General features: G+C 38.7%; 17 protein-coding genes across 24 annotated transcripts in view; 6 read left to right on the forward strand and 11 right to left on the reverse strand.

The window, feature by feature from the left end:
* Positions 1–1,579: 1,579 nt before the first annotated feature.
* On the reverse strand, positions 1,580–5,174 carry car15 (carbonic anhydrase 15). Its single transcript, XM_055040419.1, has 8 exons — positions 4,741–5,174; positions 4,617–4,646; positions 3,253–3,432; positions 3,006–3,151; positions 2,810–2,902; positions 2,672–2,738; positions 2,081–2,241; positions 1,580–2,003 (listed from the first exon to the last, which is right to left on the reverse strand). The coding sequence occupies exons 1-8, from the start codon at positions 4,790–4,792 to the stop codon at positions 1,791–1,793; spliced, it is 942 nt and encodes a 313-aa protein (XP_054896394.1). The 5' UTR covers positions 4,793–5,174; the 3' UTR covers positions 1,580–1,790.
* Positions 5,175–5,852: 678 nt separating this feature from the next.
* Positions 5,853–20,747, reverse strand: dgcr2 (DiGeorge syndrome critical region gene 2). Its single transcript, XM_055040411.1, has 11 exons — positions 20,294–20,747; positions 15,406–15,438; positions 14,538–14,660; positions 12,657–12,743; positions 12,369–12,579; positions 11,725–11,801; positions 11,464–11,646; positions 11,173–11,376; positions 10,507–10,659; positions 10,071–10,307; positions 5,853–9,328 (listed from the first exon to the last, which is right to left on the reverse strand). Exons 1-11 carry the CDS (start codon positions 20,376–20,378, stop codon positions 9,102–9,104), a joined length of 1,620 nt encoding a protein of 539 aa, XP_054896386.1. The 5' UTR covers positions 20,379–20,747; the 3' UTR covers positions 5,853–9,101.
* Positions 20,748–21,998: 1,251 nt separating this feature from the next.
* ess2 (ess-2 splicing factor homolog) lies at positions 21,999–26,860 on the reverse strand. Its single transcript, XM_055040036.1, has 10 exons — positions 26,477–26,860; positions 25,668–25,836; positions 25,473–25,556; positions 25,183–25,352; positions 24,294–24,411; positions 24,016–24,149; positions 23,616–23,718; positions 22,870–22,979; positions 22,666–22,781; positions 21,999–22,571 (listed from the first exon to the last, which is right to left on the reverse strand). Exons 1-10 carry the CDS (start codon positions 26,618–26,620, stop codon positions 22,292–22,294), a joined length of 1,428 nt encoding a protein of 475 aa, XP_054896011.1. The 5' UTR covers positions 26,621–26,860; the 3' UTR covers positions 21,999–22,291.
* Positions 26,861–27,239: 379 nt separating this feature from the next.
* LOC129366749 (homeobox protein goosecoid-2) lies at positions 27,240–28,690 on the reverse strand. Its single transcript, XM_055040756.1, has 3 exons — positions 28,457–28,690; positions 27,569–27,813; positions 27,240–27,421 (listed from the first exon to the last, which is right to left on the reverse strand). Exons 1-3 carry the CDS (start codon positions 28,677–28,679, stop codon positions 27,344–27,346), a joined length of 546 nt encoding a protein of 181 aa, XP_054896731.1. The 5' UTR covers positions 28,680–28,690; the 3' UTR covers positions 27,240–27,343.
* Positions 28,691–30,718: 2,028 nt separating this feature from the next.
* On the forward strand, positions 30,719–33,262 carry LOC129366614 (uncharacterized). Its single transcript, XM_055040582.1, has 2 exons — positions 30,719–30,985; positions 32,503–33,262. Exons 1-2 carry the CDS (start codon positions 30,856–30,858, stop codon positions 33,168–33,170), a joined length of 798 nt encoding a protein of 265 aa, XP_054896557.1. The 5' UTR covers positions 30,719–30,855; the 3' UTR covers positions 33,171–33,262.
* Positions 33,263–33,340: 78 nt separating this feature from the next.
* rnf185 (ring finger protein 185) lies at positions 33,341–36,478 on the reverse strand. 2 transcript variants are annotated; one of them, XM_055040584.1, is made up of 7 exons: positions 36,438–36,478; positions 35,886–36,194; positions 34,994–35,012; positions 34,789–34,901; positions 34,497–34,551; positions 34,068–34,185; positions 33,341–33,982 (listed from the first exon to the last, which is right to left on the reverse strand). In XM_055040584.1, exons 2-7 carry the CDS (start codon positions 36,092–36,094, stop codon positions 33,885–33,887), a joined length of 612 nt encoding a protein of 203 aa, XP_054896559.1. In that variant the 5' UTR covers positions 36,095–36,194; positions 36,438–36,478; the 3' UTR covers positions 33,341–33,884. The 2 variants fall into 2 exon arrangements, with proteins under 2 accessions (XP_054896559.1, XP_054896558.1); XM_055040583.1 differs by lacking the exon at positions 36,438–36,478 and having other exon boundaries at positions 35,886–36,431.
* A 1,032-nt stretch (positions 36,479–37,510) lies between these two features.
* On the reverse strand, positions 37,511–38,868 carry LOC129366513 (chemerin-like receptor 1). The gene is made up of 2 exons (XM_055040420.1): positions 38,803–38,868; positions 37,511–38,681 (listed from the first exon to the last, which is right to left on the reverse strand). The coding sequence occupies exon 2, from the start codon at positions 38,668–38,670 to the stop codon at positions 37,672–37,674; it is 999 nt and encodes a 332-aa protein (XP_054896395.1). The 5' UTR covers positions 38,671–38,681; positions 38,803–38,868; the 3' UTR covers positions 37,511–37,671.
* Positions 38,869–42,295: 3,427 nt separating this feature from the next.
* Positions 42,296–45,446, forward strand: LOC129366613 (iron-sulfur cluster assembly scaffold protein IscU-like). The gene is made up of 5 exons (XM_055040581.1): positions 42,296–42,483; positions 43,785–43,898; positions 44,018–44,128; positions 44,748–44,826; positions 44,931–45,446. Exons 1-5 carry the CDS (start codon positions 42,379–42,381, stop codon positions 45,020–45,022), a joined length of 501 nt encoding a protein of 166 aa, XP_054896556.1. The 5' UTR covers positions 42,296–42,378; the 3' UTR covers positions 45,023–45,446.
* A 191-nt stretch (positions 45,447–45,637) lies between these two features.
* tmem119b (transmembrane protein 119b) lies at positions 45,638–49,922 on the reverse strand. The gene is made up of 2 exons (XM_055040580.1): positions 49,780–49,922; positions 45,638–47,601 (listed from the first exon to the last, which is right to left on the reverse strand). The coding sequence occupies exon 2, from the start codon at positions 47,583–47,585 to the stop codon at positions 46,758–46,760; it is 828 nt and encodes a 275-aa protein (XP_054896555.1). The 5' UTR covers positions 47,586–47,601; positions 49,780–49,922; the 3' UTR covers positions 45,638–46,757.
* A 1,572-nt stretch (positions 49,923–51,494) lies between these two features.
* Positions 51,495–56,399, reverse strand: selplg (selectin P ligand). 2 transcript variants are annotated; one of them, XM_055040039.1, is made up of 4 exons: positions 56,334–56,399; positions 56,007–56,114; positions 54,702–54,981; positions 51,495–54,623 (listed from the first exon to the last, which is right to left on the reverse strand). In XM_055040039.1, exons 3-4 carry the CDS (start codon positions 54,961–54,963, stop codon positions 53,473–53,475), a joined length of 1,413 nt encoding a protein of 470 aa, XP_054896014.1. In that variant the 5' UTR covers positions 54,964–54,981; positions 56,007–56,114; positions 56,334–56,399; the 3' UTR covers positions 51,495–53,472. The 2 variants fall into 2 exon arrangements, with proteins under 2 accessions (XP_054896014.1, XP_054896013.1); XM_055040038.1 differs by having other exon boundaries at positions 51,495–54,981.
* Positions 56,400–57,766: 1,367 nt separating this feature from the next.
* Positions 57,767–71,878, reverse strand: LOC129366585 (coronin-1C-A-like). Of its 2 annotated transcripts, none has more exons than XM_055040535.1 (11): positions 70,107–71,878; positions 64,147–64,346; positions 63,393–63,515; positions 63,148–63,277; positions 62,845–63,026; positions 62,627–62,746; positions 61,531–61,635; positions 61,299–61,444; positions 59,391–59,448; positions 59,038–59,280; positions 57,767–58,705 (listed from the first exon to the last, which is right to left on the reverse strand). In XM_055040535.1, exons 1-11 carry the CDS (start codon positions 71,815–71,817, stop codon positions 58,586–58,588), a joined length of 3,138 nt encoding a protein of 1,045 aa, XP_054896510.1. In that variant the 5' UTR covers positions 71,818–71,878; the 3' UTR covers positions 57,767–58,585. The 2 variants fall into 2 exon arrangements, with proteins under 2 accessions (XP_054896510.1, XP_054896511.1); XM_055040536.1 differs by lacking the exon at positions 70,107–71,878 and adding an exon at positions 68,579–68,873.
* A 3,476-nt stretch (positions 71,879–75,354) lies between these two features.
* On the reverse strand, positions 75,355–93,283 carry ssh1b (slingshot protein phosphatase 1b). 3 transcript variants are annotated; one of them, XM_055040516.1, is made up of 17 exons: positions 92,948–93,283; positions 91,553–91,590; positions 87,663–87,763; positions 86,677–86,741; positions 86,199–86,320; positions 86,049–86,117; positions 85,735–85,800; positions 84,923–85,117; positions 84,716–84,809; positions 84,277–84,405; positions 83,974–84,020; positions 83,661–83,807; positions 83,255–83,455; positions 82,078–82,714; positions 80,882–81,357; positions 77,569–77,615; positions 75,355–76,843 (listed from the first exon to the last, which is right to left on the reverse strand). In XM_055040516.1, the coding sequence occupies exons 1-16, from the start codon at positions 93,017–93,019 to the stop codon at positions 77,600–77,602; spliced, it is 2,475 nt and encodes an 824-aa protein (XP_054896491.1). In that variant the 5' UTR covers positions 93,020–93,283; the 3' UTR covers positions 75,355–76,843; positions 77,569–77,599. The 3 variants fall into 3 exon arrangements, with proteins under 3 accessions (XP_054896491.1, XP_054896490.1, XP_054896489.1); XM_055040515.1 differs by having other exon boundaries at positions 75,355–77,343; XM_055040514.1 differs by having other exon boundaries at positions 75,355–77,615.
* Positions 93,284–93,763: 480 nt separating this feature from the next.
* Positions 93,764–99,869, reverse strand: LOC129366714 (synaptic vesicle 2-related protein-like). Of its 2 annotated transcripts, XM_055040711.1 has the most exons (16): positions 99,758–99,869; positions 99,294–99,427; positions 98,078–98,163; positions 97,909–98,007; positions 97,731–97,802; positions 97,519–97,643; positions 97,349–97,412; positions 97,135–97,260; positions 96,930–97,058; positions 96,736–96,809; positions 96,002–96,075; positions 95,810–95,914; positions 95,593–95,704; positions 95,423–95,504; positions 95,257–95,346; positions 93,764–94,714 (listed from the first exon to the last, which is right to left on the reverse strand). In XM_055040711.1, exons 1-16 carry the CDS (start codon positions 99,817–99,819, stop codon positions 94,574–94,576), a joined length of 1,575 nt encoding a protein of 524 aa, XP_054896686.1. In that variant the 5' UTR covers positions 99,820–99,869; the 3' UTR covers positions 93,764–94,573. The 2 variants fall into 2 exon arrangements, with proteins under 2 accessions (XP_054896686.1, XP_054896687.1); XM_055040712.1 differs by lacking the exon at positions 98,078–98,163.
* A 2,515-nt stretch (positions 99,870–102,384) lies between these two features.
* myo1hb (myosin IHb) lies at positions 102,385–115,658 on the forward strand. Its single transcript, XM_055040538.1, has 32 exons — positions 102,385–102,438; positions 106,786–106,947; positions 107,307–107,422; positions 108,058–108,256; positions 108,334–108,414; positions 108,501–108,680; positions 108,857–108,955; positions 109,038–109,151; positions 109,237–109,308; positions 109,394–109,513; positions 109,951–110,018; positions 110,096–110,201; positions 110,283–110,363; positions 110,455–110,546; positions 110,625–110,719; positions 110,875–110,921; positions 111,302–111,382; positions 111,472–111,577; positions 111,679–111,796; positions 111,899–112,012; positions 112,121–112,197; positions 112,313–112,381; positions 112,503–112,587; positions 112,685–112,847; positions 112,951–113,034; positions 113,339–113,432; positions 113,716–113,771; positions 113,841–113,976; positions 114,262–114,332; positions 114,430–114,527; positions 114,601–114,700; positions 114,775–115,658. Exons 1-32 carry the CDS (start codon positions 102,409–102,411, stop codon positions 114,793–114,795), a joined length of 3,135 nt encoding a protein of 1,044 aa, XP_054896513.1. The 5' UTR covers positions 102,385–102,408; the 3' UTR covers positions 114,796–115,658.
* Positions 115,659–116,796: 1,138 nt separating this feature from the next.
* Positions 116,797–124,705, forward strand: LOC129366718 (sushi domain-containing protein 2-like). 2 transcript variants are annotated; one of them, XM_055040718.1, is made up of 16 exons: positions 116,797–116,929; positions 117,584–117,782; positions 117,860–118,011; positions 118,101–118,268; positions 119,134–119,308; positions 119,387–119,588; positions 120,028–120,113; positions 120,432–120,700; positions 120,772–120,906; positions 120,995–121,162; positions 121,363–121,611; positions 121,843–122,026; positions 122,690–122,784; positions 122,866–123,045; positions 124,268–124,364; positions 124,519–124,705. In XM_055040718.1, the coding sequence occupies exons 1-16, from the start codon at positions 116,869–116,871 to the stop codon at positions 124,565–124,567; spliced, it is 2,469 nt and encodes an 822-aa protein (XP_054896693.1). In that variant the 5' UTR covers positions 116,797–116,868; the 3' UTR covers positions 124,568–124,705. The 2 variants fall into 2 exon arrangements, with proteins under 2 accessions (XP_054896693.1, XP_054896694.1); XM_055040719.1 differs by having other exon boundaries at positions 120,998–121,162.
* A 1,513-nt stretch (positions 124,706–126,218) lies between these two features.
* LOC129366674 (heat shock protein beta-1-like) lies at positions 126,219–127,446 on the forward strand. The gene is made up of 3 exons (XM_055040646.1): positions 126,219–126,718; positions 126,830–126,893; positions 127,290–127,446. Exons 1-3 carry the CDS (start codon positions 126,340–126,342, stop codon positions 127,444–127,446), a joined length of 600 nt encoding a protein of 199 aa, XP_054896621.1. The 5' UTR covers positions 126,219–126,339.
* A 1,966-nt stretch (positions 127,447–129,412) lies between these two features.
* taok3b (TAO kinase 3b) overlaps positions 129,413–137,008 on the forward strand; it is a 10,122-nt gene continuing 2,526 nt past the window's right edge. The window contains exons 1-7 of the mRNA XM_055040509.1: positions 129,413–130,146; positions 132,957–133,193; positions 133,314–133,442; positions 133,534–133,737; positions 134,397–134,636; positions 134,723–134,935; positions 135,072–135,254. Coding sequence (XP_054896484.1) covers positions 133,008–133,193; positions 133,314–133,442; positions 133,534–133,737; positions 134,397–134,636; positions 134,723–134,935; positions 135,072–135,254 — 1,155 coding nt within the window. The 5' untranslated portion in view covers positions 129,413–130,146; positions 132,957–133,007. The remainder of the gene's footprint in view (positions 130,147–132,956; positions 133,194–133,313; positions 133,443–133,533; positions 133,738–134,396; positions 134,637–134,722; positions 134,936–135,071; positions 135,255–137,008) is intronic.

Here is a 137,008-nt window from a genome sequence, read left to right on the forward strand (position 1 = left end):
TTACATGTAATTAAAATTGTGCTTTTAATTACATGTAATTAAAATTGTGCTTTTAATTACATGTAATTAAAATCGTTCTTTTAATTACATTTAATTAAAATCGTTCTTTTAATTACATGTAATTAAAATTGTGCTTTTAATTACATGTAATTAAAATTGTTCTTTCTGCCAAAGTGTGCCCATCGATCTGGACCCAGCGTTCTGATGCTAAACATTAGCATCCATGCTAAAGAAAGCATGACTTACTGTGACAAGCATGACTTACTGCCTTCAGTATACTAAACATGGGTAATAAGTAAGGGAAATAGCTAATACCTCATTTAAAGTAAAAGGCTAATGCTAATGCTCTGCCTTGCTGTGCAAGGCAGAGCCCTAACCTGAGTGAAAAAGATTATGCAGGATAATCTTCTTGCACTGCCTATGGCAGTGCACTAGTGGGGAACAATAAAATGCTAATGTTTGTGATGTTAATGCTCTGCCTTGCTGTGCAAGGCAGAGCCCTAACCGGAGGGAAAAAGATCATGCAAGCTAATATCATTGCAGCGCCTGTGGCGCTGCATTAGCCACAAACAAATCTTAAGGCTTTTATTTTGAAGTTTTCATTGAGCTTGAGATTGGCAATTTTAAATTGCCAATCTAATCCCATGTGTAACAGTGATTGGATTAAATAACACATATAATGGTCAAAAGAGCACTTACTTGATGGAAAAATTGTCAAGGCTTTTATTTTGAAAATTTTTAAAAGCTTAATTTAAAATTGCCATAGTAATTCCATGTGTAACAATAGTTGGTTAAAATGAGTTATATGTTATATGTTGAATTGATACTAATCTGACTTGACTAAATTGTTGGAATGAATAAGTTATTTAATGTTATTCCGTCCCAATGCGTAGACTAAATAACATATATGTTAAACTTAAAACTTTAGACTTTCTCTCATGTTTTAAAGTCAAATTTTATGTAATTTTTCTTGTTTAAAGTTTGATTTCAAAAGCAGATGCATCTGTTAAACAGGTTGGTTGTTATATATTATATATTTATTATGCGAGATCCAGTTGAAGTGAAACTGTTGTAGCATTTAATATACAACAGCTGTTTTGTATTTATTGTTGTGATGCAAGAGAAGCTAAACTGCAAAAATGTTCTCCAGAAATAATAAGATGTTCATGGTGACTGTGGAGGAGCTGCAGAGACCCGCAGCTCGGTTGGGAAAACAATAGTTTGCTGTGCGCTCCATAAATCTGCCAGTGAAACACAGCAGTGGCAGCGGCATGCTGGGTTCTTCTTCAGCAGGGAGGGAAATACAGAACAATTATAATAAGGGATTTGAGTATTTTTAGAAGATATTGACTGATTTTTAAAAAATCATTTTACATTGTTTCTGGACCTCATTCAGAGCAAAGATTTGGACTTTATCGTCATAAAATGACGAGATTTGGTCTGTAACATTCTGCTTTTGTTATTTAATAGGTTTTGGTTATTAAAGAACAAAAAACAACAACAATATTTTGAGCCAGGTTACAACAATATATAATATTTTCATCCATTTCATGGAAGATTTTTCTCAACTTTACCTCCTGCTCTAATGAGAAATCTACATAAATTAGAACACCATTCTACTATGCTAGGCCCCCTTTTTTGGTCTAGTTCAAGTAAAAATACACAAAATAAGAACTTAACTAGGAATCAGATTTAAAAGAAAACATCAACACAAAGACAAAGGACTCTCTGACACTTTCCAGTGAGGTTTTTATAGAAATCTCTGACATCACTGTGGGATAACAGGAGCGTTAAAGTTTAAAGATGAAACCGGCCAGGACGATGATCTGCAGCAGATCTGACCGGACCGGTCGACCGGCCGCCCCGCCGAGGAGCCCAGCGTCTCTGGAGGCCGACACGCTGCGGCTGAAGGTGGGATGGACGTGTCTGAAGTTGTTCTGCAGAGGCGTCACCTGCTCTGCGTCTTCCTCTGTCGAGAAGATCTGTGAGGTAAACTGAGCCAGCTGAGGAAGAAAAATCATTTTCTTTCAACAGCCAGGCAGGAATCCTGAGATTTTTTGTTTTAGGAACCAGAACCAACCTGGGACCAGGAGATGTGGATGGGGACCTCATAGAGAGTCCAAACTACGGCCTGAGAGCAGGGTGGGGTGGTGAGGCTGCCGGAATAACGGTAATACTGACTCATGTTGTGCTTTGGCAGGAGACTCAGCAGTGGGAATGGCTTCACTTTAGTCGTCTGGCCTTGAGAAAAAGATGCACAGCCACGTTAGAAACCTGCAAAAACAAAGTCTTACCAAGTACTTTTGTTCTAGTTTCTTGTGAAAATATCTCAATGCATGTGAAACAAGACAAAACAAACCCACACGTAAGTTTTCAGCAAAAATTTTAAGTAAATGATCCCTAAATATTGATGAAGGACCTCTAGTATTGGCAGATTATTTCTCTGATAGGAAGAGAAAAATGTCTTGTTGAAAGTGAAGCTAGTACTTTTATAAAAATTAAAATTAAGGAACTGTTTACCTAAAACAAGCTCCTGTATCTTGCTGAAAAGTTCTTTGTAATTTAGCTTTGTCTTATTTCAAGTGTTTTTAGATGTTTGCACTAGAAACGCGGCTGAAAATATTTGGTCAAATTGAGTTTTTTTCTGTGATTGTAAATGGTGAGTTCTAACCTCTGTATGCGACAGAAGACAGTTTTTGCGAAATGTGTCCAAACTGAACATTGTCTGCATAAACAACCTGCAACAAAAGACACAACCTTATGCAAAACCTGCAGTCACATTATAACTGAAGCTGTTGCATCAACTAACATCAATGAAGAAGCCAAGAACAGCAAGCCCTGTGGGATCGTCCAAAGCTGCAGACTCATTGGGGTGGATGGACTTCATGTTGACTATGTGCATCTGTGGACGACACGGAAACCGGCGCAGAGGCGTTAAGGGGCGGCTGCGGCGCGGCAGCCCGCTGAAACAGACGGAGTAGAGCTGCCTACTGACCATACTGTACCTCCATCGGATATCTGCGCCCGTCCACCGTGTGCTCAGAGCCGTTGGTCGCCAGGCCTCCCCAGTGGAAGTGCAGCTGGATGGTGTGGTAAACATCTGGAAGACCTCCGCCGCTCACAGCCATGCCGCTGCCAACCTGGAGCAAAACTGAAGGAGGAGGAGGAGGAGGAGGAAGGGGACGACACAACACGGATGTCAAGTCCAACACGGATCTCTCTGTTGGTGAGGAGGTTCTGCAGGATGCTCACCAGAGTGTCCGTCGTTCTCTAGCGTCCAGTGTCCTGCCTGGACCGCGTCGAAACCCTCAAGACGCAACGGCCCCAAGGAGTCGTTTCGGGCCACGTCGTTTCGGTCCAGGTTGATGGGAGAGTGGTGGCGCTCGAGTAGAGGGTGACACGAAGGGAAGGAGTCGCCCCATGAATATGGATCTGATGCAGAGGTGAAGAGAGAATCACTGAGTCGACTGGACTCTCCAGAACAAGATCAAGATAAAAGTTAAACGTGTTTCAAGAAGCAGAAAGAGAGTAAGGAAAGTAACCCTAACCCTAACTCTACCCTAACCCCTAACCCTATAATATGTAAACCTCCTTCTTGCCATTGTACCTGTGTGGGCCTCATGTGTAGCCAATAAATGTTAACAAAAATATGGTCCACAAGTACCAGCTTAATGCAGGTTTTCTCTGAAATTGAACGTTACAAGTATACCTTTTATACTTTAACATACATTATACTTTCAGAAATATGCTATTGATAGCATTGGGATAAGAGCTTTTCCATAAAATCAATCAGATTTTTGTCAATTGTCATTCTAGAACAGCTTTGGATGCGTTTTTCGTATCATTTCCCACAAAGATGAAATACGGTTGATCAGGATTCGGCCTTGGTGGCTGAATCTGGTGACCTGGAGGTGTGAAGCATCAACACTGAGTAAAACGGCGCCAAATAAGAAAGAAGTCATTTCTCCTAAAATCAACACCTTCAAACTTGCTTGCAAACCTGAAATTATGGGACCAAATTATTCAACTGCACTTTAAGTCAAAATCTTCAAAAGGAAATAGTGGTGACCATATAGGCAGCTGCCCAGGGCACCATTAGAAAAGGGGACACATGAGGCCCATTTAAAAACATAAAACTATAAATACAAACCAAGAAAAACTACATGCTTTTAATTCTGGTGCCTCTGTTGAGCATTTCTGGTCGTACTTGAATACACCTAGGATTTGATAGCAACAAACGTTTCCAGTCGCTAAAGAACATTTAACCAAATATTTCGGAGGGTTTATGTCTATATTTGAGCATACATGCATTCATAGGTTTTTATCGTCTTCAAGAACCACAAGGTGGTTTGAGGAAATAAAAAAAATAAATGAATAAATCAGTTTCAACATTGAAACGCGCTGAAATAAATCTGAAAGTTTCTGTTAACTGAGAGGAGATGAAAAAATCTACAGAAGATGGTTAATAAGAAGCTGAGATGATTAGTTAATTGGAGATAAAATGTTTTTTGGTAAAACAAGCTTAAAATCGTCTATAATTTTCGTCCTGAATTAAAAAGTTTTAGACACAAAGCAGCTAAAAAAGAAACCAAACTGATGGTGATTGGTTTACTTACCACAGTCTGGCTCATCATAGCAATAATCCTCTGGAAGACACAAATAACCAGCACGATCAACCAGATGTTTCCTCAAACTCAATTAACCAGAAGCAAAGTTCCTGACATCGACTCGATCTCTTACGTGAATCGGCGCACAGGAGCAGGAGCGTGAGGAGAGCCGCGCTCCGCTGCATGCTGGCTCGGCCGTCTCGGTGCGTTGAGGTAGAATGAAGACGGATCTGCAGGAACGTCCGGCTCCACGAGGGCGGCTGGGGAAAGCTGGGCTTTATTTTCTCTGGGGCTGATCAGTGAACCGTGTCATTGCCAGTCCAGTGGTCCTTTCTGATCAACAGCCTCATTGATGCGAGGCGGCTTCACCCCTCCTCCCTGAAGCCATCGGAGATGCTCAGTGACTAGTAACAAGACCCATTCATCAGAGCCAGAGGTCGTGCTTTTATCAACGTGCGCAAAAAGTGATTTTGATGCTCTAAATAGACATAAACGCACTGAATTACATCGTCATTTTATGGTCTAATATGAACTATTTCATTATTTAATCCAATAAATCCAATACTTTTTTTTTTAACAGTCCGTGTTAAGCTATAGTCATAAAATGATAAATAAATCAAATTAGGTAATTTTATGGCGAAAAAATTTAATAATTTTAAAAAAACTAAACATTTTAATTAGTTTAGTTTTAAAATTATGAGGCAAATTTTATGGTCCAAATCTAAAACAAGCACACAAAAATTTACACAAACAAAAATAAAGAAACATTTCAATGCTATGGTCTAAATTCAATAATTTAAATGAAGTAAGAAAATCTAATGCCTTCAGCACCATAAGGAAATTAAAATACTTAATTTCATGGTTTATATCCAGAAAGAAGAGGGTCAGAAAATATGCGTTTTGATTTCATTTTAGTTCCAATAAAGATAAATTTAAAAAGCTAATTTTAGGGTCCAAATATATATATATATATATATATATATATATATATATATATATATATATATATATATATATATATATATATATATATATATATATATATATAAATTGATCCCATTACATAATTTTAAAAAATTATAATACTTTTTAATTTCATTGCTCAAATGCAACAAAATAAATGAATCAAGACTTATTTTATGATCCATTAAAAAAAAAAATCACTTTCAGTTTGACTTCAATAAAGTAAATATGAATTTAAAAAGTTAATTTGACTAAAAACAGCATTTTAAAGTTACTCCAATATCAAAGTAAGTAATTTTATTGTGCAAGTTGAAATAAAACCCTCAATTTTATTCTCAAGGCTTGAATACAATAAAAAAAACATTAAAAAGTTAATTTTACTATCAAAGTCTGAAGAAAAATGTTTTTTGTATTATTATTTCTGATCCTTAAAAACAAGCCAATGAATGCTCAGCTTTATAATTTGACTCCAGTTTGGTCTCGAACCCGATCGAGCCGTTTTGGGTCTCTTTCATCAGGAATACATTTTGTGATTCTGTCGCTCCGCGGGGACCTGGGGGGACAAAGTCTCCTTTCATCCCAGACAACACTCTCCAGCTGGGTATCACTCTCTCCGCTCCGCCTGCTGCCGTATGAGTCACTCTGAGCTGCATTACATTCGCTTCCTTCAAATCGTCTAAGCCTCCGGGCGCCCCCCGTCTCACCGTTTGGGTCGGGGTGTGGAGGGGGATTTCCCTGCATTCCACCTTAAATCTCTGACATTTGGTCAGGTGGAGGGATTTCCTTGACGAAAAAGGGACAAAAAATAAATAAAAATGGAAGAGGATCAATGTCGCGTCTGTCCAGCATAAAAGTTTGGATCGTGGTCCCAGCTCGGATTTCGCAGTGCAGCTTATTAAGATTAGATGTAGATCTTTGTCAGAAAAACACAAGCTTTTTATTTTTCCCCCCGTTTTTAATTTAAGGGCTGTCAAATAAGAGACAATGAAATGTAGCATAAGTTGCATTACAATCCCCCCTACTCCCCTCTTGGCTTTCAGTTCATACATAACGCTGAACTACATGTATGAGCCTGTGAATCTACTGTACACTGTTGTGCTAAAATTACCTCTCGGCATGCCAACACATCAAAAAAAAAAAAAAAAACATGCGCCGAAAGGTACATGAAGCAGGAAGAAACCCAAAACAAAGATGGTGCAAACAGAACTGAACACCATCTGTTAAACACACATGCTGGCGTTTGGCAGCGTCTGAAAACATGGCTGATTGCTGGATGATCCACTGTGGATTGTCGATGCAAAAAGTAGAAAATAAAAACAAAGAAATGAGTTAAAGATGAGCACAAAAAGTCATGTATTATATATATATATATATATATTCAGTACATTCAAACATGAGACATATTTTAAGCCGTTTTTGGGGGGCGGATCATGAGTTTGGATGCTGCTGGTGGTGATGGAGGAAACTCCCAAAAAAAAAAAAAAAAAAAGAGAAAAAAAAAAAACTCCAACTGCGTCAAATCCATCCTGGAATGAATCCAACGATTGTCGTCTCATGTGCTCCAAACTTAAGATTTCTTTTTTAAATACACATTTCATCAAAGAGAGAAAACGACAAAACAAGAACAGCAACAGTTTTGCAGAAACCATCATGTTCTGCAGAGGTTCAACGCAGGCATGGGCTGGCCACCCGTTTGGATTCCCTTTAATAAGACGCCAGAGGCGCTGAGGAACCAAACTGGGGCTTGGATTTTAGGGACAAGAAATCAGGCTGTTTGGAAATATTTTTGATTTGGAACTAGTTATCTAGCTTTGTACGTTAAGCAGCCGTCTGCAGGCTAGATGGAGCTGACATTGATCAGTTTTCTGAGTTTTTAAACTGGGCAAAAAGCTCAAACCTTCTCCACTCATGGTTACTACAAAGTTTACACTTCAAATTTAATTGTTTTTCCTGGTAGGTTTTATGACAGGCTGAATATTTCAGTAAATAAAAACAAAACATTGACTAGATTGAGGTTTGTTATTTGGTAGGTTCACAATTCAGCAGTGTGTTAACGAGAAAGTTCACTATATTTTTGGAAACTTAAACTTATGTCCATTTCAAAGTCAAATAGACATATGGATTTTTAAATTGAGCATTAATATGATGTAATGAAATAAAGACTCTGAAGCTTTTAATCCATCTCCAGAAATCAATGTAATTAATGTTTTTTGGCATCTAAAGGCCAATTTTAAAAACCACATGTTTTAAGAGGGTCTAGAAGCCAAAAGGTACTTAATTGTTATCATACTCTTTCATTCATTTGTCCTTGGATTATACGAACAACCAATCAGGTTGTTTGTAAATCATTTTAATTTATGAACTTCAGAATGAGTTTGCTCTTGAAACTGGTCAAGTCTTAAGAGTGGAGAGTCAATATTTGTCTGCATGCCAATGCAGAAAGGTATGATTTTAATTAAACCAGTAAGATCACGCGACACGCTGCCTTTTTGTTTCACAGTTGCATGAAAATATCTTTATATACATGTTTTTACTAAAATCGTGTCACCAAGAAAACGTTTATGCCAGCCCACGCCCGGTTGGCACATTCTGGGATGGACAGGAAGCGACAGTCCATGAGCTTACCTCACAAATCAATGCGTGACGACTGTACACGACGGCTCAACCACAAATAATACATCATTTGAATGTTAGCATGACTTAATTCATAGTTGGAGAAAATCTCTTTTTTTTTCCTTTTATGAAACACCTTCATCTCTAATCGTTCCCCATACAGTAACCAGGTTTTTGTCACATCATTGGTCAAAATCAGCTTACACGTTTCCAACAAGCAACCAAAATTACAGCCTGCAGTCATAAATTAATAAACAAACGTAACACCAAACTGATAACAACCAGCATCAACACAGTCTGCTGACTGTAATAGTAATAGACTACCAAACACCTTCTGAGCTATAAAACATCTGCTTCTGCAAATCTGTGCTATAAATCTGGAAGACGGCTGCTTAGATCGGATTGGAAAAATGAAGGTTTTCATCAGCGCTGGTTCATGCTGCAGCAGACAGTGTGGATGTTACAGTAGCTTGGAGATCGGTAAAGACGCTGCCGTTTCCAAGTGTGACGCAACAAAAAGCGTACAAGCAACTAAAGCTGGGTTGGTAGTTTGATGCTGTGCGGGACTGAAACACACAGGTATGAAGTCTGAACCTCAGGGAGCATTTACAGCAGATGGGTTTCACCCAATTAGGCTGCTTCTCAGCAACAAAACAAGGAGTGCAGCCATGTCAGATTACTGGGATGATTTTTTTTTTTTGTACAGAATCAGTCCTTGCTGCTCCCTCCGATGCCAGTGTCTTCAAAAAGCAAACATAACCAAACACTTTGTCTTCAGAAGGAAAAGCCCTGCTGTAAGAAAACAGTCGCCGCTCCTTCTTATACGTCTGTACAAAATACAAGTCTGTTCCCTGCAGCCGACATCGACAGCCTGCAGTTCTGACCAGTGAGATCCGGGTGCGGCGCCGTCCTTCGCTCCTATACCACAGTGCTGAGGGAGGACGTGCAGTCTGCGGGCAGAGGGGCGTGGCCATCTGTTGGCGTGTCAGGGCCCACCAGGAGGGTGCTGCTGTCTATGGAGTCCTCTCTCTCTTGAGACGACGGCACACAAACGGGCGCCGGCGCGGGGGAGGTCGGATGTTCGGCCTCGAGCCCGTCGCCCAGAGAGTTCATCTGGCTCGGCACCACAGAGACTCCGCTGTGTCCTGGAGGCAACGATGAAGAGCGAAGAGGAGGCGATCAGAGCTCAAACCATTAAACATGCACAGCAGAAACACTACAGAGTAATCCTGCAGGTCTAGCTTCTAGTGCAAATATCTTGCTACAAGTTGAAATAAGACTAAAATCATTTACAAGTCACCTTTCAGCAAGAAATACAAGTTAATTTTAAGTCAATAGTTTCTTAATATTGATGAAAAAAGACAAGTTATTAATGACATATGAATACCAGTATTTAACAACTTAAAATAAGCTCTAGTATTTCTTAATTAAAGTGTACAAAGATATTTCCATCAGATTATTGAAATAATCGTCAACTAATTTAGTAATGGATTAATTGTTAACTGGGCATACAGACTCAAAAACAACATATTCAGAGCAATAATTAAGCCAAAACAGAACATAATATATGTACTTTTAAGATAAAAACACTTTTGTCTCTCAGTGTGTTTCATCTAAAACTCTTCAAGTGACATAATTTAAACTTCACCTGGTTCTAATTCATTAAAAGAATGCTATATTATGTTTATTTGCACCTTTTAAAAGTATTTCTCATATTAGGCAAAAAAAAAAGCTTAAGTGGTTAAATGAAAGCTTTGCAGAATGTGACAATTTTTAAAAATTATATTGTCGGAATAAATCGATAGAATAATCTTTGCAATATTCGCTAGCTGCAGCTCTACAGTTCGCATGACGAGCTAGCCGGACAGGAGGAAGGACGTTCCTCACCGAAGTCCACGTAGAGGAAGGTGTCTGGGTTGATGGAGGCTTCGTACGGAGGAGGAGGGTCGTCTGGGTGCTGGATGTCGGCATATTTGTAGGCGGCGTACGGCGGAGGCGGCTCCTGGAAATGAAAAGCCCCGCCTTCGCCATCATCAGACAGGTGCAGAGGAGTGAGACCGGTGCCGAAGGCATCTGGGCCGTAGTCGAAGCCCGGCACTCGTCTACCAAGGTTGAAGTGGTGCACTGAGAAAAAAACAACAAAAAAAAAACGAGAAATGTGACTGCTGTCGCTAGAAGATGCTCGCTAATCAAAGCTGTTAGAGATTTCAGCATTATTAAAAGCCAAAACTGCAAATCAATCACAGGATTATAAATAGTGTGTTATTTATCCCAATTCCTCTGATTAAACTAAATGGCATCATATTGATCGGCTGAGGCTTACAGTTGCCTCCGATCAGAGTCTCGATGCGTTCGCGTCTTCTCTGGCGAAGTCTGTGCACCATGAAGAGCAGCAGCGACAGGATGAGGAAGGACGAGATGCAGCTGACGATCAGCCTCATCCCACTGGCCATCGAATCAAACAGAGTGCTTCCATCTGAGGGAAAAGAAAAAACACAAAATAAGACTCTCGTTTGTGCATTTAAGAATCAATTATTGAAATAGTCGTTACTAATTTTAGAATTGATTAACCGCTAACTGAAGTATAGGGACCAAAAAAAGACATTTGCTGAAAGAACAACATTCTGAAAGTAATAATTAAGCCAAAAATCTACTGAAAATATAATCATTGTGTATTTAAGATTAAAAAACAGTCTTTGTCTGTAAGTATGTTCTACTTTAAACCCCTAAGTGTCATAGTTTTGGCTCAAACTGGTTCAAATGCTGTTGGAAAAAAGAAAAAAATGTCCCATTCAATTCGTGTTTTTCTATTTGATTATTAATTGGTTAATCCCCAAAATAAACAAATCAGCCCTTGACTGTATTAATGCCAAGTGTACACTAGTTGCAAATTTTGTAGCACTTAAGATTCTGCAGAAACAGGTATAAATATCCAGAGTTTCCTTGTAAAAACACACAGCGGCAGAGACCAAAAGATGAGCACAAGTACCGGGATCCAGGCAGGTGAACTTGCAGCACTCTTTGGGATCCTTCTGAAAGCGGGTGCAGCCCTGCGGACGCTCACACAGCGCCGCCACACACATCTCCGGCTCCCCATCATGACACGTGCAGCTCAGACACGGGTCGTCCCCCTTCGGGGTGAAGTAGTAGCCCTCATTTACTACATTGTCTTTTATATCCACACATGTTTGCCCTGTGAAGAGAGTAACCAAAAATAAAGAAATATTCATAAAACAGCTGATGGTAGACATCTCTGGCAGCAAACAGAGTGAGCACATACTCCTCTTGCAGAGGAACGGGAACTTCTTGTAGCAGTTCTCGGCGTCCCAGCTGTGCAGGCCGTGCTCATTCATGCTCTTGCTCTGGAAGCGTTGCAGCTGGGCGCAGAAGACGTTGTCCTGAGAGGGAGAAGTCTCCCCAAACTTCTCCAGGCCCTCAGGCGGCCAAATCACCTGCATGGACCCTGTGAGGAAACAACACATCCTTACTACCCAACCCAGATCACAGAGCAGAGACTATTCAACTTTTCTTCCTTTATTACCTTTGGAAGCCACTTCCCAACGGCCCTCCAAGGTGTGGCTTCGATTGGTGATCACATACTGATAGCCCACCCAAAACCTGGAAACAATGCATCATATTACCACATGCTGAGGCAAGGACTTATTTCTGGGTTTATGAACTGACACATTTTCACCACTAGATGGCAGGCTATCCCTGTATCAGGTCAGAGTCCATTTGCTCAAACATTTATGGATCATATCAGGAATCTGAATTTGTCAGTAATGACTGGAACGATTAACCAGGGTGAATTGAGTACTAATTTAGTACTCAATTAATTATCACAGTTTGCTGAAAAAACATTCACAGCCGTAATTAAGAGTAAATTATATCTACATTTTGTTTTTAAGACATAAACAGCTTTGTTTTTGAAATTAAAATTCCTCAAGTTTTAGGTTCAAATTTACTAAATGGACGCTATATTGCATTTTAAGAAAGAAAATGTTTTTTTTCTTATAACTGAATTATACATTTGTATCTTAAAACAAAAATTTAAAGTGTCAATGAAAAATCTGCAGAATATGCCAGTTTTATCCAATTAATTGATTAGTCGTCAGAACAATAGATTCCTAAGAGCATCAACTTCAGGTAAATGTTCCCGAGGTAAGAAAGTAAACATCAACTCACGTGCACTGTTCTCTGCGCTCACACACTTTGTCGTCAAAGTCCAGCTCGATCTCCAGGATGAACTGGAGTTCTTCGCTAGTCACGAATGTAGCCAAGGAGCCATTAACCTTCTGGCACGTATCCACGGCTTTCCAGTAGTTCTCGTTCTTCAGGTAGACTTTGTAGCAGCTGGCCGTCTTCTCGTAGTGATGCCAGCCGTTGGGACACTTCTCTGTAAGTACGGAGGACATTTTGACAGGTGCAGTGAATAAAGCTACAGGAGCGCTGAGCTGAAAGAGAGACGCTTACTGTTGAAGCGAACGGGCTGAGCCACGCCGATGACGTCTTCAACGTTCTCGTATCCATTCTCAAAGCGAAACCTCTCCGCCTTTATAACTGCAAAACATTTTGATTATCAGTCAGTTGCACTTGCAAGCCACACAAATGATCTCTGGAACAAAGAACAAGATAATTACACAACCCAAATCGATCAACTTTGAGTCAAAAGATCAAGCAGGAAGACCCAGATCTGGGTTCAGGAAAAGCAGCTGGAAAGCTTTGCAGATTTTAGCCTCTTCTAAGTATGATTAGCAGTCTAATGAGATTAAGATCTGGACAGACGGAAGAAGTCTGGCATTGTCTACACACAACAAACTCTCCTCCTTCAACGAGGCCATCAAAGTGGTAGCAAATCAGGAGAAACTGAGTATGTTTGCCTGTCGGTGCAGGAAAAAAATGTCCATGAAGCAAAAGAACACATTATCTCTTCTTGGAGCCAGAGGCCGAATGATTACTTTGCAGCAAACTAAAGGTCACTTGTAAACTCACAGGAGCAGAGTTCCTTCAGAAGTGCAAAATAGAAAAGTTAGTGTGTCTTAAAGGGGATGTTTAATAAGCATGAACTTCCTTTGATACATAAGTTCATACCGGGCACCAAAATCCAAACAAAGATCACCAACTTTCTCCAGAGGCCACAGCTCCAAACCGCCACAAGCCATGCAGCCTTCAGATTAACTCAAGAACAGCTTCATGGAGAGCTGCATCCAATCGTTACAATGCAAAGCTTCAGATGGAGTGAAATAAAAGACGCTGCCACTGACCTCTGGAGCAGTGGGGAAAGTTCTCTGGAAGAATGAATCATGCCTCTCTAATGTAACAGTCTGGGTTACAGCTGTGTGGATTACAACGTTAATGCGATAATCCAACTTCTGAGTCTGATAAGTCAACTGGAACACCTGCTGAGAATTGAGAATCTTTCAAACGCTGACTTCAAGATCCAGTATGCACAAAGTTTCCCCCAGAAAACTCACTAAGCCCGAAGGTGGTTGGGGCAGTCATTCATCCAGCCGCCCATCCTGTTTTTGATTTAAAAAATGTTTAAAGTTGACAGGAAACTTGAAAATATCACTTGATAATTATGTGTAATTGAAGACGAGAAGATTAATACCTGAACACCAACTATAAAGTCTTAAAAATAAAAAGTATTGAATTCCAGGTGTATTGTTAGATGTGAAGATGAAAAAGTGATCATATTTTCTTCCTCTTCAGGAGTTTGTAGCCTTACTGAAGAATGAAAAAGGGGCCAGTGTGAAACTGTAATCAGGTGTAACCCACCAGCATTAACTCAAAGCCTGAACAGCTACTTCTTTATGGAGGTCACATGCTGTACTCAATCCTTATAATAATTCCTATTATGCGATCAGGGATCCGGGGATAAGACGTCAGGATTTAGGGGGAAACAATAGGATTTTGGCCAAAAGGCTTAGCTCTGTAACATCTACTGCTGAGGGGATCAACACAATGGTAAACAAAAACAGAGACTTTAACCCTGTATTCTCCTGTTTTTATAGCACTAGTCCTGATTTGTTTGTTTATTGATATCAATGCTTTTTGGGGAATATGGAGGTTTGTTGATACTAATCACTCACTGCAAGTGTAAACAGTAACTCTAGGGAAGAATACACCAAATGTGCCCTTATGTTGTCAAGATGCACAACACAATACAGATTGAAGCAATTTCTCTACATCCTGAAGGGACCATAGGAGCAGCCATATTTCTTTTTTAAAAGCTGCTCGCCTGTGATTTGATCCTTTATGTCTGAAACATCCTGTGTGCTGCAGACCTCCAGAGAAATCAAAGCTCCAGAAGCACAGGTGTTCGAACGGCTGTACAATGGGAGTCGAACTTACGGGGACAGTCCATCTCGTCGCTTTTGTCCTCGCATGCTGTCCAGCCGTCACACTGCCAGGACATCGGGATACACTGCATCTTCCCACTGCGGCAGGCGAACTGCCCAGTGTTGCAGCGCTGCTCTGAAACACAGCAAGATGGGTCGTGTTGTTAAATGTGTGCAACTTAAACACCTTTTGGAAGAAGAAAAACACAGCAGGGACATAAAATATGCATGAAGAACTTTGAAGATAGCAAAATAAGCATTTAAAATCATAGATGATGATGGTTAAAATGGCTGAAGACAGGTGTCAACAACGGGGCAAACTATTTTAGAAACTACTCAGCCTTCTTCTCATGTTCTCTTCAGATGTTAATCTCTCAAGAGTGATAATAAAAGACATATTTATAATCTGCAGAGAAATTTGATCTTGTCTGCACATTTTTAAACAGACATCTGTTTTGTGTCAAACAGCATGCTAAGGCAATGTGCTCCAAAGAGTCATTCGTCATACTGCCAAGATCAGGCCACCGAAGTAAAAACAACAATACTGTTCTTATTAAGTTGTCATCAAAAAACATAAAGAACAGCCTCAAGACTTCAGCTGACCAGAACTTAACCTCTACAGCCGATGACATTCGATAAGGACAAAAGGCACTGAACCGTCATCTTTCCAGCTTCATTGCTTCATGTTTTTACTTCAAATGTGACCTTTAAGTTTCTTCTCAGAAAACTATTAGAGGGGTTGGGTAACATGGGACTTTAGACAAAACTTCCCCAATTAGAAAATAGTGTGACGATTTTGTAAAACAACGTTTTGTGGCTGCTGGTCCTTTCTTAGAAAACGATAACTCAACTGTACAGGAAAAAAAAAAAGGTTTTCTTACCTGACAATAATCTTGCCAGAGCTAGCCGTGGACCTGAAATAAAAACAAACAATAATAATATGACTATCCAGTTAAAATTTTATGCAATTCAAATAAAGCACTGCATTGTAAGTTTAATGGAGTTTGTGTTGCAAACTTATGAACAAAACCTAATTTGCCTAGCCTCAAAAACCCAATCAAACATAGTTATTTTTTTTGTCCAAAACTGTTGCACCTAACCTAAAAACATGCTAAAAATTCTGTAAAATGTAAAAAAAAAATATTCTGGATGAATGCAGACTGTTAGACGTAGCTTTTTACACCAGCACTGTACTCTGTGAGAAACCATTTAAGATTGCTAAAACATCTTTTTTAGTGACACTAAGTGGATTGAGATGTATCCTATTGCAGGGTTGTGTTAAGTTTCCAGGGACTTAATGCATCATGACCAACAAGCAGGGATAACATTAAAAGCCATGGATTTAAAAATATATCACTGAGGAATATTAAATATGCATGTCTAAAAGGGGGAGGGAGGGCTGCAAGGGTGAAGATGGAATTTGTCAAGTTGAACTTATAGATGCTTTAAGTTATCAGATACTAAAGACCAGCTTTAATTATCATCATGTTCTCAGTCTAAAACATTTATTTTTTTAAGTGTGTAGCTATTATGCCCATTTCAGAATTTTCCAGAAATAAGAATGGAGAATCTCAATCCAAATGAGGAATTTTTTTCCGACACAATGTTTGTATAAAAAGAAAAACAATTTAAGGCTTGACAGAGGAGCTTTTAGAAAAAAAAACACACAACACCCCAAAAAAATGTGTTATAAGGCCTTTATCATATTCATAATTTTGTCTTATAAATGCTATATAAATATTATTTTTTTCTTACGAATACATTTAATTAATCTACATTTTCTTTATTTTAGAATAGCAACTGAAGTTTGCGTATTTAATACATTTTATGACAATAGAGTGGGATAAAAGTTAACCATAAAAGGTTGAGTAAATCTGTTTCAGGCAGTGGGCAGAAAGTAGACATTTTTGGACTTTTGTTTTAAAATACTGAATCTTTCTTCAACCCTTTGTTTAAAAAAAAGCTTACAAAGGAGTTCTTCAATTTCATCATTTATATGAGACACACTTTGGGGCAATATTTGATAAGCAATTATATTTTACGCTCTGTGTGCTATAGGGGAACTCACTGCCCCTGATGCTGATGCATAATAAATTGATGATTTAGTATTGCAATGATAGAGAAATGAAGAGCATAAAAAATAAATAATAATAATTACAACCAACATCACAGTGATATTCAACAATAATATCATATTTTCAAGATTTTCTGATCCAATGCAACCCCAAGGTACCAGACTGCATTTAATGAAATTAGAGTATTATGTGATAAATCAATAGTTCAAAGCCAAACAACAACAATTTTTTTTTTTTTACATTTTCATCATCCTAGATATCAGTACAGATTATTTTAATGATTCATATCCTAGTTTCCTAATCCCGTTCTGATCCACATTGTGGACGCATATAAGCCACATTCAGTGTTACCAAGTGAGTCGTACGATCATGCTTTGCAAGGTCAATTTTGAAAACTCAGCTCATTTTTATGTGCACAGCTTGCAGAAATGCATTGAGGAAGTGCACATTACTGTGTTGAACAACTTGAATATGTTATAAGGCCTCGACATTGATATTCACAGTGAAAGAGAGACTGTACTGGCTGTTTCAGCTTCACATGTAAAATGACCTGCAATCCCCCCCTGTGCTCACATATGGAACATCACTGCAACCTTCTGAGGAAAATCATCAACGGTAACGTCAAAAGGGAGAATAAAAATGCCAGAATTATCCTTGAAATTCAGCTCAACGCTTCGAACAAAAACCGTAGCAAACACCAGTTTGAAGTAAGCTGTAGAGACATGTTGTTAGGACATTGAGTCACTTCATTAACGTCATTAACTCTGTGTTAGAAGGGCTTATCAAGGCTGTCCTCCAGAAACTCACTCTGCGAAAACAAACAAGAGTGAAAAACAACCAACATTTAATACCGGTGTTCTTTCACTTAGAATTTTTTTTTTTTTTGATGTGTAGACAATTTACAGCCCAGTGTTTCCTGATAATGGAGAACAAAAACGTGGCAATGTACAGGAGCTTTCTCCCGCACCGATGATTCAACCTGGAGGTTTGTGTTAAGAGCAGCGAGTGGGTACAGGCAAGTATTTTCTTTGCATCTTCTCACATTTAATTCCATCTTTGAGCAGATAAGAGCTCTGTGGGTGAATTTCATTAAAAAATTAAAAAACTAACCAAAGCAAACAGTTTTGACTGTGTAAAATGTTTTTTTTGCCACTTCTGCTATTTTAATGGACTAACAAGATCATTTTTTCCCAGACAGACTTCAGTTTCAGTTCTGATTAGATGAACGCAAATGGTAAATAGTACCATTAGACTACCTCATTTTATGAGGAAATGTTACAGCTGTTCGTGCAAAAGTAGAGGTAGTAACAACTGAAACTTCAAAAATGTATAAAATTATATTCCAGACAGTAGCTGAGACGGTATAATCACAGAAATCTCTCTCAAAGAAATCCGTTTTCACCTCGTTTCAGAATGAGTAAACATTAGATCACTACGCCATAACAGCCATTCGATTTTTTTCATTTTTTTTAAGAAAAGGTCTTAATTTGAGTCAGGAATGTCAAGAGGATCAGGAGTGTTTTACAGGTTTCTATGGCGGGCATAACGCAATCCAAAACCTGTTCCCAACCACACAGAGAACCCCAACAGACAAATATCAAAGTGATCTTTATGCACAGTTTAATATTTCATATTAACAATTAATTACTACGCTCTGAAATTGTTTATATACTTCTGTAAGTAACAAGCTAAGTGTTGCAAATGATGCCAGACAAGAAGCTGAAATGAACTTTTTCATGTTTCAAATGAGGAAATCACAAATCTTCTGTCTATTTTAAGTTCACAGAAAACTTCAGCAAACGGTTATTTTTAAAATATGTTGACTGTGAGAAGTTTCAGTCCACTATTTTATTTTAGTCTCCAACATAACACCCCAGTTGAAGTAGCCAGAACAAACTCTTTTGTGGTATTTCAGCCAGCCACGGTTTAATGCTAAAATCCATTCTCCACATTACTGGAGCAAACCAGAGGTCATGAAAATGACCTCAGAAACCCTCGAGAGGCCCATCATGTGTACCAAACCCTACCACAATGTTGCACAAGGTTACAACACAGTGTGCAGTGTTATACAAGATGCACATGCAACCGTTGCTTCCATCGTTCGACCACAAAAGATTGTTTATCGTTCGATTTTCTCCCTTTAATTTATACTTGACTTATGAAAGTCTGTTTCCTTATTTTGAAAGTATACTTAGCACTATTAAATATTAAATTAAGCTAATAATTACACAATGCTAAGTAAGACTGTGTTGTGAAATACATTTGGTTTGTAAAAATAAGGATGCAATGAGTGTTAAAATGTATGAATGCTGAATGGCTGCATGATTGCTTAATAAAAATTAATGCAGGTTCTATTAATAATTTTATTATCCACCTAAATTACATCAATAGTAATTTTGTTTCTTTTTCAGTAGTTAAAATCCTGGTCAAGTAGCTCAAGAAGACAAAAGAAATCGACAGTGACAGACGTTGAACAATATCATCACCCAAACAACCAGCAGCCATTTCCAAACATGCACTGAGTGAACTCTACACATTGTTTTCAAAAGCGTTAGGCATCTTGATGAAACATCCACAAAATGACCTTCACACTATGGAAATACAACAGCAAAGTTCTGACTCATCTTTCAACCCTTCTACAAACCTAATTTGATTACAAACTAAAAAGAAGCTGTCAAATAAATACCCACAATACAAATATAAACCATGTTTTCCTTTTGATTTGCTCTCGAGGTCGAAGGTCAGTCCTCTGGTTAGAGCCAAACAATAATGAGTTTATCCTTGAGCTCCACTGATAACAGTTACTCTAATCCACACAATTGGCGGGATCACGAGACCAAGCTTGAAGGAAACCACAGATGCATTTGTCCTGTTGTGATGCTTACAAAGCTTTTTACAGAAGATCATTCAAAGCACCAATATATGCTTTTGGTAGAGGAAAAATCTACACTTCCTTGATAAAAAAAAGACATCTAAACAGATAACAGCGTAGTATTACAGTAAAGTGGTGCATTGTCTATAGCAAACCTATTTTAGAATACTTTTAATGTCTGTGGTTTTCCTGTAATGCTTTTTATGTATTGCAACACAGGGTTTTCTCTTGACCAAGTCATCTTTATCGACAGCAGTAACAATTGTCAGTATTTTTTCTGCCAAGTCTGTTGTGTTTAATGGTGGAGATGAATGTGTGCCAGGATTCATCTTCCTCCTTTATTTGGAGGAAGATGAATCCCTTTCATGCATTTTAAATTACAGACTAGATGAGGGAGACCAACTTAGGATTGCAGTGATTAAGTTAACTAATTAAACTAAATTAGGGTGCACCATTTTAATAAGGAATAAAAGGTGTAATTAATAGCATCTTTGATTAAAAACAATACCAATAAAAAACAAAAACAATAAAATCTAATATTTGGTATTTAACTAAATGCATATCTGCTGGCTGTTGCAAGTGACCTAGTTTTTGAGTGAAATGCAGGTACTGCGTACACAGCTAGCGGGAGCTGCACCCTGAACAACAGCAGCAGGGAGACAGGTTGAAAACTACCAGAGTCCCAGGTCTGACCAACAGGCCCCTGCGCCTGACCTGCAGCTGTAAAATCCGTTTCTCCCACTTCTTCTTTTTTTTTTTTTTTTGTCGGCCAAACGGAACAGGAACACATGCCAAAAAATAAACAAAGTTGGGTTTATTTACCTGCCCGTGGTGGGTCCGTTAGCGTGAGAACGAAGAGAAGAGAGAAGAGGAGGACGAAACTGCTGCTGTCAGCCTTCGGCAACATTTATCCTCCATTCATAGTAACTCCTCTATCCAGAAATGTAAAAAATATACCGAGGTTCAGCAGCGCCTTTCCCGTTTCTAAATTTTACCCGCAAACCGTTTAAAACTACGTGTGCCCATTTTTTGCGCACACAATGCGTCCACTACCAAACAAGGCGCAAATACAGCATAGTCGCAATAAGAAGCGAGGTTAATCTCTCCGAGCAGCAGCTATCGTTAGCTAGCTGGCTAACTGGCTGCTCCGCCGTCACGGTCGACCGTTGGTGCGGAGCGGCGCTCATCCAAGATGGCTGCGGCCTCCCATCACAACAATTCCAAACATTCAGCAGCTCACAGGCAGACCCGTCAGCTGGAGGTGCTGCCGGGGCGGAGTCTGCCAGATTACACCCAAACAGACACTGTGTATGTGCGGGCCGGGTGGAGCCACTCTTAACGCTGCTTCCAGAGGCGGTGGAAGGGAGTTGAACCATCGGGGGCCCACTGCTGTATTTTAGGATTTTAATTTGACAGGTTCTGTGCGTTATAATGAGAACTCTTCTGGTTAAAATAACAAGATATAAAACAAATTATAACACGTTTTATATTGTTGTTAAAATGGGATTTACACCTTATAAAAAAAAGTCTGGTTAAAACATTGAAGCAAAAACATCAACACTATCTGAGTGTTGTCATTGATGAAACAGTGAGAACTTGGACTCACTGGGAGCCCCTTTATATGGAAGCATTTAACAGACAGAGCGAAGAAATAAACTCAGAAGCAGCTTCTCATAACAAAATTCAAAACTTTGTTTTAACCAGATGAATGTTACATCTAATGAGAACCAAAAACACCGATTTAGATTCACTTTATTTTGGTAAATTAACAACTTTCTTGCTCTGGCCCCTAAGCAATTAGGATAAACTGGCCTTTGAGTATGTTACTGTAAATCAACATGCTGTACTAGCCTAGATGCTCTCACTATTATATTAGCTAGTATTAGATTTTTAGATGATTTTAGCTTGTACATGTCTTATTTTCAGACTACATGGTTGTTACTGAAGGTAAAGGTAATGGTCCTAACCCAGAGGCCAATAGTATTTCAGCTAGTTTTAGCTTTTTAACATACTGTTATGACCTTACAGTTTAGCTTTGTAAACAGTGTTCTGCACAAATTTCTAGTACTTTCTGGTCAGGATCTTTGCATTGACTGAAAGTTTCAAATTTTCTATTTGCATTTTGCAGGCAGAAGCAGCTTTATTCTGCTGCTTCTGCCTATTTCTTACATTTCTGCAAGTCTTCTGTAGTTGTGCTTCTGCAATTTTCACTAAAATATTCAGCTTACAGCATTCACAGTGCATTTTGTGCAGGAAACACAAAATTTTCTAGTTTAATATGCATCTTTATTAAGGGTGCCTATAAAGATGCATAAAGCCAAAGTAAGTTTCTTTGGCTTTAAAAAAAAAAGTAAAAAATACTGCGATGTTACATACTGCACACTATAAAACTGATTTAAATGTGCTGATGTAAAAATTGCACCAAAAATGATACTGGACAAAATGACCACATTTATATTTTGAACTGTAAAAATCCAAAAGTCTGACATTTTATAACATTTTGAAGTAACAGAAACAAACACTGATATATTGTGCTTTGCTTTATTATCCCATGTGTTTGTATAAGTTTTAAGAACCACACTAGATCGTAATAAATACATAATTTCTCAAATTTTCCATTTCAGAAAGAAATTATTGAGAAAAGTGGACAAGATGCATTTCACAGAGACACTAATAATCATATTTGCCATTGAATTTAGCAACAGGACATTAGAAATTCTAGCTGTCCTTTATTTGGAGAAATCGTCTTCTCATAAGTTTAATAAACACTTGTTTTTTTAAACAGAAGTTTTTAAATTCTTGAACTTAGAGCAGCTTTTCTTAGAAAAAGTCAGAGGCTTTCCGTCTCTTGGGAAGCTGCAGCAGATTGTCCGTGAGGGATGTGAGGTCCTGCGCGCTCGGCGTCTTAGCTTTGGTGGGCGTTGGCGTTCCTGAAGGAGTGACTGGTCCGGCAAAGGGAGACTTGCAGGGGGTGACTCTGTGCGAGGGCGACGGCGTGTAACTTGCCCGCAGCGCTTTGTCTGTGTATTTGCTTGAAGTCCGATTTACAAGCCGCTGCAGGGCGGGCGTCAGGGCCGGGCTCAGACCTTTAGGCGTAAGACTGCAAAGTAGAAAAAATTTTCTCTTATTTTTGAGAATTTCATCATGAGTATGTAGATCAGGGAAACATTTAACAAAGATAGTGCGCTCCTTACCTTGCAAGGTTCTCTGTAACCTTCCTCAATGCCTCCTGTTTCTTTGCACGATTTTTCGCAGCAGCTTCATTTGCCATCTTTATACCCAGCCTCTCTCTTCGTCCTGGTTCGGGAATCTTTTGAACACAACAATAAGCATCAAAATGTAGCGAGATAAATAATTAGACGTTAATATCCCAGACATAAAAAGGATATCTCTCTAACCTTGAATGATGGGCCATGATTTCGCTCAACATATGGCGTATCTGATCCATCCAGACGGAACGGTGTGCTCTCTATTTCTCCCCAGGTCATCAGAGGCGAATCAGCAACTCCTGAAAAGTAAAAAACATTTTCATTTGCATGAAACTATCCAAAAGAGTTCCCCTAGAAAACCAGAGCAAACAATAAAATATGCTTCATTAAACCAAGGATCAATTTCAAAGAGATGGTTGAGCAAACACAAGTATGAAAGTAGGAAGTCATCAGTTTGGATAATGGATAAATTAAATAGAAAAGAGGGAACTTAAAAAGTGAATGAACCTCAAAGTAGGGCAGCAATTATTTTAGCAATTGATTATTATTGATTATAGATTTTTCATTTAAACACTTGTGCTTATTTTATACAATATAAAAAATATGCAAAAAATGATCTGTTGACTATTTTTTTTAGATTTAACCAATTAATAACTGGACATCAAAAGGTGCTTAATAAGAGAATGTAAAGCAGGTGAAGTTTATGAATTCTGGATAGAACATACTTTTAAAGAAAGTTTTGATCTTAAATGTAAAATGTGTAATTTTTTAAACAGTTTTGCATAATTACTACTTTGAGAGTGTTATGTGGTATATTTTAGGGTCTGTTTACTCCAATTAACCTTTAATCAAATACTAGTAAGTTAGACAATTATTTCAATAATTGATTAATCACAATTGCTTCATAGGACTGAATGATTTGCAGGTTCACTCACCAGGGGCAGGTGATGGAGTCCTTTCAAAGCCATATCCATTCACTGTTGGGGATTCATGCGGTATTAGCTCCTTCCCATCAGGGCCCACTTTACCCTGTTTGAACTGCAAAAAGAAAATTAAAATAAATAAAGATAATTCATAAGCAACACCATTCAAGTAAACATTTCTTTTGGAAGAAATTGCCTGTTTCAAGTAAAACAATTAAGTCCTGGAACCCAAAATAGCAGAACTCATCCCAATATAAATGTTACACATCCAATTTTTATAACTAATAATATTTAGCAGAACCTGGAGGAGTATGTGATTTGCTTTTTTAAAATATAAACAATAATATCAAACAAAATATTCTGGTTTTAATCTCATTTTTACACAAGGTTTCTGTGCCGTTATTGTAGGTACCTGTGCATTGAGGGCAGCAGCCTGTTGAATCTGACTTTTGTTCAGAGCTTTGCTGAACGGATCTCCAACAAACCGAGTGTTCCTGTGCACCACCTCTCTGGGCTTCTTAAAGATCGCATCATCATCTTTAACACCTAAGATAAAAGTAAAAATGACATTTTTGGAGTTAAAAAAAAATCTTCAAACATTTTATGCTACACTTTAGAAAATTTTGTGTGAGTCAAAGGGTAATTGACTAATTAAAAAATGAAACAGTCTTCTCAGTTTAACATTCATACCCTCTGGATAGTACATCAAGGCATTTTTTGCTTTGTACTCCCACGTTTCCAGTCCAGCTTTAACGCATTCTAGAGCGGCTTTCTCCATTGACGGGAGGGCGAGGTTCTCCTCGTGGCGCTGCAAAAAAGATCACAGATGATTTAAGTCTTTTCCATTCTTTCTACAGTAAACCATGAATGCACCAAAAGCAGTCATGTTTTCCTTTCTGATCTTTAATGTACTAGAAACATCCAAATGCAGCTGCATAGCAGCACTATGTGTCTCAGCACACTGCAAAACCATTCAGGTGCAGCATACTGCACATACTTTAACTCAATTCAACTATATATACACACACACACACATATGTATTTTTTCCTGTAGATGATTTAATTTCATGGCAGCATTATAAACACGATTAATGTTGCTGTGGAAACAAGCAACCCCTACAGGCCTCAGAGTTGTTGTGATGCAACTTTAAGCTAAAACTTGTAAGCCGACAAAAACACCTTATGCTATAATCACACTGGAGGCTGGTGGCTTAATTTAAGCTGTTCCCAAATAACACCTCTGAAGCTACGGTGTAAATTATCTGAGGCAGTTTCAACTTAGTTTCAAGATATTGTGATTTTTCACATGTAAGCTTCACATGGGGGATGGTGCTACTTGATGAGAGCAGTGGAGTATCAACAGTCTGTATTATTTGAGTGAGATATGTGTGCATCTGAAACTGAGACATCAAAAAACAATATTTAACAGGAAAATTGCTATGATTGCTTAAACTCATAAATATCAAAGTGTGCAGATCATCCATAATGAAATAAAATAATGTCTCCAGAAAAAAAAAAAACTTCAATGAGGCATCTCATTAAATTGTTTTGAAAATAACAGCCAAGAATCAATACCAACCTGTTTAAATTCAGCCTCTGCCTCATATAACCAAGCGTGCTTCAGTTTCTCTTTGTCTTTTGCGAGATCCATTATCTGCTCGAAGGATGCATTATCTTCACTGGTGTTTTTAGCAAGAAAACGATCCAGACCAGGCAGCTCTTTTTCTTCTTTGTCATCATCCTTTCTCTCTACAGAAACATGGTCCAACAAATGGATGGGTCAATTACTCTAGTTTACACATATATCTGCTGAATTTACTTCCACATCAACAGTGTTAAATTAAACTAAGCATATTTGTTTTAACTTACCCAAATCTGAACTTTTACTGCAAAAAGTGGAGGATGGCGATCCCAAGTGACCGACTGGTGTCTCAAAACTGGCAGGAGTCAAATCTTGCATTTTGCCAAGAAAAGGAATAGAAATAAATCACTCAAAAAAACTGAACCAAAAATATCATATAGTGTAAAATAAATACTAATTTCATTTGGAAATCTTCTACTTACAAGGTGCAGAGGTTTGCGGTGTAGATTTGTTCAATGATGAGCCGTATCTAATGGATATCTCTCTCATCTTCACAAGGTCTCCGCTTTCCTCCGCTTCAAGGTATTCCTTTTGTGCTTGAAGTTTGGTGACATCTGGGAAAAAGTCCCTTTGGATAATTTTCTCCAAGCTCTGTCAAAAGCAGCCAAGTAAAGAAGACATAAACGCTAAGAAAAAAAAAACAAATTTAAGGCAACATAAAACAGTTCTGCAGCATTAAGCAGAAATTTACTAATTAGGTTTTTCTTGATTCATACTGATTTCCAGTTTTCTTGGAGGCATGACCTTACAGTTCTGATTCTGGACCAACTTTAAGAAGAACACTGTCCAAATTATTTAAAAGGGGCAGTAGTTGTGAATGTTGCACAAAATTAAGTTCAAGAATCATCTCGATTTTATACATCGAAGAATCTGAAACATCTTGATGTCGTTGTAAAGTCAATCAAAATACCATGTGGTTCAAGAAAGAAAATTGGTCGAGTCTGATCTCTGCACGACTAGTAGCATAGAATAAAACTGAAACTGTTGCTTTATTATATTTATTTGGTGTTGCACATGTTCTCCGGATAAAAAATAGACAGAAAATAGCAAAATAGCTGCCCAATATCAAATAACGATTAGAACATTGTGCAAACACATCCCGTTCTTGCTTCTTATAGGTTTATAACTTTAAGTTTGTACGCCAAAACGTTGGAAATACGTAGAAGCTTACAGTGTTTACATCTTCAGATCAAGCTCGTCTCTGAATCGGTGTTTGTCTTGAGGTACTTACCTGAATATAATCCTCTTCATCGAGAACTTTTCTCTTAAATTTTCCTTCCTCTTTGTCCTCAGGCTGACACAGAGCCACGGTTGTGACCGCTGACGGAACCAGAGTCCCGGACAAGGCTCTCCGAACACTGGCGCTTCCCTCCATTGTGGAGCCTGTTAGCCTTTTAGCTCAAAGGCTAACGGCGACTCTATTGCGACAAAAAACCCGACTTCTAAATGATACCAAAGGGCGTATTTCAACTCAAAAATAGAATATGTTTAAAATAAAGTTAAGGAAATAAATATACAAAGACTAAAAGAAGAGTCAGCCTTGCTAAGTATAACGTTTCATCTAACTTTTAGCCATTACGACACCGTACACCACCGTACACGCAACGTAATTACGTAATGTTGTCTTCTTCGTCGTTTTCTTCTTCTTCTTCTACTACTACAGTTCAATGGCGATTGGGAAACACCAATATGGTGCATTACCGCCACCAACCAGTAAGGAGTGTAAATCAAAACTCCGTATTCCTGCCCTTGTGTATATAAATTACAAACAACTTTTACAAACAATTTTATTCTGTTGTAGGACAAATCTACATTGGTTATTCACAAACAATAGAGTCATGAAAGTATTTATTAGATCTTCATCACATAACAAGAAGCCGTTTTACAAAAAGTTACTCCATTCTTGATATGTGGAACAACCATCAAATATCAAATGTCAAAAGATTAGCATATATTGCTAGTCTCTTCATACAGGTTTGTTTGATCAAATTAGATCTATTTTGTTCATAAACTTGGCTATTTATCTGACTCGTGAGCCAAAAATATAACTTAAGGTCTCCATAAATGTTCATGTTACTGTAAATCTATAATAAAGAAATTAGTTTTCAGTGTTTCCAACTACAAATGACAATCTTTTCTGACGTCTCCATTTTGCTCTTCGGTTTTTAAACCAAACCTACCAGGAAGAAAAAAGGCAGAATTATTATTTAATACCTCCCATTCTTCATTTGGAATGTTTGGCAGGATTGTTTATGTCCACATAATCAAAAGAGAGTGAAACCTCTTCATCAAGCATTAGCAACACATGCAGCTGCTGTCTTACTTCTACTCTTTCTTCCCTTAAGTTAGTTTGCTGTGCAAGTTTCTCTCGCGCGTTTACATCTGGATACTGGTTCTGCAGGAACAGTTCCTCCAGTGCATCCAGCTGTTCTTCGGTGAAAATTGTACGGTGACGCCTGGTTCGCCTCTGCACTTGCCCCCCCTTAGGCTGCTGCTCTTCCCTGTGAGCCTCCCCCAGCCGGCACGTCTCTGAGATCATAGCCGCTTGGTTCCATCCGTACTGACAGGCTGCAATAAGATTCACACATGTCATCATAGTTTTAAATGAAAATGACAAATGCACTTTTCTTAAACTGAAAAGATCATTTTGTGTCATACCCACTGAAACAGAAAAACGCTACCTTACATGGATTATTAACTAAAATTAGGAATGCCACTGTCTATAAATCAAGACAACCACATAAAGGTGTGTTTTTTCTGAAAAACAGCCTTTAGTGAGTGAACTTTAGACAGCCTGGCAGTGTTGTTTTGACATCAAGGTTATAATGTGGATTAATAATGTGGATTACAATGAAACTTGACCAATGTCTACAAGGCTCAAAATTACTATACTGGTCAGAACTGGAGCAGAAATTACAATATTGACATTAATGCTGACAGGATTTCTGTTTTGATTTCCAGTTTCATTCGTTCTCACTGGAGAACGATTTTAAATTTCTCACTTGGGTGCTAGTTTTTTAAGTCTTCTGACTTCCTTATCCTCACTAAATAAATCTGCATATAAAGTCTTCACTAGTAACACCTGTATTAGCTTGAGAGTCTACCTTTATGATCTACAACCCCGCCCGAAGTGTTGCCTTCAGGGTTTCAGAACATAAAACTGAATTTCCATAGTCACTTTATGCAAAGACAGTTGATGGTTTGTTCTTACCGTCATGGATGAGATCAGAGTGCAGCATGTCAGCACAGTGGGAGCAGAAACAGCAGCACAGGCAGGCGTGATGAACAGGCTCAGGACACACCATCTTGTCCTTCAGTCCAAAAACCCCTGTTCCACATGGCTGTTTGTCTCCAATACTGTTAGGATATTTGTTCAGAATGTTCTCAATGGTGAACGGAAACTTTTGTCTTTCCATCTTGATGTGTCTGTTCATTTTTTTAAGGAAATTCCTTGAGCTCAAAAGCAGTAATGATAACCAGGCCTGTAACTCTCTGATACTTCCCCCTCAGTGGTTCCTCTGCTTCTACTCCTTCTACTAGAGCAAGTCTGGCCCTTATAGGCAAAAAAAAAAAAAAAAAGAAAGAAAAAGAGATGGAAGTAAAACTATAATCCCCCTGTGGACCAGACACATAAAACGGTTGAAACTTAATTCTTAGCTAATCTGGGCAGTTTTGTGAAGAGGTTAGGGAGGACGGCAGATTCGGCTAATCTCGCCTCATTCCTTTCTTCAAGCGAAATCAGATTTCACTGCATAAAATGAAAAGTGGAGCGCTCCTGAAATCCTCATTGTTGAGGTTTTAGAGAAAAGGGGATTGCTTGGTATTAGAAACCTGAACTTATAGATGGACACCTTTGGTGTGGTCTCATGCTTGTGTATGATGAATTTAAGGATTAGCCTTTGAATTAATTTCATATTGCTTCTTATGCTCAGTTTTAATGACAAATGATCTTGTATTCATTTGTAGATTTGCTCTAGAAGTTACACAAACCAATTCCTAGAGGACATTTAACAAACTATAATGGATGAGTGGGTGAAATCTGAATAAAGATGCAACAAAGATGCAGCTTTATGGGAATATATCCATCAATGTGGTTTATATTCACAATCATACATCCTGTGTCTTATCTTTGTGTTGCAGTCTTTTCAGTTTGACTTCCCTGACAATGTGCACAGCAGAGGTAAAGCTATTACTGGTTAAATTCATCTCCCTCCCAGCAAATCCTGTGATTTCATACCAGGCAATACATCTCCTTTTTTTTTTTTTCAGGGAATTAACGGATTTCCACAATCTGTCTTAAGCTCCAACCTGTTATAAGGGCTTTTGAAAACAGATAACAATAAACACCATTCCCATCCTTTTCACCTGGGTTTAATAGCGTTCAGGTGGCTGACGTATAGTATGCGCCGTGTGCGAGATTGTTATCTTAGGTTATTGTGGTTCTCAATAGAAGGAATTGCGCCAAAATCCGTGTAGGTCCACAGGGTTCAAAATTCATTACAGGGGATCAGAATTATAAAGGCTCGTGTTATTGTTGTTGTAAGCAATATTTGGTACATCTGGTAAAGTGAAGAGAATTATAATGGCTATGTTGGAAATAACGTCTTCATGGGTTTCTTCCAGGTGCATTTGAAGAGTAAACTCACTTAGAACTAATTGATTTATCACAAGACAAGAATGACTTACATCCTGTGAAGCAGACAATGTTATTACGTAATGGAATGTAATGCTGCAATTGAACAACTCTTCAAACTTAAAATAGAACAAATGCAAGTGCAATCGATTTATGAAGTAAACATAAACAGCTGTAGAAAATCAATAAAATGTAGACAACAAACAACAGTTTATCAGATAACTTTGTGGCTTGCCATTCATGTCTGCTGGGCAACTATTAAAACAGCAGTTTTCCCTTTGATTGTGCTGCTCCTAGCACTATTTACCCTACATTTCTGTATTTCAGATGTGTAAAAATGCAACATGTTTGGCCTGCACAGCACAAGAATGAACTTTTCAATAAAATTCTAAACTGTCACATTTTACAGGCCGATGCTCTGAAACGTTTAGGCTTTTTAGTCTTGTATTCAGTGGTTGGAGTTCACTCAGGCCTGAATAATGCTAAGACAAAGTAGCATTCAAGATTACATTTTGAGCCACAAAAGAAGGGAAGAAGCGCCAGAGTTTTTGACCCCCAGAGTATAATCCCATTTAGAAATTAGAAATGGTCATTTATTACTAAAAGCAATTTTCCACTTTAAACACTTTATGCATCTTCTATTAAACCACTCTGAAACATTTAGTTAGTAATTTAAAAAAGAAGCATAAACCGCTGTACAATTATATGCAGTAAAGTAATTAAATAACCCATATTAAATGTCTGTTTTGTACAGCTAGTGTGTGTTCTGGGTTAAACGTTATTACATTAAAAGATAATTGACTGGTGCGCCCCCTTGTGTCAGAACTCTATAACGGCAGAGCGACACGGGCGGCGCGCTGTCCGCCACTCGCGATAACTTGCGTTGGAGCAGCTGCAGCAAGGGCGGAAAAGGCGGGAGGAGCTTGCCGCTTCCGCGTCCGCGCAACAGTAGCAGAAACAGAAAATACAAGGGCAAAATGGAAGATAAGTTAATTTTAGCTGTATTTAATTACCCGGAACTGTACAATGTCACTTTACCGAATTACCGTTGTACGGAAAGTCGCATAAACGCTTGGAGAAACATCAGTATGGCACTTGGTTACCCATGTGAGTATTTGTTTATGCAACTTTACTTCCAGTTATTGTTTGCTTAGCCGCATCTGCGTCGGGAGTCTACTCAGGCGCCAGTTGTTTACGGGAGCAGAAGTATTTCACGCGTCTGAACTTGGCGATTCGCTGTGATTTAGACGTTTATCCCGGTTGCTAGGTCCACTTTGACGTTGATGCAGCCGCGCGCGCCGTGCTAGCGGTGACAGCCGTTGCTCCCACGCCGCAGGCCGCGCTGCGCGAAGCGGAGCGGCGCCGCGTGCCTCTACCGCGGAGCTAGCCGCGGCACTGAACTTGTTCAGCGGCATGGACGCGCGGCGTTCTCCGACCTTCGAGCGATTCCGGGCGCTTTCTTTGCTGAAGCTGCTGCTAGAAAGGCTGGAAAAGCCTTTCTAGTAGCAAACGCCTCGGTTTGTTAAACATGCCACACAGTGCGGGACAAATGGAGGGCCCAACCCCAGAGTAAGTGCGCAAAGTCAAAAGCAACAGAGTGCAGAACTGAAATATATTTATAAACCATATACAAAAAATTTCTTTAATAATGTTTGGTTTTGTTTATTTTTGAAGATCCAACTTTAGAATAATGCTGATAAATAATTCAATTGAAAAACTTTTTATACATCAGTTAGTCAACATAAAGTTTTAAATTAGATAATAAATAAATAAAAACACCCAATATATGTGCTGGTTGGATCAAATGTAATTATTGTTAAAGTAATTAGCTTTAAAATCTTCAAAAGGAAACTAATTGTTCTTAGGATGAGAAACACATCAGCTGTCAAGTCTTGGCATGTTTTTTTTTTCTTCTTCTTTAATACAGATCTGAATTTTGACCAGACACTTCTAACACATTGACAGGGTTTGATCCAACCAAGGCACTTTACTATTTTCCAACTTCAAGATGCGTCCTTTCTCCAACCCACCTGAATCAAACGAATCTCTGGTTACACGAACTGATTGACTGCTGAATCAAAACGTCAGTTTGATTCAGGTGTTTTAGAGAAATCCCGATCTAAACATTTTAAAAATAAGGATAAAAATATGCATTATGAATAAGAATTTTGATATATTCTCTTATTTCAGAAAGTGAAACCTATTAATTCATTACCGAGTTAAATACTTCCAAGCTTTATGGCTTGTAAGTTTGAAAATTAACTAAAAAAAGGATAATTTACACAAAACTGACAGGCTTCTGTCAATGCAGTTTTCTCACCAATCAAGCAGTTAACACCAAGGTTGAACCAACTTTTGGCACATTTGGCAATGTGGCCAGTAAGCAAGTCCTGGTGGAAGATAGTCAGCATCTAGATAAAGTTGTTCAGCAGAAGGAAGCACTGAGTCCTCTAAAATTTTAGGGTAGACTGTTGCATTGACTGTGAACTTCAGAAAACTGAGTGAGCCAACACAGTGATCATTGAAAACAATAAAAAGGCTTAAAATGTTTCACTATATGTGTCATAAATCTTTGAAAGTTTTGGCGATGTTCCAGTTTTACACTCTGAAATCTTGTTTTTCAGCCCATGAATGCAAAAGGAAATGGAAAAACCTCAGAGACCGCTACCTGAAGGAAGTCCGGATGGAGCTCAAAGGCAAAAAGCAGGGAGAGTTTATACAAAGCAAATGGAAATACAGACAGCTGATGAACTTTATCGCCCCCTTCACCGGATCCAGAGTGGGAGTGACGGACATCTGTGGCAACTGTGACGACCACAACCTTGACCACGAATCCGGGAGTGGTGAGGGAGACACCGCTTCGTCAGAGTCGACCAAGACTTCTCTAAAGGTTTCTACGAGTCCGTCCGAGCAAAAAGCTCCGCTGGGCTTCGTAACACAGCTTCCCACGTTGTCTCAGGACACAGAGCTGACTCAGCTGGCCATGGTGGCCAAGATGCCCCCCGTCTCCCAGATAACCCCCACCAGCAACACTGGACGGAAACGGACTTTGTTGCCGGAGTCGGCGTCTCCTCAAAGCACAGACTTGTCAAATAAGTGGCTGGTGAAGGAAGGTGGCGGGCCGCTCCCCGCCAGGATGCGGCAGGACGAGGATGAGCTGTTTCTGCTGAGCTTCGTTCCAGCTCTGAAGAGACTGGCCCCACAGAAAAGGTGCGAGACTAAAATGAAGATTCAGCAGATAATGTACGAAGCAGAATTTAACGTGCAGGAAAAGGTGCCACAAGACACATAGAATCGATTCAAATTTAACTTATTTTTCTTTCCGAGATTCATAAATCTTTTCTTCAACATGCATTTCATTTCAAATAAAATGTTGCTTTTTGACTTGTGTGTTTATTTGATGGCTTTTGCAGAGATTGAGTAGTAATAAAACGACACAGAAACAAAGGAAAAAGTCATAACTTATTTATAAAGCTTTACTGTCAGAGGAAATTCAGTTAGAAAAGTTACCTCCATTTTCAACAAGTTTTCATTAACTCTCTAATCTACAATATTTTACATTTAATTACAGTGAAAATCAGAAAAGAAAAAGGTTGTACAGTTTGGAGCAAAACACTGTTTGAGAAAAAGATTTTTTATCTGATTACAAGCTCAGGCTCTGGGTTAATGCATGCTCATCCATTTTTAATCATTGGTTAGCAGTTTCCAGTATTTAGGTTTTTCTGAACAAACTGCTTAAAATGTTCCCATTGGATAGAAATGGAAACACAGTATGAATGTCCGTATGAGTATTGAAATATCTAAGGCTTGAATAAAATGTTATGATTACTCAGTAGTCTGATTTGGGTCACTAAATTAAGACGAGGACAAAAAATAATTAAAAAAATCAGCATCTTGATGCGTAAAACATCTGGTTTCAACTGTATTTCAAAGGAGCGACATAACACATTAAACAAAATCTCTGTCCAATCTGAAGTGACAACAACCTGATCAGTTTCCAAAGCTTTTATGCAATCAGCAGCCAAAACATCATCACCAAAGCAACGAACAGGAAGAGTCGAGAGAGAAACTGCTCGTCCGTGTGCTGTGGTGTTCCAGGAGCCGCTGCAAAAAGGTCAGCAGAGGTTATTTGTGCCGTCGTTTCAAAAGACGCACAAAACGAAAAGCTCAGGGTGAAATGTGCCGCTACCTGGAGGAGGTCTGCCATCGTTGATGTTAAAAGCGGTGGCGAAAATACCAAACGGAAAGGCGCCGATTCCAAATGACATCTGGAAACCACCATCTCCAAAGCCAAAGCCCTGAAAACCCTGTGAGATGTCATCAGAAACGTGTTAAAACAGACAGTGAGTGAGATGTGACGCAATAAGATGCAAGACTTGTGGGGATTCTCCTGAGGAGCTTCAACTCGACTGTCACAGTGTAATGGATCCCATAGGGAAGTATGTGACTGCTAATGAATAAAACACAGCTACACCCTGCAGCAGACGTATGTAAGGGTTTCATCATGAATGGGTGGATTTCCTCAGCAGCTGGCGTGAATTAGGAAATAAAGGCTAAACTATAGTGGTGCTAATATAAAATAAGAACACAACATATTGTGTTTGGCTCATTTACTTACGCCACGGTTTTCCGGCTCAGGTCTTTGTCCTTGAGGTCGAGGGGGTGTTCTTTCTCTTTAAAAAAAAGTTTGAAAGACAATATACAGTTAAATTTCTGAAAATTGCTCATTTAATCCTGCACAAGGCCAAGTATCACACCAGTTTCTCTCTGTCCTGCAGTCTCAATCTGGTGTGACAGAGCCTTACACAAACTTAATGCTATTTTTAACCTCAATGTGTCATAATGCGGATTATCAAAAATATATCAACTTTTAAACTTTGGTGCCTGTGTCAACAACATACAGCACCCACCTGGGATCCTGTTGTCCTGTGCTTCCTCTTCCATATAAGGGAATCACTTTTTCCCTGCTGATGCCAGCTTTACAAACTGGACACACTTGTCTGTTAGGTCGGGTTTCCAGCCACTGCATGAGCAAGAAGTGTTGCTATTGAGCCAACCACTTATTTTGTAAACCTTGCGTTGTTTTTGGAAGGGGACAAAGAAGATCCAGCTTACCTGATGCAAACAAGGCCAGCTGCAAAGAGCACAGGAAAGGAAAGAGTGCGATACTTTTGATCAAATACATGACTTAAAAATGCTAAATAAAATTCAAACAAAGCAATCGGAGGCAGAAAGTGCGACAGCTTAGAAATGAACCGATAATGCTATCATCATTAAAGACTAATGAGTTTAAGTTGTAGAGTTCACCACAAAAATAACTTTATACATTTTAGTCAATTGCTTTTATTCTACAAAAGCAAAAAAAACATTCGCTTCTCAACTAGATAGGCCCGACATTACAAATAAAGACGCTGCACAAAAAAAGAAGCAAAAAGCCTAAAAAAAAGGTCAAAAATATAAAAATATACAAGTTAACTTTAGAATTGTTTTTTTTAACAGATTTACCGGTTCATCAGGACCATTCAACTTGTGTTCGGTGTGCTCAGAGTTGTTATTTTTGTTGTTTTATTCTTCGTTTTATGTCCTGGCAGTTGGTGAACATTTTGAAGAACTTAAATGTGCTATGCAAATAAATGTGACTTTGACATAAAAACATTGTGAGACAAAATACATTGAATTTAGCTTAAGCTTTAGTGTTTTTATTTAAAAAATAGCTCTTTGTTTCAGGATGCAGCCACATTCAATTGGAAGTAAACATAATGTATAATTTTATTAGGATGAAACTTTCAAAAATGTGTTACTTAATGAGTGGTATATTTTCTTAAAGAGAGTGTAAAGAAAACAATCCTGTATTGCATTTTTGTGAAAATTTACAATGGAAGTCAAACACTAGAAATTGTTTAACTTCAAAATGTTTGATTCTATTAGATTCTAACTAAAAGCAGACCAGCATGTCAATACTCTGCTCTGATTCCAACAATATGCAAACATCCTAGTTGAATCTCACCAGAAAAGATGTCCGCACAGGCTGATCACGGCATCCTTGGCGGTGTCCAGACAGATGTTGCATTCAAAAGTGCTGTCCTGGCTGCCGCCGTCGGCAGCGGTCGAGCTACTCGATCCTCCGGGACTGGAGGTCTCAGCAGCGGCCGGGGCAGAACCAGAGGCTGCGGCTGCTGCCGCCGCCGGAGGAGGAGGAGGAGCAGAGGCGGCCATTTATCTACTGCAACTGAACTTTCACTGCTAACCCCCGAATGAGACTCATAGGGGAGTCCGGCTGAATTGGGTGGTCGCTGACAAGCAGCAGAAGAGTGAGCTGGGAGGAGGGATAAAAACAAAATCACCAGCTGCTAGCTCAGCTCAGCTGGCGTCCATCTGGAAACAGAAGCTACGCTAACCGTTAGCAAGCGAGAAGGACAGCGGCACGACAGAGTTCAAGAGAGAGAAAAAAATGAAAGTAAAACGTAAACATTAACGAAGACAAATTCTAATTCAGTTAAGCTATTTGTAAAATACCAAGTAGTAGCTGATAATTGTAACGAGTAGGGGAAAAACTCACAGCTGATTGCATCACATCCGCAAGTTGGTCTGGTAGCTTCCTTTGTCTGAACGGTAGGGGGCGTGCTTATCAATGAGCGAGGATCTGACCCCATCTTTATTACGTTTGTCCTGTTTTTTTCGTTTTTACCATTTAACATTGTCATTTCTAAGGACCTAAACAAGTTTAATACACTCCTTATTCAGTTCAGTTCATAAAAAAAAACAAAAAACTTTATTTACACCGGAGGGAAAAATTAAATGTCGTAACTTATATCCTCCAAATATCTTCATAGAGTTGTCTGAATGTTGATGATGTGAGCATCATCAACATCCAGTAGAGGGAGGTCTTGCAAAGAATTTGAGGAAGCCTCTGATGGAAGGCTGTTGGTTTTTGACAGTCATGACATGTTAACAGGTCAATATCTGGGTGGCAGAGATAAAATTTCACAGTAATGTGTCCTGGATGACACAATCAGTGGTTGATAAGCACTACTTATTGACCCAATTTGTCTCTTTAAGCCTATGACTGGCTGTATGATTGAAAGCCGGGCCTTTGGATTTGGAGATTTGATTCTTACCCATAATGATCATTTTCATTTGTCTGAGGCCTTATGCTTAATTTGATTTGGGGAACATGATTAGACAGCAGTACTATTGTCTCTTTTATATTGTCCACATTTGATGGATTTTTTTCCTCCTAGTATTCTGGTAAACTTTGGTTTAAAGCAAGCCAGTGAGCAAATGCTGAAATATTTTAGTAGTATATTTGATATGTTTTGATGTAAAACTTTTAGTAACAGCACCAAGCGGGGAGGAGCAGTGGAAACTGGCACCCATCTGGGGTAAGACCTGGAGATTACCCACACAAAATGACCCCTATCAATGAAACTTTCTCAATCAAGTTCTAAGTTATGTTTTGTTTGGAGAATAAAATACTTTCACTATTAAATGACAAACAAATTTTGAGTGTTTATTCTTTGCATATTTTGGTTCGTCTCAGTAAAACAACCACAAGATTGTGAATTTTCTTAATAAATAAAGTGCACATTGACTTTTAATAAAATACTTACTTTTTATTGCATAGAACAACAATTTATTGTGGATAATTCATTTAGTTACAACCACAGCATATGTTTCAGTTACAAAGGATAGCAAAAATTATTAAAAGCTGTCAAATAGTTTAAGTACAAAATATAAGTTTTGTGCTTTTTACAGCTAAATCACCTTAAAGAAAATCAAAATACAATGTTTTTTCAGGAAATAGTGTGAGTTGCAATTATTTCCATTGATTTGGATCTTGAGTGATTGAATCCAGTCGTGCGGATATCCTCAAACCTTGACGTCATAGAGCGCTTCAGAGTTCGCTTGAAGTCATTGCCGATGAACACGTAGAGGATGGGGGAGATGAAGGCGTTAGCTGCTGCCAGGGTGGCCCCCACTTTTAGTCCAGCCACAAGCACATCTACCCGGTGCTTGTTAAAGTTCATTTCCATGAGAAGAAAGGTATGGTAGGGCACCCAGCAGAAGAAAAACGACAAGATGAGTGCCACCATGATTTTATAAGGCCTCTTCGATCGAATGGTTGAGCCACTCACCTTCACACAGATCACCGCGCAGCTGAACACAATAATCAAGAAAGGAACAAGAAATCCACATAAGAACCGACCCAGTACCACAGCCTCATGGCTGATGTTGGAGCTGTATTTCAACTGGCACTTGGTGACTGATTCTAGGACTACGGTGGTTCTAAAAATTGCTGAAGGAAGTGTTAGGAGTCCAGCGAGAAGCCACATCACGGTGACTGCTCCGTACGCTTTGTGCACCGTTCGGTGGTTGTTCGCCCACACAGGAAACAAAACAAGGACACAACGGTCAGCGCTGATTAAGACCAAGAGGAACACACTACTGTACATGTTGAGAAACAAAGCAGAGGAGGTGAACTTGCACAAAACCTGGCCAAAAGGCCAGTTTGAGGTCAGAACGTAAAAAACTTCAAAGGGCAAAAAGATACAAAAAAACAAGTCCGAAAGAGCCAGGCTGATGTACCAGGTGGTGATGACCGTTCTTTTCATTTTACACCCACAGATCCATACCACTACAGCGTTCCCTATCAGACCAAGAAATGATATGAAGATGTTGACCACTGCAAGAACAAGAGTCAGGGAGACTTGAGAGCCGTCTGATGGTTGTAGGACGTTTTTAGTTTCATTGTTTGGAGTGTAATCATCGTATTCAACGTAATCCAATTCCATTGTGAGTTTTCCTAAAAAATATATATATATATATATAAAACATTCTTCATAAACATGGTCATACAAACAACATTGAAAATAAACAACTGCAATCCAAAGTGTAGCCTAAAGTAGATAAAGCTAAATACTTACTTCTTGTGTGGATGTAAAAACAGACCTTAACATCTCCCTTCCGTAGTTCTCTGTGCTAAATATGACTTCTCACTTCCCTTTCTCTGAGCATGTTGCTTAACAGGTTCGAGATTACGACAAGGAGGGTGGAAACAGTGATAATAGGTGTGCCGCCCCATCAGAATGATAAATATCAGAACGCAGCTTCAGTACCTCACAAAAGTGTTAACGCACGCGAACATTTGAACATTTTGTGATTCCGCCATTCATGTTAGGAAGTTTCTGAGACAAATTATTGCAGTGTATCAAGTAGTTGACATGGAAGGAAAATGACACCGGGTTTTGATTGTTTTTTGTTTTTACAAAAACTATTTGTAAATTAAAAACTATTTAACAAAACATTAAAACACATGGTTTTTAAAAAAAATTTTGTTTACTTTCTGATGAACTCTGTCACCACTCAAATCCTACTTCTCCAGTTCCTCTTTGACCCTTTGGTATTTCTCAAGCTTCCTATGTTCCTATGATTGCAATATCTCCCATGGTTGTTCTCTTTTCTAATTTGTCTACATTCACATTACCCAATTATTAGAGAATCTGCATGTCCCATACAATCTTAAACCTTATTATTCTTAAATATTCTTGCCAATCTGTCCCACATTCTTGTCCACTATTTTATCAACTTGTTTATGGTGTTCAATGTAAGATTTGCCTGCCAGTGTGCCATGGCCAGGTATTATGTTTTTGACTGTTTCAAGGACATCTTTGCTTAGCCCACGTCCTGAATCTTGTCTGATGTGGCAGACCTCATCCTCTATTTCTCTGTTCCTGCTATTCTATCAGTTCCTCCTTCAACAGAAATTACAGATTTGTTGATCTTGGCCACTTCCTGAATTTGACAATGTATGTGTTGTATGCATTCTGAGAATACCTTAGTTTATTTATCTTTACTTGAAGCCTACCATTTGTCAAAGTTTTGCAGTTGATGTAATTGGTTGAGATCTCTCAGGGTCGCAGCCCAGCAGGGGTTCTAAGGCTCCTGCAAGACTCTCAGGTCGGCCCTAGAGGGAGAGTAAAGACTGACTCATTGGTTTGATATCTTTGAACAAAGAGGAACAAACTGAACGGTGCACTACTGGTTCCTGGTCAGTTGATCACAGAAATGCTGATTTCACAGTATTGTAAGAGAATATGTTCAGTATTATCTTAACAAAAATGAGGAAGAAAAAGTCCTGATAATGTCCACTCTAAAGAAAACGTGATCAAGACAAGCATGACCAAACGTGCAACGTGGAAGTTCTGAAGGCTTCACTAACCAACCAACCTGGGTCAAATGGAAAAAGAAATCATCCAGTGAACAGAAAAACTACTTGCACCAGGTGACAACTCTGTTATAAAAATTACAGTATTCTGTCTTTGTCTGAAATTTTGTTTGATGAGCTCAAACATTAAAAAGATCAAACTGAACAAATCTATAATGAAAAAAAAATTGTCACAAAACTGCACCTTCTGACAGTTTCTATAAAAAAGGATCAGCCAATAACATCACAAAACCACTTCTAGGAAACATTTCCTCTTTTAACTAGATTTGAATCTTTGAATGCATAAAATACAGAAATACATTGATACACAATTAGAAATTATACGGGTTTTCCAGCTTGAAAATACCACTTTTGGAGGTAACATTTGTTTTGATTTGAAACTTTTTGACTTTTTGCCTGTTTTTTTCTTGCATTTGTTTTTGTTTTGTTTTTTCAGTTGAAGAGAAGCTAAACTTGTAATTTTTTTTACAACAGTGTCTTAGAAGGTATTTATCTTGGATTTAATCATTTGTTTTACATTTTTAAAACTTTAGAAAACCCCCATATATATTTTTTGAAATAGTTTGAAAGCGGATGTGGGGTTGGACAACTTCCGGTGGCTATAGCGTTAGCATTGAAAGGCTAGGAAAATGGCTCAGTCTCGGCGCAGTTATTTTTGTTCAGTCCCTGGTTGTTCATGTGGGGCAAGAAAACAGCCTTATCTGTCATATCATGCGTTCCCGACGGACCCGGACCAACGGAGGCAGTGGATCCAGGCGATCTGAAGAGATGAAGGTCCGGACTTTTGCATAAAGACGGGGAACACTTTTGTATGTAGCCGCCACTTCACACCGGAGGATTTTGTTAGCGGATCCACCACCAGCCGCCTTAAAAGTGGAGCTGTTCCTTCCCCGTTTGCCTAGAATAACTTCACTGCACCAGTAATGAGAGAGTCTGCTTTCGAGAGGGCTAAGAAACGGTAGTTTGTCCTCTCAGAAAGCTAGCCAGGCTGAAGATGCTACTGCGGACCATGACTACACGGCACATCCACCCGCAGGTAAAAGATAGTACATTGTATATGTATTGACTATTTGTCCCAAAAACTTAATTCCAAAATCGAAGAGAAGAGAAAAAAAAAAAAAAAAAAAATAAAAAATTCAAATTTCAAAAGTGATCAAAGCAAAATGAAATGAGTCAGTACTCTGGATTGTGGGTTCTGGTTTACGCAGTCCAAACTAAAGGTCAAACAGTACAGCTCTTTGTTTTCTTTTTTCAGTTTTTATCTAAAACCAAGTTACAGGCTTCGGCAAACCCTGCCCTTACTCCTGCACTCATTCTTACTAATAAAAAACTGACTGAATGACGACCGAATTGATGACAGACAGACAGTCTTGGTTGTCGAAGATGTACCCATGCAGGACATCTGGACTGCTCTCTTGTTCTGGCTTCTATTTCATAAGACATTTCCAGTGACACTTGCAGAGAATGAAGATGCATAAGTTGACCAAGTGTGGGCACAAAGCACATATTTGGAAGACCATGCAGCATCAAAGGAAGAAAAGGGAAGTCTGGAGCCATGTGGTGCAGAATGACGCTACCAGAGGACTTTTCTGGTGGGCACTAATAAGACATTGGTGAGCCCTGTGGCACAGGCCCAAATTTGGATGGAACCAGCTCCAAATGTGAAAGACCATCTAGGACAAGAGCGATAAGTGGTTGGGACTCCAGCTGGCGTAGTTTTTCTCCTGATGCCAGAATGTCGGGATCTGGAAGTGGTCCTACAAACATCAGTGACATAATCATAATAAATTTTGACAAAGGAAACATACGTGTAAAAACATAAACCAAACATTATACCTGTGTAAGCTCTGTAAAGTGTGGAGTGCAGATATCTTTTCCCCATAGTTTTGGGCATTAATAAAATAAATATAATAAAAACTATAAGACAATTCTAAAAATATAGTCAGATTATTACAAGAAAAAAGTCACTCACAATATTATAACTTTATATACACATTATGACTGCATTCTCGTATTATTTCGATTTTATTTTCATACAGTTTTATGACTTCATTCTCGTATTATTATTATTATTTTCTTGGTATGGCCGTAATACTTCGTCGTAAGTAATGGCAGTACTTAGTTTCTGTAAAAATTGGCCCCCACAGGACTCCGTATTTATCCTCTGGCTGATTTACATTAACGGAGCATGCGCGGTTTGCGTAAGTCCTCCCCGCTCCACCTCGGTGCTGCTCGGTCTTCTGTCCGGTAACGTTAACTGCGCCATTAGGTCAACATGGCGGTCAACATGGTGGTGAAGAAGTGTCTCAGTCCTCTGTCTTTGCTCACTCGGAGGCTCTCGGCTCCTGAGTTCGTCACTCAGTGCTGCTACCACAAGAAGGTAAACAGCGTCAAAGCGGGATAATGTTTACAATATGTTTACTCTCGGCATAGACGTGTTGCTAATAAAAGAATGGCGCAACTATAGAACTTTTTCATGCTCAGAAAATTACTTGAACGTTGTGAGAAACTCGGGGATAACCGGAGGAAAGAAGCTTACATATGTGGCTGATAAATGTCCTGAGTTACATCAGAGCAGCAGGAGGCGTGTCTAACAGAGTTATGTTATGAAGCAGGGGAGGAAACCGAGAAATGTACATTATTCATTGTTTTACAGTATCCAGCTGGCAAGTTTAAAACTAGAATCAGGTCACTGATCCTCCAACCAGCTGCCCACAGTTTTAAATGTAATTAGATTCTATTAATATGCTTAAGTGTCCACGGTGTCCTGTGCTGGAAACAGCTGAATGTCAGCAACGGCTTGTGTTTCATTTGCATAACAGCAGATGTATTCACATTTTTACTTGATCAATTTTGCAAAATGAAGTGGCCATGTGTCAGTCAGAATTAGAGGGGTATTTTAAAATATAAAATAAAGTGGGGGAAGGAAGGGGACTGCAACTGTTTTAGAAATCGATTGTTCTGATGATTAATTGATTAATTGTATAAAAAATTGCAATTTCTACAATTTTTTAATTGAACCCTTTTTGTCTTTTTTTATATCTAATATTAGAAATGCTTAAAAAGTTGCAAATAGACAAATAATTCAATTCCCTCTTTAAATAAAAAAGAAGCATATTTACTGTATACTCCAGTTAATGATTAATTGATTACTAAATTGGTTGACTATTATTTCCATAATCAGTCACATTTAATCCAGTTAAAGGTGTTGTAACTTTGTGCAATCGGTCAATGAGACTAGGTTTAAATATTGCCATAAAACTCTACATTACTGATATTTGAAAAAATATGTCAAAATAGTGTAAAGTAAATTCTTTCAACATATTAGCGTTATGTTTCCAATTTAAAACCACATTGAGTTGAGATGACCTCTGACCTCACATTTTGTTGGTCAGAGTGACTCAGCAGAAACAAAAAATAGGAGGGGGGGACAGGTGATGGGGGGACAATGATGGTTTTGTGGATAAATCTAATCCAAGCCACGTCTGTGTACTTCAGTCTCTTATGTAAGAAAGCCAGGAAACTGATATTTACGTAACATTCATGACGTTCAGACATTTATTCTGAGGCAGAATGCTTTGTGGTACTCTGGGATACTCTTCTCCCAAAATACAATTAGAGATCAAATCACACAATAAGCAGCAGTTGAATTGTTCTCGCATTTTCTTTACATATCTCAAGGTGGTGGATCACTATGAAAACCCAAGAAATGTGGGATCACTGGACAAGAACTCCAAGAAGGTTGGAACCGGCTTGGTGGGAGCCCCGGCTTGTGGAGACGTAATGAAACTTCAGGTACTGACTTCTTGTTCAAACTTTTTAAAATGTCATAGGCGCTCTTGAAAGTGTAGAGCACTAATGTACGGATTTATGTTTATAGTCCCTTTGTTTAAAATTGATGTTTACGTTTACAGATTGAGGTGGACGACCAGGGGAAGATTGTGGATGCCAGGTTCAAGACCTTCGGCTGCGGCTCTGCCATCGCCTCCAGCTCTCTGGCAACTGAGTGGGTGAAAGGCAAAACAGTAAGCTAACACTTTTTACTTTTTCTCTTTTTACTTTCATGGCGTCTAGGCAGTCTTGAACAGTATCAAAAATGATTTCAGAATTTTCCAAATTTGGATAAGTATTGAGGAAGCAAAGGGAAAAAAAAGGTATGGAAAAATGTTTTGTTTTCAGGCGTCATTCCCTGTTATGTTTCCTAAAAAAAAAATTGAAATGACTAAAAACCAGCAATTTAAAAAATAAAAAAATGTTTTTTTTTAAAGTTGATTTACACTTATAAAGGATCAGTCTATCTAATGAGCTACTTAATAAATACTTAAAGATAATCTGGACAGTTAGATCATCAAAGTCACATAATTAGTCCAAAATGCAAAAAAACAAAACAAAACAACCCCCAACAAATTAAAATTGCTTTTAAAAAAAATATATAAATCATAAAATTGTAAAATGCAACAAGGTCAATGTTTAGTTTTTTCAACTCTCCAAAGCTTTAAGAAAACAAATGGAAAAAGAATTTGCAAAATTTGGTTTTTAGGAAAGTACAGAATTTTGAAATGAAAAGTTAGTAGGAGCCCTACTAATCTGATGTGTTACACAGCCAAGTTTTATCGTTTCTTAAATGTTGTGCTGCTGTTTCAGGTGGATGAGGCTTTGGAGATTAAAAACACCGACATCGCCAAGGAACTCCGTCTCCCACCCGTTAAACTGCACTGCTCCAGTAAGACGTTGTTGTATTTATTTTTTTCTCTTTAGCGATGTTTTCTCAGTTCGACCTTCTGCATCCATACATGTCTTCTTGACCGTTGCCTGTTTGTCCCTCAGTGCTGGCAGAGGACGCCATCAAAGCGGCCCTTGCAGATTATCGTCTCAAGCAGCACGACGACCAGCAGGAGGCAGTCAGAGCCAGCAACTAAACCAAGCTCTCCTGCTTTGAGCCGGATGCCGTCTGCTTCCTGTTCGGAAGAAGTGAAACAGCAGCGGCCCAGTACCACTGTTTCTCTTTCTAGCAGTAATTAAGACAAACGCACACTGGTCAACCCTTTATAGAACTGTTACACAAGGCTTTCTGTGTTAGTCTTTGATCCTCTAATCCTGTCTACTGTATGTTTCAGCCTGTCACGTAAACGCACAATGTACTATTTGGGTTGGCAGTACAAAGCTGAGCCTTATGCTGTTTGAGATTATGTTTGGTTTTCAGATTGTGTTGTGGAGGAGTGTTTATTTTGAAAGGTGTGATTAAGGTAAAGATCTGCGCTGAAGACGGGGGTCCAGTAGTTGAAAGTGTAAATTATTATACTCACAAATGCTTCCTCGAAATAAAAATGTTTTGCATCATAATCTTTTCAGCCCAGTTCATAATTAATGGAGCTTATTGACATGTGCAGAAAATGTAACTTTTTTAAAAGCCTTGTTAAAATTGAAATGTTTATTTTAATTATTTTAAATGACTTGCATGACACCTAGAGAAAAAGCAAGCGTTTTAAATCTGATATGCTCTTTTAAGTAACCGTAATTCTCTAAAATACTCATCCATTTGAGCTTTTTATTCATTTATAGAATGAGACATTAATACTTTTTATTGGGATTTTAATTTCTAGACAGACAAAGTAGTGCATCATCATGGAAAGAAATTGATTCCTGATTTCAAAATCAATACAGATTTCACAATAACCATAATGGTACTTCATCATAGGGTTGCACAATATTAGGAAAATTATTATTGATAATAATTAGCCCACATATTCCTCAGCATTTTCTACAATCGCGGTGTCCTTACTGCTGTTTTGACTGAGACGTTCTGAATGATTTTTTAAATTCCAGCCACCTGAAAGGTTCTAGCGTTATAGCATCCAAGTGGACCTTTGTGCTTCAATTGAACAAATTGGTGCTGCAATGAAAATTCTGCTGCAATATATTGCGTAGCTCTTCTTTTCACCACAAATACAGCTGCAAAACTACTGTCCCACAAATGGTGAAATTACACGCTGGACTTTGACTGGGCCAGTTTTGGATAGGAATATGTGTGATGATAATCATCTGGTGGGATATTTAGGGCTGTCTAAATTCTGTTCCATCGTACTGTCCTGTATTTAGCTCCATTCATGTTTCCCCTCTTCCCACAGCATGATGCTGCAACCACCAGGTGAATCTGTCTCCGATTCTGCAGCATTTAGCAGGTTTTCTTCTGACATTGCCCTGTTGTTGTGTCAATCCATCATCCCATCAATTCTGACTGGCTTACCAGTCCCTGCTGGACAAATGCATAGAAGTGGAAGAAGTATTTAGCTTGGTAAATGGGGACTGAATGAATTACATACCAGACATTTCTCCTTTTTATTTGAAAAAAACAACAAAAAAAGTTTCAAAATGAACGCTCTACTTTATGTTATTGTATAAGTTCAGTTTCAATGAAGTAGGCTGAAGTTTGTGGTTGAAACACAAAAAAAATACAAGTTCAAGTACATGAATGCAATTACAAGGCCCTTAGATCCTTCAATATATAGTCATAGTTTTAGTACTTTGACAAATCGTCTTACTACTCGAGTTTACAAGACCTATTTCTTTACAAAATGACACAACTTTGATGAGAATGAAATGTTGCTGGAGGATTCCTGTGAATAAGTTCTTAGCTTGTCTCATTGAAGCTGATTAGAAGGCCGTTTTCTCCCCAGCGATGAGCTGCAGTGTAGCAGTTTCATTGTGAATGTGCAGAGACGAGGGCCGGAGACTCCTTCCGGTCGGAGGCTCCTCTGAATCCCCGTCTCCCGGGTGAAGATGCTCTGGGTGACCCGACTCAACACTTGCTGCCTCAGCTTCCCTGCTGTCATGGAGCTCAACCTGCTCCTCCTCAGCCAGAGTCGGTAGCTGCTGCTCCAGGATGCTGCGGTCTGGTTTCAAGTCGTCCTCAGGACTGGGGTCTGCTGCTGCCTCACTGCTTTCCGCTGCCTGAGGACATTTAGTTGGCGTTCGTAGGCTGCTTGCAGCTCTTAAGATTTCAGCCTGGAGCTGCTTGTTGGAGTCCACTGGCTCCAGTTCCAGCTCGGGAACGGCTTTGCCTTGCACTTCGTTAAAGGGCTTGGTGCCTCCGGTCTTGTCCTGATGGTCCACGTACATTTTCGAGGGGAAGGAGCAAGGGTGGTAGGAGTTGACCTTGAGCCTGCGGCTCATGAAAAACGCTCCACAGGTAATGAGGAGGGTGAGAAAGATGAGCGTGCTTGAAACAAGGATGAGGAGCATGTTGTCCTCCAGGAACTTGGTGAACTCGCTGAGGCTTCTTTCTTCTCGTGACGGTTCTGGTGGTGTGGTTTGGTACTCAGTGGGGTGAACTCTGGGAGCGACAGATGAATTTATGAGACTAAGCTCTTCCTCATCTGTGCTTCCCTCCAGGGGACCGTAAAGAGGTAAATGTGTGGCCAGGCTTCTGCTGATGCAAAACACCACACACAGGCTGATGGGACGCAGGGCTCCTGGATGCATGGCTTCCTCTCCGGATCTGGGAAGGTCCATATGGGAAGACGGTTAATGCTACATGGAGGTATAAATCCCTTGTTGCAAAATGGAGATTTATTATCATGCGAATGACAGAATTGCATGCTTTTAAGCAACTGCACAACAAGACTGAGTCAAAATTTTATTTTATTGTTTTCAGTAAACAATGGGTGCAGTTATAGCGAGACTTTAATTATTATTATTATTATTTTTTTTTTAACAAGATAAGGCTGTCTGTAATGTCCGGAATGTTAATTTTTAAATATTCTCCACTGTTGAGAGAATCAATAGATTGCAAAATATAATTAAATTCATTTACTGTGTGCTGTTGGGTGGGAATGTTTTTCAAGAGCAGAATAGCAAAAAGGCATAAAAAGTCACTATATTACACACCTAACCACTACTACTAATGTGCTAATGTTAAATATTACAATTAAGTATCTATCCTGTATTTTACACTCTATAATCAGACAGTTCAATTACTCTAGTAATAAAAGAAATTCCTGTTGTTTTTCTGTTTTACATAAAAGATATAGGGGTTTGCTTTAATTTTTTTATTTTCCTAATAAAACTCTGTTTTTCACTCATTGTTATACCATGAGAATCTCATACTGAGTTGAAATCCTTTCTGGATAAAACATCATTTATGGATTTGCAAAAAGGACGGTCATGACTCAGAAAACGCCTTTTTGTAAGTCAGTATCAACCGACGAGCTTGAAACACAGCTCCTTGTGTGGCACACATTTACTCTTCAAACTTTTTGAAAATATTTGCAATATAAGTTAATGTCAACATTTTTTCACCTTTGTTTTATTGCATTAACTTGACTCTACGTAACAGGAGAAGACTTAGGTCACTCAGTTTAGTGACCTCTCGTTTGACCCTGAACTGGCTTCAGTCTCAAGTTTCATTCCCACCAAGCCTGATGTTGAACACATGTTGGCATCAGTGAAGGGAACATAAACATAACACACAAAGCATCCTTTAGTAGATATTTAATTAATTTACTGTTTTGGTTTTGGAAAGTCATTAATTAACAATTTTCTGTCTCTCCTGCTCATCTGCTCCATATATTGTGTTTTTCATAACATGTCAAATCTGCTTTAACTGACTGGTCTGGACAATGAAAATAACAGAGCATAATTATCTTTATAGCCCATCACTGAAGAAATTAGGACACTTCAATAACAACAAGCAAATCTCAAAAATAAGACAAACATTAAAGTTACTCATATTACGTGGTTTAAAGTTATTTCACTTAAATTAATTGCTGAATTACCACATTTTCTCCTAATTTACATCTATTGATTGCATATATGTTTGTATTCCTGGCTTAATTTTTGTGTCCAATTCACCAAAGCAATCGCAAGTTGTCATGAAAGGTCTTAATCTTTTCAGGTTTTTAGCAGGTTATTGGTTATTATGTATAAATTCACCTCCCTAATGATTTTTATTTTAATCTAACATATATCTTATGACGGCAAATGAAGGCATTATGAAAATTATAGTTATGAAATGTCATTTTGCTTGAAAGTAAGACTGTAATTATTTTTTGCTTTTCTATCACTGGAAGGTGACAACAGGATAACATATAATAAATCTACTTGGCCTAATTGTAAATGGTTGGTTGTTTTCTCTATTGCATATTTTGTGAACTGACCCTGTGAAGCCAGCTGTATTTATTGACTTGGCCTTTTTCTCTGTTCTCTGCTCTGTCTGTGTGTTAACTGGCAGAGGCTCACTTTTTTTTTCTTCTTTTTTTTTTTCTAAATCCCCTCTCAGTTGCATCTGTGTGCAAGCTGTCCCACATGAAGCCCAGCTTCCGACTGGAAAATAAACCTTTTCCCCTCCACTTCATGGATCACCCCGAGCCAAATACCCAAATATGTCTGTGCAGCCAGACACAAAAATCATGCCAGCAAAAGGTGACCAAATGGAAACAAAGGAAAAGAAGTTACACGAAACGTTTAAGGAATATTAAAGTTTACCATCACCTGCTTTTGTAGGTAACTATCAGCTCTTAATGAATCCAGAAGTTTAAATAAATGCTGGAGTCTGGAAGCATCCTGATGCTGCCATGTCTCCTGACTGCAGACAGCATCATGCACAGGAGCTGCATGATGCTCTCTGCTCTTTCCAAACGAAGAAGAAAACTTTCTAGTGTGTTTCCATTTCACTCACCATTCAGTGTGGAAGAAGTTTCTCAGCTTGAAATCCCCTCTGGTGGAAGGGTGACTGAAACCAGTTTGCAAGAAGCAAAGTTAGAGGGAGAGTAGAGTGCATGTGACTGATTGGGGAACCGTGCAACTTCTGCAAGTTTCAGGTTTCAGTGCGGAGGTTTGTCTGGATAGCACAGGAGAGATGTCATTAACTATGAGTACAGATCCCTCCTTCTGGCTCTGCTCTGCTCTCCTCCCCCTCCTCCAGTTTCCCCGACAGTGTCTGGGTTCTCCAGGCCTGCGCACAGATTGTTCTTGTTAGGTATGAGTTTATAAAGTGCTGTGGGGGCAGGGACCTCCTCTCTGCTCTTTGTGTGGCTGACTGGACATGGAAGGTATTTAAACCTCTATACCCTTTTCCCCCATTTTGTCTCATTAAAACCCAAAGGAATCCTGTGTATTTTATTGGGGTTTTATGCTGTCGATCAACACAGAATCAATTGTGAAGCAGAGTGGATGAAATGAATAAAGTATGTGCTTTTCGTTACATGGAGACATCCAAAAAGTGCAAAAAGCATTTGTTCTGTAGCCCATTTTTTCTGATGCTACAAAATAAAATCCAGTGTGACCAACTTCACCCTGGAAATAAAATGCATCGTGCTGTGAAGAAGCTTTCCTTCATGAAGGGACTGAACATCTGCTCAATAAGGATGGAGCTAAATACAGAAAGAAAAGCTGCAAAATACTTTGTCACAGGTTGACTCTGAACATGCAGCCCAAGCTCTCATAAAATGGTTTACATTAAGGCACATTCATGGGTTAAAAGGGCCCAGTCAAAGTCCAGGAGCAGATCCAATTAAGAATTGGAAGCAAACTGATTTTCACTGATGCTTTATTCAGTCTGACCAAAGACAGGTTGATCATTTTAGTCTGTAGATTTGCCCTGAAAAATATGCTCACCATTTTGTACGGTTTCACGTTGGTCTACCACACAAAATGTCACAAAAACACATCAAGTCTTTCGGCTGCAATGTGACAAAATGGAAAAAAAGGTTGAAGAGAAATGAATACTTTTCCAGGACCCTGTAAATAAGTGAGTAAAAAGCTGCAACGCTTTATGCAGCGAGAGGGCCTGATGTGACAGCCTGACATGTTCAAGTGATGCTAATGAGCAGCAGGACGAACATCACCGTTAACCTGGGGTTAAATAAAATAGTCAGAGAGCAGCTTGTGGATTGACCTCCTTAATGCAGGAAGAGGTTAATGTTTCCTGTGGAGACAAAACAACTTCAACAACCAGAGAAAAGGCGAGGAGGAGAGACTATTGCAAACAACGAAGCGTTTGTCATCCACAAGCAAACGATTCGATGCACACGCCGAGTGTGTGACCAGTTTAGGATGGGAGTGTGACTGCGCCTGAGACGGCGCATTTCTCTTTACTACTCTGTTTTGTCTGCGACCGAAGACAGTCCCGGCTTTATATGGTCAAGAGGAGCATGAGATGACGTCCGGCGTCGGAAAGGTTTACGTTGGTCTCGGCTTTGTTGATAGTTACTGCTGCCTGCTTCACATATTTGATGGGACACAAAGGGGGGAAAAAGGGACATTGTGAGGCGAATGAGCATTGAGAGAACTGCTGTCGTTTCACAAGAAGGGAAGTGAATGTGAAATTAAAATCCAGTGTAGGAAGCAAAAGGTTGTCTGTTAAATCTTTCGTGAATAAGGGAACTGAATGACTTTAGAGAAGATCCAGTTTTATTATGACTGCCATTTAGAGAGCCGTAAAGAGAAGTTACAAAAGAAGGACACAAAAACACATTTAATGATGGAAGACGCTGTTTTCTACAGACATTATTAATCTACTTACTCAGCTCAGCTGCAGAGAAAAGGGAGCTAAAGTTCTATGAATTTGACCAATTATCATTTCCTTTCCTGAAGAGATTTCTGATTTTTCCAGTTTTAAACAATAAACAGATTGTGTTTAACATTAGACAAGAAAACAAATATTAAGTCTGAGTTCATGACACAAAATTGTGATTTTTGATTTTGTGCATGAAAAGGTCAAAATGACTTTGATTCATCCTCAATTTCCTGCAGTTGACTTCAGTAGTACGACTCTCTATCCTCACGTTACTCATCAATTACAGATTAATCTTTGAGGAAAGCACCTGTACAAAAACAGTATCATTATTTACCAGTCTGAGTGGACTGGGCTTTTTATAAGGGTATCATTACAAAACAACATGGAGACAACAAAACTTAAAACGTTTTGCAGAAATAACAAAAACAAATATATGCATATTTTTAAGTCTACAATTTCCAAGAAATGAACAACTAAAACTTAGCTTGGGCCCCTTCACTGTCAACCATGCCTGCACTCTCTAGACCTTTTTATGCTTTCTTCCAAAAAACGCATGCAAACGTTTTTCTCAAAGCTGCCAAAAAAATAAATAGGAAATCCTGCAACCCGACAAGGAAAAAGCCACTTTGAGCAGAGTATTATATAGTGGATATAAAAAGTCTACACACCCAGATTAAAATATGACACATAAAACTTGCACCAAGATGAATAATTTCACAACTTTTCATTGAATATTTTCTCTGTGCAAATTAGCTAAAATAACAAACATATTTTTCAAATGGGGATGAATAATAAATCAGATAATGTGGCTTCAATACACTCTGTTGTTAGCATTAACTATAGCCATTTCAGATATTTGTCCCTGGTTTAATGAACAACACATGATGCCACAAAATATCTACTTGTTACCATGTGCCTTTTGTGTTATAAGGCATGAATTGTAGAAATGTATTTTGTTATCAGCAATAAATAGGAGTTAGGAACTCCTAACAAATCCCAAAACCTGCAAAACTGACCAGTCAGGAAAGAGATGCAGCACTCAGGAGGGGGAATCTGTTAAAACTAAGAGTGGTGCACAAAAAAGCTGTTTTTTTATGAAAATGATCATTGTACTGTAACTGGAAGAAGAATAAAGTTTTGAATGGGTCCAGTCAGTGCTCAGACCTGAATCAGATCAGATAACATGCAGCCACATTACTTTAGTTTTTAAAACCGCCTCTCAAAGCGCTTTAAAATATTTCAGATTTTTCAATCAAGCATGGTTCTGAAATAACTGGAAGTGACATTGGTTACAAAAAACCCTGTCATGTCAGTAGGTGTGTCGACTTTTTATATGCCGTGCATATAACATTTAATAAAAACAATTATTGCAGTTCAAAAAGTGTGCTCCTACACACAGATAAATGATAAAATCTCTTCTATAAAGTTCGATTTTAAACTGTTAAGTCTTCAGTTTCCCAAAAAACTGAGCAGTCTCGGTGAAGAAGAGATCTTTCTTGACTAAGCAAAGGCTTCCTGTTTCTTGTTGCAAAGTGAAATCCACAAGAGTTTTTGGTCCGGATGTTTGAAAGAAAAAAAAAAAAGAAAAAAAAAAGAGAGCAGCTTTGATCGTTCTCTGCATCCTGGTTTCAATTCTCCCATGAGGGAGGAGAACATGTGTAAAGTTATGCAAAAATGACAAGTTTTGCTCAAAGTCAACATCCTTCAGATCAAATGTCAGATGAGGGGGATCCAGCTTTGAGCATTAAGGGGTGAGTGTTTGTGGTTTTTGTGTCTACCACATAAACTGACTCAATTTCTGCATCGCTGATCCAAAGCAGATCCATTCCATCTCACAGGGCGACACCAAACCAGCTAAACATAGCGGTCATTTTCCGGCAGGAAGCTGCTGAGAGTGAGATTATCCCCACCTTCCTCGTCGCTGTCTCCTCCCGCAGGGAAAACCAGGACTCCGTTGCTCACTGGATTGCGCTGCCTTGTGTAGGTGTGACTCCTATCAGGCAGCAGAGAGGAGATGCACATCATCTCCGTGTCCTGCTGAGGTCTCCTAACTTTGTATTTTCTTGCTGACAGCTTGATGCAAAGGACAATGGTGGAAATTACGAAGATGGTGGCCACCAGGGCCAAGACGGCGATAATTATGAGGCACTGCTTCACCACGCCCCTGCTGGAGCAGGGCAGAACCTCGCTGCTGGACGAGTCCTTCGACGGTTCGCAGGGAGCTTTGGTAGTTGATGGAGTGGAGCGTGTTGTTGACCCAATGATGTGAGGAATAAGAGCTCCAGCGGGGCTGGTAGAGTTGGCGGTGGTGTTGGAATAATCAGTTGAAGTGGAAACTGGTTCAGGTGATGTGGAGTTGAAGTTTGTGGTGGAGGAAACAGAAGAGGATTTCGATGAGAGCTCGGTGCTGGTGGGCTTAAAGGTTTCTGACGCAGGAACTGAAGTCGTGGGAGCGCTGGAGTTGGAAGTGCTTTGAGTAGAGTTATCCAAAGAGGCGGTGGAAGGCACCTCTGACCTGAATCCAGTAATGGATGTTGAATTTTGAGTAGAAACAAATGAGGCTGAAGTAGTTGCGGAACGTGTTGCAGGAGGAGTCGCGTTAGTAAAACTGGAGGCAGACGTGTGGAGATGATCTGTTGTTTGATTCACTGCTTCTGCTGTTGTTGAAGGGTGCAGCGGTTGCTCTTCCCTCGTCGCTGACGTCACGGCAGTGGACGGATGGAGTCCACTTCCAGTCGATGTGACTTCTGTAACGGTGTGTGCATGGCCTGTGGTCTTTGACGGGGAAATTTGTTCTTTACTTGTAGCAGTGAAGATGGCAGTGGAAGATCTCACTGCACCACGTGCTGTGGTCCCTGCAGCAGAAGTTTCGTCTTCTCTTCCAGCTGTGATTGTTTGATTGACAGACAGAGGTTTGCTTGTGCTCGTCGTCTGCTCTGCAGGGAAGGTTTGTGCAGTTGCAGTTGTCACCTTTGCAGAATCTACGTCCTCAGTCGTCGCCTTTTCTGTGGGGGTGAGAGGTTTGGAATGGTTGACTGCTACTTCAGCAATAGTCAAATCAAGCCGTCTGCTCTCGTTTTTACTTGTGTTTCTGTCAACGTTCTGAGAGTCCGTTGTGGGTAACGCTGCCTCCGTCGCACGAGCAGCAGCATCTGTAGCTTTTGCTGGATACAGGGTCGTAGGCGGCAAAGTATATGCAGTATTTCGCTGGGTGGTTGTGATGTCTGGTGGAACAGTGATGTTCGTGCCGCTGTTTTCTGCTGCTGAACTCGTCACCGGCTCCACAGGAAACAACACACACAATCCCAACAGCAGCACAGCACGTATCTTCATGCTGGAGGGCATGGTTGTTAAATATGAGATCTGAAATCACAGAAAAAAATGATTTTGGAAACATTGCCTATATTAAGTTTACCCATAAAGCAAAATAGACCCTCAGTATGAAGCTGCCACTACCGTGTTTGACAGCTGGTACAGTTTTCAACTTTTAAACTCTCTTCCTGACTTGTCCAAACATTCCTCTTGTAATATGACTAGAAAGCTCAATGTTTGGTTCTTTTCACCAGGATGCATTTTTCTTGTCTTCATTGTAGGTGAAAATTTCCCTCCGGTTTTGACTTTGAAGCATGGACTTATTTCTTGGTCTGTGTTCACTCAGCACATTTTGCTGTGGACAGTGACGCTGCAGCATCCTCCATAATAGCTTTGAGACTCATTCACTGCATAACTAGCCCTGATGATTTCCACCGATTACCTGTTATCTGAATCTCGTATATGGGTCAGATGGTTGAAACCTGGACATAATTGGGCATTCTAACAAGAAAAACTAGTTCAAATAGAGCTTCTGCATTTACATAGACCTCAACAGTATTAAATAAAAAAAGAGATGAACCAACATAAATTAAGTTTACAAATTCCGAGTGGCTAAACAATCAGAAAGTGTTTATCCTTTGAAAATTGCAAACATTTATATGTGATCATACAATTTGCAATAAAAACAGCTCCAATGCAACCTTAAAATCCCCCAAATTTATATTACCACGCATATGATGAGTGTATAAACTTCCCTCTGCGATGTTGACAAGGGGAAAACTGTATGTGTCATTTGTATGCCAGTAACTTCTTGCATGTAATGAAACAATCGTGTTCCTTCACCACACCCTTTGCTTCATTCTCACCAGAAAACCACTAAAAACTTCAGCAAATGTTGATATTTTGAACCACTCAGACTCAGATAACACAGTCTGATACAGTTGAGGTAAAAAAAAAAAGACAAATTCGAGGAACATGTCATTACATTTTACTAACACACTCCATTACATGCAGGTAAAATAGGTGTTTAGAACTGTCTTAAGAAGTGTTGCCAGAATCACCTGCTCATGTCTTACCTTGGTATTGGACGAATTTGATGTTAAATCCAACAAAAATGTTCACCTCAGCTCATTTCAGCCTCTCTTTACGCACATCCACGTTGCACTGATATGGCAACCGTTGCTCTGCTTGATGACAGAAACAGGAAATTAAGAAAAAAAAAACCATGACGGTATATCACACTTTTAGACGACTTAAACATGATGAGACACTTCCTTTTGAAATCCATATCTTTACGCATTCACTAAAAAAAGAGCAAATGCAGTTTTAAAGAGACAATGACCATTTCATTTGACCCCACCATCAATATTAACTTGTATTTATTGAGATAGGATGAGACTCACCTGACAGATGGAAGGTAGAGCAGAGCTCAGGTTCGTTGTTGCGGAGCGTCCTCAGCATGTCTAGAATGCTGGTTTGTTTAAAATAGCAGGAAGTGCTCAGTTCTGTAAAACACTCAGATGCTTGTCGCATGTCAACACTTGATCACATTTTTGCCTCACATTTAAAGCTGCAGGTCATGTGGGATAAAAGCTCTAAATGAGAGATTTCAAGGCACTGAGAAGTAACCACAGGGACTGAAGATCAGTCATATGAGGATGTCATTGTTTTCTTAGTATGTATGTTTTTTTTTTCCCCAAATAAAACCGTGGAATCAAACGAAACTCCCTATTGTCAGTCAGAAGTCTTCATGCTGAGATAAGCTGTGGTCAGATGACTGACTACAGTGGCCAAACTGTAAAAGACTGGTGCGTAATTTCATGCTTGGCCTTCAACATTAGACATCCGAGTGGAACCAGACTCGTCCATCTAATGTGGAAACTGTAACTGTCACTTCCTGTACTGAGTCACACTGAGATGCGGTTTTGCACAATGTTCAAGTCATATACACACTCAGTCTGTTTTGGTTTAAGACTTACCAAGCAGAAGTAACGTAAAGATACATATGTCACGGAAACGTTTATTTATTAATAAATAGACAACGCCTTCCTGTGGTTTATTACTTGTCTTTTTCTTGCTTCCTCCTCCTGCATTGGCCCACCTGAATCCAAATAGCAGAAGTTCTCCTTTAACTCAGTTTTTGGTTTTTGGATAAGGGCTTTTTCAGTAGACTCACACTCTAATGTTAATTGCTAGCAGAGGAAAAGAAAAGTACAACCGAGTGCACATGAAACCATATATTTTTTTCTTACTGGGCAACATTAATCTGACTAAACTTTTCCTGTCCTTGGTCCGTTAGTGTTACGAAAATCCTTCCTTTTTACATGCCACAATAATGAGAGAAACAGTTTATAGACGGTTATTACCTAGCAATGGGTTTGAAACAGAGGTCCAGCACATTTGGTCAGCTATTGTATGTGCTGTACAATGGTTGCTGGAAGTATTTTGTTGTTGACTTGCTATCCAGAAACTTCTTACTGCATTCTTGTTGGCTGTGTAGGAGGCTCTACTTCTGCTTTTCAAACATGTATGATTGTATAACCACACATTTTTGCAGCCATTTTCATATGCGACTGTAAACTTTGAGTCAGGTTGGCGTGGCCAGCGACAGCTTATTTGGATTTAAAGTGACATGACGTGTAACAAAATCTCACCCTGAAAGAAGTTCAAACAGTTTTTATATAGTTTTATAGTGAATTTCAACTACTCACTAGTGTCAGATTTTTCAGTCAGATTGCAAATGCTTATCTGATAACAGAAGTGAAATAGAGGAAATGTAAAATTGTCGACAGATCAGATGGTATTAAATAAAGAGGAAAAGAAGCAGCGCTTTAATGTGTAAAATTTTTATTATGTGCACAGAACTGTCTGTCAGAGGTTCAGTAAAACACGGGCTGAGTGGTCCCTTCCCAATACCAAGACGCACCGGAGAGGGCAACGTTCGTCTGACCCTTAACAGTGACAAGAGGCACCACAACATTTTCACAACATTTACAGCAGGAAGATGTTACACCCACCCACCCTCCACCTCCATGTTCGGACCCCAATGGTAAATTTAAAAGCCCCCAGAAGAACAGGAGAAAACTGTTTTAGGATCTCTTCCACATTCATATTCTGACTGATGCCAACGAGCAAACTGCGGGGAAGAAAACAGTCCGACAGCATTTGTTTTAAAAATAATCCAGCTTTGACTTGTACTGTTCTACCAGGTTGTGACTGGAATGTACAACAGGAGGAGAAAAAAACAACAACAACGTAAAAGCAGTGCATGAAACGGCACACAATTCATATTTGGCAACACAATAAGAACAATGGAAATACTGATGCTACAGTTGTTGAGCAGTAAGTACAACCTTCAAGTGAGAATGCTTCACCACATCTTAAAAAATAAAAACAGTTAAGACTTTCTGTAACAAAAACGTCTTTTCTTCGGATGTGAACATGAGCTTTGAAAGTTTTTCCTCTCCTCCGTGAGGGGGTCAGGGCAGAGTGTGAAACGGGAGGTCCGATGAGCGAAAGTAAAAGTTCGTCTTGGAATGTGGGCTTGGTTTCGGCGGAATGGGACGGAAACCAAGCTCGGTGGAGCCGAATCTTTAAAAACTGGCCGTAGCTGACTCCAGAAGAAAACAGCAATCCTGGCAAGGGTCTCTGCGTCTTACATGGCAACCTTGGAGACCTGATCTTCGAGTCGGGCGATCCGGCGGTCCTGGAGGATGACGCGGTCCCTGAGTGACTTGAACTCTCGGAGTACCTCTTCCAGTTTGTCTTCCATTTTCTGAGAAAGAAAAAAACAAAACAAAGATAAATATTGAACATTTGGAACCAGGGGAGAAATAATTTGGATCGTGAGCAGAAAAAAAATAACATCTGTTCATCTGTTATAAGTCAAATGTGATCCAACAGGCAATGGGGTTTATTTTTCCGTGCAGCTGTGCTAAATTGAGAGCCAGAAACAAGATTTTGTACTGATCCATAATTTTATGGGATTTTTCAAAATTATGACTGTGAACGAGGAAGAATCCTGCAATCACACCACACCATCTGTTCACAACAACAGTCAATATTCAATAAATGTTAGTAAAAATTGTATTTTCTGCAAACACTTACAACAGTAGATTGTGGAGAAACATGTTTCTGGATGGTTGGGATGCTCTCTGCTTTTATGGCCGGCTTGCTCTCCAGGACGTTGGTTTTGACCACCTTCAGGTCCCGGTTCTTGGTGGAGACGTAGCCGTCTTTGAGTGAGATCAGGATCGGGCCTCCGTTCTTCCCGGCGAACCATTCCTCTGCCTCCAAGGCGGGATCAGGGCCGGCCGTGTCCGGGTACAGGTCGTCCTGGAACAGATCCGACTGGGAGGGCGCAAAGCGTGGAACAAAGGGAAAATTATTAGGCAACAATAAGGGAAGAGCATATCAGCTCACAGAACAGTAAAAGACACGATGGCTTTAAGCAAACTTACCTTACGTGGGACTGTCATGATGATTGGTTCACATTTTCTCTCATGTAATTTATAAAACCTAAAGATGAGAAATGAAAAGAGTTTAATATAAGAGAAAACAAAGTAGTTATTTTAATGGCACTAAAATTTTATCAGAAGTGAGACAGATTTTTTTCGAGGGTACAATTTAAACATGGCTGAAAAAGACTTTTCCCTCTGTTTTAAGAATTATTATGGAAGTATAAATAGCAAGGAACCAGCCTTCATACCAGAAGATTGGTTCTGAGGATCCTACTTTGGTATGAAATGTGTGAACCAAATCAAAAGTCTTTGTGAAGATGCTGGTCTTTGTGAAGATGCTGGCTGAAGCTGATAAGAAAATTATGAAAGGAGTCCTAGATGACCTGGAATGCCATTTAGTGAGGAAGAAGCCATAACTCCAAATACAACATGAAGGACAGATTGGAAATACTTTTAAAGACAAATGTCAGACGTGTCCTTTAGTCTGACACAACTACAAAGTTGAGCATATCAGCCATAAGTATGTCAATAGATTATAATAGTGAATAAATATATGAATACAGTTGCAGCTCTATGAATAGAACAACTTTGTTTATTTGGCATAAAACCACTATCATCATTTATATTGATAACATAAAGGCAACATTTACAGTGTGTGACAAAATGACAATAACACTGTTTCTAAATGACTTTAAGGGGATTTCCAGCAAGATTACTACAAATTTCCATTTCAAAATTACATATTTTTTCAGATTTTTGCCCTTTCAACGCCAACAGAAACATGTTGCAATGTTGACATTTTAATACATCTGGAATCTTGAATTCAGATCTTTTAAAAAAAAGTTTATTTTTGGTCTCTTCATGATTTCCAGGAGAGAGGAATCACTAAAGTGAAACTGGTTTATAAATAATTCTACACAAAGAATTGGTTCATCTGACTCATAATGTAACTTTGAGATGTTTTTCTCATTATTCTCTTCTTCTTTAAGTGGTCAACCAGCGATGTGTTGCATGGAAGCGCACACATAAACAGAGCATACTGGTGAGTTTAATCTGCATCATTGGGGAAGAAACCACACCAACTGGAGGGAAGACTGATGACAGACAGTTTTTGTGCTTAGTTAATAAATTAAGTTGTTAAAGTGAACTGAGAATTTGTAAATGTTTGTCTTCTTGAGATTTATTGCAGTTAATAGAGTTTGGCTTCACACAATATGATGAGCAGTGGATGTAATGGTTTGAAAGGGAATCTATGTCAAAATGTATGTTTATAAAAATCTATATGAAAACTGAGCTGTGCAACTTTGAATGCTGTGATTTTTCTTTTTTGTTTGCATTTCTGCTGCTCCAGCCACATTGAAGACAAAAGATTTTCATTTCATCCTTAAATCTTTAATGAGAATTAAAAAAAAAACAATCAGAGGTTTGTTGATATATTTAAAACTATCAACCCCAGGGCTTATGTGGATGGGACAAAATACAACACCAAAATAACATTTAATTTATATTTTGTTTTGATAAATGATTTAAAGAAATTTGTTTTTTGTGTTGAAACAAAGAGATAGTATTAAAGAAAATTAGGAAATGCAAAACCTCCATATTTTGCTTCATTTTTTCCATGTTTATACTGACATGAAGACAGGAAAAATGTAATTAATCTGTAACAACCCAACCAAACATTAATAATATGGATTTATATGTTTGTCTGACAGAATACAATGAACTGAAATTAGTAATTTTTTAAAGCCTAGAGCAGATTTAGGTTTAGACTCATTGCTTTTACATTTTGCTTTATTGTTTAAAATAAAATACTTTCACAATTTTGCTTCATTTAGACCTAAAGAAGCAAAAAGGAGCAAACTTCTTAAAAGAACATAAATATATATAAAACATATAATGTCTTAATACCTAGCTATTTCACATTTGTTGACGTCCAGGCCTCTCTTGGGCATGTAGCCCATGCCTCTCTGGGGCTCCTTTGTTGAAAAGGTGTTGAGGTAATGAACAAACGGCGCCTCGTCGGTGATCTCAAAGTACCGAATGCTGCTGTCTCCCTGCAGATACAGAATGTGTGAACCTTTTGATTCAACATTTGACAATAATTCAAAAAAAAAAATGAAGCCGATGTAGTGTCAACTACCTTTCCACACAGGTAGACTATGCTAGTGTCTGGATCGTAGAATGGCAGCAGAACTCCATTGCTGGAGTCCATCTCTTGGACACATATAGGCTCATCCAGGTTGTCCTGCAAACACAGAATTATATATTTAACTTTTATTGGTATGCTTTAGGATTATATTAATTACAAATGGAAAAAAACCAAACAGAACATGCTCTCTATTAGGAAATGTCACTTGGTATACTTGGTATTCATCGCCCTCTGCTGGAAAAGAGGTGCACAGCAGAGACTTTGGCATGATTGGGGAAAAAAAAAGGAAATGTTCAATGTTTTAGATTATTTAGATATTGTGTATTATATTGAAACTAATCATCTGACTGGTCTGTATTTAAACAGCTGTGTAGATTAAGAAGTCATCTGACCAAAATTTTTAAAATAATTTTAGTTTCATTAATCCTAAAAATACTGATGCCATTCTAAATGCCTGGGACAATTATTTTGAAATATAATTATTTATTTAATGAATTACTACTACATTATAATAACATAAATGTCAGAATTTATTTGCTGTATTCACTTCTAACTTTAGTATAGCATTGCCCAATAAAAGTAGTTATTTAACGACTTATTTAAATTTTTGATTCTCTCTCGTTGCTTTCTAAATTAGGGCTACTAAAAACTATTTCAGTCTGACGATAATTAGATTAGTTATTTTGAGAATTAATTCATTAATCAGATAAAATAATTTGGACATTCTGCAGATTTTCTACTTAAACCTTTTTTATACAATATAAGAAATGCACTAAATCATGCAAGTAAAAAACCAAAATTTCTTCTTTAAATAAGAAAATCAACATCTACAAAGGTTTTTTATCTTAAAAACAAAATGTCCTCTTTGTAGGACGATTAGCATTTTTTAAGTCTATACGCTTCAATAAACAATTAATTGTTTACGAAATTTGTTGACAATTACTTCAATAACTGATTCACCACAATTAACCGGATCGCCTCAGTCCTATTGTAAATCATTAATGATGTCAGGATGTAAAGATTTGGCTTCATGATTCGAGTAGAGAGTTAATTTTAGATTCAAGAGGACCAGATGATGAACACATACAGATTTCCACAGGGCCAGCTGACGCTCGCTCATGCGGCTGAATCCAGTGGTGAAAATGTTTCCGTCTGCTAAAAAGATGGCTCTCATGGGTCGAGCTCCCTCATGGGCTTTGTCCTTCTCCTAAAGGCAGAATCACACCAGTCAGGTTGTAAAACTGTGGCACCAGATGAGTATTTAGTGGGGAGACATTAATCTCTGATCTAGCACCTTTTACTTACCGCCACTATCTTCTTTTTACGTGGGTCGATGATGCGGACCTTTTTGTCCTTGCAGGCGGTGCACAGCAGGCTGCCGTTGCGACTCCAGCTGACGCTAAAGATGACATCCGGGTGCATGTCGTCCAGGCTGATCATGGCCTCCCCCGTCCCCACGTTCCAGATGACCACCTGGTTGTCACAGCCTGGAACAGAAACAGGTTTATTCTCAGCAGACACTACAACGCAACAGGAGCTGCTCGTATAGATTGTTATGTTCTTGTTATGTTATTTAATTTTGATTAGAGGAATTTGATCCAAACTCACCGGCACTGAGTAGAACATTGCGAGCCGTGGGATGCCAGGACACAATGCCGACCCTTTTAGAGTGGCCCTCCAACACGACCACAGGCTCTGACAGCGCAGCATCCAGTCCATTCTCAGGGATCTGCCAGACCTGCATCGAACGGAGGGAAATTAGGAACCACAGAAATAACATCACAGAACCATGTTCATACTTCGCTCTAAAGCAAACACTGAATGCGTGCTAGAACATAGAAATATGGCCTTGCCATGACTGTGCAGTCCTCCGAGCCGCTTGCAATGACGTGATCATTATGTGGACACCAATCGATGTCCAACACTGGGCCTGTGTGACCACAAACTGTTGGGTACGCCTTGTCTATACGGCCAGTCTAAGAGACAGAGGAAAAGGGTTTGTCATTCCTAATCAATACAATTCAGTTCAGTTTATTTGTGTGTGTGTACAGACAGACAGACAGACAGACAGACAGACAGACAGACAGACAGACAGACAGACAGACAGACAGACAGACAGACAGACAGACAGACAGATAGATAGATAGATAGATAGATAGATAGATAGATAGATAGATAGATAGATAGATAGATAGATAGATAGATAGATAGATAGAGAGAGACAAATCACAACCCAAGTCATCTCAAGGCACTTAAAAAAAAACAGAAGCAAGTCAATAATTTTTTACCTTCTAACAGTCCCAAAACTACACCATTCTCATTCTCGTTAGCTAGTAGAAGTTTCTGACCTGGTCTGTTTTTAGTTGAAGGAGACAACATTTCCCAATAATAATTTAATCAATTGTTAATGTTTCACAAACCAAAGTGAGGTCTTTGGGAAAATCTGCTTGCTTTAGAAAACACTCCTATCACTGTAGGGTTGATGTAACATTTAGTGACATGTCCAAATTCAAGTTCTAATCAGTATTTAACAGGGTTTTCTTTCAAAAACACAGAAACTGAACATCAAGCTTCTAAAAGACAAAGTGAAAATCACAAATTGAATACCTTATTTAAAGGAAGAATGAGAAACGCTCCTCCTCCGCTGGCATCTATGATGATGGCAACAAACTTGGGGTTGACGGCACAGAAGGAGCTGTCCCATGTCACCCTGGATACACGGATGTCATCGTAACACTGGTCGTTCCTCACCGCCTGACCGAACACGTGACGGAACTTGCTCTGTCGCACAACTCGCCGCGACATTTCTGTGGCGAGAAACAAAGCAGGGAGAAGCATGGTGAGTCTGAGCTACTCCATCAAAAAAAACAGAAGAATGGGATCAAGTGTGTCACAAAGGAGCTGCGGCACTGAGATGGGGTTTATTAATTACGTCTGAGTTTATGCTTTTACGGTCCATCAACACCACTTTCTGTAGAAGACACGTCTTCTCCTGATGCGTTCACGTACATCAGGGCAAATTTCCAGACTAGATTCAACGAGGCCATTTGACACGGAGCGCATTTTATTTAAGTTGGTCTGATAAGATCATAATATTCCCAGTTTAAGATACAATATTAATAAAAAAAATTTAAAATGGATTCACTGTAGACAAAATTACAGAGGCTTTAAAAACAAGATTGATTGATAAATAGGTAGATAGACAGACAGGATTTAAAATGTCATTCTCTTGATAAATATTTTCATCTAGTTAATATTCTAGCCTGAGAACCTATTTTGCTGCCTAAGCTCTTGGACTCTAGTTTATTTTCAGGACCTGCAGAACTGGAAGCAGGGCGAAGGCTCTAAGCCGTCATAACGGATGTTACAATTTTAAGCTGCTGCATCAGTTCCTGTGAATCCAGCACAGATGGGCTGTTAGTTACTGCTGCAGCCTTCATGAAATCATCCCCATCTTTCATCACCATTAAACGCCGCTTGATTCAGCGTTGCACTAAACACAATGCTCTAGATGCTGTTCATTTCTTCTCAAACACAGGCTTGCAACTGAATCGTTTTTGACATAATGTTCCAATTTGGTGTTTAAATATGAGTAAAGTCGTAAACGGGCGCTCTTGCGATACATTAGTTGACTCGTACCTCAGTTATGACCAGGTTTGCCATCACAGCAGACCACCTGCTCCTTCACAGTTGAGAGATTTCTAAAATGGAAAAGCTGACTCACCCCTCATTGAGTTCAGACTTGGATTTAATCCAGAACCCTTGTCTACAGACCAGACTGCAGAGGTGAACTGTACTTGTATCACCGCCACTGTTGGTGTTGTTCTGTTCTTATAAAATAGCTCAGTTGCTTGGAAACTTGATATTTATTTTTGATGGGACTCCAGGATTTTTTTTTTTGGACCGCTGTTGTTTCAAAGCCCTTACATACACATTATACACCCACATAAGTGCCAATTATTTCGTCCATTTCGACTTTATCTTCCCACCGTGTGGGTGTGCGCAGACTGACTTTGCTTTGGTCACATCAGGTGTAAAACACAGATTTTTATTATCTTTTATTTAAATGTATTTTGGACTCTTCAAATCTTTATTTGCATACATCTGTGGTGTGGAAAGCAAATTACCACAAGAAATAAAAGCTAAAATTTATTCAAACCTCGGGATGACTCACTCTGCTTCCTGGAAAATATAAAAAAATGTTTTGATATTTTCAAAGGTCATAGGTTACTAGGGCATTTGAGAAGTAGCCTACAGCATCACAGATACTACATCGTACCTAACAGAGGGCATGAGGTCCTTTTTCTCATATTTATCTTTTGGATAATGACATGAAGTGCTTCGAGTCATCTGACCACAGTCAAAAATTCATAAATCTATAAAAGAATGTCTTACATTTTTCATTTTTTGGGAACCTTAAAAGGTGCCAATAGGTTTGGCACCTGGGATCTTGAAAACAAAGAATAAAAGGTTAGCTTGTTTTTAATTTTTTTTCTTATGTCTGTTACACAATAAAGATGACATATAAAAGCTTCTTAAGCAGCAGGAGACAAGACTCATCAGTCTTTCTGCCTCTTCTAATTTAATTCTCCATTCCGTGACTGATTTTTTTCTAATATTAAAAGATAAAAGTATCAATGCAAAGAGTTAGTAGCAATAAAGGTCTCATGAGAACATTTGTAACTATTAATATGGTCTGAGAAAAGAAAAAAAGAGCTGACAAATCTAATAAATCAAGCGCAAAAGCTAGACATGGAAGAGACGACGGTGACACATGGCAAGTCTAGCCAGCCGATCAGAACATCCTGTACGCACAGAACCCCATTCAACAACATCTATCAAGATTAACTCACAAATTTATCACACAGGATGGTCAGCAGTAATACTTTACTCTCAAATCTCCAAAACTGGGATCATATTTTGAGGTCAGGATGCCAACAGAAAGGAAACATGTTATGGTCCAACATCAAAGTAAATTAGAATTCAATATTTCTATGATTGTTTGTATCCATAATTAATCAAACATGCTAAATAAATATCATTGATTCTTTCTTCCTTCCGGCATTGCTGTTCTCCATCGCATAAACTGTTTACATCTCTCTGCTGTTATTTGTTGTTTTCCCTCTTTTCTAACATCTCTGTTTGCAGTTTTTTCACTTCTTGTAAATGGTCTGTTTCTCAAGCACAAATATACACGCACGTTATACTTTTTTTCAATGATCCTACTCAGCCTGCCATTTTTATATTCTCTAAATATTATATTCTCTAATAACATACTAGAAAATATGTTATTCTGTTTTTTGGGGTAAATCTGCCTCACTTTCGACTGGTCCATCTGAGAGAAAATAAATGTTATTTATATTTCTCAAGCTAGTGGCCTTAATAGTTTTTGTTTCCTAAATGTCAGTAACCATTTTGCGGTTTCAATTACAATATTGGACATAGTGACTTAATATTTTAGCTCCTGTGCACGTGCACAGCCAACTGTGCCAAACTAGTGGCATTATATGTTTCATTTCAGTCATATGTTTTCCTGTCGTATAACAATCTGAACAGCCTGTAGTCGTTTTCAGTTGTCTACATCCATTTTCATGTTCTAATGTGCATTTTTGGGACTCCTCTAGACATTAGAGTCAAAAGCAAACAGTGGAAAAACCATGCAGAACATGATGCTATCGTTAACAGTGCCTCCACAGATACAGCTACTACCGCTTTAACTCGGCTTTAGCCTATCACACCACCGGCACGTTGAACATTTGAATTCCGCTTCGTGTTTTCAATGGAAGCTGCGCAGCACGGTGCTGCTGTTAAACAATGGTTACCTAGCATGCGATGCTAGCAACATTAGCTAATATTCCCTTTGAGCTCTACATTAAAAACAGGCGTTACATACAGTGGAAATTAAGGAGACAGTTACGCTAGAGTAGTGGTTCAAAACGATGTTGCCAGACGTTATAAAGCATCCTTTTTGACGTTGTAAAAGAGAATGCTAATTAAAGCTAGCCGCGCTTGCTAACCTTAGTGCGAGGTTAAACAGAGGGTGGACTTTGAAGTTAGCTTCTGATTCATAGAACGAGGGTCTTTCACAGTTGTTGGGGAATATAGGCTAATTTTGGGCTGCTCTAGTAAAAAAAAGGCTAAAATAATAGTCGAACCTTAACCTAATCTACAGATAGATTAAAAAAAGTTTTATGACTGCTCAAATCTTTATCTGTAGAAATGCAAATAAGTTCAATATTTGTGGATTTACACACCAAGAAATGTGATTTGTTCCCAAAGTTGGGGCAAGATCTCTGGGGTTTCCAAATGATAAAGTAGCTACAAATACATAAATAAAATCCTGAGAATTGTTACTGTTGAAGCCATAAATTTAATATACATTACATTGCAAGCAACACAAAGTGTTATTATTTAATAGCAATTTTAATAGCTTTGTTTGAGGTTAGATAGTTTTAGGTTTCACAAAAAGAATAAAGGTTTCACATATTGTAGGTTATGTTTTAAACAAACTGTGGCCAGTGTAGAGTAAATTAATTAAATTTTGACCATTTTGAGATTTTTGACCATTGCCAGAGTAGAGCCCCGTAAAAAGAGCGAAATGGTCCTTTACACGACTGCCTCGAAAGTCTCGAATCGGAAGCCAACTTCAACGCAGTGGCAGCTGGAAGCTGTAACGGGGCTGGTCCCGTCAACAGACACCGACACAGACGTTTCACCGTCAGGAGGCGGAACAATGGGAGCCGTTAGCTTCATGTGAAACCACTATCCAGACAAAAAGCCTTCCTTTAGCCCCGAAATGTTTTTTTCCATCTCGGTTGCCCGTGGGTTAGCAGGCTTGCTAGCCGTTAGCTGCGGTGGACCGCTGCCAGCTGACTCAAGTGCAGAAATTTCCACCCAGAATTTATTTATTTATTTTCATTTTTTGGGTCGCTCTCATTCCCAAACCCATCCAGCGAGCGTCCACGGATGCTGCAAAGCTCACAAAATAAATGCTAAATTGCACGATGCAAAAAAAGGGACACAGTTCAAGTTTTCTTACCTCCTAAAATCTATGCAAGATTTTCCAACGCAAGGAGGGAGAAAAATCAATCTCAACACATGAATGTGGCAGTTTAGGCGCGCCCTTATCCTGCAGGACGTTGCTTCAGTATCCCTTGTCTCCGCTGGAAAAAAATTAGTCCAGCTGCAAGGATCTTATTGCCCCCTCTCAAATATTAATAGGTAAAGTAAACCCGGGCTAAAATCCCTTTAAATATAGTGGTTAAAAACACCGCATCTGCTGCCTGCTCCTCACCTGCGGAAGACTAGCCGTACTCTATTCTCATCCCGTTATTAAATTCACCAGGATACATTGGGCTACGGCACATGCGCAAACCAAACGCCAGCTCTGATTTCTCAATGATCTGAATGGAAATGGGGATGGTGGTGTCAGGAAAAGAAAACCCCCAAAGCGTCAGTCTGTCCTCCACATGTCTTTATAGGATCATTTTGTTTTCTTAAAATAATAATAATAATAAGAAACATTAGAGTTCAAGCTGGACATCTTTCCATTCCCTCATTTCCCTTCACACTACACAGTTTCTGGCCACAACTGCTTAAATAAATCATATGAAAAAATGCGCTTACAGTTTGTTCATCAGTTTTCATTAAGCTGATGTCACAGTTGTGTCCACTGTGTGGTCCGCGGGCCTTGTTCATTTCATTGTAATTTGTCTCCTTCCCTTTAGTTTTTAATTTTTTTTTTTTTTGCATTTTTTCCCCTTCTTGATATCTTTGCTGGAAAATGTAATTTCTTAGCACTATGTAAATCTTATTGCATAGCATTTTGCGTTTTTTTTTTTTTGTGGAGTCTGCATGTTTCCATCATTTGGTCAGATTAAAGTCTACTGTGATTTTGTAGCTTTGCATCCTAAGTGGTTGTTTGTGTTCATATTTTGGAAACATTTAAATAAAAGAAGGAGGTTTTCAGACCTTTGGATTCTTGGTGTTTCTTCCAAAAGGTCGACAGAATTGTGTTTTTATGGAGATCGTGCACAAAGCATTGAAACCAGAAGGAATGGTTTGTCACACATTATCACCAGGTTTTGATGTGACCTGGTAATAAACTACTAACAAATATGTCTAAAATCTTTTTCATTGTGGTTTCTCTCCTTGATTTCCAGGACTTTGTCTTCATTAATACAAAATAAACGCAATATAAGAATATAAGTGATGAGGATATTGATTAAAAGGGCCGACAACTGGTAATATTTGAGACATTTTTGTTTCCTCGAAGCGTATACTTCCTGCAGAGTTTATTTATAAATTCAGTCACAGCTTAATAAATTTAGTTTTGGTCTGTAAGTAATTTTTCTCTTTTGTTTTCTAGCCTGATAATGGTATAGGCTGGCAGAAAATTAAATAAATTAGTTTAAAACCTAAAGCCTCAGAAGGGATGGTTTACTGTGGTTTCTGCCCACCAAGTGTGGAGTTTAAAAATAAAATAAATAATCTCTATAGGAGAGACATGTTTAATAATGTTGAAAATGTGGAAGAGGACATTAGTTGTGTATAGTTTTGGTTCCTACCTTTCTTTGGAGGTGCTTGGATTTCCACTGGTCTCTCCTTGGATTTCTTTGGGACATCAAAGGCATTCTTCATTTGGGAAACTTTCAAAGTTGGGTTCTGCTCTGCCAGACGAACCTGAACTTTGGGCCCTTCAGGTTTGACTCGACCTTGCTGTCTCTGCATTTGGTTCGTTTCTTTCACAATTTCGGCCACCGGCTTGTAGGACCCCACCTCGCTGCATCTTTCTGTGTCTCTGCTGCTGGTGGGATCTGTTGAATCTTTAGCATGCTCGCATTGGCTGTGTGTATCGACTCTGTGAGTCAGAAGGATCGGTTGTGTTTCCTTTTTCTCTAAAAACGTATGTTTTCGGCTTTCAGTTTCATCGTTAGGCACGACCCTTGGCCTGGAAAGAATTTCCGTAACAGGAGGAGGCGACCATTTGCATCTGGATCGTCTCTCTAGGAACACCCGTCTCTGCATCATGTCCAGGTTTTGAGGCTCTTCCTCTGGAGACAGCTCTGCCATTCGCTCACAATATTCATAATCAATCATATCTCCAAAGCGATCATCCATGTCCCTCGGAGACAGACGGTCCCACTGACCAACGTCAGCTGATAGTCGGCGGAAGTGAGGCGGTACAGCATACGAGCCCCTTTCGTCCCACAACATGCACATGTCCTGATTAGTTGGTGCACCATATGGAAGATGTTTGTTGAAATGAAACGTGTGTCTCCTCTTGGCCTTATCCTCTGATCGCAGATGATCTTTGACTCTTCTTTGCACTTCAGTAGACATTAGCTGGGCAGTTTTAAGCTTTATGAAAGGATTCTTGGGCTTTTTGGGGACGGGAGGAGGTGGACCTTTTGGTCTGGATTTCTCTGCTGGCATGGTGGACAAGGCAGACGGTGCTTCTGGTGGACTTGATGTGTCTTTCCCTGGTAAACTGTGAGTTACAGGTGGAGGTGTGACGACTGCAGAGAAGCAAACAAGCTCACTTTCCTTTTTCAGACAAGCAACCTGGATAGTTTCATCACAGCTTCCCGCCTGCAGTGGAGAAGGCATAGAATTAGTTTGTTCCAGGGTCATTGAATGACCGTCTTGCAGGTGTGGTTCTCCGGAATTAGACGCTTCAGTTTGTGAAAGGTGAGAGCTGGTGATTTGAACATTATCTCTTTTGGTAGAAGATAGTAGGTTGCTATGGACTCCAGCTTTGGCCCTCTTGGACACAGCACCAGCAAACCTGTTCTCATGTTTGTGATCAACTTCTTGCCGCTGATCCTTACAGGTGTTTTGCTCCTCCTTCATACGAATGGCAATATTTTCGTCCGCCTCTGCTATTCCCTTCCCAGTTGTCTTGGTTAGAGCAGCCCGGCCACAGCTTACTCCTTTTAGCTGGCACCTGCTGGCTGTCACTTGAGTTGAATGACGACCCATTTCTGTCTCTAAACTGTCTCCGCCTGAACCCTTAGCACGTGCACTGTCTTTATTCTTCTCTTGAGGTGAAATCCTGGAAGATTGTAAAAGTTTGCCGTCATTGCAAATGTCAGAACCTTCCTCCTCGCACCCAGGTCTGCTTTGGGGACCTGCGGTGCTGTTTTCCACATCATTCGACATCCAGTTCTCATCTCTTTCCAGAACTACAAAGTCTTCCTCGTTGGAAGGGTTGCATGCGGTTGTTACACCCTTGCTGCTGTCTGTGTCTGAGAAGTTCAGATTGTCTTGCTCATCCATCTCTGCAGCCCCCCTCCTGGCCGCTGCCCCTTTTTCAGAGCCTTGCTTTTTGTTGGAGATTCGTCTCGTCCCCTTAAAGCTCAGGACCCTTTTTGAGTCCCCAACAGCATGAGAGTCTGTCTCCCTGCCTGGCGCCACCCACTCTCCTCTGGAGTTCAGAAGGTGTTCCTGCTGACCCTCAGCCCTGATTGGCTGCCCGCTTTGGGGGCCTGTATGTGAAGAAATGACAGCCAGTTTCCCTGAGTTGTCGATTATTCTAATCCCACCAATGCTCAGATTGGACACAGAACTGCTATCCTCCTGATGTCTTCCCTCGTCTTGTCCCGCAACCTCGGAGAAACGCTTGTCTCCGGTTTGCTCGGACCAGTCAGAATTATCCAGGGATTCCTCGTCTTTTTCAGACATCCTCTCCAGCTTCTGCCCCATGACTCCTTTTCTGTAAATGCAAAAGCAAAACACACACATAAAGGCTGTATTTTGTCTCTGCCCTGAATCAAGTGAAATTCCACTACAGCTTTCACAGATTATCTTTAATTTTCTTTAACCTCTCTCTATTTTTAGACATTCTTCCACTGTTCATAATTGGCTTCCCAAGGCCTCACTATCTTCCTCTTCCTATTCTGTCAGACAGGAATGCTGCAGAGGCTATAATTAAAGCAGGTCTGACTGCTGCCAGTGAGTCAAGAGGCCAAAAAGGAAACAAGATAAGGTCGATAGGAGGTCAGCTGCCAGGTGCCAAGGTCAGATATGATCGAATGATCTCACGCTTGCAGACAAATACGTCAACGAAATAAATACGTCTTTTGTTTTTCTTTGAATCTAAATCACTAAGCTTTGATTTTCTATGAAATCAATTTTTCTACTATAGACACACCTACTCTGTTCTGACGTACCCCACATTGCCAATTAGTGCTGTGTTGACAAGGCTTGTTTGTGCCATGCGTGCTTTCCTTCAGACGGTCTGAATGTTTATGATTGTTTTGGTGACGGGAGCTACAGAAAGGTCGCCAGGAATACGTGATTCGAGTCACAAAGGCTCTGACACATGAGGGGAATTGTGGTTTGAAGAGCCTGTTTTAGCTGCAGACATGATGGATGGTGCATGAGGGATTATAACAAGGGGAAAACAGCTCAACTGACTTTACTGTCAGGCGCTCCCAGTATTTTTAACTTACAAAGAAAGCACCAGGCCTAAAAAGAAAAGATCCCCCAAAATAATGCAATACCAGGTAGTTGATTTACAGTGAACTCTGGGATCAATTTAATTATAATTTTAGCAAGATGATCCTGCTTTTTTGTTCTGGTTTTTACAGTTAATATTGAAAGTTTTCCAGTGATTGAAAGGTTCACAAAACTACATCAAAAAATAAACAAAACAAATCTGTGCTTGTTTTACTAATTTCTAAGCTATAATAATTTCACTCTTTTTCCACAAGTGATTTATATTTCACAAGGTTTTTGATGACTTTCTTTTTGCTACTTCTCTGTAAAGGGCATTTCAGGGAGTTCCTGCATGTTGGAGATTATTCCACCTGAGCAGTGTGTCTGTACAGCTCCCCTCATTACTTTACGCCTCCAGGTTTTTTCTCTGATTCTTGTCCAGTCTGTCAATTTAGGTGGACGGCCAAATATCAGAGGGTGTGTGATAGTCTTGCCACTTCTGGACGATGATTGGAACAATGCTTTTTGAGATTTTTATACCATAATTCCTTAATCTTCAACATAACTTCATCCCTGACTTGTCTGGCATTTTCCTTGACCTAGATTCTGCTGTTTGTTCTCTAAAATTCACAGAAAATTGTCTGAAACAGTTGTTCTTACTGTCATTTACCATAAAAGTTAATTTCACTGTAACTTTTGTGGTAATTCAGATAGAATACACAGTTTTTCGCTACATGACAAAGTCAAAAAGGTCAAAAGGTGCTAATGTTTTTGGAATACAGTGTGGCTTTAAATTTTGCTAGTTAAATATTAGAATAAAGACAGTGTATTAATTGTATTCCCCGTCTTGACGATTATGGAAATGTACTGGATGAGGGTAAAACAGATAAACTCAGAAAAGTTGGATCAGCAAAAGGGACTTTTTCTTTTGACCGGAGTGTGGGAGTACTACCACATTTTGTTCAACTTACACTCTTTATATTCCCGTACCAGCCAACATGTTTTCACTGCAGCTCTGTTCATCTGGTGTGTCCATGATGGCAGTTTAACAGCTTGACAGATGCGTGCTCTTGCGGCTTTACTGCATCTGAAGCGTTATTTTGAGATGGATGTGTTAAAATGGCAGCAGTGGGAGGCATTCATGGTATGACCAACTCCTTCTCTGTCTCTCTGCCCATTTCCCATGTTTGTGTCTCTCACGCTGTACAGAGCTAGCCAAAAGTTTATAAGAGCCTTGTGACCAAGAGTACCCGAACTATTATCTCCGTCTTAGCAGAGGCCTTGTTTTCCAGTTGCAGAACTGACTCTTCTGTCGGTAATAAACTGAAATTCAAATTGTTGGAGGTGATATTCATTTGTCTGATCAAGCTGCACAGTAACATTTACATGGAGACAAGCGAGACAGGATGTACCATGATGTAAAGAGCTTCAAAAAGTGTTTACAAAAACTCAAGAAATGTTTTGAATTAAGGTTCAGAGATGTATTTATGTGTTCACATATTTTACACTGACCTGGCCCTGCTGTTTGTTTAATATGACAGCTATTCTATTATAATAGAAAAATAAACCAACCATTAACATTTAAGCCATAAACACAAAACACATGAGGATTAAAACAAGAAAAATAACAAAATAAAAGTGATCAATTTTTCACAAGTTATAACAGTGTTAGCTAAGAGTTTTGCAACTATAAGAGCCAGAGGGATAATTCAACAGAGTGAACACTTACCCACGATGATGCTGCGCTTGACCGTCGTCCTTTGGGACTTCGCTCCGTCTGGGAGATCACTCCTCCCGGAGTCACCTGCCTCGTTATGTCAGCTGTACTTCATTTGACTAATTCAATAAAAGCGCCTTCTGCACTTATAGTGCATTTGACTAAAAGAGACAGTCAAAGCAGAAGCAGGCAGATCTGGTGGTTTGTGTCCTTGCTGGATCTCTTTATTATTACATTCTGAGCTTCTTTCATGAGTTTCTCCTTTTTCCTCCAGGGACATTCACCTGATAGTGGCATTTGGACACAATTGGTCTCGGTGAAGAGTTCTCTCTTGTCCAGTGTCAGTTTTATGAACAGCAGAAACCAGGTAAGAATAAGAAAACACACACAAAAAATGTTATGTTTCTGACATTAAAATAAAACTAAGCTTTTCCTGTTTCTGCAAATAGCAAGATGACTATGGATGATTATTTGTGGGTGAGTCTCATCTATGAGAAAAAAGGGAGTGCAAGAATATAACCAAGAGGAACTCCACATGTAAGTGGATGTACTTTTCTGTGTGATCCTCAAAAAAATGTAAATTAAAAACAACACTCTCTAAGCATTTACAACAACTTATTGCTCAGATTTTACAGAAAATGTTTTTTATTTCCATTATATACAACAGACTGGACACAGTGTAACAAAATGTAAAAAAAAAAAAAAAAAATTGCGTACACCTGAACACTAATACAGTACACAGATAACCAGAAAACAAAACGTGAACATTAAATCAGCTTGCTCTCCACGTGTTTTTTCTACATTTACCACTCATCTCAACCTCACATGCTTTGGGAAATACTTGTGCTCTAAATACAATCCCCCCTTTTAAACTACAATACAGCTCACCGCCCTCACGGTTATGTCAGGCTCATAACTGGGATTGTCCTTTTCGAGTCCTGTATTTGGCACTATTTGAACTGAAAAATAAATAAATAAAAATTAAAAAAAAACTAATTCACAACTGGAAAATATTTTCCAAAGTTACAATGATTGCAAATCATTTTTTGCTGTGCTAAAAACACAATAATTCACAAGTGCTTCTTGATACACAATAACACTATTGGTATTTTTTTCTTAATGTTGTTGTTAAGCTGATGTACTGTAGAAGAAAGACTTGTCCAGACTGCAGCATCTCAAAGACAAACTCTTAATTTGTAACAATTTGATGCAAATGATTTCTCTTTTTCCAGCAAATAAATGTTCTTCAGCCAGCTACTGAACCGATGCAGCATACGGCAAGCTTTACGATAACAAATACAGTATCATTACAGGCTAATAATAGATGGAAGTCCATTAAGTACATGAGTTATGAGGGAGAAGTTGGCATGTATGAGCATATTTGTTTGCATACAATATTCATGTGCTGAGTTAAATGCTGCAAGAAGCATAAACTTTCAAAAGGTGAAGATAAATTAAAAGTTAAACACATTTTTCTGAAAACCCATCCGCAATTGCTGCAGTGCTTTACAACAGAGCTGTGGCCACAGATAAGGCACTTCAATACAAAAGGATATTTAAACGTGAGGCGAAAAGCAAAACAAATATGGTGCTGAAGTTTGAAGACAGACAGAGAGTACGATGAGAATCAAGTAAAGCAGCTGTTAAGAGTCTAAGTAAATCAATAACTTATGAAGAAGGAGACTGATGCGGACAGAGCACCAGGTATCAAAAACTAAAAATGAAATTGAGCATTTTCTAGATGGTGGCATAGTGGACATTTGAAATCTAGGCTCCTGAACAATTCTAATTCTTGATAATAAATACTCCTTTTTTACCCATACATCACCATTTCATACCTTCTTGCACCTGAAGCATTGCATATCAGCTTATTGAACTATTTTTCATGAATTATGGAAAGCTCAGAGTTCACATAATTCAGTTTTAACAATAAAATATGTACTGTACTCCTACTCTGTTTCAAACAATTGTGATTCTAATCTCAATTTTTGGACGGTCAGCACCTTTAGATTATGACCCCCAAATGAACCAGAATAACTTCTGCTGAAGGTCATTGTTGATTGGAGTCATGTGATCCCATCTCATTGAAGCATAAAATATCTTTTATGCTGCAATTTTCATCGGTCGTCAGAATGAGTACGAATTGTCCTGTGGCAGACGGACCTTTTTTTAAACACCAGAAAATGTTTAGCAAGAAACCACCACACCCGAAAAAGTACAACCATACCCAAATAGTCACCGAAAGCTCACAGAAGTCTAAAAAAACCCCCAGAACATTGAGATATTCACAATTAACATAAAAACAACAATGGTATCCTAATTAAACAAAAACAATAGTAAAAATCATAAAAATAATAGCACCGGATGCAGCATAGACTTCATACTTCTGAGTGATAGACACTTATTATATGTACCACCTGAATTTTATAAATAAACTCTCAGAGGCATTTTTTAAAAAGAAATATAAACAATCTTGGAAACATATCACACGATAAATGCAAAACAAGAAAATCGGAATTACTATTACAATGGATGACATGGTTGTCTAGATTTAAAACATCCCAGCGTAGTCCAGTTATAGCAGGGGTGTCAAACTCCAGTCCTCAAGGTGTCCTGCAACTTTTAGATGTGACTCTGCTGCACCACACCTGAACAGAATAATTAGGTCATTAGCAAGGCTCTAGAGAACTGATCTACACAAGGAAGAGGTAATTAAGCCATTTCGTTACAGCATTTTTTTGTACCTGTGGCACATCTAAGAGTTGCAGGACACCAGCCCTTGAGGACTGGAGTTTGACACCTGTGAGTTAAACTAATATATCGAGGGAAATATGTGAAAATATGTGGCACAAAGAAGGTAAGATGAAGCTTACCTTCAGGAAGTTGCAATTTGCACCTTTACCACTAGATGCCACAAAATCTAAACAAAAGAAAAACGTGAGAATTTGATTAATAAGTTTATGCACTTTCAGACTGCAAAATCAATTATATAATAATTAGAATTGAATTATACTTTTAAATACAACATTTAGACTCTTAAAAAATGTCAGGAATATGTGTCAAAGATGCTCAGACAGTCATAGGAAGGAGCAAAACAGCTCGAGAAACACCCAATGTTATAATTTAATTAGAAGAGCAAACACACAGCTCTCTCAGATTCAGCTAAGACACACTGGATGCATTGTTTTCTACTAAGATGTATAAAAAAATTGTAAAATAACACAAAAGGTAGATGCAACTAATCACCAATGACTCTTTCAATTCTTTCATTTCCCTGAAGACCTCAAAATAGACAGAACAAAATAAGTTCTTTTCCTGCACAAAAGCAGGCATCATTGAGACTTAAAAAAAAAGTACCATCAGCTACACAGAAAGAACCTGAAGAGAAACTAATCATGGCTCAACTTCCAAAAAACTGGACAACTGTGAGTTGGACTGGATGCTCATGTAAAACCAAAATAATCTTCAAAACAAAATGGATTGGCCAGATGTCGAAACCTCCATGTGCTATTTGACCATTCAGTTTATAACAAAAGCAGCTTTTGTTGCGAATATCAAATATTTTCCAGCTTTTAACAGCTTCTTGGACAAAAAGGAAGATTACCATTAACATTTCTTTTCGCTGTATTTATATTTCTTGAAGAATGAAGATAAGATTGACTGGATTTAAGAGCAATAATAAATGTTTGACTGGTTGATGTGTAATTACAAATGTATCACCCCCAAAACCTCCAGAAACACCATCCCTATCAAATTTGGAAAACCGTATTTTAGTGTCAAGGTGAAAGATACTTTTTTAACAGTCTACATAGTTTTATTACTCAAAGAATAAAATTCTGCACTTTCATGATCAGATTCAGCCTTGCTGTGGAGTTGCAAACACCACATCAGTCACAGCAAGGCTGTAAAGCTTGAAATATATTTTTCAGTAAGTAAATAGAATAAATTATGGTATTCAGAGCCAGGTGGGGTGTGATGAGTTTGAATCCTGGGCTTGAGGTTCATGTTCCCAGTTCATCTTCAAATTATGTGCTTCCAATTTCCTTATTGGTCGGGCAGATCAGCTAATCAGCTGCAGCTGAGGTGCCAAGGACGCAGAAAAAACAAACAAACAAAAAAAACTTAGGGAGGAAACGGCTTTTCCATTGAAGCTACCAAATGAGACATTTTTAAATCTGCCCTAAAGACCCGTCTCTTTCCTTTAGCCTCAGTCTAAGGTTGTTAACCTAATTTTTGATTTTCTTTATGTCTGCCATAGTTTCTTGCTAATGTCTAAATTATTATTTCTTTTTATTCTGTTTTATTCATTTTAAGCTTGCTGTTCTTAAAACTCCTGAGTTTTATTAAGTCAGCAGAGCTGACTTAATAAAGTCAGCTTTGCTGCTACTATGAAAATGAGCAATGCAGGCTCAAATCACTCAGGAAACCCACACTGCATAACGGACGTACTCTATTACAGCTCTCAAAAACGGCAGAGGAGATGTGACACATTTTGGCTGTTCTGTAAATGACTAAATATTTAAATAACTAGGATGTCATTAACTACAATGTCCATTATTTGAACCATAACCAAGAACAAAAATCGAATGTAGGAATCAATAGTTTTCAATACATTTCAATCAACCTTTAGGCTTTTTATGTCATATAATTCTTTCTTTCCTCCAATTTTAAAGTGAGGACTGAAGGCCGGCAATACTTTCCCTCATTTACATGGAGAACTTCAAGAGTCTTTAGTGCTACTCATTTTTTAGAACCCCCCCAAAAAAACACTTTCAGTGGATGTAATTTGTATAAATGGCACAGTTTTGTATCAAAAAGTACAAAAACCACACAAGAAGTGGCCGAGGTAACAGGAAAACTTGGTTATGGGAGGAAATAGTTAACAGTGGTTCAGTCAAATTGTACCTCGAGGTAACTAACATTTTAGTCCATTTACGACAGAATTTCATTTTAAATCAATGTGCTTTCAGTTGTTATTAAATAGCGCGACCCACAGCTACAATATTAATACAAGCAAAAATGAAGAAATGTTTAACAAAACATATTTTGGGATTTTGCATGCTCACTCATGGGCTAAACTGAGCGCCTAAAGTAGATGATTCAATTAACTTTATTAGAAGAGGTCAGGCTTAACGATAAAAGAGAACTGAGAACAAAACAGTCCTTCTCCAAAACAGTCTGAAAAGTGTGTCGTCCAGAAACTCATGATTACATCTGTTTTTTAAATTACTGTGAATACACACACAATGCAAAAAGCAGCTGCAGCAGCAACAATATCAGCAGGCAAGAGGATAACATGATGTGTGAGACCAGGCCCAAATGTAAATATTGTATTGAGCTCCCGCATGAGTACGTACTGAATACTTTGAATATGATTCCAAACATAGAGCATGCTGTCAGAAGCTGTTTGTGTTAAGATTAATGTGCCAAATTTAGCGTTTTGTATTCAGGCAACATGAACTAGACCTAACAACCTTTGCTGATGGTGTGATGGGTGCATCTCCACTGAAGTGTGGCAAAACTGCATGTGTGCTGGGAGTGGAAAGTGTACAGGGCTCATATGAAGCTCTTAAACAGTAAATGGAAGCAGCTCTTCTCTCCTTACTTAGCCCTCTCTATCCAGGTTTTGAAAACAGCCGGCTTCAAAAAAGGGCACTCTCTGTAAAGCCGCACATAGCTGCTAGACTGCAAAAAACACAAAATCTTAAGTATTTTTGGTCAAGTTTCTAATGCAAATATTTTAGTGCACTTGAAATAAAACAAAACTAACTTACCAATAACTTTTCAGCAAGATAAGAGCTTGTTCTAAGTTGATAATTTCTTAATATTAATAAAAAATGTATAGTGATATAATCTGCCAGTAGAATTGGTATAAAAAAAAAAAAACAATATTAAGGAATTATTGACTTAGCTCCTGTATCTTGCTGAAAAGTTATTTGTAAGTTATTTCTGTTTTATTTCACTAGAAACTAGACAAAAAAATCTGTGTGCTTTTGCAGTGTACTAACTTATTTTCTGAAGTTATGAGGCAAGCTTGAAACAGCAGAGGTCACTGCAGAGCTTCTGCATTCCTGGTGCAACACCACAGCATCTAATATTCACAGCCATCACAACAGCTGAGGCAGTGGTAAGCCAGCTCCTTTGTGGAGAGGATGCATCAGTTTGGGACTAAGGCAGAGGACCTACTGGAAGCTTGCAATCTCAGCACCAAATTTGAGCCCATCGGCTTCAGTCACATCGATGGCCTCGTTGCTCGGCCTCGTGACCTCGTTCTGCGGCTCCTCCATGTCCTCTGTCTCCACCGAGCTGCCGTCCGGAGGCGTTTCCTCACAGTTCATGGGTGAGAAAAGTTTTTGATGGCTGGCTTCAGGAGTGGATGTGCAACCAATGGTGCAGCTGGAACATTGGTAGAAGTTAGTGCAGGGCTGGACCAAGTTAGACGGAATGACCGTCGGGGTTGACAGAACCGGGGTTGATGTAAAGTGCGTCCCCGGAGGATCTATGCATATGGAGGGTACGGTGCAGTGGCGGGAGGGGTTAAGGCGGTGTGAACGGCCTCCTGCTGGACGGTCGCATCGCCGCCCTTGTGGTAGACGCATGCAGTCTTTACAGGACTGATAGGAAGGCTTCACTTTCAATGGGTTTCCTGCGCTGGCACTGTCCTAAATTGATCAAAATGGAAACAGAAAGAGGAGAGTCAGTAACATAATTTAAAAAATAAAATAAAATCATAATACTGGTCAGGACTTCGAAGACTAGTTTTAGCCAAATTCTAAAAATTCCTTTTAAAACCATAAATTCAGAGACATTTTTTCATATTCAATATTTAACCCTTTGAAGACAGTTTTTACATCAGACTTTTATCTAATTCTTATCATCTGACCTTTCTGTTTGTAGCTGTGTAAAGTTCAGGTGTGTGAGCACTAGAACGTAGAATAAAATGACTAAGATTTTACTTTTTGTAGTGTACTTGCTAACACTAGTGATTTTAATTACATTTTATCAATTCACACTTTAAAGGATCACATTTAAGAGACAGATTCTATAGTAATGTGTCTGAATTTATGAGTTACAACAAAGTTTCTATTCACTTTTGGATGTGGTGAGAAACCTTTGTCTATCCAAATTGGATGTTAGACCTTTTGGTTTTTTTCTCTGAGGTGAGTTTAAACTGAGAAATTTTAAGCTCAGAGTAAAAAACAGACCCAAAATTATAAAACATTCCTTGTTCAAACATGCAGAGAAATTGTTTGTTCAAATGAAAATCGCCCTACTCCAGCCAATCAACAATTTCTACATGTATTTCTGTTTAAAGTTCTGTTTGAAACCTAAATAATGTTTAAACTGACCACTTTATAATGATAAAAATTCAAATAACTCACATCAAAAGCTGCAGGACAGCTACGCTTGGCAGCCAGGCGGTTGCTGTTGTTGGTGTTCAGGTTGGCTAAACCCAGCTGGCTCTCCTCGTTCCCCTCAGCCTCCTCTCCCGTCTTCCTCCCACCCGAACTCCCGGGTGTCTGAGCCAAGGCCGCCATCTCTTCTTCCTCCTTCTTGGCCTCTTCCTCGTCCTCTTCCTCCAGCGTGCTGAATTCCAGCCTCAGTCTCATGTCCTCCATTGGGTCGAGGCGGCTGCATGTCTGAGCGGCGGTGCCCTCGCCGGGCAGAGTTAGGTGGGCCATGGGGAATCCCTCGTCCTCCAGCAGGGCATCTCTCTCCACATCCTCTATTTCGATAAAAACTCTTTCCATGCCTAACAGAGGAGGTCCCCGCACCGGTGTGGACGGCTCGCTGTCGAGTGCAGAGTCTGATAAACGTCTGAAGTAATAGTTATAGTTGAGAGAGTCTAAGGGTTCCATCTCCAGACCCCTGCATGGTGACGCCCCGCAGCCTCCCCAGGCCTCTTCCCCTCTGAGCACCGGCGTCTCCTCTCCACCTGTACTGTGACCTGAAGCTTGCAGATCGTCTGAACCTTCCTCGTCTGTGTCAGGCCGCCACAGCTTGTTGTGACGTTGCTTACTGTGAACAGAAAATAAGTTCTGCTTCAAAATATATGCCAGACTCTATCGAGGCTTCAACTAATTTTCATGTTAAAAATGCATTAGTTTATAAAGTTTTCAATGCCAGTTTTTACAAATTTACTCTGAATTTGTGGAAGATATAATATAGGACAGGATGTAACAGAACCATAAAAAAACAGAAAGGATAAAAAATAAACAAAGATAAGGAAGGAAAAAGTGACCATCGGACAGAGAGGTCAATGAATGGATGAATGGTTGAAAAGAAAGACAGTGAGTGGATGGAAAGATGGATGTGTAGACATATAGACAATTCAGAAGTGAGGATGGAAAGAAGGAAGGAGCAAAAAAGGAAGGATAGCAAGAGGTAGGAGAGAAGTAAGGAGAGAACTAAACATTTGTATCTTTGCAACCCTAATTAAAATGTAGATGAATGACAAAGGAAAATGGAATAAACAAACTTAAATGATCTAATTTCCATTAAGGAAAATCTGCTAAAAAGCCTTTTGTCTTATTATGCATAAAACGTAGGTCAGCTTACCTGGCATCGAGGATTCCCTCATACTCCGCCAGCTGCCGCATGAAACCAGCATTTGGCTGAGCTATGCTCCTCTTCTGCTTGATGTAGTTGTACGCTTTCTCCAGAGACCAGCCGTATTCCTTCATGGCGTAGGCGATAACTGTGGAGGCAGAGCGGCTCACACCCATCTTACAGTGCACCAGGCACTTTGAGTTATTCTTCCTAATTCAAAGAAAAGAAAAAAAAAATCAGGTAATTCTGGAAAACCAGATAATTGTTATTCTTAATTTAAAATGTTGATTTAAACTTTACTTCTACTTCAAGTAATCATCTCTCATAATTCATCTCCTTTCCTTCACATGGTGTTTATTTTGAACAAATCCTCTCAGAGTGATGTCAGATTCATGTTTATGTGAAGGGCTCTCACTTGGCTTTGACAATAAAGTTGTAGGTGTCGTTCCAGTGGGCCAGCAGGTCAGTGGCGTCCTCGTCGTACACGCGGACGTTGTGATAGGAAAACATCCCCGGGAAGAAGTTGTCAATCTCTCTGGTGACATTCAGAATGTAACCGACTCTGCAAAAGGAAACATATGGAGTTGTATTCTTCAATCTGTAACCGCGTACACAGTGTCAAATATGAAAATTATGTTTTATGCATTTTTTTGCTTCAGCTTTTAAATGGAGTAAAATTACATATTCAAGATTCTATCATGAAAACATAACATGAATGAACTGCTAACCCGCAGTTTTGTAGTTCTTCAAGGTTGGAGGCGTTCCACTCAGAACCCTGCAAAGAAACAAAGCAGAGATATCCATGTTTTTACAACCTTCTACTGCTATTCAGAGGTGCAAGAGGCTAAAAGATAAGTAAAAACAGAAAAACCTGTGTAAGAAATGTTAAATTTGAAAAACTAAAGCTAACAGAAATTTTGTGACGTCACTTTTTGTTCGGACATGTGGTGATGATGATGCAACTCAACCATAAAAGCAGCAGCAACCAAAAAAAGTCACTAAAATTAAAACAGGACAAAAAACGGACTCACCAAATAAACGTGGTCAAAGATGAGTGTGGCTTTATCCATCTGACCCAGGATCAGGAGCATCTCGTTGTCGATGAACTCCTTGTACTCTTTGAGGTTGCAGCTCATGTGCTGCTCCAACTCATTACGGATCTGAGGAAGAGGATTTTATTACTGTACTGTATTACACCAGATTATTTTCACATGTTTCAATAAAAATCTCCACAAATATCCAGATCACAGTGTCACGGTTTTAATTTATTAGAGGACATTGTTCCCTTGTGTGACATCACAGACAAACCGAGATAAGAGAGAAAGAAATGTAGACCACCAATTGTTTCCTTCGTCCTCGGCTACGAGAAGGACACTTTTATATTTGAAACTGGATGATATGTAATACTTTTTGCCAAAAGCCTACGATATAAAACATTTCACACTGTTCGGGTGTAAACCCGGTACAAACCTCCTTTGACGTGATGTTCTCCAAGTCTTGAAACATCATGATGTTGCGAAGTTTGGACTTGATAAGACACTCTGTTCTTTCTCGCTCTGTGGGTCTAACAAGCAAGTTATACCATATTATATAAATATTTAAAACAAAAGTAACAAAAGAACAATTAAACCTAAAAGCTAAAGGTAACATGACAGCTGGTGGCTTGCAGGCTCTTACCCATCGACGAACATGTTGGGGGAATCGGACCGGGTGGTCTCCAGGTCAGTCATTGCGTTCCACTCGTTGATGAAGCTTTGCTCTGAGGTGATGCAGCTCTCATAGAACGCCATCCACGTAAGAGCAATGCCTCCTGGGAAGTAGTTGAGCCGGCGGGACACCTCGCATGCCTTATGGAGGACCTGCAGGGCAGACCTGTGGGCAGAAAGGCAGCTTGGTCATCTACAGTTCACAGTCAGTCTGAATAATATGTAGTGAGACAACTAACAGTGGAGAAGAACTCGCTTCTAGAGCGGAAAAAAACCCCAAACCAAAACACTATTTATTGCTACTTTCACAACTGACCAGCAGGTGGCATCTGACATGTTTACTATTATAATAACAAAATTGCAGTATTTTACAGTAATGAAATATTTGGGTGAAGTTAAAGCTAATACTTAAAATTTCAGACTGAAAACAGGTCCATAGCATCATACATCCTCTACCATACTTAACAGTGTTCATGAATGATGATTTATTCTACATATTCATCATTCATTCTTTAAATGGGCTTCCCAAACCCCCGGGATTTACACCTATGCATCATTGTTGCTTGATATATGTTTATGTCATCCAACAATTGAGTAGTAGGAAATTATTTATTTTGTAATAGCAAATAATAAAATATGGTTCTTTGTGGGTTCTTGATGATGCAATTTTAGAGCTTGTGAAGTTCTGAATAACTGTATTGACTGTATTTGCCGTTTTTATGCTCTGTTGCTCTGAAGAAATAAAACTGTTTTAAGCAGAAACCAAGTATTGTGTCTACTTACCACATAGCCTGCACAGAAACAGGTTTGAAGACATGTGACCGGCCTGCTGTGTTCACGCTGAAGCCTCTGGCGAGGAAGAAAAGGAGAGAAAAGGACCTGCTTGAGGTTAAGGTTAAAAAGCGGGACAGGATTTGTTTGGTGAGCCCAAGCGATGGAACATTCCTCCAGCATGCATAGGCAATGTTACCAGGTCAGCAAGAATCGTTCTTATGTGTAGTTCACTTTTTTGACTCTGGGAGGCAGTATGTCACCATGTGACCCCAAACAGACATACTGCATGACTGAAAGAAAGACTAATCAGCAACTCATCTTACCCGTCTCCGTCCAGATGAATGTTAGTGTCACTCCACAGAGGCAGGACCATCCCAATGGAGCAGTTTTTACTGGAAATTAGAAGAATATCATTTCATCAAATTACATAATCTGAAAGTACACAGAAAGTAGTGGCTTGACAGAGAGAATACCTGTCCTTGTCTGGAAAATCCATTCCCAAAACAATGTTTTCTTCCGTGTCTTGATGGCCATTAGTGTAGATAACAACCATGTAACGCACACGCTCTGACCATCCGCTTTCCAAACGCACAGCCTGGAGGTCGAGAGCAGAATATTTGATGATAAAAATACAATTTCAATAAAGATGCAACACTGTAGAAATATTTTAACTTTAATCCAATGATAAAAATAGCAACAACTTAGAGGGGACTTGAAGTTGTTTTTCAAAGCAGGTCTGGATTATTATTTGGGTCATATCTGCCATCTGTGCTTTCTGCTGAAATAAGCTAAAATATGAATCATCTGTTTTAGTGCTGCTGTACATCTCATCCTTATCATAAACTCCCCACATCGGATGTTTAATATGTGTATATTTTAACTGTTTAAATAATGTTAAAGCTGTACATAAATGTAATGATGTTTATGTTTATAGAAGAACAAAAAGCTGACCAGCTTGATGCGATCTTCAGACCGCAGGATCTTGAACATCACCTGCAGATGTTGAGGTAAATCACCTGAAAAGGAAACATAACATAAAAGATAACCAGAGTAAATACAAAATGCAGTTCTCAAATTATAGTTTTATTTATTAAGAGTCAAGGTTTTATGAACAGATTCGGAATAAAGTAAGCAGGAAACCTTTCTAGCTGAAACCGACCAACCAAAATGACCCCAGGAGGATATTGACGACACATGTCGAAAATCACAGAAGAACATCGTCAAAGCGCTGCAGGCCTCTCTGCCTCAGTTAAGGTCATAATTCAACAATAATAAGAAGAGATGGGGTAAAAATAGCAGCCATGGCAGCATTTCAAGGTGAAAACTATCGCTGATCAAAATCAGCACAAAGCTCCTTCTCAAATGATCCCAAATAATCTGCAACCAAGCAGAAAAAGCTGAGGAAGAATGCACAGCCATCAATTTGTGAACTTGAGCACAAAGACATTTGGATTATGTAGCAGAGCAATAATTCAAAGCAAAACTGGCTCAAAAGCCATAGTGAGGGTTTTCAAGTGGCCTATTTAAGTCCAATTGCAATTCTGTGGTACAACCTTAAACAGGCAGTTTATATATATAAAAAAGTCCAGTGTGGCTGAATTGAGACAATTGTGCAAAGAAGAGTGGGTCAAAGTTCCTCCTGTATGATGTCAGAGACTCATCGTCAGCAATCACTAATGTTTAATATCAGTTTTCACCTGCGTGTGTAGAAAAACATGTTTTTAGGTTCAGGTAATTATATTTCCACAAAGGGGTCAAGCTGCTTTGGATAAATAACTGAAATCATCATTTGAAAACTGATTTTTGTTCACTGATGATCTGAAACATTTCAGGAGTGATTGAAAAGGCAACAAACTTTTCCCCAAACACTGCAGAAAAATATAGTTTAGTATTTACCTTTGAGAGTAGCAAAGCCTTTGGTGTCTATTTCTTCCTACCTGCATGTTTGTGGTGCGTCGGAGTCTTTGGCCCCTGTGTGTTGCCGCCCTGCTGGAGAAAGAGGGCAGCTCCTTTGACCATGAAGAAGCTTTCACTGATGCTGGAAAAAAGCAAAACAAAAGGCCTAAATCAGACAGACAAAGGACATCAACACAGTGGACAGTAAGGCAGTGGCAACAGATTCTTCTGTGAGGCCAACAGAAGAATGTTGTGTTTGCTCCAGTAATCATAAGCTTAATAGAGTAAATACAACTAATGTCCATAAGCTGAAAGAAGTGTTGGTACAACAAGCGGTTTCCTTTTAAAATTGCTTATTCTGCTGCTTTTTCTCTCTTCATCTCTCAAATGAAGCTACATAAACTTACAACTACAAACTATATTTCTCTATGTGCTGACTCATTAAAATATTATGTACCCACTTAATAAAAGAGCCTTAAAAACTCCTTGCATGATCACTAGGCAGGATTTTGCTAAATGAAGCTCAGGTGAGTCCCAATCCAGCATTTAAGACATGTTGTATGTTTCAGATGCCTTTGCCGATCACAATGGGAAAAGACGAACTTCAAACCTTAACACACATTCAGCAGAAAAAGAGCTTTAGCCTAGCACAGAGTTTGGCTTTGTTCTACCACTTATTTATTTTCCACTTTCAACCAAAAACCCACAAAGCCTGGTATGACTGAGTGGGACCATGACAAGGCCTTTTGTTTCAGCTCGGCTGCTACTGTCATTTGATAAGTTGGCGGCAAAAAAAAAAAAAAAAAGAAAAAAGAAGTCCGAGGCCTGATTTGCTGAACCAACATAATACTAGAAACAATAATTTATTTTAAAAAAACAAAGCAACATGAAGACTGTCAAGTGGATTTTCAAACAAATTGACACTGACAATATAAAATAAAAACAGAGCTAGTTAATGATATGTAAAGTTTATAGGAAGAGGTTTTAAAGAAATAAATTCCTAATTGGAGTGCATCTCAGTTGATGACGTCACACAAGGCAGAAGAATTTACCTGATCAGATGGGAAAATGATTAACTTTAACAGTTTTTATCATATTCTGAAGCATGTTACTTTAGTTTGATTCTAAGAAGTTCATCATCATGATAGATGCTCTGTGCATTGCAGAGCAAATATCTTCAGAATCGATATGAATCTGTTTACGTTCCTGTATGAAAATTTCCATATGTGCATATTCACTACCCAGAAAAAAAGGTGAACATATTCTACTTGTATGCCACTGATACCATGTATCTAATTGTTGCAACACTTTTCTGGAAAAATCACACATTAATTTCACATAAGAGACCAACATGGTTTGGGAAATGGAAAGACAAACAACTAAAAACCTCTGATAAAAACATGCAAAGAACTGCTTTCAGATCACAGTGAAGGATTAGACAAATGTCTTGCTGTTTGCAAACAAACTATGAAGAGATGAGGAATGTGCTTAAACAGTACTGTAACTGAAAAGCTTAAAAAAGTAAGAATTATTAGTAAATTAACCCGATGAAACTCTCATGGCTAAAGCTCGATATGAGCCCAGTCGCTACGTTTTGCTGCTCTGAGAACTTACATGCGACAAATCTCCCTCCGAGTCACAGAAGCTTTCTCCACAAGGTGAGGCAGCTCTTTGAAAATAGCTCCATGTGAAGATTTCACAACTAGATGCATCCTGCTGGTTTTAATGTTTTCAGTCACTTCAGAGAAGTTCAAGCTGGTCCAAAAGGCGGCCCTCATTTCATGTCCCGGAGCCGCCCATTCCTCTAACTGGAGCCTGATTTGGTTCGACTCAAACAATCTTCCACATCCTTCTACTTTCCTTCCATCTCACTCTTCTTCCATGGCCGTGCTGCCGGCTTCTCTCCGCAGCATGTGATTCAGCAATCAGCTCTCGCGGTGCAACACTCTGCAACAATGCGCTTATTCATGCGAGTGTGTGCAGGCGGGTGGGAACGTCTCATGTTTGACATGCAAGAACCAAGGCTTCGCGCCGATGTTGAATCACGAAACATGACGGGGCTTTTTTCTGCCTACAAACCCAACACAAAGGCAAGAGTGTTCAGCAAAGCTTTGCTGACACATGCCTTGACTTCTGTGACGTTGGTTGGATAAAGCAAAGCCTTGTTTGTGAGCGGGGACAAAAGTTTATGCACCGTTTGTTATGCAAGAGCATGAGAAACAGTTTTTTAAAAATGTAATCTATTTTCACCTGCTTTGTCTATGAGAACCATGGAGGAAAATGAAGTATTGAATAGGCAGGAAGACAGGCAATACAGAATAAAGTCTAACAAAAAAAAGTATAACTCTTCTCACAGCGCTGTTCAATGTTAACTTGTGTTTGACACAAGTTTGTGGATCAGGACATGAATAATTATGTGACATTTCTCAGGTCCTAAAATGATTTAAAACAAACATCTACTGTACAAAAGCATGAAGAATATTCCAAATATAATAAAATATATTTTACCACTTGACTGACTGGTCACCAGAAAGTGTGACCACCTCTATAAAACCAAAAGTTTGACAGTTTGTTGGACTTAACGATACAGGTGCATGAAAACGCAAAGCCAAGTCACAAACACTTCAGTAAAGACATTAGAGAAGCTACTATTTATGCAAATAGTAGTACCGTACCGTACAACGCAAAGTTCGTTACTCAACGGGAAAAATTCGTGCAACACACCTGGGTGTCATAGCAAATTTTCTCAATAGTCTAACTGTGAAGAGTTATTATGTTTTGGCGCGGTCCAGTCATTTGAATCTGACAGAGAAGCCAAAACACAGCATATCAGTACAAATACCACTAACAAAAAAACTTCTTGGCCTTCTTCCTGTCCAACAATTAATGAATGAAGGCCACTGGTGCCCCAAAACCTTAACAGAACCAAGACAATAGCACCATAAGCAGCATCCAATTATCACGGATGCTTTGTTAAAGTGTGAACAAAATTGTAACAGTTCAACTCATTCAGTAAAATTGTTCAGCCTTTATTTTTACCCCTAAGATCAGAAATCCTCATGTCTGTCCACATTTTGTGACTTCAACTGCTCTTAAAATAGATTCAATTTGTTTAGTTTTTTTCTCTGTTCAGAAGCTGCTGAAATCTGTCATAACAAAACAAAACCAGTTTTTTGGAGGGAGTAAGGGAAAATAAAAAGGGACAGCGTAAGCTTTATTTTTTAAGATACCTTGCAGAGGAATAAAACAAGGATGCAACCAACCAACTATGTAATATCTCAGAGCTGATGATGTATTTCAGGGTTTAAAAAAAATAATCGTGAGACTCAGGAAACATTGTTCTTTTAAATAAATTTTAATATATATGAGCCTCGGTTGTCCGGATAAAAACATCTTTTGAAAAGAACAAACTCCAAGCAGGAGTAAACATACTTTTCATTGAGCCCACACATCTGTTTTTAGAAATACTAGTCTATTAATATCATTTTAATATCTGAATTAAGATAAATAAAGGTGTCAAATAATATTCAACTTTATTTAATGGGTCTGTATACATGTCTGGTCTGAACCACCCTGCTGGACTGTCACAACCACAAGCAGCAACATGGCTAATGCAGCAGCTACAAACAGTGTCACCAGAAACCAAAAGCTACACAACGAATACTACCAAACCCGGGCAATGTTGTACTATTTTGACAGACTGCTTTTCTTTACACAGAGGCAGGGAGAATAGAGAGAAGAGAGAAATGCTTGATGCTGGAGTCAAAGTTCAGTCTGGACTGAGATGCTCAAGATCTCAATTCCAAGAAAATACCAGAGAGGTTTCAGAAAAGCTCTGAGAGACACATCATGTTCAGATCCACACCCGGACAAGGACGTTGTCAAACCTAAGGATAATGCAACCGATGAATTCCTTTAGATTGAGTCTTACCTCTGATTATTTTTCCTGTCGTCATCACTTCCGAAATCCTGAAAGAGAAATGAAAAATAAAGTCCAGATTTTCAAATTGAACAGGAGCTGAGTGAAATGTTTTAGATCAACTTGGAAATATGAGTCACTCTCTAAGAAGGCCGCTTACCTTTGCATATCTCTGAGTTCATTTTTACCTAATGATCATTTTATATAATATATATATATATATATATATATATATATATATAATATATATATATATATATATATATATGTATATGTATATATATATATTAAACATTAAACTGTTTCTGTCATTAAAAAAGTAAAAATGAGATTTAATCATTTAAGAAAACAATTATTCAAGATGTCTAGGTACATATTTTGTAATTGTTGCAGTCATTTTTGAGACAATTAAATCTATTTCTCCAAAATGTAAAAAAAGGAATAAAAAATATCACAATTTAAGTTTTTCCTAATGTGATTCTTAAATATTCTGGTTTAAAAAAAAAACAGATTTTTTTAAAGCAGATGAACAAATGTTGATGCTACTTATATTAGCTCATTGGTTCTAAGTTGAAATATTTTAAAATACCAAGCATAGATAGGCGCTACCCTTTTTTAATTCTAATGCTAAATAGTTTTGTTTTTCTGAACGTACATTAGGTGATTTGACTTACACGGTTTGCTGTAGCGCCATCTGCTGGCCAGCTATGTAACGTTTTATAAACTCTTCAAGAGTCAGAAAGCAGATAACCTTTTTTCTCCCTCAGTACAGATTTGAAAGCCAAGCAAAATGAAGAATTGTTGAGGAAGAAAGGACAACTCAGAAAATATATTTGTTTTTCATCTGTATCACAACAAAAGCAGCAGTTGCAATCTGCAAAATAAGGGATAACAAACAGTAAGAAAAGGGCTGGCCTGTGTGGGGTTTCTAGAGAAAAATGGCTATTCTTGCAAAGCCACGTGTTATGCTCTTAAATCAGATGCCATCCCATAACAGAGCTGTTTTTGTAAGTTTCTATTACATCACTTAAAGATCACGGGTCAGTCTGTGGACTAAACTGTGTAAAAAAAAAAAAAAAAAAGACTGCCACTCTGCCAAATTGCAAAAGCTGTGCGAGCACAAATCCCAGTAAACAAGCAGGGAGAGCAACCTCTGAGCGCAAAATGAGCACTTTGACAGCTAAACCCTGGACGGATCCCCCTCCCCCCTCTGCAGGATTGTGTTTACAAATCCGCTGCGAAAGCTGCAAAAAAAAAAAAAAAAAAAACTAGCGAAACAAAACCCTGCAAAAGTGCACAAAACACACAGGCGCGGGTGATTTGCAGGATATCATTCGCCACACTGTATCTGCTCGTGCACGAGCAGTTTCTGCACGCAAATCCCCGGTCCCCGGCTTTCCCACTCACCTCCCCCGCGCTGCTGCTGGCCGAGGATGCCGCACTGGGGGTGGGAGATCGCTGCAGAGTCACCAGGGCCATGGCTGGTGGACTGCGGCGGCCGTGGAGGGCAGCGGAGGAGCAGGGAAGGGAGGGGAGAAGGATGCGCCGCTGCTTCTGCCTCTGTCGCCGGGTAGAAAATAATGCCTAGTCAGACCCTCTCATCCAGCGGCACCTGACTCCACAGAAGCCCGCTCCGCGTCTCCTCCGCGGCTCCGGGGGTCCTCATGAGCGTGGAGTGGGGTGAGGCGTCCCGTGTTTGGCTCCAGCCGGCGGTCCCGGAGATTTTCACGGCAAGCAGACAAACAAAACACGCTGCAGGTAGCAAAGCGGAGCAGAAATGACATGCAGCTTTAGCGGCCGCCTCTGATTGGCTGGCCTAGTTCGCGTGCGGGCTGTCATTGGGCCAATGTTGTCAAGGTGACAGACCAGACTAGGAACTCCCATATGCTGTTAGCGTTATTCTGCGAAATAAATATTATGCAAGTCGTCTTTTTTTTTTTTAAAAAAATAGTAATTATATAAATTATATAACAACATTTAAATACAATTAATTACTAAACAAACTCCTGCGAATTACCTTTTAAATAAAATGATTGAGATGATAAAATGTATTTAAATATCAAAATAAATGTAATATTAATATTTACTTTTCTGGAATCTCAGGAAAATATTTGTTTTATCGACCCAAAGAATAAGCAGTCACCATGTTGTACATCTTTCAATATTTTTTTGTAGAAGCAAAAGTTTTTTGAAAGTAAAAGGAGAGGCTAAAAACAAACTGAGTACAGTTTACATTTTTTATTAGTAAAATTGCACAAAAACGCAGTGAAATGATGTCCTTTGTCTTCAACAAAATGGACCATTTTGTGTTAGTCCATCACATAAAATTAAAAATTCCTATAGGTTTTTAAATTGAACATGATACAGTCATATTTCCAGTTCTCAAAAGATTTGAAATTAGAATCCATTATCATACATATCTCCTCCTCTCCCCCAGTCTATCAGGTTTTATTTCACTAAGATGTTTCCCCCCTATATGCAGTGAAGTAAAACAGACAAACAGGAGAAAAACTATCACAAATTGATTTTGAAAATGATTGATCTTTCCATTCGGCTCAAAGTAATCTCTTGTTTTTCTGAGTCTAAGAAGTTAAGCAGCATCACCTTATAAATGATCCAAAAAATGTCCAAGGTCACTAAGATTAAATTAAGTATTTGGTTGAAATCGAAGATAATGTACTTCTCTTTATATTTCTTAAGGACACAGTCTCAGTGCCAGATGGAGCTGAATGGGTAAAAACTATTCTTTTCAAATAAGTTTTTCTTTAGCAATAGCAAAAGGATACTATTGCTAACAATAGCATCCTTCTCCTATTGTTAGACAGACAGCAACCCTTCATTTATTTCCCCCCTGTTTATAATAAGATTGCCCTGTAACCTTCTCCAGTCATCATTCTGATAATTCAGTTCATTGTTGCAAAAGCAAATGTATTCCCAGAAGGCTTAGACGGCACAAAAGGTTACTTTCTTCCTGGTTGACCTGTCATTGGTCCATGGAGTGTGTTGAGCTATTTGACTCTCTGGTTATGTTGTTTATCTGTCTGAGTCAAGGCTGGACTCCTGCAGACTCCTGCCCAGAGTCTCAATAGGCAGAAATATGGATGCAAGGGCAGCAAGCAGACTGAAGCCACAGTACACTGAAAGGGTCAGGTACATTGACGTCCTGAGCAGCACCTTAAGTTTACAGACAAAATTAGGTTGTCAGAGAAAACTGCAAATCTTCTCGCTTTAATCTGCAATTATAGAGTTTAAACAATGTTATTCTGTTTAGAATAATCAAATGTGATTTAACTTCCAAATGCTTAAACTTACTTAAATTTACATGTTTTTCCCCAGCTACTCCAAAACTCATACTTATTGTAGGAGTTTTTTTTTCTTCATATGTTTCTTCATATGTTTATATAGAAAGAAAATACATTCATTATTTTTGTTGAGTGAAAACTGAAGTTTCACTCAACAGGTTTTGGTGTATAACAGCGTTAGCAGCTGTTTGTTGATTTAAATCTTCACCGATTTATCAGCGAAATGATCAATTGAAGGAGAATGGTGACGTTCCAAAAACGCTCAAATAAAAATATTTTTGGCAAGTCTAACTAACCTAAAACAGGAACAGTTTATTCTGACGTATTATACTGACAGTGCGAAAATTTGCCCATGTATATTTTTATGCACAATATATAAATATCTGGCTTCAACTGTATAATAGAGCTGCATACCTGAGCCACAAATGGTGTAATCAGGGCACCAATTCTTGCAACAGCACTGCAAGTCCCCATGCCCAAGGCTCTGATTTCTGTAGGAAAAACCTGAATCACAAAAATAAATACATGTGTTGGACAACAGTTTGCCTACAGATATTTTTAATGCAAAACTGATTCACACCTCTGGTGTGTAAACAAAAACAACTTGGTATCCTCCAGAGATGAAGGCTCTTGCAATGAAGATGAATATTGTCAGAGCTATCCTGCAAAAACAAACAAAAATAAATCAGTGTCAGCCATGCCACGAGCATCAAAGTGTACATTTGCTGTTGTGTCACAGAGCAATCTCACCTCCCAATGCAAGCATACAAGGGCAGAATGCACAAAGAAAACATGACAAAACAAATCGCCATGCTTTTCTTTCTGCCAAGGTAATCAACTGCAAACAGGATTATTAAAAGGCCTAAAAAAACAGCAAACAACACAAAAAGGAAAATAATGTTAAAACACACAACAATGTTACAGTTCAGTCCTCAGACAAAAAAAAAAATACTGGCAAATGTTTTACCTGGGAACTCTGCCAACGTTGTCCATAAGAGATCCTTGTAGTCAGCGGATGTCAAATATTTACATTCTAAGCTGCACCTCGGTTCAATGCTGCTTCCCTGGGTTACTACGAGAAAGAAGAGCTGTGTGATATATTTTTTTGGTCACATCATAAAAGTAAAACTTATTATAATTTTTTAAATATGGTACAAACTTCCGCATGACCCTGTTTGGAACAGTTCAGTGGTCAGCAGGACAATCCCAAAATAAGAGAAGGCAAAAGAAAACCTTTGGTGAAAGAAAAAAAAAAGAAGAATCAATAATAGAGCTCGAATTAGAGGTGTGTATACACATGTACAACAGACATAAATAAAATATTTATTCTGGCTTTGTAATAATTTATTTGAGCACTATCTCTTTAATACACAAAAATAAAAGAAGGCAAGTTTTTTCAAGATTGTAGAAAACAATCTGAATCATTTAAAGCTAATTAATTAACCTACTTTTAAAGTCCTTCCTAAATAAATCTGGTGTCTCAACAATAATAATCTTACTAAGTTTTAAATCACAGCATCAAACTAACTTCTAGACTGTTGCCGATATAAGCCCTTTTGAAATATTTTTTTTTAATTTCAGTCAAATATCCAACCTGACCAGAAGCTCACTTCTGTGTGAATTACAAAAGAAGAAATTCAAACTTGTGCATCAAAAAATTACTTTTCTTGTTTAAAAATCCTGTCACTCCGAATAAAAGAATAGATCAAATAAATAATGGAAAACGCCAATATGGCATTTATGTACATAATTGTACATGTTCTGATAGAGCCCAAAGGTTAAGACAATTACTTTTTGCTACATGCTAACTAGGTACAAACTGATTCACCCCAAATATTTCAGCTTGATTAAAGCTGAAAGTTGAGAACAAAGCACACACTTCATGATACAAACCATATAAACCATAGAAGAAGAGTCATCTTCCAGTACTGTGGAGAAAAAAGATCTTTGTACTGTCCACGTTCGTTCTGTGAAAATAAAAGACAATTTCATTTTATTTATATGTACTAGTGCATATAAATAACCCTCACCCTGTGGGGACATCTTCATCGTTTAATCTCCAAGGAAACATTTATCTTCAACGTCACCTGTTTATATTCGATGAGTGTTCCCTGAGGTAATTCTTTGCCATTCTCACGGGCGATGCGAGTCAAAGTTGCTATTGCCTTTTCTCTTCTCCCTGACAGGACATCAAAACGAGGACTTTCAGGCAACCACTGTGTGACACATGAAGGCAGGTAAGAGTTTGTCAATAGTAACATTTATGTCTTAATCTTATAAAAATATACTTACAAAGGAGAAAGAAACAAAAATTCCCACAGGAATGGCTGAGAGACCAAGTAACCACCTCCAACCCAGAGTGGGCATTACCCACAGGGCTAGGAGGACCTCGGACACGGTGCCAAGGACCCAGAAAACCTGAAGAACAGAATGATTTCTGTAATGCTTCTGAATGATTTCTTGAGTGTAAACTTTCATAAACTACATAGAAACAAACTCCAAATACCGCCATCAACATAATGGACATGCCTCTTGCTTTCACGGGAAGGAATTCAGAGTACAGAGTCACTCTAAAAAAACAAAAAAGCAAACAAAAAAAAAACACTCAAATGCAAAAAAATCATTCACCAATTGTTGAAGTATCTCACTTTTGCATAAAGGACAGAGAAAACTTACGATTGAGGTGTTCCTCCAATGCCAAAGCCTACGAAGCCTCGAAGGGCCAGCAGCCAGCCGTAGACTGGGCTGAAGGCGCTGAGCAGGCCGTAGTACAGAGCCCAGCACATGGACATGACCAGACCCTGTCACCAAGACACAAACAAAACTGAAAGTACTGGAAGGTCATGAAACACACCTAAAAAAACAAAACAAAACAATGTGACACTTACTACTTTTCTTCCGTACTTGTCAGCCACATTACCCCAAACGAGTGAACTGATCCCCATCCCAATAAAGACAACCTGATACAAAAAACATAAAATAAAAGAGAAAAAAAAAGCTGAATGCAAACAATAGCAACCATCACACAGTCACCAATTCTCAAAAAGCACCCAAAGGCATTTTTACTGATGTTATGAGCGCCACTTGATAGCTGGGGAGACTCCAGTCACAGTGCAGCTCGGGCCCCAGGATGCTGAGGATCATCATCTCCATGGAATCTCCCACCTGACATAGAGGAACACACGAGACACATGTAGAACGGAGAGAGTGAGAGAAAAGTCTTATGGATTCCTACCCATGCGAGTCCCGTAACGAACGAGATCTTCCACTGAAAAACTCCAAATCCGACCACTTCCAGTGCATCGTCCACTGAAAACGTTTCTGTGGAAGGTAAGGGGCAGAAACAGTGATTGGTGTCAATTCATCAGGCACTTTGCTTCCATTTATCATTTTCCTTCCACTTCACGATTAAATGCCACATGAAATCTCAAGAAAACTCACTGAAGTTTGTAGATACAATTGAACAAAATGCAGATTTCTTAATTTTGATTACTTTAATAAAGATTTGTGGTTTGCTTTCAAAACCTGTCATCCTCAAAGGCCTAAATAAAATCTAAATAAAATCCATGTAATCTCAGTATAATCTCAGGACAAATCCTGCTGTTCTATGAAGGCCGCAAGGGATTTTTAAAGAATATTAGAGCAGTGTTTCCCCACCCTGGTCCTGAAGGCACTCTGTCCTACATGTTTAGATGTTTTCCTGCTTTAACAGGCCTGATTCAGATGATTGCAATCAGCAAAGGTCTGCTAATCAGCCAAAAAAAAAAAAAAAACTGAAATAAATTGATCGGTTAGGGAAGAAATTGTGAGGGAAATTTAAGTTAGGATGTAATTCTGCTTAAAAAAATGCTCCAAACTTAGAACAGCTTAGTTCTAAAAGTTACATAAATCTTTCTGAAAAAGTAAAAACAAGAAAGCAAAATGGAAGATGATTCTCTGGTCAGATATGATTAAAATAGAAATTGTAGGTCTTCGAGCAACAGTCTATGCATGGTAGAAAAACACCAGCGTTGCACTTATTCCACCATACTGGAGTGTTATTTGTCATTAAAAAGAACATATTGTATTTATGCAACTTTCTGCACGTAGAAACAGACATTAATTTACTCAAGGGTTCCACAATAGGATGATTGTGTAGTAAAGAGTAAAAAGTGTTCACTGACTGAACAACTATGGGTCTAGTTATTCAACAGACATCAATCAGCAGCATTGATCCTGTTTTACACTGTTATGGATCCAGTTGTATAACCAAACACCAAAAGAGGCCACGGCCTACATAATCGGTTCCCATATTTACAGACTGACCTGTAATTAAGCATTCTTTACATTGCATTCGCTCTTTTCTTTAAGAAAACTACCATAACTAATTACATCAGCCGATTCTTCAACTACATCTTTGGCTACTCTAAGCATTCAAGTATAGCTGATAAGAAACAAGTTTGTGTGCAAACCCGCCGTTCTGTTATTTCCGGAACTGTTGGTGGACTTTCTGCTCCCTGAGTCAACTTGTGCTGAGGCGATGGTGCAGATCTCATTGTCCGTGGCCTGGTCTTCATCAGTGTGACCCACAAACTCTCCCCCATCTCTGTCAATCAGTCAAATCAAATTTTATTTGTATAGCACATTTCAGCAGCAAGGCATTTCAAAGTGCTTTACATCATAAACACAAAAACACAAAGTCATGCATCATGGAATAAACAATTTGCCAATTTGCAAATACAATTCTAAACACACAGGCAGCACACAGTCAGTCAGTCACTGCTAAATTAAAACGACTCATTTCACAGCTTAAAAAAATTAGACGTTCAAAAGAGGAAGTGAAAGTGCATTAGCAAACAGTGAAAGCACAACAATATAACACCTGTCAATAAATTACAAAGGAAAAAACAAAAATCTTGTTTTTGTTTGTCTTTACCCTGGCTCAGAATTGGTCCAGCGCCTGTAAGTGATCTTAGCAGATCTCGACCAGTTTTCCATGTTTTCGTCCTGCAATGGACAGGACGCATAGCTGAAGACAAACCGGTCACTTGTTGTCAAACCTGCTGGTGCGGTCGCTTCAGGTTTCATCCGGACAACCAATCAGAGAACAATACCTGCAGAAACTCAAGGGGGCGTGGTCACACCAGGAAACGAGAACGTCTCTCTTCAGCGATTCACAATAAAACTTCAAGAGAATCAATGCAAAGTCTCCAAAATTTAAATAAATATAATATGTCAGATGAACGATGCTGGAATAAGAAGACTAAACTCAAATAAATGCTCCTGGGAGTAGAGAATCATTATTAGTGTCGAGTTTAGTTAAAGAAACAGAGACAAAAATAAGGATCACAAATCCTAATAAACAAAGGCTTAACAGGTGAAGAGTAGAAATGACAATTAAATCTGCATCTAAGGTATTTAAATAAAGATAAACAACTAATGGCCAGAAATAATGAATGGTACTTTATTCTGTTATCTACCTGATAAGCTATTTGCTACATGAAAAATGATTTTCATTTTTTTATCTGACATTTCAGATAAAAGGACTGATGGAATGCAAAAAAAAAAAAAAAAAAGCATTACTTACAGTTTTGCATGGCTGAGTGTCATGATGTGTGACAGGCTGTAGGTTGTGCTATTACCCTTTTGTTTTGTTTTTTTCACTTTCTAGCCAAACCTTATGTGTTGTCAGTTGTGTTACTTGCTTTTTGTGTGTTTGATCAGTAAATGTGTTAATGCCATTAAGAAAAGCAGTATGTTTCCAGAATAGTCATTATTTTATTCAAATTGCACAGCCACATCATCCAGGTTCTTTAATAACTGAACCAGACTTTTCTGTTTGTCTTTGTAATAAACTCAACGTCCTGGTGAGCCACCAGTCCAAAGCACATATTGTAAAACAAAAATGTAAAGCAAACATTGCTGAAGTGCATTTCTCCCATACAAAGCTGATTCCAGACTCTCCAGATTTTCTGCAGCTTTTGATGAGCATCTAAATCGTACTGTCCTCTGTCCCCTTGTGCGGGAATAAGGTCAGGTTGAGAAGCAGAAGCAAAGTAGGACAACAGAGGATGCGCTGAGGCTGCGGCATGCTCAGCCATAAATACAAGACAGGTGGATTGCACAGCGCGTCCCTCCGTCCCAATATCAGCCACAGACTCACACTGAACATCATAGAAACTCAGCAGAGTCGTAGCGCTCAGCACAAAGAAGTCAGACATGGAATCAAAGGTAAGGTTTGATGTCTGCTAGAATTTATTTAGTTTTTAAATTATTTTTAAATATTGAAGTATCTGTAACAGTTTGAGAGGTCCCTGAAACTGAGAGTCCCTTTCAGCATGAAGCTGTTTCCTCATATGAATAAGTTGGTTTGTACTTGTTAGACCTGCGGTGGAAAACAGAAAAGCCCATGTTTGAAAGCTTTGAACAAGACTGTGTTCATCATAGAAGAGGTTTTATATTTGTTAAGTACTCATTCATTTTAGAGTGCACACCACCTCCAGGTGTATACAAAGTATTACATAATGCATTGCTGTATGCTAATGAGCATTTTTCCACCCTGCTCTTTTGTATCACTGTGTGGTTTCCCCAATCATGAGGCAGTAACTTAAGATGGCTCCGGTGATGCTTTCAGGAAGCAATGTTAAATTTTAAACAAATGCAATTAGACGACAGCACCGCCTGGCCTGACAAGCAAGAACTGTAGCAAATGAAAAACAAAAGGTGGAAGTTGCAGATGCGTTGACAGTGTTTCACAGTGATGGATGTTTTCAATGTCAACTTCTTTCATTTCTAGTTTTCTGTCAACTAGATGTGTCCCAAACCTACATTTTTGGGGCTCAAACATAATTTATCTGTATCTCACAAATTTACTAAATAATATTAAAACATGTTTTTTTATTTCACATTCATAAAAATAAACTCTTTCATACTAGACATTGAAATAATGTCAATATTGATCATTTAAACAAATAAGATTGCAATAATTCAGTCCTGGAATAATCTTTTTCCTTCTAGTTTTATCAGGTTGCAGGTAATTACTTTGAAATACATCCATCTAATCAAAGATCAGTAACTGAATACCTTTCCTGTATGTTGTGTGGAGGAGGGTGAGAGTGGGTCTCTGGGTGGATCGGATTACAACAACCTGGTATTACATACCTGCACAGACATAGATGTACACCCACACACTCTTCGTAAACACACAGTTCAACACTCAGGTGAAGACCTGGATGAATGTTTGCTGCCTCAGCTCCATTAATGTTTGAGTAGCCCCCTGCTTCCAGAACCAGGTGGCCCATTTCTGAATCACCAGTGTCAAAGCAGCAGCCAAGCAGGAAGCAGCAGTTCCATCCCTTTCTGTCCTGAGTTGTGGTGAAGGGTTTGTGTTGACTGTTTTTGTTTTTTGTTTTTTTCTTGGATGAAGGACAGTGGAGTGTCCGAAGACAGAATAAATTAGCCCATTGCTGAACTGAAGAGGCTCAAATATGGAAGATATTCTCATATTTTAAAGTCTCTGTGCTGGAGTTTGCGTGCTTGAGTTGCACACCTGTGGACTGAGAATCGTCACAGAAGACCGGTTCAACCATGACCCACATGGCTCTGGAAGAGAGGGAGGTAAATGACTTAACATAAAAAAATATTGTGCAACCGTTAGACGGAATCTTGCTTCTTTCCATGTTATGTTTAGTATTTTTTCTTCTTCTCCTGCTCCTTCTCATGACAATAATGTGCAGCATTTGCCTGAATAAATAAGGAAAGTGAACAAAACAAACACCGAAGAAGAAATTCTTGGATGTTAGAAAGAACGGGCTTCAACTAACTGGTGAAAGTCAGAAACAGAAGAGACCATTTGTGGTTTATTTCCAGGCTGCTGAAGAGTGAAGCGGATCTTAGCTTTTGTAATGATGATGATGCAAGACTGGATGTTCAGTCCAAGTGTGTGTAGTGCTGAGGTTTGTCATGTGCTGGGGATGCTTTCAATCGATACGCCGTTCTTATGAGTTACGTCTGCATTCTTTGAGAAAAGTTGAGCTTGTTGTAATCATTTCACTAATCCTGCTGTGGCGTTCATTGAAAGTCATTTAGATTAGCTTTGTTGCTTCAAGCTACGACTGCCCTGGTCTGTCATAGTAAAGAAAGAGACGACTCAAAAACTGGTCAGCCTGTGTTCCGGGTCCTGATCTTGAGATGCATGTATCTGCAGATCATGAGCAAAAGAAGAAGATCCTGAATGCAAACAGCTGAAATTAACTTCCTTTTTAGGCAGAATAGGTTCACAGACAAGAAGAAGGTCTTCTTCATCTGGGGACAGCTTAGTGTCCAGCTGCTGCTCCTCAGAAAAGGAATTAGTCTATGAAGGTTTTCGGACATATGATTCCACCTCAAGTTTTCTGGGTGCATCGCAGTTTGTTGATTTCTTTTGGGGACACTTTGGGATCAACTATAAGTATAATCGGGTGTGGCTGGTGAGAGAGGTGTCAGGGTTTCCCTCCAGGATCTCAAACTTTATATTTACAATAAATTAGCAATTGAAAATGTTGGTCCACTTATCTGAATATTGGTGAAATATTAGATAAGAGTAACACAAAGATGCTATATTTATGTTGCGGTACAATTTAGTTTGTTTTTCAGGTTTTACATCTTTACGTTTGTAAATTCTTACAAGCTAAAGCATGATGCTCGGCACAAAATGCTTTCAAAAGTTTCTTTAGGCCAATCCTGTCTAATAAACATTTAATTTTTAAATCTATCAGGATCTAACCTCTAGCGTGCAAAGCTGAAAACATTCAACTGAGCTGGCAGGTGTGTGTAACTTGGAGGAGGCACATTTTGGGACTGGCGTCTTTGAAGGACTGCTTAAGGTCAGGTTTCTCTGAACACCTGAAGCCCCCCTAAATGTATGTTGCCCTTGGTGCTGTATGGTGTCACTCAGCGGCCCACGAGGGCCACGAGGAGAGCTATCTCTTTCAGGAGGCTAACTGCCACTTTGTGGCTGGGTAACAGGATCCGGCATCATACTGGATGGACACGGACAATGGGGTGTCTTCTCAGGTGATGATCTTCAAGTCAGATTGACTTTCCAGCTCAGATATGTTTATTGAGGTTGCTCTTATTGAAATGTCGTCATTTGGGTTATGTAATTTTATTGTTTTTTTAGTTTGCAGTTCAGGAAGTCAATACCTTTTAGCTCAAATGGTACTAAATGGTACTGACTTCCATTACCAGGAAAGCAAACGCTTCCTTTAGTGGTTTTTGGTGTCATTCCAGTTTTGTGTTTTGCCTTCTGTCTGTTTCTTGAGGACACATTTCCTTTAATTGGTAATCCGTGTTTTGCACTGAATGATACCTGATCAGTTAGACGATCACAGAAACATGATGTGAGGGCAACAGAGAACAACAACATCCTGTTGCTCCCAGTTTAAGCCCCCTTGACCTCAAAGACCTACTGGGAGCACAATATCAAATATTGAGATATGCAGGCATTTGCTCATATAGTCATATAAAGCAGTTTTGAAATATTCTAAATAGAATCACAACAACTAAAAATGAGATTTTCAACTGAATATAATCTGCATAAATAATGTTTGGATATTCTTCTCTTCCATTCATGGGTTTTCTCCAGTATCCTCTCAGTTCAAAGACATCTGTGTTAGTTTGAACTGGTTTTCCTGGATATAATTTTATATTTAGATGGTTTTTCTTTTCTTTATCTTTGTGTTGCAATGTAATGAACTCCTTACTTGTTCTATGTGTGTCCTGCCTCTCACCTATGACTGCTGTTAGAGATTCATACCTTCCCCAAATTAAATAATATGGAAGAATGGGCTGATCCAACCAAAGTGGCCGAACAAGCAAAATACATGCTGACAAGTAAAAGGAGAAGACAAATCAATCAGAGACAATCGCATGTGGAAACAGTGAAAAAACAACAACAAAGCCTTTAATAAATACCAAGAAAATTAGTTCAGAGTAAAACAAAAAGTAAAAAAAAAAAAAAAAACTTACCACAAGCCTGAATGATGATCATTCATAGCTGCTTTAGAGAGTATGCTCAAATCTCACATGTTATTTTCATATATATATTTTATTTGATTCTCCAGTTATGGTCATTATTTAAATCCCCATTTGGGTCTATTCAAACTACGAGATGGGATAGATTCTGTGACCTAAATGAAGTAATAACAATTACAAGCAGCTTGCTACCGTTAGATATCACAAAACTAAATTTCCTTACTGTCAATTATGTGCAAATTATAGACAACCGCCTTTTATAACCTGTTGCCAAAGTGGGTACAAACGTCAGTCGAATAGTTCGAAGGGCTTTTTGAGAGTTGAATCAGTCATGATTTTAGTAGGAAATGTGTTTTAGCAGTCACAACTGCTGAAATGAATCTATTTTAGAAATCAGTTTTGTTTGTGTTTTCAACTATATCCACCCATAAATTTCAATAAAAGAAGAATACAAACAAATACATATTTAGAACTGGACATACTTCCTTTTTTAAGCACTCCCGACATAATTTACGACTTCCTATTGGAGGAAACTGAGGATATAATCCATCAGTGTTTCCTGTGTTCCCCCAATAAAAGCAGATGTTCAGGTTCAGTAGGGGAAAAAAAGAAGAGAGGCAGAGATCAGGACAACCATCGCAGGCCCTGAGAGTAGGTAATTATTTGATCTGACTTCCAGTCAACCATTGTTAACTTTATTATATTTGAAAAATTCAAATATTTTATTGTGCATTTCTTCTGTGTCACTAAATCAGCTGTTGTTAAATCAGTTACTGTGACTTGATAACAGCTCAACTTGGCAGAGATAAAACTAAACTACAGAAACGTGATACAAGTAATTAAAGTGCAATGAATCTCTGGGGATACCCTGGCAGAAACTGAGCTGTGTATTAAATAGCTAGATATATTCTGTGTCTATGCATATAATCACAAAGTCCTCTATGTCTTAACTGTACTTTGATACTGAAATGTTGTCGAAATCTACTCTGGCCTTAAATTAAATCTGTTTTGCAGGCTTGGTTGCCTATTTTCTGATTGAAAATTGCAAAAAAAGAGTAATGGGTCGCTGGAGAACACATAAGCAGATAAGATAGAAGTGGCTGAATTTAGATTCACATAGAAATAGCGGATGTGGCCAAGGACACTAACTGGAATTCACAGATATGAGCACAAAAATGCCGTCAGCGAGACGCCCACAGGGAGAGATATTTTACCAGGATTGTTGGCGTGTCTCAACATCTTCCTCACTGACAGCACAGAAAAAACTATTTGAGAGAAAAAGTGACATACAAAAAAGAAAACAACAGCTGCATCCATCTAAACTCGAGTAAAAATAACTTTACCAGTTCTGTTCAAATTAAACCAAATTAAACCACATTTAAGCTTTATTTAGATAAAAAGCAACATTGTCTTTTCTATGTCTTCACAATGCAATGTTGCCCTCAAGAAAAAAATACTGTCCTGAGATTTATATTAGTTTTGCTTTGTGTATTATTTTTAAAGGATCTTCCAGTCTTTTAAAGTTTACCTCTAATGTTCACTTTGGCTCTCAATAAAGGTGAATAGGGTTAGCCCTAACCCTACACAGCATTTGGGAAATATGTTAAAGGCATTTTACTAACTGCTAATAAATGCTAACAGAAGTGATATAAACGAAACATCTATGAACAAAAAGCTATAGATCCAGTTTCTAGTTACATTTTCTAACTTTTCCATTTTTCTTCGCAAATAAATGAAAAGATAAAGTCTTGCTGTAAACAAAGAAAATAGTGAAAAGCCAGGGGTGACGTTATCCAGGGCCATTTTAATGGAAAGTCTGCGTATATTAAGGTTTGCTTTCAGACTTTGGCAGCCCTCCACCATCCTTGTTGAGATAGGGAGTTGGACCTGAATGAACAATAACTTGTTATCTACTCCTTTCCCTGTCTTATCGCTCCTGTTTTGACACAGAGCCTGGAGGAGCGGTGTAACCGGATCCTGAGGAACATGGAGGCCTCCCTGACGGCCCGGGATCGCGTGGGCATCCAGGATTTTGTTCTCCTGGACGCCTACACCAGTGAGAGCGCCTTTCTGGACAACCTGAGGAAACGCTTCCATGAGAACCTGATTTATGTGGGTGCTTCCTGTGCAGCTTATTCCCTTAAGTCTAATGAAACCTTACAGCCCTCAGCCTCTAACCCCGGCTGTCCTAATGTGGCATTTTACCGTCTATCTGTCACCTTGTGCTGCTGATATAGCAGCTCTGCTTCTTTGAATCTGCAGAGCGAGCATTAAAAAGGTCACAACCACCCAACGGGTCATGATGACAAGTGATTAAATAAACTTATTGCTGTTGGTAAAGGACAAAACTAAATATAATCGCAGAAGAATATTTTTTCAATGTCATGTAATCAGTAAGAAGATTAGTTGTATTATTACTGAAAGTGCAAGAGCTGCAGATCATGAGTTCATGTCCTTGTCTTTGTTTGAAGACCTACATTGGGACGCTTCTGGTGTCGGTCAACCCGTATAAAGACTTGGACATCTACAGCAAGAAGCAAATGGACACCTACATGGGAGTTAATTTCTTTGAACTTCCACCTCACATGTAAGTTTCTTTTCTTTTTTCTACATCTATTTAAATATCTGGCGGATAAATGAGATGAATCAGTTCAGGAATGTATTGTGTCAGAGAGTCTGGATGTTTTTGAATTGTGGACGATCATCATAACATCACTTACTTGTCCTTTGGAGAAATAAGCCTCCAGCAGGTTTTCTCTATTTTTACCCTGAGATTTATGTAATCAGTATTTAATCAACTTTTACCAGATTTTTTTTTTTTGCTGCTGAAGAAAAGCATTCACACAGAAACCACAGGTCTTCACAGATGATGAGTTTGACTATTTTTTGGTCTTTGTATGTCTTCAAAAGAGGAATCTTAGGTTTCATGGAGAAAAAATGTATTTAGTTTCAGCATTTTCCAGGATTCAAATCTAAAACTTAGGAATGTGTTAGTCCGCCTCCAAATAACTTCAGGTAAAACTTAAAATAATTTAAACTAAATCTTATGCAAAATAGTGACTTGTGCTGTTGTGCATCTGTTGTGATGTGGAAATGACAACAGATACACAGATAAGGTGTCAATAAGAAAATGAGAAATACAAAGAGATAAATTGTTATGTTGGACATTTGGTGAAAACAAGAGTCTTCTTGAATCATCTTGACCTGTTCCTATATTCTTAGTTATGCTCTGGCAGACAACGTTTTCCGCACCATGCTGTCGGAGTTCAACAACCACTTCATCCTGATCTCAGGAGAGAGCGGGGCTGGAAAGACGGAGGCCTCCAAAAAAATCCTCCAGTTCTACGCTGTCAGCTGTCCGAGCACCAAACTCCTGAACAACGTCCGGGACAGGCTGCTGCTCTCCAATCCAGTGCTTGAAGTCTGTGCTAATGCTGTGCTCTGTTCGAGATAAACATAATTTCAAAACAAGGATTTGATGGTTTTATTTTCCTGTAGGCTTTCGGAAATGCCAAAACCCTGAAAAACGACAACTCAAGCCGCTTTGGGAAATACATGGACATCCAGTTCGACCATCGGGTAGACTGGAGTACTTCAACAAAAAGAATAAAAAATAATGACAAATTATATAGCTTCTGGAGTTTAGAGATTGTCTTTTTCCTTAGGGTGGAGCTGTGGGTGGTCACATCCTTAGTTACCTGCTGGAGAAGTCCCGTGTGGTTCACCAGAACCACGGCGAGAGAAACTTCCACATTTTCTACCAGCTGGTGGAGGGAGGAGAGGAGGATCTGCTCCGCTGGCTGGGCCTGGAGAGAAACTGCAAGAACTACCGATACCTGGTGCAGGTAAGAGGAAATTTAGAAATTTAGAAAATCTGCCAAAAATCTCAGAAATTTTGAGATTAATCCCTGAAGACTTATTAGAAAAAAAAACTTGGACATTTCTGAGTTTCAAAAGCCAAATATCTTCTCACACATGCTCCTCAAATTTCTAGTCAGAAGTTTATATTTCATGCTTTCAGGGGGATTGTGCCAAAGTTAGCTCGATCAATGATAAAAGTGACTGGAAGACAGTGCGGAAAGCGCTGACTGTGATAGACGTCAGCGAAAGTGACACTGAGGTGAGGTGACACAGTAAATTACGATGTTCAAATTTACATAATGTTTTCTTTCTCTGATTGTTTCTGTTTTGTGTTGATTCAGCACCTGTTTGGTATCATTGCCAGTGTGCTCCACTTGGGAAACCTAAAGTTTGACGCAGACGCTCGAGGATATGCCACGATCAAAAACAACCAGGAGATGCATTGGGTGTCAAAAGTAAACCATCTGTCTGCGATGCACCAACCGTGTACTCTGAATGAATTTAACACTAAGTGTGTGTTTTTGTCTGTCTTTGTTGCAGTTGTTGGGTATTCCTAATCAGGTGCTACAACAGGGTTTAACCCACAGAAAGATAGAAGCCAAAACAGAAGAGGTGACGCTCCCATAGCTTTGGATGTGTTTTACCAATTTCTGATGTTTATTTGCAGTCAAACATTCACATTATTTTGCTCTTACAGGTGCTCAGCCCATTCTCAGTGGAACATGCTGTATATGCCAGAGATGCCCTTGCCAAAGCCATCTATGGCCGAACCTTCAACTGGCTGGTCAACAAGATCAATGAATCATTGGCTAACCAGGTCAGCACTGTGGGTTGATGTGTTTTAGCTGCTCTACTGGATACAGCAAGAAAACATGGATTTATTTGATTAGTTTGAATGTTTTCTACCTTGCAAAATAATTCACAACACTTCAGCTGTTTGCCTCATGTAGCCTTTGAACAGCATGAGGGAAATATGCAGTGTTAGTCTTTTACCACATGTAGCATTTTTTAACATATAAAGTATATAAAAATAAATAGAAAACTGTTACATTTTTCATCCACTTCACAATTTTGAGACTTTTTCCTTTACAAAAGAGAAACTCAGTGAAATACAATGAATTTGATTTGTGACTGTAAAGTTACAAAATATAAAGCACTTCTGCAAGACAACACATGTGGTCAAACTCCTCTATATTTTGCGCTCCTGCCACTAATCTGTATCCTTGTGTTTATACCTTCTTGTGCTACGTTCAGGATTCCTCCAGGAAGATGGTGGTCGGCCTGCTGGACATCTATGGGTTTGAAGTTTTCAGTGTTAACAGGTGAGATCATGCACATTTGGCCATTTTCAGGCAAAAACCTTGATCACTATAATACTTTTTCCCCTTTTCCATTTCAGCTTTGAACAGTTTTGCATCAACTACTGCAACGAGAAGCTGCAGCAGCTTTTCATCCAGCTGACGCTTAAATCAGAGCAGGAGGAATACGAGCTGGAAGGCATCGAAGTACTAATGCAGTTATTCAGTCACATCGATAATGACATGATTCATAAAACAATTTAATGTTTTCAATGTTGTTGTGCAAAGTGGGAACCAGTGCCATATTTTAACAACAAGATAATCTGTGACCTTGTGGAGGAGAAATTCAGAGGAATCATCTCGTTGTTGGTAGGTATTTAAATAAGCTATGATCATTAATGAATGAATTAATAAACCTTTGGCTAAATAAAATACATACATTTGATTTTCATCCTGATAGGATGAGGAATGTTTGCGTCCTGGGGAGGCCACCGACCTCACCTTTCTGGAGAAGATGGAGGAAAAGATTGGCGGCCATCCTCATTTTGTCACGTGAGACTTTAATTCTTTGGAAAATTCACCTTTACAGCAACTAAACTCCAGCCACCTTCAATGTTTCTCTTCACACAGACACAAACTTGCTGACAAAAACACAAGAAAAACACTGGAAAGAGGAGATTTCCGCCTCCTACACTATGCCGGGGAGGTCACATATTGTGTTATTGGTAAGTAATAATAAGACTGTTGATAACTTTTGAAGCCTAACATGCTAATTTGCTTTTTCATTCCTTTTACAGCACAGCCATTTTCAGTGAAATAAGAAATACGGTGTTTATTAAAAAACGTACAAGTGAAATATTTTTTTCTTTTGACATTTCAGGATTCTTGGACAAAAACAACGATCTGTTGTATCGAAGTGGGAAAGAGGTAATTTTATTCTTTGCTATGTTCAGGAAAGTGGTGATTCTGTGGACAGAAATGTGTCTTATTTAAAGATTAAACAGAGTTCAACAATAATCATCCTCAAAAGTCTGTTTGAAAAGCTTTATGTTAGGTTTTTATCCATTTCACATTTTGCCTTGGCAGAAATTGTGCAGTGTTTTATTATTTTGCTGAAAGTATTTTGCCTTTTGATTTCAGAAAACAAAAGAGAACAAAAAACGATTTCCCCCCAACAAAGAAAAAAAAATATATATGTACAATTATCAATAAATCACAAAAATCTGTCATTGCACTGGGGTTATTAGCATTTCTTTTGAATTTCTAACCAAGACTGATAAGTGTATTATTCTTCTGTTTTCCATAAGGTCATGCAACACTCCAAAAATGCCATCATCAAACACTGCTTTCCCTCCTCTGAACCCGACAGCAAAAAGAGACCGGAAACTGTGAGAAGATACTCAGACGACACTTAATTTTCCTCAGATTTTAATCTGGAAGTGGCTCTAATTGTCCACTTTGTCCTGCAACGCTGTAGGTGGTGACCCAGTTTAAGAACAGCCTGGTTGGTCTGACTGAGATCCTGATGTCCAAAGAGCCTTGGTATGTGCGCTGCATCAAACCGAATGAATCCAAACAACCAGGTGAGACCAGATTACATTTGTACAAAAAGGAGTCTGTTCACTATGCTGCTGATGGGGCAGATATCTGAGCTGAAATCTCAGTCCTCTGATGTGTTTTGCAGCAAAATTTGATGATGTGCTGGTGAGACATCAGGTCAAATACCTGGGGCTCATGGAGCACCTGAGGGTCAGGCGAGCCGGCTTTGCATACAGACGCAAATATGAGATCTTTCTCCAGAGGTAACAGAACATCTTCAGCCTGATTTAATGATCTTATTTTGTAAAGTTTGCTCTAGTTGTTGACAAACCTACTACTATACAAATGGTCCTCCTCTGCACTAGGTATAAAGCACTGTGTCCAGACACCTGGCCCAACTGGAAAGGTACACCAGCAGAGGGGGTTCGCTGCCTCATTAAACACCTGGGCTACAAAACCGATGAGTATAAGTTAGGCAGGTTGGTAGATGCGCAGCATGATTTTTGAAAGATTACTTACAATCTACAACTCCTGTAAAAGAATCACTGGATCTTTCGACGCTTTAAATGTTGGCTTTCCACTTGAAGGACGAAGATTTTCATCCGCCATCCCCGGACTCTGTTTGCAACGGAAGACGCCTTTCAGGTCTGCAAGCATAAGCTCGGTAAGAAATAACCCAGTTTCAATCAATTCAAAAGTAAAATATAAAACAATACTATTTAATAGGACAATGTGATCAGAAGTGAAGTAAAATGTGAAAACATCATCTGCCACCATAGCTACAAGGATTCAAGCCAAATACAAAGGTTACAGAGTGAAAGAAGGCTACCTGAAACAGAAAGAAGCTGGTGAGTGACTGAAGTGACGCTGATTGAGTAAGATGTGATGATGTTTTCAAAATCAGAAACAACATGTCCTTTTTTAGATGTTAATTTTAAAGTAATTCATCCCGTATGTTTGTCCAAACAGCCACTAAAATTGAGAACTGCTGGAGAGGCTTGATGGCGAGGAAGGAGCGTGAAAGGAGAGCTTGGGCAGTCAAAGTCATCAAGAAGTACAGCGCAACAATCACAACATATAGACAAAGTCTAATAAAACAGCTCAATAAGATGCTGTGTCGTAAGCTGGCCTGTTTGATTGATTTTTAATAGATTCATCAAAGGTTTCATGACCAGACATCAACCAGCCTGCATTGACAACAGTGAGTACCTGATCTACGTGAGGCAGAACTACCTGACCCGCCTGAAGGAAAACCTTCCCAGATCGGTCCTGGACATGGACTCGTGGCTCACCCCACCACCCATTTTAAAGGAGGTAAATGAGCTTTTCATGTTTTTGAAGAATGCTTTGGCAGTGATTGTACTGCGTCATTCTTAAGATGTAAAAAGAGAAATAACAATGTGTTTTTATTTTGTAGGTCTCGCAGCTCTTGCAGAACATCTTTGTTCGCCATTTGGTGAGGCAGTACGTCAGAGAAATCACCCCACCAAGGAAAGCTCAGGTCGGATCCACCGTTTTCAAAAAAATATCTTCAACTCACTTTTTCTATCTTTGGCAATCTCAGTATGAATGTTCCATCTCCCATTTTAAAGAACCCACATGTTACATAAAAATGAGTTTTGTAGTTAGATAAAAAGACAACATCTGAACACTGGAAACACAAGTTCTGTATTAAATCTATTTTCCTTGCATAGCCTCTTTAATTGCTTTAATAATTTTTGCAGTTATTGTTCTTGTTTCTCAGAACTCTTTTTAAACGATTGAAGTCACCATGTGACTTTGTTTGGATGTTTCTCCTTTTCCAGCTTCTCCTCAAAGCCCAAACAAGCTCCATGTTCAAAGGAAAAAAAGAAAACTACCCACTCAGCGTGTGCAGACCGTTTGTTGAAACGAGGATTGGTAAGATTATTTTAATAGTGTTTTTGTGTTTGTGAGACATGTTGGTGGCAGCATTATGCTTTGTTGGGATGTGTTTTGTTGGGACAGTAATGCTGGGACCAAATACACCCCACAAGTTTTAGTTTTTTATCAGTAAAAAAATGAAAACACTATATTCCTTTCTTCCATTTTACAACTGTACACTGCTTACATAAAACACATTGAAGTTTGTTAAAACATGTGAAACCGTACACTCTGTTCAATTTGTTGACTGGATCCTCTCTTTTTTGAAATTTTCACTAAGCTTTAGAAGACATTAACCTCAAGGTCCTTCAGACAATTAAGCACGAGCACCTCAAGGTAAATCAGAGCCAGAGTTCAAATGTACTTTTTTAAATATCTTCCTAATTGTTCGCGTCTCGTCCACAGTACGGCGTTCCAGTGGTGAAGTACGACAGGAACGGGTTCAGGCCTCGTCTTCGGCAGCTCATCTTCACCCAGGAAGCCGCCTACCTGGTGGAAGAAACGAAGATCAAGCAGCGGATTGATTTCGCCTCGCTGAAAGGTAATGAAGCTACTGAATGAAAGTAAACTTATTACACACAGAGAAGGCTATAGTCACTATTTTGTTACATCTTAATTTCCTTCTTGCTATGTCTTCCATGCTTATTAGTAACCCATAAGAAAAAGAACTGAGGTCGGGAATCAAATCTTATATTAAGGATTAATTAATATAAAGTTTTTCCCTGATATCTATAGAATAAAGTAGATTTTGTATGCATTGAAACATTTACTTTATTTCAGGGATTTTTACAAATCAGAATAAGATCCTGATCTGATTCTTTTGTAGGTGTGTCTGTGAGCAACCTGAGTGACAACTTCCTCATCCTCCATGTTACATGTGATGATATCAAACAAAAGGTTTGGTGTCTTTTTTGAAATGAAATATCATTATGAGACGGTAATCAGATTATTATTGTATTTAAATATGGAGGCCCAATCACGTTTGTTGTTTCAGGGAGATCTGGTTCTGCAGTGCGACTTCCTCTACGAGGCTCTGACTAAGCTCAGTTTTATTGCTGACAAGCAGAGCTGTATCAATGTGGTCCAGGGGAGGTACAGAATCTTATTATTTTACACCTTATTATTTTAATGAATCTTGTTAAGAATAATTTCCCTTTGTGTTCAGTGTGAGGTTTGACATTCAGCCTGGCAGAGAGGGGTTTGTTGACTTCAAAAGTGGCCAGGAGTCCATGGTCTACAGAGCAAAGAACGGCCACTTGATGGTGGTGAGTGTGGAGGTCACATAATAATGCTTTTTAAGCAAACGCACAAGCAACTCATTGAGATTCCTTCTTTTCAGGAATCAACAAGAACCAGATGAAGATGAAGCTTAACTGGGATGATGAAGCTCTTAGAAGCCTCAGAGATGCAAATCTTTAAAACAAACAAACAAACAAAAGCAAACAAAACAGCCATGCTTTATCAACCTGCTTTTCCTCATGCTCTTTGTAGTGACTGATTTTAAGTGTTTTATTTTATGGTATTACTTTACGGTAGTCTGATGTTGTCCGTCACCAAATAATGCCGATATCTCAACAGCAGAAAGAGCAACTCGTAGAAGAGCCTAGTCAGAAAACATATAAACTACATAAACTAAATAAAGCCTGTTTTGTATGTGACTATTGTTGATACGGCAATTTTAGACATGCATGTGTAAAACCATAAAGAGCTTACCTATGCCAGATCTTTGTGTAAGAACATGTTTAACCATACATGAGTTTATAATAATTACCTTTAGAAAATTAATTTAGTGAAAACACAATGCAATAAATAACTCTCAGTCTATCTACACTCTGTGTTCACTGATGATCCTCGTATTGCAGCTCCCCCTGCTGAGCATTTGCTGATTGTGCATAAGGTTGTGCTGGAAAAACAAATCCCGAAGTGTCTTTCCTCGGTTATTTCAGTCAGAACAGAAAAGATTTTGTTGAGTGACAGCAAATCCTTAATCCTTAGTGCTAAATATAATGTTGGTCCACACTTTGCAGTTGTAGGGCTGACCTCTTTAGGCTTTCCAAGAGATTTAGGAAAGTGGTTTTGGGAAGTGTTGATCAGAGGGGAAAATATGAGATCAGACACTGATGCTGGACAAGAGGGACTGGCTTCCAGGCTCCACTGTTATTCATCTGTAAGGACTTCAGGACTCTGCGATGGCGAAGGAAATGGAAACTCATGAAGCTCTACATGACATACTTGAGCTAATCTGAAGGCCGCATAAAGTTTGGAGAATCTCAACCCCCAACAGGCCTCAGTATCTACCAATCCAGCTCTGTTATTCCCAATGTCATGTCACTGGGATTAACAGAGCTCTGAAGAGTGATCTATACTTTCCAAATGTCCATAGAAACAATCTGAAAATAGGAACTGAATTTTAAACTTTTGTTGTCATGAAAGTGGCTGAAACACTTAATTTAATATTTTTAGTGGGTAGCAATAGTACATGTGTAATGGTAAAAAATAAATATCCTCTAATATTTTAAAATGCATTTCAAGTGTGCTGCCATAAAATTAATAAAAATGACATATATTACACATATATGTAATATATTGCATACAGTTGTGATAAACTCACATTACTGGACATACTGATCAAAATAACAAAAACAGACAACTGGTAAAGTTCACATTATCATGGGTGTGATAGTAAATGATGTAACTTAAATGTTATTTTTGCTTTTTTTCATTCACAAAGATGCGTAGCTGCACTTCAATAACATGAAAAAAGTCAATAGAGAAAATATTTACATTTATCAGTGTATTTGTTAAACAAGCTGTGGTTTAGATTTTAATTTGTTCATATGTATGATGTTATTTTACAATTGTACAATGTGGTTTGCTATTAAATAATGCTAATAATCCAACTGTAGAAAAAGCAACTCCTAGATCAAAATTTATATAAACTATATACGTATATGATTTTTTTGATATTCCAGTTCAACAATACTAAGAGGGTGTATTGAAACCCTCTTACACAGATTGACTTGTTTATGGCTGTAAAGTTTTATTTATGCTAAAGTTACCACTGTAAATATAGTAAATACTGATGTTTTCACAATCAAGCACATTTAGGATTGTTGACTGCTGTCTTTTTTAGATAAAAAGCTTCTGAATACATCAGCATATTTAATTTATCTTAATTTAATTCATTCTTTCTTAATGCAAGGAGCTTATCTGACATTTTTAATCAGGTTTAGAATTTATTTTTAAAGCGAGAGAAAGTCAAAGTTGAACACGTGAGCATCCAGCTTGCAATAATGACTCCTAGTTAGTGATTGACAGGAAGATATATAAAGGTCATGACGGGGCCGAGGTTTGGAAAAATGCTGAGCACATCGACATAGTGAAAATATTGTGGCAGACAAGAGAGTGGAGCTAACAATCTGACTTTGCCAGCATGAGAAGATCAACAGCAGTGATTTTTGTCTTTCTGGTTTCACATTTCTGCAAAACTTTAGGCAAGTATCTCCTGCAATATGGCTATTCTGAATGATCCAGTATTCTTTTGTTTACTTTATTTATTTGTAATGCTGAGACGGATCTACAGGGAATACTTTACTAAATTCAGAACAAAAACAATTTTGTCTTTGACAATAAATATGGATGAAAAATATTCACATTCTATAAATTTGAAGATACAAAGTTTTATCTTGCACACTTACAAACTCTTAAGATTGTAAGTCTACTCTTAAGACTCCTGGGTACAAATTACATAAAAACATTTTTGCTAAAAATGTTGAGAAACAGAAGGAGGAAAATATGTTCACAAAAACAAGTAATGTGTTCATGTGTTTTGTGTCATTCGTAGACACAAAACTTTGTCTATGTTTTTTTCAAATGTATCTAAATGAAGGTGGGAATATGAATGTTAAGAAACAAAGTATCTCAACTTTAATACAAAACAAAAACCATTGGCTTGTCTGTGCCATCACAAGAAGATGTTTACGTCTTTCTTAATGCAAAGTCACAGCTTAGGTTTTAAAAATATAAAATAAAAATCTGTCTTACTTGCAACTTTGTTTTGACATGCAGCACCCAGCAAAGCCTGTCAGAATATATAGAGGCATAACTTTGTGCATTTACATTTACTTAATCTTTTCTATTATGGACAGGAAAGACGTGTGAACAAAATTGTGGGAAACAATTAGACTCCTGCTCCTGCCACCCAACATGTGTGTCTCTTGGATCCTGCTGCTCTGACTACAAAGAGTTCTGTGTAAACACGTCTCCATACTCTGGGTCCATACTGGGGGGGACAGACTTTTTTGTCCTTGATGCAAACTTCAACAAAAGCTCTGTCATTGTTTGTAGGTAGGGCAATTTTTACTCCTCAATACTTGACCCAAACTAGTTCAAATCAACTGCTCGATCTTCTTTTCAATTGGCAGGTTTGATGGTAAAACTGATACTTTAGGGTACGTGGATGGAGATGGTAGAGGCCACTGCATCTCCCCACTGTTATACGAAACCGGATGGGTTTCTTTGCAGATCTCCTCAGACAACGGCAACACCTTCAACAGAGCTGGATCATGGCTATCAGGTACTGCAACTAAAGAATAATAAAATAAAAACAAAAGGTTTTTTTGCTTAATAACTGGAGTTCAAATGTCATCTCATGTGCTGCTGTAGTTCACACAGGCAAGTTAGCTTCTCGATTCAAAGCTATTCTGGTGAACTCCACAAAGTGGCAGTACTATGGGATACCTAATGTTGGAGGCGATCTCCAGATGACATGGAATACCACTTTAGTCAATGCAGAAAAGGTCAACATAGAAGTCTGGGGATACAAAGAGACAGGTAAGAAAAATGTATATCTGCATTAAGGATTTCAGACACTTTAAATGTTTTCATTCCTTCATGTTACAAACAGACTTCAAGGCATTTTAGTGTGACTTTTAGGGTTAGACTAAAACACTAAAAGTCTTAGCTAGTCATGAAGAAGCAGGGAAATAATACACTTTTCCTATATTTTTTTTTACAAATAAAAATATGAAAAATCTGTTGTACATGATGGTTCTTCACACTGCAGAGATAAATTAACACTATGTCAACTCTATTTGGTCCTTATCAGAATTGGTGTTAATTTAACTCTTTAACAGTTATTTCAACAAGAAATTTAGTAATTTTAATACTTGAAATAGTTATATCTCAAACTATTGTTGAAATAACTCTGCAAATTAATTCCAGTTCTAAAAAGGACCAAATTGACTCGGCATAGTGTTGATTTAACTCTGCAGAATCTGTTGTGTAGAGTCACTTTTTGCATCAATTATAGCTCAATACGTTTGAGATGCCAGCTTTGCACATTTTGGTTGAATTGGATTTTAAACATCTGTGCACATAGCACTTCAACTCTTGACTGGTTTTGGTCTGGACTGAATGTGATTTGATCAAAGCTCCACATCAATCTCAAGTATTCTGAGCTCTTACATGTTTTTCTTAGCCATGACTTATTAGTAGGTTATAGATATGTTATTGTTCATTTTTGTTGCAAAATAATAATAAGAAAAGTTTCTTTTTGCACAAGCCTTTACATCAAGACTTGTGGTTGCAAGATGATAAAACAATGATATCTTTGCTGGAATGTGAATTTATTTTATGGTACTGTACGTGATCATTGCATTTTAGGAAAACATGTACTGTAAAAAGTGTTTCTCGACAGGGGAGCCGTACTCAGAGTCCTGGAAGGGTGAGTGGCGGTATCTCTACTCCCTTACCAAGGATCACCCCAACAGTGGCTCCTTTAAGTTTGTACCCAAAATAGCAGAGGGAGATTTTTCTAGATGGGAGCTTGGTGCCCTTCGTGTCAGCTCAAGCAACTACCCTGACGGCATATGGTATGTTCAAAAGATATTTAAAGATCATCATCCATGACTTTCAGTATAAAAGCTGTTCTGCCTGTACGTTTTATTCAGGAACGTTCAAGCTGCATGGAGTGAGGATCACGCTCTGGCCTGGCATCTAGAGGAAAGCTTCAGGCAGAACTCAACAGGATGGGCTCTGGATAAGTGCTTAGCCTGGGACAAGCTGGAAGAGGCGCTGCCAAACTTCCTCACTGAGATCATCGACTGCCCATGCACGCTGGCTCAAGCAAGAGCAGACACTGGGAGGTTTCATGTAGGTGGAAATAAGATATTGAGAACCAAATAAAAAACTATACAACCCAAGAGCACATGGACTGAGCATTAAACATCTCTGTAGTAAAATAAAAGTGAACAACTTGAACAACATAAGAAAGAGAAACTTGAAAGAATCTGAACTGGTGCTCAAAGTCAATGTGTAATTGTTGATTTGTTTATGATCGTATAATCCTCCTCAGTTCAAAGTCAAGAAGAGGTATCGCTCTAATTATAGCATTTATGAGAACTCTATCGACAAGTAGCATGCCGTAGGTAGAACACGTTTAGGCTAAAAACATGACTACTGAGTTCAAAACCATAAAATTACTTGTATTATAAGGAAACTGCCTGGGATCATGAAAGCACAGAACAGTGTGGTTTCTTTCTGCGTGTAGTTTATCAGGTAGGTATGATTGAATCTTGTCTTTATTCCTCAGACTGATTACGGCTGTGATATAGAGAAAGGGAGTGTGTGCACATACCATCCTGGGAGTGTTCACTGTGTGAGGGCCATACAAGCCAGGTGAGTCGAGATAAACATTGCTGCTTCACTAGAGGCTGAAAATGAATGACAAAAATGCTTATGTGGATATATGTGATATCTGCATGTTCTCCCTTTACCATGTACAGGATTGTGCTTTTTTTTTCCAGCTTCCACAAATATAAATGTTGGGTGAATCGATCTTATAAATTTTAATATTGTTGAAAAGTTAATTTATTTCAATATCTCAATTTACTGTGAAACATATAGATTCACTACACAAGCCTTTATTCATGTCAATTGTGATGATTTCTGCTGTTCTGCTCTTAAATAACTTTCAGTGTTGTTTCCGTTCTCCAGTCCTAAATATGCAGCAGGACAACAGTGTTGCTACGACAGCACCGGTGCTCAGGTTCTCACAGCAGACTCGATTGGTGGTAGCACTCCAGACCGGGCCCACGACTGGGGGTCGCCTCCTTTTAAGGAACCCCCTCGGATCCCAGGACAATCCCACTGGGTTTATGATGTCCTAAGTTTCTACTACTGCTGCCTTTGGTCAGACAACTGCTACTACTACTTCAAACACCGGCCCTCCAGCGACTGCAGGCGCTATCAGTCTCCCAGCTCAGGTACAGTTTGTTGGAGCATCTTCAATAGGATTATTATTTTTGTTCATGCTTACATTTTGGTTCAATATCAGCGGTGGTGTTTGGAGATCCACACTTTATTACCTTTGACGGTGTCAGCTACTCGTTCAATGGCAAAGGGGAGTACACTCTGGTCAGATCGGAGGAGAAACAGCTGACAGTCCAAGGCAGAACAGAGCCTGTAAAGGGTGAGATGCTGAGTTTTCCCAACTATTTTAACTATGGAAGAAGAAAAACGCACAGCACATAAACATTTTCTTTCTCTAAATGTGGCAGCAGATTCAGAAAAAACGATAAATGCGACAAAGTTGACGGCTGTAGCTATGAGAGAAGGGTCGTCCGACATCATAGAGGTGCGGCTTGACAGCAGAAAAAATGGCCTTGAGCTTCTGCGCAATCAGCAAACCCTCTCCTTTGCAGAGCAGACATGGATGGATTTACAGGGTGAGATTTCATTAATATTATAAATTTCAATACTTCTGAAAAAGAAAGATGAAAATATTCCCTTGTTCTATTCAACAAAGATCTCAAATTTGGGCATTTCTCCTCAAAAGTTCTATATTTTGCAATTAAGTGATACTATAAATGTTAAAAACCTAAAATCTTGCAGTGTTTCCTCTCTCCTCTCACCCAATATTTTGCAGGCGTGTTTGTGTTTTCTCCCATCTCTACAAATGTAACTGTGATGTTTCCATCTGGAGCCGGGGTGGAGGTGCGATGTAGGGGTGAAACTATGACCACCACTGTCCTGCTGCCAGAGGAATTCAAAAACTCCACTGTGGGACTGTTGGGGAAGATGAATGGTGACGCCAAAGATGACCTTGCCCTCAGCAATGGGCAGCTGGTGCAGAACCACAGCAACCCAGAGGAGCTGTTCAACTTTGGGGCGAGCTGTAAGAGATTGCCTCAGATAATGTGTTGGTTTTTAAACTAATAGAATTGAATAATAAGAATTTAAACAAATAACAATAATAAATAAATAAATAAGGTTTTTTTTTTAAGATAGAAATATAAATAATAAAAATAATATCTGGGCAGGTTCTATTAGAAATTTTCCTATATTGTGTAAATCTTTCACCAGTAATAGTATGTATGTTTAATCAGGGTTTGTTTTTGTCTTACAGGGGCTGTAGAAAACACATCCGCTTTGTTTACATATGATTCCGAATACCTACTGAACACATATTGCTTCGTTCCAAGACATGATCCAAATTTTCTGCCAGTATTTTCTGTCCCTGAGGATCCAGATGATCCGCTTAACACCCAGGCAGCTGAGATATGCAGTGGAGAGGGATCTCAGTTCTGCAGGTGAGAAGAAAAGATGACAAAGAGTTTGGTTTAAAACAGCAACAGAGCCAACGTAAGGTTTGAGTTAGAAAACCGTCACCCATAAAGATCCAAGCACCACTAGAATCTCTTAATCTTGAGCAAGTTGTTTTATAGTTACCAAGTGAGAAAACAGTGAATTTCTTAAAACTGGTTTGGTCTTAGATGAGTTCCTGCTCCAACACAGCTTATTTCTTGCTCCATTAATTCACATTAACCTCTACAAGACCCAGCGTTTGATCCAGGTGTGTTGAACCTGGGAAAAATTAAATCATGCTATACACCAATCGCTGGGGACTGTCTTTGGACACCACTGTTGTGAATGATCTGTGCGTGCCACATTGTATTATTCGTCAAACAAATGGCACTTAAGAGTCCTGTTTCAATTAAGATTTTGAATCTTTACATTAATAAGGAAACATACGAGTTATTTACCCCGAGTCAGATAGAAGCTCCTTATAATATTTCAAAGAAGAACCTCAAATAATATGAGTCACAACATTTTATCTCTCTTTGGGGTCATTGAAGTATTTTGAATGAAATTTACAAGTAAAGTTATTTGTACTGAGAACAAAACACAAAGGTTGTGTTTGAAAGAAGAAATGTGGTATTATTCTTCATGAGTGCTTTTTATTTTCACTGTAGATATGACATCCTTGTCGGTCGCAGCCCGATAATAGGAAATGCTACAAGAGTTTCTTTCCAGAGTCACATTTCTCTGGTGGATGATCTGAAGCCAGGTATGATGTTTTGAAGAACCTCAGAGATTTACATGATGAAGTCCACCTTGGCGTCACATTGTTGGTTTTTATTTCGTGCAGTGATCTCCTGTGGATGGCTCCCACCACCTCCTAATGGGAAAAAGCAGGGAACCACCTACCTACAATGGGCCACGGTCAAGTTTTCTTGTGATGACGGCTACAAGCTCAGTGGATCAGAGGAACGCACATGCCAGAGTGACGGCAAATGGTCTGGAGAAGACGCCAGCTGCAGTGTTCCCAGTATGAAAAGCCAGGAAAGATAAAATGAATCAATAAACCATGAAACTTTGATTTTCACAAATCAACAAATTAGTGTCTCTACATGTGTCTGAGTTTGATCTTGAGTTTGTCTCTCAGTGTGTTCTCTTCCAATCAACATGTGTTTTATATGAACAGATTGCACTGTCCCTATGCTCCATTTCCTCGAATCAGAAACTTCTCAGAGTTCAATCATGGAACAAAACGTTGGAAATGAATCATTACTACACTCCTTTTACATGATTTTGGTTGGGAAGCAACTGTTGATTTAATCCTTTATGAAATACAGTCATATTCACACTTTTGTAAATCTATTTGATTCAATTCATCCAGCTCTCATGTGAAGAAATTCAAATCATTATGCAGTTCAGTGGGAGAACATAAAGGCTCCTGATCCTGGTTTTCTTGCTGTGTGTTTTCCTCCCTTTTATCTACCTCCATTTCATCTTAGATACTTCGAATAAACAGGCTCTACTTCAACAAAATATTTTTAAAAAAGAAGAGATCTCACCAGCATAATTTGGGTCCTATGGCTATGACAATTTGAAAATAGTGAGGGAGATAACATCACAGGGAAGTGACTAGAAAAAACAGGAAAGCAGGATATTTTTATATGCCGATGATGTGATCCTCTATTTAAAAAAAAAAAAAAAATTGAGAAGTTAAAGTTAAATAATTCTGGAACCTGGTAAAATGAAGATCTTTCAAATTTTAGTATTTTGAGTATATGTGCTTAAACTTGTCCACTGCTTTTCAGACACAAATATAACCGATATTTTTTGTGTGCTGTGGTTATTATGCAGTGGAACATCTGAACGTTGACTAATATCACACCAAAAGTTTAGTAGGCGTATTTCATTAAACGACAATTTGTATCTTTTGAAGGGCTTTGCATCTTTAACTTAACAATGGCCATCCAACATATATTGGTCTTGCTCAGGCTAAATAGGTAAATCTAGGATTATAGTTGTTCTGTGTCAAACCTAAAGAGGTATTTGATTTGCTGTCATTATTTAAAATTATATTTTTCATCCAGTTGGTAGACACAGTGCTCAGACACAACACTGGGTGGCTTCGTGTTTGATCACTGCTGATTGTTAAAGTTTGATTTGTTTAATATTAGTGCAATAAAGAGTTATAACTGAGGCCCTGAGGCTATGAGGAGTTACTTGCTGAAATAATTCAAATCCTTGTTGTGTTTCAGGTAACATTGCTGGAATAATTGCTGGTTCGGTCATTGGATCATTAACTCTAATTGTAATTATAATAATGATAATTCTCCACTCCAGGAAACAGAAAAGGTAATCGATTAAATTTTCTCGCAAAAAAATAAAAACATAATACATCAACATATTGGGATTAAAATCCACAAAGATTTATTTATTTTTTTTTTTTTACTTTTTGTTGTGGTTTCATTTATTGCGGTTCCTTAATTTGCCTCACTTTCTGTTTCAGGAAAAGTTCAGATTCAGATGACGAAAGAAGTAATACCTCCAAGCTCTAGTTCTAAATGCCATGTTTTATCTGCATTGAAAATATGCAGGTCATAAAGATTAAAAAATGTACACCCGGAAGAAAACATTGATTATTCTCAGAAGGTACAAACAAGTTCTGTATAATTTGTATTTGTGAGCAGAGAAATAAAAACAAGGTAAACTTTGAATTTAAGCCAATTTTTTTTCACACAAAAATCTAACTTATTAATATTGCACCTTGACTTTTAAAGAATGACTATGAGTAATATTGTGTTTTACTAATATCTGTATTTTCAATATTGTATATAGTATATTTAGTGTAGGTTTTTTTTTAAAAATCAGTAAAGCTATTAATACTTACTTGTATGCCAGCGTTTTTCATTGTTAGTTAATTCTACAACTTGACATAAAATGTTGTTAGGAGCTCAGGACTAATAAACTTCTTCCGGCAGCTGATAACTGAACATAATTTATAGACTAATTCATAATAGTAATAATATTGTTATTATAGTGCATTGTGTTTTATTCATGCATTATTTTAAGCATATGTGGACCATATGCATATACGGGTGCATTTTTAACACTGGAGTTTGTGTAGGTACGTAACATTTTCGTATATGGAAACAATCTAAGCATATTTGCATTGAAGTAAATCTGTTTTAAATCAGTTTGGCCTCTTTTCTGACACCAAAACAGTTTTGACACATTAAAAAGCAAACATCTAAGGATTTAATGTTTTATTTGTGTGAAACATTTTAGCAGTAAGGCATCTTATCAAATGCCAAATTTACACATCAGAATGTTTATTGATGTTTCATTCAACATAATTCAAGTATTATTGTATGGTTTTAACACATGAATGTTTAGTTTCAATGTTTAACAATTTATTCATTCGTGTTGAAAGCCTGTACTGCGCTGCTTCAAATCAAAGACAGTACAACACACAAACATAAAGGTTTGGTCAAAATAAATGTGACAAAGATTTGAATTTCTTCTACACTTTGCTTCACTGAATGTGTTTACCAGATCTGACCTGACCTTTGAGCATAACTGAGAAAGCTTCAGATATTAAGTCACTAATAAATACCTCCCTCTCCAAAGTCATGATTTGCCCTGCAGATGCTTACTTACTGCATTACTTGAACAACTTGTCACCCACAAAGATGCGACTGTGAAATTCCTCACTGCCATCTGAATTCACCAATCCCTTCATCCATCACTTTGTCCAGGATCTCAACACAACTTTACCCATGTGTTTGGGTTTTCTTAGACTAAAAAAGATTATCCAGAGATAATCTTATTTTGTTGTTTTTAGCTCAGTGTTTAGTTTAGTGACTGGAAGTAACTCGTTTGTTTACTGTGTGACCTTAAATGAGCCGTTGTTCCCTCACATAACAGACTGCAGTGGCTTCTGTGGACAAAGAGCACCAGTATGTGACAAGACTGCAGAGGCCAGAGCTGAATAAACAGGCTTCTTGCTGCTTCCAGTAGGAGTCAAGAGTTATAAATACAAATAATTAGCATTGTCCGTTCCACCTACCGAGGCAACAGAGGAGCATCACCTAGACTCGTCATATATCAAGTCATTCTCATGTCTTACATCACACTTTCTGCTGTGCAAGTGCTACATTGAGTCAGCTAGATATATAAAGTGTGTGTGTTCAGCACTGCATACCTCAGAGTAGCTTTCCTCCTCAGACTTCCTCCTCACTTGTTGCTACATGTGAGCAATAAACTACAGCTGCTCTATTGTTTCGTCAGTGTTGGAGCTGCAGGAGCTGCCGAGGTTGTCTTCAAGGACATGGCTGAGCAAAACAAACTTTTACCTCGTCCCATCTTCCGTAGAGATGTGACCTGGGAACCCTTCCTGAACTGGACCCAGCCAAGCCGCATCTTTGCTCAAGACTTTGGGCTCCCTCCTTTCCTGGAGCCCGGTGACATCAATTGGCTTGACTGGGCAAAGAAGAGGCTCGCTTCTTCCACCTGGCCGGGGTACATTCAGTCCCCTCTTCTGCCTCCACTGACCAGTCAGCACGGTGAACAGGACACACCACAGGTAACGTGTGGTGTGTCAGAGGTCCAAACCGGACAGAACTGCTGGAAAATCACCCTAGACGTCAATCACTTCACACCAGAAGAGATAACAATCACAACCAAGGACGGGTACTTGCAAATATCAGGTAAAGTATTGCTTGATTTAAAAATACATTTCTGATTAAATGTTTGCTAAAGTTGCAATAACATATTATTCTTAAGCATTGATATTCTTCGAAAAATTGGTTTGTGTCAAGGAACTCATGAAGAGAGGCAGGATAAGCATGGAGTGGTCTCAAGATGCTTCAGTCGTAAATACAAGTAAGTTGTCTGAGAGTATAATCCATTATACTGATTATTAGACCTGCATATGAAACACAGTTGTTGACAAACGAACTGAGAAAATCAAGTTAAAGAAGCAGGCAAAATGAGAAAGGAGTATCAACAACTCAATAGGCTTTATATCTTTCTATGTCAATAACATTTTTCTTTCATTAACTTTCCTCTCAGAAACAAACTGTGTGGTTGAATAAAACTGATTTGAAAATCTCTACATGAATATGACTGATCATACTCAGATGATGCAAAATATATAATAGAGATAAAAAGAAAAACCCCCAAACTATTACTGCATTTTGTTTGGTTTCTCTCAACAAAACAACCTCAAATATGAAGTACTTCTGTTTGTTTCAAACTGACGAACTGTATCTGTTTAAGGTTGCCACAGGGGGCCGATTTGCAGCACATCAGTTCGGCGCTGTCTGATGGAGTCCTGTCTGTAGAGACTCCCGTCTCTGGCACATCTGTCAGCAAACCATGCAGTGAGATTGTGTTCAGGATGATAGATTCAGATCAAAAGACAAAAGAGAAGTGAGCTACTATTGACAAAGAAAAAAATAAATTGTTGTATTAATCTTTAAGTAAGATTATTTACTAAATTTGCATGTTTTAAATATTGTAATGTAAAAAGCATCTAGACTATTTTAACATTTTGTTTTTAAAATTGAAGAACTTAACTTAATTTTTTCTTCTTTCAAGCAAAATAAAAAGTAGTTTAGTCTTCTGACTTCTTCAGACAAACTTGGGGTGAAGAATTATCAAAATGACGCCTTGATATAAATAATCTACAAATGTAATTCAACAAAAAACGCTTCTGACATTTAAATAAAAAAATAATAAAAGATTTTATATAACTGGGGTTCAGTGTTTGGATTTTCTGTATTTTTGGGCTTTTGCGAATAGGTCAACACCGTCATCTAGTGGTCAAACGGAATACTACATCCAAGTGGTTCAAAAGCAAGAAATGCGGATGCTTCTGTTTAAAAATTGTTTAGAAATACTATTTTATTGATCAGCACAAAATTAAAAGGCTTTCACACAACCTTTGCAACCATCTAAGGGAAGTCATCAGGCGTTCAGTCATCTGTGGTATCTGATATGTGTGGTAAGTTACTGCTGTTATTATTTTTTTTTTCCTACCATAAACGCTAGCAGTTTACACCAATCAGTCATAAAATTGTGATCACTTACAGGTAAAGTCAATAACATTGATAATCTCTTCATATTGTCCTTGTTATTGGACGAGATATTGGCAGCATGTGAACATTTTCCCTCAGCACTTAGTTGGCAATCATAAAAATGGGATAATGAAAGCATTTGATTGAAACTGGTAAAGGCCAAATTGTCAGTCAGTCTGTCCTCTTTTAGCAGGATTATGCACCCTGCCACAAAAAAATAAAAAAAATAAAATAAAAAATAGCCCAGGAATGGTTAGTTAAGCACCACAAGCATGAGGTGATATAAAGAGCAGCAACTTCAGATCACAGTCACTTGCTACACCAAGTCGCACTTGCTACTCAGTGTAGGTGCTGTACAAGAAAAGGGAAGGTGCAGGATGCACCGCAGAACTTTAAAGGAGCTATAGTAGTGGCAACATTTGGAAACCAGACATCACAATGCATTCTTATGGTTTTGGTCCAGGCCATTCCTCAACTACTCAGGGTTTTGGCAGAAAAAGGTGCACATCTATTTGGTAATAATATTATGCCCGATTACTGTACAGTAAATGCAGACTCCCAACATGTCACTGGACAGAAGGAGATAAAGTAAGAGAACTGTCCTGCCCCCTTATGGCAGCTTAAGGACATAGCGACATGCCTCAGGAATGGCATGTCGATAAAGCGAAACAGGTGCACCATCACATCAGAGATCAGAGATTAAAACAACACAGACAAATTCAGTTCCACTTGTTATTCTCTTGTACATTCTAGCTAGTGTTAGCACTGCAGTACAGCTAAGTGTTACAGGATGTTAGAATAGCAACAGTTTAAAAATCCCTTTAGTCATTTCTTCCCAGTCTATGGAACTGTTTATGTTCTGGTTATCAATTTGTGTTGTGAGCAATTGTGTGACTTTAATGACAATGATCATGTTGCCGGTGTTTGTAACATTCAAATAGATGAAATCAAGAAAAGTTTTGGACATGTTTTTAGAAGTCAGATCTAGTTGATTCTAGTTTTTCCTTCATAATACAGTAATCAGACAGTAGTTGAAGCTCCATATTATCCAATTTGATCTTTAAGAAAAGCAATGTTAAGTTATAATGAAGGTATGTAAGCCACACACAAAAAAAGTTTTATATTGCAAATCCTTTACATCATGGAACATTCTTCTTCTCATGTAACAGATATCTTAAAAGATGATAGATTAAAAGAAAGGGAGAAAAGAAAGATTGCATCCCTTTAGAAATTACCTCAGCCTTGTTGAGATGTGCCTGTACTGTTGTGTCTCTTTAAAGGAAGGGGGAGTGTAGGAAAGGGACAGAGGAAAGAGATGAATAGAAGGCACCAGAACCACCTACCATGACCAAGTCCGCTGTAAATGTAGGGCAGAAATTCGAGTGGAATACAAGCGGATCATTGAACGACACATCCGTGGAAAAATCATGTTTGGATGGGCCTTATCAGAATCAAGTGTTTTTCAACATGGTACCACATTCGATCACAGGAAGACAGGGAAACCATTTTTTCTCCCAAATATCTCCTGCATTTTGAAACGGAAAAGAAGAGAGTCAGGAAGACACGTCGCTGAGGTATCTTTCTGATTATCCATGGTGGGCTTTGTATAATTCGCCGTCATCCAGCGGAGCCGTTTAATTCCTCCTGTTTTCCAAGAGGAGGACGCCAGAGAGAGAACGACTACATCCAGAGGCTGCTCCTTTCGGCGTTGCCTGCAATTGGTTTGGCAATGCCCTTTTCTCTCATAGGAAGGACTTGCACGCAGTAGCCGGGGAGCAAGCAGGGGAAAGGATGCATTTAACGCTGGATGCGTGCTGCTTTCGGGGAGATTCGGCACTGACAGCAGCTCCAGCGGGAAAAACGAGCGCGGAGGGCCTGGGAAGCACCCAGCCCCACTATCTCCTCCTTTTCCTCCCCCCCTGCAGGACCATGCTTGCGTGAGGGATGAGGCCGTGCACAGGGACGCCAGGCCAGAGCTGCGGCCTACATCTAACCAGAGTCGGTCTCTCGACTTCCAGATCTGTGAACACATCACCACCATCAAATCAGCACCTTTGGTACGCTGCGCGCCCGAGCTCCGCCGTTTGCATGAAAACGCGCGCGCGCGCGCGTGCGTGAACGGGCGCGCACGAGTGTCTGTGTTCTCAGCTGTACATCTGTAGTCATGGCAACCAGATCCAGTTAATGGATGTCATCCTCCCCCCCCTCCCACCCCCCCATCTTTAGTTTCCACTCTGCCTGCGCTTTTATGTGTGCGGATTGCGTTTGTACGGACAAATATCTGCCAGATGCCTTCAGTCACAGCCGTCTTGGTTTTTATTACAACATCTGAAAGGCGTCATTTAAAATAGTCCTACTATTCTGATTGGAGAGAGGTGTCTTCGTCAAATATTTTTGTTCATCATGCTCGCTTTTCATCATTATTTTCATTAAAGAGAAAATACTGCAACAGAATTTGACTGTCAACAGAGCTCACACTTTTTATGGGCTTTGATGTGATTTAGCTGCACAAAGTGGCATGTCATTGTGAAATGGAGGGAAAATTTCACTCCCCCCCCCCCAAAAAAAGATCTGATATGCTGAGCTTTATGTGACTATAAGCTGAAAATTTTAAGGATTTTTTTATTTGTCAATTTAGAAGAACGCCCACAATTCCTCAGTTGGATTTCTATAGCTCTGTGTTTTCCGCCAGGATCAAGATTTTGCTCCTTAATGTTCTCTTTAGTTCTGACCAACTTCCCTGATCCTGCTAAAGAACATTTGCCCACAGCCTGATGCTGCCACCACCTTGTCACTGTGGGGATGGCCTGTTCAGGCTTATTGTTTCAAATGTTTGCATTGTTTCCTAGAAGTCCACCCTTTAAGTTGAACTTCTTATGCAGCTGTGTTAATTATCATTCCTATTGTTGGACAGAAGAACTGAACAGCGCACCTTTAGATGCAATATATTTTTATTGTCTGCTTCTGCTTTGAACTACTCAACACTGCTATCCCTGATCTGTATGATGTGTTCCCTTGTCTTATGATACTGTTTGTTCACTAATCTTCTCTAACAGAACCAAAGCCTTCACAGAACAACTTTATTTATGTGAGCGTTAAATTACACTCAGGATGATCCTGTCTAGAGGGCATTCAGAAGCTCATAGGTTGAACTGGATGTTATTTGGGAGCAGAAGGGTAAAGGGGACTCAATACATAGGCAGGCCACACTTTTCAGATTCCTTTTTTTAACACTTAAGTTTTTTAAGTGTAAAAACTCTGTGTAACTGTGACAATAAGCAGAAAAGCTGTAAGATGATGTAAACACAGTGACTGAATCCCACGATTAGTGAGGTTTGAAAAAGGCCCACGTCCAGAGGCCGACTGTGGCACAACGGGAATTTTAATAATGAGAGAGCAAGAAGACTCACAAAAGTCAGAGAGACACGTGGGGATAGGAGGACAATAATGGTAAATGGAGAATGAAAAAAATAAAAAAAATACAGGAACTTAAACACAGGAGAGTGTGATTGTAGACAAGAGGGAGGTGGTTGATTACTGACTGGGTGTAGCTGGGAGAGGAAGAGAAAATGAATAATTAACACTAGGAGCAGAACTGAGACTCAAAGAAACTACAAATCCGTACAAAAAGAATGATACTGATCAAAGAGGGTTACATGCAAAATCACAAGAATAGTTGCAGAAACTGGATTTCTAAATAATGGACAGATGCAGAAATACATTTCAAACAATAATGAATACAGGAACCAGAATAGAGCATTGCAAAACATACAAGCAACAACAAGAAACAGAAACATAATCAACCCCAAAACCAAACATCATGGGACTTAATTCAGAAAGAGAAAACTAAAAATCATAACAAGACAAATGCTCTAGGCTCAAGAATATCCCACACACTTATTTGAAGATTTAATTAAAAGTATAACTCTGCCAAAGCTTTTTTTAAAAAGTTGCTCAGTCAGGTTAATGAAGCCACATTAACCACATTCTTTGTCAAAACACCAAAATTTTCATCCAGTGGTAAAAATGTCCAATTAAGCAGCTCATAAAATTTGTAATGGTAAGTTCTTGCTTTTGCACCTGTTATAAATCACATGACAGCATTCTAATCTATATCTACATTTTGAAAAGACCATGCAGTTTCATTATTATAAATTACACCATCATTGTCTAATGACCTAAAGTAACCTGTGTGCACAAGTGTGCAAAACTTTAAACTGATACTTTGTTGAAGCAGATTTTAATTCACCTTGAACTCTGAGTCTTCTTTAGGTCACAACTGATATCAACTACAATGAAACTGACCAAAATAAAAGTTCAGCTGTCCTGGTAAGATTATTTGAATCCTTTAACTATTTATAAAGTCTCAGAATTATGTCATTCTACTCCTGATCAATCAGGGGAAGGACAGAAACGGCACAATATAGAGTGTCAAGTGCAACTGGACATATGAAACATTGCTAAAACTGGACATTATCTTGAAGCTGATGAAAAAAACAAAAGGGAAACTAGACATGGAGGCCGAGAAAGGAATATTTTTGAATGATGCAGCCAGAGTTCAGAGGTAAGTTTGACAGAAAATATACGGAACCGCATAAGGAGGACTGCAAGCAGCTAGAGTGGGCAATGCTGATTAAAATGATGATTAAAACCTATTAAATAAGACTGAAAGCTGAGGTTGAATCAAAACTCCCAGAAAGTATTAGTTTAAGGTTTCACACACTTATGCAATAGTTTATGGTTCACTTCTCTTCATTTTGTCAGGTGAATGTGACGGCTATGTTTAGAAAGTTTTTATTTTGCCTTTGGGTGCCCTGTTTTCGCCTGGTCAGCTTCTTTCCCTTCTTTCCTGCGTTTTCCTGTCCAGGGCATCAGGTAGATCCAGGAGCATGAGCAGGACTTTGAGCTGCGGGAGCAGATGTCTGGGTATAAGCGCATGCGGCGACAGCACCAGAAGCAGCTGATCGCCCTGGAGAACAGGCTAAAGGCCGAGATGGATGAGCACATGCTCAGGCTGCAGAAGGAATTAGAAACTCATGCGAACAACACTTACATAGAACTGGAACGGCTGGCCAAACGCCATGTTGCTCAAACGGATAAAGAGGTATAAACAGCAGCCAGTAATGAATGAGCAGGAGACTAAGGAGGGATTTAAGTCTCATTTGTGTCTGTAGAAATGTGAGCATGTTCAGGATGGAGTGATTATTTCACTGTCTGTTCACAGATGAAATCAGTTGCAGCAGAAGAGAGGAGAATACAGCAACAGATTGTTGCTCAGCAAAAGAAAGAGCTGACTGGTTTCTTGGAGAACCAGAAGAAGGAATACAGGCTTTGCAAAGACAAGATCAAGGATGTAACTATCACCAGCAGATATGTTCATGCGTGAATTTTGCTGAAGACTTCTTCAACATCTCAACATTCGATCCGTCTGTGCTTTGTTGCAGGAGATGAGTGAGGACTCTTGTGCAACCAAGGAAGAGAAACAGGAACGACTGTCCAGGTACAAAGAAACAATGCAGCACTCCCAGGCTGAGGAGGAAGCTCACCTGCTGGCCCAGCAGAGGCTGGTCTATGACCGCAGCTGCCGGGCCCTCAAACGCAGGAGTCTGATCAGGCGGCACGAGTTTGAACAGGAGCAGCTAAGAGAGGTAATGGGATTTTCTGTCATTGTGCATCACTCATCATTCAGGCTCTGAAGGCTGCTGCTGGTTTAGGGGAAATGTCTTCTGTTTTCTGAGAAATTGTTTGTGACAAAATTTCAAGAAATAATCACATCAAGCTGTTTCTTGGCAATTTAATTTAACTTTCGCATTCATTTTAATGTGGTAAGATTTTTCTGCTACCTTTCACATGTCATTCTTTGCAACTTGAGTGTTATTATTACTTTAAAGTGTCTGGGAAAATTCCTTATTTCCTTTAAAAATCTTAAAAACAAATAGCTATATTGGTAAAAAAAAAATTCCTGCAATACATTTTTGCTCTTAATTCTTTTTGTCAAAATCATCAAATATTCACCATGCAGGTTTTGTGAGATTCAGGAGGAAAGATCGGTTTGAAAACCTTGTGCATTTAGATCGGCTTGGCGTAAAATGGCACATCACCAGCATAGATTAGAAACACAAAAGTGTAAGAAGCAAAAACATACAATTTACGTTTCAGATGTTGAATTTTGTCAAATTTGTCAATGGGGCTTGTCAGACTGAAAACTAATGGCTATGAAATGTAATGTTGGGAATAAATACATAAATAAATAAGTACAAAAGACATGAAAAAAATTGCAAAACTGCTCTGAAACATCGTGATGCAGGAGCTGAACAAAAAGAGGACACAGAAGGAGATGGAACATGCCATGATGATCCGGCAGGATGAGTCCACCCAGGACCTGGAGCACCGGCAGCTACAGATGCTGCAGAAGCTGCGTGTGGAGCTCCTGAGGCTGCAGCACCAGACCGAGCTGGAAAACCAGGAGGAGTACAACAGCCGACGACAGACGGAACTGCACAGAAAACACACTCTGGAGCAGCGGCAGCAGCCCAGAAACCTCAAGGTGTTTGAGAAATTCTGCGTAGCGCTTTATTGTTTATTTAAACTTCATTGCTAATTGGGATTTATGTCTTTCTTACCTTTTCACAGACCCTGGAGATGCAGATCAAAAAACAGTTTCAGGATACTTGCAAGGTGCAGAACAAACAGTACAAGGCTCTTAGGAACCATCAGCTGGAAGTGTCTAACAAAGGCGACCACAAAAGTATCCTGAAGAACCTGAAGGAGGAGCAGACACGGAAACTGGCTGTACTGGCTGAGCAGTACGAACAGAGCATCAACGATTTGATGGCCTCACAAGCGGTGCGTCGTATTGTAATTTCAAATGCACCGTCACTCTTCATCTTTTGGATAGTTCTTTGATAGCAAAAACTTGACAATATATAACGTGGACGCCAACATTTCTCATTTTTTTCCCCCCAATGGTTTAATTTTCCAGATGCGACTAGAAGCAGAGCAGGAAGGTGAGATCCAAGCTCTGAAACAGCAGCTGAAGCAAGAGATGGAGCTGCTGGACGCCTACCAGAAAAAAACTAAGTCCCAAATGGAGACCCAACACGAGCGAGAGCTCCAGAAACTTGAGCAGAAGGTTTCCATTCGGAGAGCACACCTTGAACAGAAGGTAAAATCATAGCATGAACTACTTCAAGAGACGATATCTGCTGATACTACTTTATCAGTGGAGTATATATTATCTGATTAATAACTTTATTAATCAAATACTCTAATCCATACCTGCAGGGTAGCAGCAAAACAGTGATAACATCTTCTTTGTCCATTTCTCTAACACAGGAAATCAAAAGGAACTCTTAAAAATAAGTTTAATTCAGCAAACTTTCAACATGCATGTAAAAATATTTGTGTAAAATGCTGTGAAGCTTAAAAATGTGCAAAAAACTGTTTCCTCTCATTTAACTAAAGAGGTCATGATTCATAATCTAAAGCTTCTCCCCAAATCTTAGAATGAAATATTTCCTGAATATTTTAATTAGGAAACAAACACACCTATAAGGGGATAAAACTAGGAAAAAAGCAAAAACCTTCATTATCTTGATTGCATATCATTGCATTTAAACTAATACAGGATGTACAAATATTTGATCACTGGACTTTGCAAAAGATTTCCAAATTTGTCAGATTGTGAGGAAACCTCTTGTCCACTGTCTTCATCAGACAGATTTAGCTCTAAATCATCTCAAAACAAAAAGAAGTGATCCGGGGAAGTCTCATTTTTTGACAATGATTTTGAACAAAATGTAATGAACATGTTTTGTGTAGCCCAAAGACCTTTCTGAACTTGTTCAAGGAAGCACAATAGGTCACCTTTAAAATTAATTGAAAGTGAAATTCGTTCAATTGGACCTTAGCTCTGCATAAAATGCCACAGAGGTTTGCAGGCATAAAAAAATGAATGAGCAATACTTTTTTCACAATTGGAGTAATAAAGAAGATAATTTCTTCAGGTTTACAACTGCTAGAAAAACCATAGCTTTTGAAACATCAGAATAATTAATGACACAGTTTGATACGTCAATAGAATTGGAGCTAGAAAACAGGAACCACCCAAAAGTAAGTTAAGGGGAAGTCATAAGAAGAAATATTCAATGTGACCATAAATTTAAAAAGTTGCTGTGTCAGCCTAGCTGTTAGATATATGGTGTGAAACTGTCAGCAGGACATATTTCTAAAGCCATTCTTCAATAAAAAGTGCTGTCAATTCAGGATTTGCTGATCAGTATTTGGAAACCTAACAAACCAGCACCCTACCTTGAGTTTTAAAAGCACCCATGTAGACAAAAGATGCTGGTCCTCTTCAACAGCTGTCATCAAAATAGCTAACATTAACTTTCCATTTACTGTTTTAAGTAGGGTAAAGTGAAATTCATCCTCACAACTTGTGTTTACTTTCACAGAGCAACATTAATAATTTTGTAGCGTACATGCTCACTGGAGTGTTTTGTGCCTCATTAAAATGATGTTTTTGTCAAGAAAATAGTTTGTTTTTACATCATTGTGTCTTTTAAATTCATCAGATTTAATCCCCAGATTTTGGTCAATGGTGGTCGTTTAGTTCATTTAGTTTCTTTTGTTTGAATATATAATAAAATTTTGGAGTGGTTTAGCCACTCTGGACTTGAATTAAAAAGAACTAGAGATTAAGAACAAGGAGGCCTTCCAGTTTTCAAGACTTGGATTACCGAAGATAAATTGTCAAAACACTAATATAAATAGATATATAAAAAAGTGATTTGGAATTGTGAGAAGAGCTTGACTGCTGCATTGCCATGAAAGATTTCTTTCATGAATTAGATTGAGACATCTAATTCAAAAAAGTACCCCCCCCTTTTTTTGATAGATTTAAGGATGTTTTTGACT

This window comes from Poeciliopsis prolifica, unplaced genomic scaffold, assembly GCF_027474105.1.
Source record: "Poeciliopsis prolifica strain line A6 unplaced genomic scaffold, Auburn_PproV2 SCAFFOLD015, whole genome shotgun sequence".
Lineage (NCBI taxonomy): Eukaryota > Metazoa > Chordata > Actinopteri > Cyprinodontiformes > Poeciliidae > Poeciliopsis > Poeciliopsis prolifica.

Coding starts and splice junctions, on each gene's coding strand:
- car15 (XM_055040419.1), bottom strand. CDS start 4,792: ATGCAGCGGAGCGCGGCTCTCCTCACGCTCCTGCTCCTGTGCGCCGAT. Junction 3,433..4,616: donor CTATGATGAGCCAGACTGTG/GTAAGTAAACCA, acceptor CCTCTGCATCAG/ATCCATATTCATGGGGCGAC. Junction 2,242..2,671: donor GTCTTCTGTCGCATACAGAG/GTTAGAACTCAC, acceptor CTTTTTCTCAAG/GCCAGACGACTAAAGTGAAG.
- dgcr2 (XM_055040411.1), bottom strand. CDS start 20,378: ATGTTGCCGAAGGCTGACAGCAGCAGTTTCGTCCTCCTCTTCTCTCTT. Junction 12,744..14,537: donor CGACGAGATGGACTGTCCCC/GTAAGTTCGACT, acceptor AATGTTTTGCAG/TTATAAAGGCGGAGAGGTTT. Junction 9,329..10,070: donor CTTCCTCTACGTGGACTTCG/GTGAGGAACGTC, acceptor CGTTGCCTCCAG/GACACAGCGGAGTCTCTGTG.
- ess2 (XM_055040036.1), bottom strand. CDS start 26,620: ATGGAGGGAAGCGCCAGTGTTCGGAGAGCCTTGTCCGGGACTCTGGTT. Junction 24,150..24,293: donor CTTGATGTACTATCCAGAGG/GTATGAATGTTA, acceptor CTTTTATCTTAG/GTGTTAAAGATGATGATGCG. Junction 22,572..22,665: donor GTTACAGAGAACCTTGCAAG/GTAAGGAGCGCA, acceptor TCTACTTTGCAG/TCTTACGCCTAAAGGTCTGA.
- LOC129366749 (XM_055040756.1), bottom strand. CDS start 28,679: ATGAACAGACACATCAAGATGGAAAGACAAAAGTTTCCGTTCACCATT. Junction 27,814..28,456: donor CTCTGATCTCATCCATGACG/GTAAGAACAAAC, acceptor ATCTTATTGCAG/CCTGTCAGTACGGATGGAAC. Junction 27,422..27,568: donor TAAGGGAAGAAAGAGTAGAA/GTAAGACAGCAG, acceptor TCTTCCTGGTAG/GTTTGGTTTAAAAACCGAAG.
- LOC129366614 (XM_055040582.1), top strand. CDS start 30,856: ATGGAAGATAAGTTAATTTTAGCTGTATTTAATTACCCGGAACTGTAC. Junction 30,986..32,502: donor TATGGCACTTGGTTACCCAT/GTGAGTATTTGT, acceptor CTTGTTTTTCAG/CCCATGAATGCAAAAGGAAA.
- rnf185 (XM_055040584.1), bottom strand. CDS start 36,094: ATGGCCGCCTCTGCTCCTCCTCCTCCTCCGGCGGCGGCAGCAGCCGCA. Junction 34,552..34,788: donor ACAGGACAACAGGATCCCAG/GTGGGTGCTGTA, acceptor TTTTTTTTAAAG/AGAAAGAACACCCCCTCGAC. Junction 33,983..34,067: donor CGATGGCAGACCTCCTCCAG/GTAGCGGCACAT, acceptor ACCTTTTTGCAG/CGGCTCCTGGAACACCACAG.
- LOC129366513 (XM_055040420.1), bottom strand. CDS start 38,670: ATGGAATTGGATTACGTTGAATACGATGATTACACTCCAAACAATGAA.
- LOC129366613 (XM_055040581.1), top strand. CDS start 42,379: ATGGCGGTCAACATGGTGGTGAAGAAGTGTCTCAGTCCTCTGTCTTTG. Junction 44,129..44,747: donor AGTGGGTGAAAGGCAAAACA/GTAAGCTAACAC, acceptor CTGCTGTTTCAG/GTGGATGAGGCTTTGGAGAT. Junction 44,827..44,930: donor CGTTAAACTGCACTGCTCCA/GTAAGACGTTGT, acceptor TTTGTCCCTCAG/TGCTGGCAGAGGACGCCATC.
- tmem119b (XM_055040580.1), bottom strand. CDS start 47,585: ATGCATCCAGGAGCCCTGCGTCCCATCAGCCTGTGTGTGGTGTTTTGC.
- selplg (XM_055040038.1), bottom strand. CDS start 54,963: ATGCCCTCCAGCATGAAGATACGTGCTGTGCTGCTGTTGGGATTGTGT.
- LOC129366585 (XM_055040535.1), bottom strand. CDS start 71,817: ATGGATGAGCAAGACAATCTGAACTTCTCAGACACAGACAGCAGCAAG. Junction 63,278..63,392: donor CGGAGGACTGCACAGTCATG/GCAAGGCCATAT, acceptor CGTTCGATGCAG/GTCTGGCAGATCCCTGAGAA. Junction 62,747..62,844: donor GTAAAAAGAAGATAGTGGCG/GTAAGTAAAAGG, acceptor TTCTGCCTTTAG/GAGAAGGACAAAGCCCATGA.
- ssh1b (XM_055040516.1), bottom strand. CDS start 93,019: ATGGCCCTGGTGACTCTGCAGCGATCTCCCACCCCCAGTGCGGCATCC. Junction 86,742..87,662: donor GACGCACCACAAACATGCAG/GTAGGAAGAAAT, acceptor TTTCCTTTTCAG/GTGATTTACCTCAACATCTG. Junction 84,021..84,276: donor TCTTTGACCACGTTTATTTG/GTGAGTCCGTTT, acceptor GTTTCTTTGCAG/GGTTCTGAGTGGAACGCCTC.
- LOC129366714 (XM_055040711.1), bottom strand. CDS start 99,819: ATGGAAAACTGGTCGAGATCTGCTAAGATCACTTACAGGCGCTGGACC. Junction 97,059..97,134: donor TTTTTGTTTCTTTCTCCTTT/GTAAGTATATTT, acceptor TGTGTCACACAG/TGGTTGCCTGAAAGTCCTCG. Junction 95,347..95,422: donor TTTTTGTTTACACACCAGAG/GTGTGAATCAGT, acceptor TTTGTGATTCAG/GTTTTTCCTACAGAAATCAG.
- myo1hb (XM_055040538.1), top strand. CDS start 102,409: ATGACCCACATGGCTCTGGAAGAGAGGGAG. Junction 102,439..106,785: donor TGGCTCTGGAAGAGAGGGAG/GTAAATGACTTA, acceptor GTTTTGACACAG/AGCCTGGAGGAGCGGTGTAA. Junction 112,013..112,120: donor GATGAGTATAAGTTAGGCAG/GTTGGTAGATGC, acceptor TTCCACTTGAAG/GACGAAGATTTTCATCCGCC.
- LOC129366718 (XM_055040718.1), top strand. CDS start 116,869: ATGAGAAGATCAACAGCAGTGATTTTTGTCTTTCTGGTTTCACATTTC. Junction 118,012..118,100: donor AGCTGGATCATGGCTATCAG/GTACTGCAACTA, acceptor GTGCTGCTGTAG/TTCACACAGGCAAGTTAGCT. Junction 121,163..121,362: donor GACATGGATGGATTTACAGG/GTGAGATTTCAT, acceptor AATATTTTGCAG/GCGTGTTTGTGTTTTCTCCC.
- LOC129366674 (XM_055040646.1), top strand. CDS start 126,340: ATGGCTGAGCAAAACAAACTTTTACCTCGTCCCATCTTCCGTAGAGAT. Junction 126,719..126,829: donor CGGGTACTTGCAAATATCAG/GTAAAGTATTGC, acceptor GTTTGTGTCAAG/GAACTCATGAAGAGAGGCAG. Junction 126,894..127,289: donor TGCTTCAGTCGTAAATACAA/GTAAGTTGTCTG, acceptor TATCTGTTTAAG/GTTGCCACAGGGGGCCGATT.